The 124,106-nt window shown below is 43.1% G+C and overlaps 2 protein-coding genes across 5 annotated transcripts; one reads left to right on the top strand and one right to left on the bottom strand.

The window, feature by feature from the left end:
- The first annotated feature begins 4,107 nt into the window (after positions 1 to 4,107).
- Positions 4,108 to 41,950, top strand: Capn7 (calpain 7). Of its 3 annotated transcripts, XM_027947845.3 has the most exons (21): positions 4,108 to 4,445; positions 7,416 to 7,524; positions 12,380 to 12,537; positions 13,999 to 14,066; positions 16,991 to 17,191; positions 18,944 to 19,030; positions 21,615 to 21,741; positions 22,210 to 22,295; positions 24,004 to 24,097; positions 25,818 to 25,964; positions 26,900 to 27,006; positions 27,732 to 27,852; positions 32,598 to 32,742; positions 33,070 to 33,169; positions 33,453 to 33,588; positions 34,445 to 34,520; positions 38,200 to 38,345; positions 39,319 to 39,381; positions 39,740 to 39,870; positions 40,612 to 40,704; positions 40,789 to 41,950. In XM_027947845.3, exons 1-21 carry the CDS (start codon positions 4,344 to 4,346, stop codon positions 40,931 to 40,933), a joined length of 2,442 nt encoding a protein of 813 aa, XP_027803646.1. In that variant the 5' UTR covers positions 4,108 to 4,343; the 3' UTR covers positions 40,934 to 41,950. The 3 variants fall into 3 exon arrangements, with proteins under 3 accessions (XP_027803646.1, XP_071474713.1, XP_034493039.1); XM_071618612.1 differs by lacking the exon at positions 40,612 to 40,704; XM_034637148.2 differs by lacking the exons at positions 33,453 to 33,588; positions 38,200 to 38,345.
- A 2,627-nt stretch (positions 41,951 to 44,577) lies between these two features.
- Sh3bp5 (SH3 domain binding protein 5) lies at positions 44,578 to 115,698 on the bottom strand. 2 transcript variants are annotated; one of them, XM_027947823.3, is made up of 9 exons: positions 115,337 to 115,698; positions 113,558 to 113,620; positions 91,840 to 91,968; positions 58,192 to 58,356; positions 50,736 to 50,866; positions 49,843 to 49,885; positions 48,958 to 49,177; positions 46,536 to 46,796; positions 44,578 to 46,052 (listed from the first exon to the last, which is right to left on the bottom strand). In XM_027947823.3, exons 1-9 carry the CDS (start codon positions 115,472 to 115,474, stop codon positions 45,835 to 45,837), a joined length of 1,368 nt encoding a protein of 455 aa, XP_027803624.2. In that variant the 5' UTR covers positions 115,475 to 115,698; the 3' UTR covers positions 44,578 to 45,834. The 2 variants fall into 2 exon arrangements, with proteins under 2 accessions (XP_027803624.2, XP_027803625.1); XM_027947824.3 differs by lacking the exons at positions 91,840 to 91,968; positions 113,558 to 113,620; positions 115,337 to 115,698 and adding an exon at positions 61,371 to 61,601.
- Positions 115,699 to 124,106: the final 8,408 nt, after the last annotated feature.

The raw sequence follows: 124,106 nt of genomic DNA, 5'->3' as shown, positions 1-124,106 counted from the left end.
CTTGAACTTGTGATCCTTCTGCCTCAGCCTCCAGAGCTGCTGGGATTACAGGTGTGCATCACTGCACACGTCCCATGCCTCCTTCTTAATTCTAGAACAGGGGTTTTCAAAGTGCAGTCTCTATACAAGCTGCCTCAGCATCACCTGTCAGAACCTGTCAGAGATGAACATTTCCACACCGACCTACAGAAATTCTGGGGTGGAACCCAGCAATCTATGCAAAAAGACCCTAGGTGATCTGAAGCAGATAAAGTGTGAAAACCATTGTTAGAAAGTTTTATTTCCCATCTCTCCACAGCCATACCCTGGGAATCCAAATCTCCCCGCCCTGAGCTAGTACCCCCACCTCTAGCTGAGCCTGAAAAGCCCATCTCTCTCTTTCCTGCTTTGCTCTTATTCTGTCTTTGGGCTTTGCTGAGGCAGTCCTTCTCCTAGGACACTGTGTTAGACACCTGATTTAGCTGCTGTTCCTGTGGCCCTCCCAGCCCTGATTTTCTTCTCTTAGCAATGATCCCATGTTGATCCATGTCTGGTACTAAATACATGAATTGTCCCACTCCCTCTTTAAAGATGACAACTACCAAGAACCTATAGCAATTGTGAGCTGTTTGGGTCATTTTGTTTTAATCCGTAGTGCTGGACCAACAGAATTGTTAATATTCATTGAATGAAGTAGTAAATTACTGTCACTTGGTTGGCAACTTTAAAATAATGATGATGATGATGACGACGACAATGATATTTTCCCTGTCTACAGTGGAATTTTACACATGTACATATCCCAATATATACAGATTAAATAATATAAACTTATGTAATTAAATATAGATTTTCTGTGAGCTTGAATTTCAAAACTATGCTTTGCTCTCCTGACTATAAAGCCATCTGTAGGAGGGCCAAGGAATTCAATGATCAACAGAGAGAGCTTCCCAAACAGGGGTGTTATGTGCTGACTAAGGTCTCCTCTCTCCAGGTCTGTCTCAGTTCTAGCCGGAAAGGGCTCTCATGCTGCATGATGAATTCTGTGCCTGGCACTAAGTAGGTATTCAGTGTTCACTGAACTAGAAATAAGTATTAAAGTTCTTATAGGGAATATATGAAAAAGTATAAGAAAGGGTCACAACTACCTGGGAGTGCTGTAAAAGGCCTGCTTGGAGATGGACTACAAATTCTACAAGGAAAGAGGAACATTAAACACTGAAGTTCTGTTATGAAAAAAACTGCATTCATAGCTTGAGGGTGAGTTTATTCAAGGCAAGTGACTGAAACACATTGGGAAAATGGCCTGAGATCACAAACTGAAGGGAATTTTACATTGTACCAAGGAATTTAGATTTCATTCTTCAGAACCAAGAGAGGGAAGATTTAAGTATATATGAGTAGGAGAGTTTACTATTTCAACATTCACAAATGTGTGCAATACTTGCTCTGGACCAAGGCTTGTTCTCAATGTTGGGATCAAACTGGCAAAGACAAAAAACCATCCCTGCTTCAATTATAAAACTGTACTAGCTAATTCTGAGAACCATGTTCGTGCCAGGTGCAGAGTCAGATTCTTTACCTGTGTTCTTTACAATAGCTTGATGAGACAGTAGTTGTTTTGGTTATTATTAACTTCTGCTTTGCTCTTATTCTGTCTGTGAACAGAGAGTGTTATGGTTTGGATGTGAGGTGTCCCCCAAAAGCTCACGTGTGAAAATGCAAGAAGGTTCAGAGAAGAAATGATTGGATAATGAGAGCTTTAGCCCAATGGGATCAACTGAGTGGTAACTGAAGGCAGGTGGAGTGTGGCTGGAGGGGTGGGGCATTGAGGGCGTGGCTTTGGGGTATATATTTGTATCTGGTGAGTAGTGGTCTTTCTCTCTGCTTCCTGATCATGGTGTGAGCTGCTTCCTCCACCACACTCTTCCATCATGATTTTCTGCCTCTCCTGGAGCCCCAAGGAATGGAGCCAGCCTTCTATGGACTAAGACCTCTGAAATCGTGAGCCCCGAAATAAACTTTTCCTCTTCTACAATTGTTCTGGTTGGGTGCTTTAGTCACAGCAGTGAAAAAGCTAACTAAAACAGAGAAATTAAGAAATGAGAATCCAATTTAAATGCAGACCAAATGACTTAAATTTTTTATTGAGGTATAATTAACAAAAATTAAACTCACATTTAGGTCACCTGTGAACACCGTTGCCTCTGGGCAGTGTAAGGGGGCCCTGGAATGGGTTTTTCCCAGATCTACCATGAGCAAGTGGAACCAGGTGTTGTACAGGAGGCCCGCTGAACCCACCTTCCTGTCCTGCTTTAAGGAGCAAGTCTGGTACAGGGAAGGGCCCATCATAGAGACCAAGAGAATCCAGCCTCAGCTCCTGGATGAAGATGTTGATCACAGTAACAGCGATGAACAGCCCCAAGAGGTGGTTTTAAAAAAGGAAGACCTGACAGCTGAAGAAGTCATGAAATTAAAGCAGAAATAAACGCTGCAAAAACAGATGAAGAACCAGCTCCAGTTCATGGAAGAATCATGTATTAAAAACCAGCCAAGCGTCTCTCAGATGAAAAATATTCAGGTTTAACAGCAAGCTCAAAAAAGATGACAAATGAAGAAAGTAATTTCTTCAATTAAGCAGGACTCAAAAAAGAACTTACAAAAGCAAATCTAAAACACCTGCCTCTTTCTTTTGACAATGAAGAGGAAAAGGAGTAGTCTTCTTTGAAAGTATATAAGGTATTTAAAAAAAATATTTTCCCCATGTCTTTTAAAATGACTTTTTTTTCCTGTTATACAAGTTCATCATAGAAAATTTAGAAAATACAGAAAAAGCTGGGCATTGTGGTTCACACCTGTAATCCCAGCAGCTTGACAGATTGAGGTAGGAAGATCATAAGTTCAAAGCCAGTGTCAGCAACTTAGTGAGGCCCTAAGCAACATCTCCAGCCATATTTTGTATTTTATTTAGAGACCGTCAGGGTTCTAAATAAAATACAAAATATGGCGCGAGATGTGGCTCATGGTTGAGTGCCTCTGAGTTCAATCCCCAGTACCTCACCCCCCAAAAAAATACAAAAAAAAAATTTAATAAAACAAAATCTATCCATCAATAATCGTGACTGTAAATGTCAACTTTGTAGATATTTGTTACTTGCTTGCGTGCATATATGTATGTAAAATAAACCTCACATTTAATATGTAGTTTAACAAGTTTTGACAAATGTAGTTGACATTTTGACACTATCATCAAGATATAAAACATTTCTATCATCCCCCAAAGATTCCTTTGTATCCCTTCTCAACCATTAATCTTCTAACATTACAGATTTTGTCTTTTCTAATGGTTCTTATAAATGGAATCATATGGTTTATAATCTTGTCAGGGCTTGCTTCTTTGATGAATCTAAAAATTTGTGCTGATTCAAAGTTTGTTTTTATTGCTGAATTCAGGTTTTTAAGGAAGAGAACATATTAATCAAGTAATCACTTAATTGTTTAATTACTGCAACATTAAATTAAAGATAGGTAAATGTCCCCAGCACTGCAAAAACCAAACAACAAAAGCCCACAATTGAGGAAAATAAATCTGGGAAAATCTGAGCAATTCTTTAAAAAGGAAAATATATCATTTGGTTTGTTGACAATTCAAATACCATACATAGATCTACAGGGTAATGATCGTGGGAAAAAAAATGTTATCAGTGCAACTCAAAGGAACCTTAAATCCTCATTTTACGTTCCTAACTTCTTTTTAATCTAGCCCTGCAGATACGGGGAGACGCTCCTTATTGGCTCACTGCGTCTACCCTTTACACTTTAAGAATCCGAATAGCGCAGGCTCCTCTCCCGTCCAATGTCAACAGCAACAGCCTGCCCCCTCAGTGCCACCTCCACTCAGACGGCGAAGACGCCCACAGGTCAGATGTGACACCTGCCTACGTTCACCCAATCCCGGGCGACGAGGCGGTCATGTGCGCAGCGACAGGGCATCTCCACGCTAATGGTCAGGCCCCACCCACCGCCCGCGCAGGTCCGTGATATCCGCACGAGAAGGGACAGCTCTGGAGGTACGCCAGAGGGTCGGGCTGCGCTTGCGCGCTGCGGCTGGTGGGCGGGGCTAGGGACGCCAAGAGAGGCGGCCCCTAGGGCTGCTTACCCTGCCTGCGCCTAGCAGGCGCGGTGCTACTGCGGGCCCGAGCGGAGAAAGCTGGCTTTCCTTCCTCCACCGCGAAAAGTAAACTCTCCTGCTCCTTCCGCGGCGCCCCGGCCTCCCGGCGTCCTTTCCCCAGCTCCCCGTGGCGCGCGGAGAGTCGTCCTGCGTCAGGGCCCGGTTCCCTCCTCTGGCGCGGGACGCCGGCGCCATGGACGCGACGGCGCTGGAGCGGGACGCCGTGCAGTTCGCTCGGCTGGCAGTGCAGCGCGACCACGAAGGCCGCTACTCCGAGGCGGTGTTTTACTATAAGGTAGGGCCCAGCACTCCGCTCGGGCCCAGTCTCGGAGTCGGGGTCTGGCAGAGCCTAAGGCCGAGGGGCGGGGTCCAGGTGCGGACGCCCAAGCCCCCTGGCTTCGCTTTTCCCACGCCCCTCTGGGCTCTGGCCTCTGTGCGGAGCCAGAGTCGCCGCGTAGGAGCTAGCCCTTCTCTCTTAGCTGGCAAATGCCCACCACTGAGCTGTTTGTGCCGGGAGTAGTTAGGGATGGGAGTCAGTGGCTGTTTATCGCCGTCCCTTGGCTCTGATTAATGGCTGGTAGGAAGTAGTTTGTGATATATACAAAAATAATGCATGGTCGTTGAAGAACATATGTAAAAAAAAGAATAAACCCGTCTTTTATTCTAAGTACGTGATGTGCATCCTTGTGGTTTTTCTATGCACATATGTGTTTATATAATTTTTACAAACTTGAATCGTACTAATTTTTTTTTTTTTTTTTTGCGGTGCTGGGGATTGAACCCAAGGCCCCTCAAGTGCTAGGCAAATACACTACCATTGAAGCTGCATCCCCAGCCCTATTATGCTATTTTTTAAACCTCTTATTGGAATGTTTTCCCAAATCACTAAACTTAGTTATAATATTTTAAAAATAGCTGCATAGTATTTTATGTGTTCCTGTATTTTAACTTATTTACAATCTATTACGCATTTAGTTTTCTTCTGATTTTTCAGCATCTTAACTAGTGGTGCGGTTAATATCCTGTAACTAAGGCTTTGCACATTTACTTGATACTTCTTTTGGATGAATTATTGGAGGCAGAATTGCTAAATTAAAGGTTATGAGCTTCTGTAGTACATTCTCTGCTCTCCAGTCCTGAGGATTTGCAAACCCTCCTCCAGCCCTAGCCAGATGAGGAAGGTAGCTGTATTCTCATGGTATTGTCATCCCTTCTAGAAAGAATGTCAGGTTTTGATAATACAATAGTCTTTTTCTCATAAGCATATGTGCTATCAGTAAAGTTATAGTTGGACACAATACCTTTGTTTGTTTATTTGTATGTGGTGCTGAGGATTGAACCCAAGGCCTCGGTGTGCTAGGCCAGCGCTCTACCAAGAAGCCACAACCCCAGCCCTGCAAAATAGCTTTTTCTAAAGAGAAATTCTGCAGTACTTTGTATTTTCCTGGTAGAATTAGTACATGGTCACTTAGGAAGAATATTTCATCCTTAAAAAGTGGGGAAAAAAAATAGTTGTACATTCAGAAACTGTTTATGAAGACTTGATCAGTTTAGTTGTTTTTTTTTGCCCTGATGCTGTTCTCTAAGCAAGTTCTTAGTCACCTTTGAATATAAATGAAATGAGTAAAATAAGATTTGATAAGAACAATTTTAATGTGTATTCTGCAGTGTTTTTTTTTTTGTTTTGTTTTTGGTGCAGTATTTTATGTTAATCTGGGGTCATTTATCCACAGAGCCACATTCCCAGTCCTTCTTATTTATATTGAGACAGGGTCTCTGCTAAATTGCTGAAGCTGACTTTGAACTCATGATCCTTCAACTTGGGAGTTGGTCGGTCTCCCAAGTTGCTGGGATTATATAGTTGTGTGCCACTGAGCTGGGCCTAAAATTTGGCTTTTTAAAAGCAAAATAATTATTTAAAAAAATCAGTATTTACATGCAAGACAACTGAAGGGGTAATATATAATATATAATTTATAGATAAAACAAGTTTATTGAAGTTAGGTTTAACTTTGTATTTAGATAATAATGGTTTATAAGATACAGTATTTAATGTTTGCATGTAAAGATTTAAAGTTTTTTTTTTTTTCCTTCCCCCCTTGAAATTCATGTAAGTTATGGAATCCAAAGAAGTCCTACTGTTTCTACCCCACAGCCTTTAGGTTGAATTTCCAATAGGGTCAAACTTGCACTTTTCTCATTGATTTCATTAGGTTCAGTGAAACAATGTCTGCTCAAATAACAGGATTAAATAAGTGATGCTCTGAACATGGCTTCTTTGGAAGCAGGTATGAGGCCCCATTAAGTGTAGTATCTGCTTGGGTTATTGTAGAAAAGGTGCTGTGACTAGAGAAACTGTCTGCTCTTTCTAGGTGGTAGCATTAGTAGCCTTCCTGGGACAGTGATGGGGAGATTGGAAACTCTTCCTCATAACCATAGCATAACTAGTTGTGAAGGTTATGAAATAATTGGAAGAAGAGTTGAGGTTATATTAATTAAAAGTTTATTTCATATAAGTGAAATCTGCTTTTGACAGTATTTTCTGTGAGAAGAATATTTTGTTCTACTGAGATATTTAACCTTTATAATTTTTTGCAATCTCTTTTTGACATTTAATTTTATTTTAGTGGTTATTGTTCAGATGCTCTTGTTTTGTCTTTGGCGGTGTTAGGGATTGAACCCAGGGCCTCACACATGCTAGGCAAGCATTCTGCCTAAGGTACATCCCCAACCCTTTTGTAATGCTTTTAAGGTTTATACCTTTTCAAGGTATAAAATTTTAAATATGATCTATGCATAAGGAAAATATAAAACATGTGAACCACAGCTATTCTAAAAAAAGTTTATAGTAAATCCCTCATGAGTTCTTAAATTTTTAATAGTCAAGACAGTCGCAGTGGCACATGCCTGTAATCCCAGCACCTTGGGAGGCTGAGGCAGGAAGATCATGAGTTCAAAACAACATGGCACTGAGCAACTTAGTGAGAGCCTATCTCTAAATAAAAATACAAAATAGGACTGGGGATGTGGCTCAGTGGACCAGTGACCCTGAGCTTAATCCCCAGTACCACCCCCCCACCCCCCCAATTTTAATAATATATGAAAATTGTGAGAGCACTGAAGCTATACCTGGGGTGTAGCTCAGGTATTTTAGAGGATTATGTAAATTGTTTTATTGAAAAATAATGAATTAGAAAGTAATTGGTGGAAATTGAAATTGTAATGCATCTGTTAGATTCCTTTGGATTTTTTTTTTTTTTTTTAGGAAGCTGCACAAGCCTTGATTTATGCTGAGATGGCAGGATCAAGCCTAGAACATGTTCAAGAAAAAATAAATGAGTATCTGGAAAGAGTTCAGGCTCTACATTCAGCAGGTTAGTAAAAGACTACTAAACTTGTTACTGTTTTTTTTTTTTCCTTCTCTCCCACTACATCTATTCTTCCTGTATTTCTCTCCTGTTCATCATCTATGGATCTTGGTCTTCATACTCTTTTTGCTCATTCCTCTTGAAAAATCATAATACGTAAATAAATGATAGATCTATAAAAGAAGCCTTAAAGATAATAAACTCCAGTTTCCTAACTTTCTAGATGTGCAGAGATAGTGGATTATGTACTTTCAAACAATTTGTCATTGGCAAAATTAGATGGGGTCCTGTTAGAATTTGGCTTTTTAAATCTCTGACATATGCCCTCTTTTGATATTAAAATTAAGTGACTAATCTTCAGTGTTTAAAAATTTCAGCAATAGATATAGTCTCTATCATTGTTTTCTACCGCCAATCCTTGGCTGAACTTTTAAAAAAAAAATCATAACTTGGAAAAGTGACATATAAGCAGAGATCTAGAATAGCTCATGCATTAATCAGCTTTTTGTTGCTGTGACCAAAAAACCTTACAAGAACAATTTGGAAGAGGGAAGGTTTATTTTGACTCATAGTTCCAGAGGTTTAGTTCATGGTCAGCCTAGTCTATTGCTGTGGGACCAAGGTGAGATAGAACATCATGGGTGAAGAGTGTGGTGAAGGAGCGCTGCTCTGTTCATAGCAGCCAGGAAGCAGAGAGAAGGAAGGGGTAAGGAGCTGCAGGGAAAAATGAACCTCCAGGACATGCCCCCCATGACCACCTCCATTCATGTTCCACCTGCCTACATTTACCACCCAGGCAGTCCATTCAAACTAGAATGGACTGATCAGATTACAGTTCTTATAATCTAGTCATTTTGCTTGGGAATATTCCTGTGTTAACACAGGAGGTTTTCGGAGGGCTATCTCCTATCCAAACCATAGTAGCTTTTATTTATTTTTGTAAACAGCATGGCAAGTGCTCTGATAGAAGTACACATAGACTTAATGACCGTGGTTTTGTTAGAGATAAGGGGTTGATTCTTGTCAAAATCTGCTGTTCACATGAGTGGAAAAGAAAATACTTGCTTTTTGACATTTTGTTTTAGTATGCATTAATCTCTCTGGGGAAATTTTTAAATTATTTTTTCTGTTGCTGAATAATAAATACACAGGCAGACAAATCTTTACTGTGATGAACTTTGTATTACTTTCTGCTACTCATTTTGAATAGAATGAGCAGCTATAAGCATATGGTTAGGATAAAGTAGAATTGATCTACTTTTGATTCCATTACAACCTTTGTTATAAATTACTTTAAGACAGTGCCCAGAAATCTCATGTATTGAAAAGTGGATTGCCTGTGTATTAGGCTTCACTTTATAGAAAGTTATACTGATTCATGTGTTCAGAATATTTTATGTGGATTGGGGGTGTAGCTCAGTGGTAGAGCTCTTGTCTAGGATGTGCAAGGACCTTGGTCCATCCCCAATACTTCAAAACCAACTACAACAATAATAATAATACAGTGTGATTGAGAGTAATTTCATTTTCCTAACCAAGTAAATGAAATTCTTGATTTAATGGCTTGGTTTCATGAATAGCACACCTTATTTCATAAACTGTTTTCAAATAAAATTACCTTTAAAGTTGAGAAATCAATCTTTCATGCCTACTTCCACGATCTTCCTGTTTTTTCCATAGATATTTTCTTATTTCAACAAACATTATCAAGTGAATGTTTGGGCTGTATGGTAAGCACTGGGTGGTAGATGAACCCTTAGGAAGCCCTCAGTCATGTGTGGAGAGAAATGTATAAACATTGCATTATAATGGCATTCCCTTTCAGAAATATGTGTGACTAAATGATAAAGAAGACATACTCACTCTATAAGGGAAAAATTATATGATGGCTATGCCACTGGCATCTAAGGTAGAGACATGGGATATTGTTAAAAATTCAATAATACACAGGACATTTCTCTACAACAATGAATTATTCAGCTCAAAATGTCAATAATGCCAAGGCTGAGATATACTGGCTATGTAGTTTAATAGTTTTGAGTTTTGATGTCTTTATTTTATGAATGGGATTAGCACATATGTCAGATATTAATGAAGGTCAAAGTTTAAAAACATCAGCACATGACCCTTAAGAAACTAACAAAGCTGGGCACAATGGCACACGCCTGTAATCCCAATGTCTCAGGAGGCTGAGGCAGGAGGACAAGTTCAAGGCCAACCTCAATGATTCAGCAAGGCCCTAAGCAATTTATCAAGAACTTGTCTCAAAATCACAAATAAAAAGGGACCTTGGATTTAACTTCATAGTAAAGCACCCCTGGGTTCAATCCCCTATGCCAAACCAAGCAAAACAAAAAACTAAGAAAAATATTAAAAACTTTAAAAAATGGGTTTATTGAGATATAATTAGTATACCATAAAGTTCATCTTTAAATGGTAAAATTCATTGATTTTTAGTGTATTTCCAGAGTTGTTTAAGCATTACCACTATTTAATTTTAGAACATTTTGTAACCTTAAAAGGAATCCCATATCCTTTACAGTTAGTTACTCCCCATTCCTTCAACCCTTCACCCCTAGCAACCACTAATCTACTTCCTGTCTCTCTAGGTTTGCCTCTTCAGGATTTTTTCATATAAATGGATTTATGCAATATGGAATCATTTAATCCCTTTTGTTGTCTGGCTTCTTTCACTTAGTTTAATATTTGTAACGTTTATCAGTGTTGTAGAATATGACAGTCCTTCATTCTTTTTTTATGGATGAATTGTATTTCATTGTATTGATTTACTACATTTTCTTTATCTATTCATCAATTGATAGTTATTTGTGGGTCCCCCCCCCACCTTTTGGCTATTATGAATAATACTATTATAATCATTTGTATACAGGTTTTTGTGTGGAAGTGTGCTGCTTTCAGTTCTCTTGGATATATACCCAGGAATGGAATTGCTGAGTAATAGGATTACTCTGATTAACTGCCACATTGTTTTCCAAAGCTGCTAACAGATTTTATAGTTCTACCAGAAGCATAGAAGGATTCTAGTTCCGTAACATCTTCATGGATAGTTGTTATTGTCTTTTATATTTTAGCCATGCTGATATACAAAGCATCTCATTGTGGTTTTGATTTGCATTTGTTTGATGGATGATGATGATAAACATCTTCTCATGTGCTACTCAGTTATTTGCATGTCTTCGTTGGAGAGATGTCTATTGAGATATTTTGTCCACTTTTTAATTAGGTTGTCTTTTTGTTTTTGTAGCAGATCTTTATTTTTTCTGGTTACAAATTTCTTTTTTTTGAGAGTTTTTCAATATTTATTTTTTAGTTTTCGGCGGACATAACATCTTTGTTTGTATATGGTGCTGAGGATCGAACCCGGGCCGCACGCATGCCAGGCGAGCGCGCTACCGCTTGAGCCACATCCCCAGCCCTACAAATTTCTTATAGAGACATATCTTTCTATTACAAACAAATGGAAGAGGGAAATATTGGAATGAAATGGAGAAAACTCTTATATGCATTTATGAATATGTCAGAATGAACCCCACTGTTACTATAATGCACTAAAAATAAGAAATAAACAGTAAACACTAAACCAGAACAAAACAAATGGAAAGGAGCTGGGGGTGTGGCTCAATAGCAGAGCATTTACTTGCCTTGCATGCACAAGGCCCTAGGTTCAATTCCCAGTACTGCAAAATAAATAAATACAAATGGATATAGTTGTTTCAAAGAGCAGTAAGACTATGTGGTAGTTTATTTTGGGCTCAAATGAATAGAAAAGCAGAAACTTTGTCATTAGGGCCTAGCATATCATATTATACAAATATTGTCCATATTGAAAAAAAATTTAATTGCCTTAAAATATAATGGGGTTTCTTAAGATGTAGTATTTTCCAGGTTCTTGTTTTGTTTTTAGGATGGGAGGGGAATGTGAAGAAGACTAATATTTTATTTTGTAGATGAAGGAAGTGCTGTAGGGAGACAAATTCAGCGAAAACATTTTTTTGATAAAATGTTTTTAATTTTTCTGGTTTCTGGTGTCTATCATGTGATGAATCAAATAGCTGCATCTCCCTTCATCCTCCAATGCTTTGTTTTGTTTGCCCTAAAATTAAGATTATAAAGAGAGCCTGGCACAGTGGCACACACCATAATTCCAGCGACTCTGGAGACTGAGGCAGGAGGATCACGAATTCAAAGCCAGCCTCAGCAAAAGCACAGCACTAAGCAACTCATTGAGACCCTGTCACTGAGTTGTGGCTTAGTGATCAAGGGCCCCTGAGTTCAGTCCCTGGTATCACAACAACAACAACAAAAGATTAAAAAGGGGCTGTGGCTGTGGCTCACTGGTAGAGTGCTTGCGTAGCACGTGTGAGGCACTGGGTTTGATCCTCAGCACCACATAAAAGATAAACAAATAAAAAAAGGTATTGTGTTCATTAAAAAAAAAAAAAAGATTAAAAAGAGAAAGGCCTATAATCCCCTAAGTTTGGGAGGCTGAGACAAGGGGATCTCAAATTCAAGGCCAGCCTCAGCAACTTAGCAAGGCTTTAAGCAACTTAACAAAGCCCTGTCTCAAAAATAAAATAAAGGGCTGGGGATATAGTTCAGTGGTATTATAAGTGCCTCTGAGTCAAATCACTAATACCAAGAAAAGGGATAGGTGGGGATTAGTACTTTTTTAAGGATTTTTAAAAAATACCTTGTTAAGCTTTTTAAATGAAAGAGTATAGTGTGTTGGTAAAGAACATCAAATGAATTAAAATGGTATTTTTGTCCTCTGGCTATATTTAAGTAATATTTCTTATTTACATATGTTTTCTCCGCGCCCCCCCTCGCCTCATCATCCTAGTTCAATCAAAGAGTGCTGATCCTTTGAAATCAAAACATCAGTTGGACCTAGAGCGTGCCCATTTCCTCGTTACACAAGCTTTTGATGAAGATGAGAAAGGGAATGTTGAAGATGCTATAGAATTGTATACAGAAGCTGTGGATCTCTGTCTGAAAACTGTATGTATAGCTTCAAGTTAAACTTGTAGAATTATGTTCAGAAATTTCTTCCTTTATTGCTGAGCACATACCTGTAATCCTAGCCACTCAGGAGGGTGAAGCAGGAGGATCACAAGTTAGAGGCCAGCCTCAGCAACTTGGGAAGACCCCGTCTGAAATACAAAATAAAAAGGGATGTGGTGTCATGTGCCTGTAATTTCCAAGATTCAGGAGGCTAAGGCAGGAAGATCCCAAGTTCCACGTCAGCCTCAGCAACTTAGTGAGGCCCTTAGCAGCTTAATGAGACCCTGTCTTAAAATAAAACCTAAAAAGGGTTGGGGATGTAGCTCAGTGGTAAAGCAGCCTGGGTTCAATTCCAGTAACAAAAAAAGGAAAGAGAAGAAATTTCTTCCTTTACTAATGAGTTCTGGTTAATTCCTCAAAGAAAAGAAATTTTCCATCATTATAAATGGAACTAAATTAAATTAATCATCTAAAAGATGATGAGTAGAAAGTTAGAAATGGGTTTTTACACAGCTTGCTATAATTTTGTTACTATTAAGATTGAGTCACTTAGGCAATTGGTTTTTAAATTGCAGGTACTATTTTTTTTTTTTTTTTACCTTTATTTTTGTTTGTTTTCATTTTATGTGGTGTGGGGATTGAACCCAGTGCCTCACACATGTGAGGCAAGCGCTCCACCACTGAGCTATAACCCCGGTCCCCCCGGGTACTATTTTTTTAAATGTTTATACTCTAGTAGTTAACTTAATATAGGAAGAATTCATCACAAATCTATGATTTGGAATAAACTCTTATTTTTTTCAATTTTATGCAGTGAAAAATAAGGTAGTGGTTTGGGAGCATTTTATTAATTTTCAATGTCAAATGTATATGCTTGGGTGGCTTTTATTGTTCCCTAGAGAGCCTTGGTTCGGGCTCTGCTTCAGGGGGCATGTGGTGCTTAAGAGTACAGTGTATTTGGAAGGAAGAGGTAAAGTGGTAAAGACTAGTGTTCAGTGTTTTACATAGTGCCAGCTTTTCAGTAGTGTTCAGAGAAACCATCTAGCCTGATTTCTGTAAGTGTTTGAGACCATAGGTAAGAGTTCTGCTAAGTTTCCTATCACTCAGCCTTTCATGGCACAGTGGTTGTACAATTATGGTCTATTTAGCACTTGTCCACATTCAGTATTTATTTATTTATTTATTGTGATGCTGGGGATTGAACCCAGGGCCTTGTGCATGCAAGGCAAGCACTCTACCAACTGAGCTATAGCCCCAGCTCACATTCAGTGGTTTTAAAGTTCACCTCAGTGACAAGTTTCAACACTTTTTAAAAATCATAATTTTTAAAGAGAAAACTAAAATGTCATTTTTTCTCAATTTCAAGAACTATAATGTGCATTGCAATTTTTTTTTTGCATAGAAATATGGGTCAATTAAAAATTAAGCTTTAAAATGTTTCTTTTTTCTCCTCTAAAGTCTTATGAAACTGCTGATAAAACCTTGCAAAATAAACTGAAACAGTTGGCTCGACAAGCACTAGATAGGTGAGTTTTGGTCTCTCAAGTTCTTATCCTAGATAGAATATGATTTGTTACTTATTACATAAAATATTTATCTTAATGAATGGTAGAGATCATAGTAAAAAACCTTTGTTTAAACTGAGATCCATATGTCCTACCTTATTCCTCTAGTTCTTTGCTTTAAACTCAAGAAATAACCAGTCAAGAAGTGTTTTTAGTTTTTTATATACAGAGTACAGAAATGACTATGATACTTACAATGAGAAACTTCCAAAGAGGAAAACTTTCAGAAAACCTCTAAAGCTACTGAAAAATATAGGTTGAGAACAATCCTGCTTTTAGCCATACTCAGTCCCCAAATTATGCCATATATGTAGCTCTTTCACCTCGAGCTCAAATATCAACTTTTCAGTGAGGCCAGCACTATCTATTGTATTTAAAACCAAATCTTCCCCAGCACTTTATCCTGCTTATTCTCTTCAAAAATTCTTTCCCACAGCTCTTTCTAAACTGAAATACACAAGTTTATCCTATTTGTTGTTAATGTATATGTCTCTCTGAATGCTTATTCCCTAAATGTAAGTTCAGTGCTCTCACCAAGCACCTCACCCGACACATAGTGTGTGCTCATTAGATACCTGTTGAAAGAATGAGTAGATTTGCACAAGATAATTATACCTTTTGAAAGGGTTGTAGATAAAGGAAAAGGATGGAGATTGCTTTTATGAATTATTAAACTATTTCCTTTTGAACTCTGAATAGCTATATAATTTTCAGTTTTTTTAATTGAGGTATATCAATCATTCCTATTTTCCTCATCACTATCAACCTTTAGTTTGTTTCCATAAATTCTTGAAAATGAGCATTTGACACATAGTTGTCTTTTCCATCTTGACTTCTTTCTCCAGTCAGAATCTTAGCCTACTTTTATTACCTGTATATGCCGTGACCATCGCTGCCAAACTAGCAGGTTCCCGCGAGGGGTGATGGGAGATTGGAAAAAATAAAAAATAAAGAGTCACACATGCAGATCTTGAAGATAAAACAGCTGGGATCAGGTGGAGCACTGCTCTCTGATGGAGAAGCAGGTCTAAAGAATGACACCAGCTATCTTTATTATATATGTCTCATTAATCAGATTAAAGACTATGCAAGCATTATTCTTTGTATTCATGAAAGTTACAGAGTTAGCAATAGTAAGCAGCTATTTCCTCAGTTACATTCAACAGTTGCAATGTGCAATGTTAGGAGCATTGTGCAGCTCTCAAAGTTCTAATTTGCAGGCAGATGCAGGAGTAGCATAACTGGTGAAACATTGTGGTTATCTTAGCAAGGCAGCTCCTTCATTCCCAGGAGCTGTGTGCCTAATAATTAGGTCAAAGCTGATAAGAGTCTTGAACAGAGTCTCTTCACAGAGAGCATTGCCATAGCAACCGGGCATCCAACACCTTTGCATAGAAACTTTCCCAGTCACCAAGCATGCCACAGCCATGAAGTCATAAAGGACCCCAATCTCAGACGCTGGTCTCCCAGTCACTGTCACTGCTCTCCACATGTGTAGATAACTCATCATCCAGTATTCCCAAGTGCATCTTCTAAGCAAAGGGTGTATGTGCGACAGTCATGGGTTCTTTTGAGGTTCTGTTGAAAATTATCAGTCCACTTTGTAGGAAAATGTACATAGCATTTTTTAACGTTTAATTTCATAGTATTCACAAGATTATTTTATTTATTTATTTATTTTTTATTTTTTGGTACTGAGGATTGAACCCAGGGGTGCTTAACCACTGAGTACGTCTTCAGCCCATTTTATATTATATTTACAGAACAGGGTCTTGCTAAGTTGCTTAGGGCCTCACTAATTTGCTGAGGCTGGCTTTGAACTTGAAATCCTCCTGCCTCAGCCTCCCAAGCTGCAGGGATCACAGGTGTGTGCCTCTGTGCCTGGCTGAGTGTTCACAGGACTCTAGAAGTTCATATATGGATTTTAGGTTAAGAACTTTTATTTTTTACCTTGTTCTTTGACAGAAGAAAGTCAAAATTCACTTGCATATCATGTAGGCCTTCTGTAAGCCAAGCCCTGCCTTCCTCTTGTCTCATCGTTTGTACTTTTTTTAAGGGCTATATCCATTCTCTTGAAATTACCTCAACTCTCTCTGCTGTTTCATACTTCTGCACATTTTGTACATGCTCAGTAAGAATGCTTTCTTACTGAGTACAGTGGCACATGCATGATATTCCAGCTACTTGGGAGGCTGAAGGAAGACAATTGCAAGTTCAAGGCCAGCCTTGTTAACTTAGTGAGACCCTGTCTCAAAGTAAAAAGGATTGAGGATGTAGCTCAGTTGAGATCATCCCAGAGTTCAATACCCAATACTACCCCCCCCTAAAAAGGGCAATTTTACTTACCGATGCAGGTAATTTTACTCTCATTAGGTTTGCTGAATTGTTAAAAAAAAAAAAAGCTTACTCCCTAGGTGAATAATTCTGTGGCTCAGGCATTGATTCAAAGCAACCTTCCCTTATTCAGCCTCTCTTCTCAATCAGAAAATCTGTAATTTCTGTTATGCATATAATACTTCTTTCTTGGCATCTGTAATTTTGATGCAGTTCTTTTTCTCCTGTGGAAAACCATGAACATCTTTAGGATAGAGATTGTTTTATACATTCTTGTATACTCCTTACCTTGCATAGTATCTGGTGTAAGTGTTCAATTGATGTTGACAATTGAATATTATTTGCAAAAATATTTACTTAAATATTTACAAGGGATTAGCTTAAGTAGTTAAAATTTGACTACTATGTACAAATTTTATATACCAATTTTCCATTAGGGTGCTTGACTAGTTCTTGGAGTAAATTTTATTTCCTAAAGGCTTAATTTGAAAAGAAAAACTAGAACTTTTTTTTTTTTTTTTTTTGTATATGTATGTGCACCTCTGTTATAGAGCAGAAGCATTGAGTGAGCCTTTGACAAAACCATTTTGCAAGATCAAGTCCACAAGTAATAAACCAAAGCCACCACCAGTGAGAACACATTTTCCATTAGGACCTAATCCATTCCTTGAAAAACCTCAGCCATTCATAAGTCCACAGTCATGTGATGCACAAGGACAGAGATACACAGCGGAAGAAATAGAAGTGCTCAGGTAAATGCATTTATACTTCATTGCAATGAAGAATTTTGTTAACATCTCGATGCAGGCAATTTTACTCTCATTAGGTTTGCTGAATTGTATTCAGACTTTTGTTATATGTTGTAATATAAATGTAAATTAGAGTCACAACTTGAAATTATTAAAATTTATTGGTTCTAATATATCTTTGTATTTAACATTTTTTTTACTAGACATAATGTTTTTTTTTCTGTAAGTCCTGGCATTTTGCAAAATTGAGTCTTAAAGGTTTAGGAGCAAAACAGACCTATGGCAGAGTATGATAGTCTATGTAACTTTGTAACTAAAGCCCTAATGGGGGAAAAATGTTATGTTGAAATAGCACTCTAGGCCAGCAAATAGAAGTCTTGAGCTATGAATAGTTTTTCAGTTCTTTTTTTCTTTTTAAGAAAATGAAACAGAAGAATATGTTTGACAGAAACCACAAAACCTACATTGTATTCCATCCAGTCCTTTACAAAAAGCATTTCCACACCTCTGGTCTAGATAGACAGCTCAGTGTCCCTGAAAGCAGACTCAGGGCATATTAAAAGTGTGAAACACAGTAATGTGGAAACCCTGGACTGCCTGCTGAAGCAGTGTAGGTTAGATAAATCTTTGAGCCATTGTGGTTATTCTCAAAGGAGACACAGGAAGGTACATAGTTAACATATGCAAACATATATGTATACAAAACAAGGAGAAAATATGCAAAGCTACTCAAACCTTCTTTGTCAACAGACCATACCTGATACCTGTAACACTTTCTTCTTCCACTACCTATTCCACATTCCCATAACCAGAAAATGAGGAGAGCATATTTTTTTCAGAATTGTAAATGCTATCTATATTTTTTAGATTTCAAAATAACTTTGGGCTCAGTATAGAATTAGCTCTATGTCCTGTTAAGGGACAAAAAGGAGACTTTCATCACTTCTAGAAAGGCCTATCTTGACACTGGTTTTGTGAGGTTTTTGTTTTATTTTGTTTTTGTTTTGGTAAAGGAATTGAACCCAGGGGTGCTTAACCACTGAGCCACATCCTTAGCCCTTTTTAATTTTTGAGACAGGGTCTCACTGAGTTGCTGAGGCTGGCCTGGAACTTGTAAGCCTCCTACCTCAGCCTCCCAAATTTCTAGGATTACAGGAGTGTTCCACTGTGCCTACTTGACACTGAAGTTTTGTTGTGAAGGATGTTGAGAGTCTTTTTTTAGAGCGCTCCCGTAGCATGTGTGAGATGCTGGGTTCGATCCTCAGCACCACATAAAAATAAATAAATAAAGTTATTAAAATATTTGTAGTTGTAGATGGACACAATACCTTTATTTTATTAATTTATTTTTATGTGGTGCTGGGGAACAAACCCAGTGGGATGTTGTCTTTTTTTTTTTTTAATGTTTTAGTTGTAGATGAACAATACCTTTATTTATTTATCTTTATGTGGTGCTGAGGCTTGAACCCAGTGCCTCACACATGCTAGGCTAGTGCTCTCCCACTGAGCCACAACCCCAGCCCCGGGATGTTAAGTCTTTAAAGAAAACTCTCATTAAATTGAATTGCATTATTTTTTTGGTGATATTTAATTATTTTATGAAAATTTTGTCCAAACATATTTAACAACATGAGGTGTCAGTTTAATTTCAATGTAGTACTATACCTTGTCATTTAAATTTTATAGAGTTTAAGTAAGATTATGATTAAGGTAGACTTGAACATTTGCCTTGGATTTTTTTATTGTGTTTTATAGGACAACATCGAAAATAAATGGTATAGAATATGTTCCTTTCATGAGTGTTGATCTGAGGGAACGTTTTGCTTACCCAATGCCTTTTTGGTAAGTAAGCACTGTTGTAATTTTTACTTTCAAGGCCATTTTAAAAAACGTCAGTACTGTATTAGTTCTCTGAAATTTGATTTAATTCATAGGCCTGTAACTAAAATTTTTAATAAGGAAAATTGTTGGGCGATGTGTCCGTGGGAAAGAGATGAGATAACAGTAGGAGCCCTTTGTTTTCAGTTCCCTTGTCATGGCTTATGTTGACTTACTTTGACCTAACAAACATACTCATAGTGACTAGTACAGGTCTGGCACAAAGTAAGTACTCAGTAACAGTTGTCCCGTTGGCTGATTGAATCACAACAGAAATACAAGCCAGTAAAAGAATTGAATGGAAAAGTGGCACAGAATAACGGTATCATTGTTTACTAAAAGGATCCAACTTAAGGAAGAGTTATAAAAGGTATTAAATTGACACAGCCTTTCAGAAAGGACAATGGCAGTTTGTCAAGAACCTTAAAAATATTGCTCCGTTCAGGACTCCCCAGCTTCTGGTCCTAATGAAATCAATATTCAGTTCAAAGGTGTATGTAGTAAGAGCATTCATTAAAGAATCTTTTTTAAAAACTTGGTGCATTATAATTATACATAATAGTAGGATTTGTTATTACATATTGGTGCATGCATACCAGCGGTCAGTTTTGTTTCCAAGTGTCTCGCCTTTCCTTCTCTTCCTCTATCCTCCTGACCCCCTTTTCCTCTGCTCTCCTCATCTTCCTTCTGTTTTCATGAGATTCCCCAATCTACATACCAGTTTTTCCTTTTTTCTCGCTTGCTTCAACAGTATGAGAGAAAACATAAGACCCTTACAAAAGCGTCTGTTAGAGCAAAAAAATTATTGAGACAAAATATTTAGGGCTATGGCAATAATTCAATAATGATACATCCATACAATATATATGCTACCCAAATAAAAAGTCTTTTTAAAAATATAGGAAAAATGCTTACAATATTATAAATTAAAAAAAAAAATAGAACAATAGGGCTGCTTTTCATTTTCCAGTGTTTTGCTATTCTTAAATGGCCAAGAATTAGATATCTGACTGCTAATAAGTCAACCTAATTTTTTCCCTCTGGCAACCAACTGTGAGATGCTAGTAATAATTGGAGTCTAAGGAATCCTTATATCTTAGAAACTTTAATAGCTTTGATGTTAAGAGCACAGATTTTAGAGACAAACGTTCCAGTTTGAATTCCTGAGATGCTGGATAAGTTAAATCTCTGTTTTCTCATCTATAAAAATTGAGGATAATAATAGAACCTACCTCATGGATACTGTGATGATTAAAAGAGTTACTAAAATACGGAGCACTTAGAGTGGTGCTTATTATATAGCAAGCACTATGTAGGTGTATATAAGGGTTAACTGATAGAAAAATACTTATTTTAATAAGTACTAAATTATAATAATTTGGCTACATGTTTCAAATATTTTTAAAAAATTTTAAACTTTCATAATTTCACCTCAGGAATCTTCGATTTCTCTATTGTAAGTTTCAAGTAGTCTTAAATTTTCCCCTCAGAATTTATGATGGTGATCTTTAAGCTCCTCTAAATTGAGTTAGATCTCTATTTATAAACAGCTCCTAATATTACACAGGCACCAAGCCTGTAACACCAGAAGTTCTGTGAGATAATGATCAGAAAAGTTTAAGAAATGGTGTATGGCGTATTCTACTCAGAGATTTACAACCAACATTGGCTTATTAAAAGTCTAGATTTGTCCAGCAATGAAGAAAATAATACTTTGGCCAAAAATTTGCAAGTCATACCTGACTCCCAAAATCCTTTCTCTTAGTATCTATCAGCATTCTTTGAAAACAGAATGTCATGTTTGTTGTAGTTTGCATATCATAGACCTTATATAGTCCAGAAATATTTTGAAATCCAAAGATTTGTCATTCATCCTCTGGAAAAGGTTTGGGAAAAGGTAAGTTTTTATTTGGTGCTGTATACCAGTTTTGGAGAAATATTACAGCATAGAGCAAGTAGAGGGTAATGGGTAAGAATGGTGGATTTGGCACCAACTTGGTTTAAATGCAGTTGTACTCTTCATTAGCTACATGACCTTGGTGTTAATCACTTTAAGCCTACTTCAGAACTATTTTTAATAGAGTTGTTTCGAGGATGCTTGGCACAGAACTGATACTCAGTAAATTAGCTACTTTCAATTAGCCTTGCAGAGAGGAGTTCAAGACCCAGGTTAAGGCTTTGTAGCTTCCTAGGGTCTTTTGAATGAATTAGCTTATACTGTTGTCATGGCACCATTTTATTTCTGAATTTCTTGAACATAAGCATTTCAAACTAAACTTTTAAATTATATTTTTAAAGTACATATAAACAAATTTAATTTAGCTTTGCAGTTATTTATGTATATTTATTTAGTTGAGGATGTTCAGGTTGTCTGAACTCAAGATAAAGAGCCAGATTGAGACTAGAGAGTTATGTTAGGAAGATATAAGTATAGATATAGAATCACTATACCAAAGAGAAAAAATATACTCTGTAGGATATTTAATTTTGGCTTTAAGTCATTTTTTTAGGTTTGTTTGTTTATTTATTTATTTATTTATTATCTCAGTGATAGATTGGGCAAGCTACCGTTATCACCTAAACAAAAAACTACATTTTCCAAATGGGTACGACCAGAAGATCTCACCAACAATCCAACAATGATATATACTGTGTCCAGTTTTAGCATAAAGCAGGTATACATTTATTTTGTCTACTTTTATGTGCAAGTTAGCATTTTAAGAAAATTTAAATATGGATTTTTTTCCTAGATTTTATATATTCTTATGCATAAGTATAATTGGAACAGTTATTTATTCAATGCATTTAAAGATTGAGATAATTTGTAACTATGAATAAATTTTTGAGCATTTATGGATGCTCATGTTTGTAGATGAGAAACTTGAGATTCTGAATTTTGCCTTTGATAGGGAATAGATATAAAAGGTTTTTACTACTTAAATATCTAATTATTCTAAATTAACTTTATTGAAATACTTTACTAGGATTTGTGTGAGTAGAATTTATGAGTTAGCAACTTGACATTTCTGTAATTTTCCTAACAACACTCAAGAAGAAAAAATCAAATTTTGGGTGCATTGAATAAATATTAAGCTATTGTGATATATGAATGAAAACATATTATACATTGTTCTTGTTAACAGACAATAGTATCAGATTGCTCCTTTGTGGCATCATTGGCTATCAGTGCAGCTTATGAAAGAAGATTTAATAAGAAGTTGATTACCAGGTAAAATTTTGATTTGTCCCTTTTCATAGAATTGTTTCTTTTCTTTTTTTTAAATGTTCATATTTTTTTTACAGAGAATTTTTTTTAATATTTATTTTTTAGTTTTCGTGGACACAACATCTTTATTTTTATGTGGTGCTGAGGATCGAACCCAGCACCCTGCACATGCCAGGCAAGCGCGCTACCACTTGAGCCACATCCCCAGCCCTCATATAATTGTTTCTTAACCAGATATTACAAACTTAGGCCTAGTAAGGCCTATCACAAGAATATTATGACCCTTTTGCAAATGATTCATATAGATGGAAAGATACGCTAAAGCAATCAGTACATGTGCGTATGTAGTTAAAAAATATAAATGGAATAAATGTTTTGAAATGAAGTCAAAGTAAAATCACATTATATTTATGACACTTTGTAATTGTACTGTGCAGTAAGATGGCCACTAGCCACATATGGCTTTTGAATACTTAAATGGGTTAGTCTGAATTAAGATGGGCTACAAGTATAAAATGACTTGAGATTTTGAAAATTTTTTTTTTTTTTTTAGAGAGGGGAGAGAGAGAGAATTTTAATATTTGTTTTTAAGTTTTTGGTGGACACAGCATTTTTATTTTATGTGGTGCTGAGGATCGAACCCAGCGCCCTGCGCATGCCAGGCGAGCGCGTTACTGCTTGAGCCACATCCCCAACCCAAGATTTTGAAAATTTAACACACAAAAAAGGGAAAATACCTCAAATTTTTGTATAGAGTATGTGATGTAATAATATGTATGGTTTAACAAAATATATTAAAATCATTAAAGTGGGTATTTTTAATCTTGATACTAGAAAATACAAAATGGCATATTTTTCTATTGACAAGAACTGTTTCAGAATGTTTCTGAAATACTTTTAGTTTAAATGTTATATTAGCTTAAACTCATTCATTGTAAAAATTATTAAGCATAATTTTTTCATCCAGTGGTTTTTTTTTTTTTTTTTTTGGTGCTAGGGATTAGAGCCCAGAGCCTTATACAAATGAGGCAAACACTCTCCAAACTAAGCTATACCCTCAACTTTCATCCAGTTTTTCTTGAGTGGTTTTTGTGTGTTAAATCCCAAAAATACAAAGATAATTAGATAGACTTTAATTTCATCTGTTTGCCATACTAAGTAAATAATTTGCAGTATAAGTGATTTGGCCCAAATTTATTTTAAAAGAAAATTGATAGAGAGTTTTTAGAAGTATTTTGTGGTATAATTTTATGTAAGCTTATCAGCATTATACTTACTATCTTTGTTATTAGTTGAAATGATCTTCTTTTCTTTACCTCAGTGGTAAAAGATTATTTTAACTGCCTTAAAATATATCCACTTGGTGCTTTATTAAAGTGTATAGTTAAAAATTAAGGATTTTTCAGAATGTTGTAAAATTTATGCCCTATTTTATGATCTTATAAAATACATTCCTAAATTTATTTATAGTAAGTGAGCCCTTCGATTAGAGTGAAATTCTTTGTCTAGGCCTATTATAGGAAAATGTTATATTATAGGAAAATATTATATTTTTATAAAATTTTATAAAAATAATTTTCATACAATTTTATAAAATTGGTAAGACAATAACAAATGTCTGAATGGGATATGTTTAAATGGAATATAATATCTTATATAGTAGTTGATATTGAATATTAATATTATTATTTTAATATTTTTCCTTACAAAGCATAATTTATCCCCAGAATAAGGACGGTGAACCAGAGTACAATCCATGCGGAAAGTATATGGTAAAACTTCATCTCAATGGCGTCCCTAGGAAGGTGAATGTCTCTTCCCTTACATACTTTTGAATCTGAATGGAAGCAATTAAGAAATGTTCTGTGTAAACGTTTTAAAAGTCAGTTTAGTTGATTTCGAGTCTGTGATTTTTATATATGTTACTCCTAATAGTGTCACATGCTAATAATGAAAAATAAAATCCATGAAAAATAGTCTGGTGGTTGTTTTGAGATAGGGTCTCACTATGATGCCCACGCTGGTGTCAGACTCCTGGACTCATATATTCTTCATATATGCCTGCCTCAGCTTGTCTTATAGTCGTACCCACCCCCACCACACACACACTCTTTTTTTAAAAGTGGTTCTAAGAAAATTTATGCAAAGTTCCAGTAAGTAACATTGAACTCTAAAGATCATTAATACTTAAAATAAACTTTGAGAGTTCGTAATTTTTTGAATAAAAGGGAATCAGACAAGCTAAGTCTGTTAGGTGAGGAAGAGTTTGTAGCCATAAGATGATGGAAGAAGTTTCTAAATTTTCTTTTGTGAAATATGCATAACTTAAGGGCCTTGCATTGTCATGATTTCCTAGCATCAACCTCAGCATTAACTGGGAGCTTGGTAGAATTGCAGAATTTCAAGCCTCACCTCAAACCTACTGAATGAGAATCTACATTTTAATGAGATTCCCTGGTGATTCCGGTCTGAAAGTCATTACTCTCCAGCTCAGTAATTCTCAAATTTTAGTGTGCACAGAATCACCTGGAGGGCTTATTAAAATATAGATTGCTGGGCCCTACACCTAGAGTTCTTGATTCAGTAGATCTGGGTTGAGACCAGAATTTGCATTTAACAAGTTCCTTGTGATGCTGATGCTGTTGTCTGGGAGCACCCATAAAGAGCCACTCTAGCAGATTACTTAAAAACAATTTTTTTTGAGAATGTTTTTCTGAGCTGTATTTCTTATAACCTCATGTTTGAAAAATCTTTCAAAGTGGAGTCGTAGGGCTGGAGATATAGCTCCGTGTTAGCACTTACCTAACAGCAGCAGCAGCAGCAGCAGCAGCAGCTCCACCACCACGAGAACAACAAACTGGTTTACCTCTTCGTGTCAGTGTAATTTCTAAAATTGTACCTTATTCAAAATGCAGTGCATAATCTTCTCTGTTAGTCTTCAATCAAAATTCTTCTTATCCCCTTGTCTTCTAAACTTAATAAGAATTACATACTGTATCTTTGTGGTGTTTATTTCCTGTTATTTATACATATTTTTTAGCTGAACTTTTCTACTTTTACAACTATGTAAGATAATAGTCTTTTTACAGGTTTAGAATAAAATGGCAGATAACAGTGTTACTTATCTTAATGGTGGAGTCCTTTTAAAATTATTAAAATATAATTACATTTTAGAATTTCTAATAATTTTATTTGTAGTTTTATGAAATGTTAACCAGTGGCTTACCTGACAGGTTAAGCTTGTAAGACACCATATTAAAATGATCAACATTGCTGGGAATGTAGCTCAGTGATAGAGCATTCACCTAGATACTAAGGTCCTAGATTCAATCCCCAGCATCTCCCCTCACCAAACAACAAAACCCCAACATTTTAAAATTGACTAGGATTCTAGAAGCCTGAAACTGTCATCATCTTAATAATAGACAGACTGTGCCTTTTATCTATATTGAAAGTTTTTTTTTCCTTGATAGGATTTTCAGATATTTTGTTTCACCTAAGAAAGTTAATATTCTCTTTCTGTAGGTAATAATTGATGACCAGTTACCTGTTGACCATAAGGGAGAATTGCTGTGCTCTTATTCCAACAACAAAAGTGAATTATGGGTGTCTCTTATAGAAAAAGCATACATGAAAGTTATGGGAGGATATGACTTCCCAGGATCCAACTCGGTAAGTAATAGTATAATCCAAGCACAGACTTATTTTGTCTAATATGACTATTTTAAACTTGAAAAGTTATAGATGTTTTTGTTTATGGGAAAAGAGAAAGCAGAGTATCGGCCCCTGAGAAATGTTGATGAGCCCCCTTATTATGGGGATATATATGTTCTTGTGTAGGGGTAGCACATTGTGTAAATTAAGGTTCAGGGTGTTGATTTTCTCTAACTTTAATATAACTGTAATGTTGAGCTATGTGTCATTATTCTTTAGTTGTAGGAGATAAACTAACAAACTTAAGCCAAAAATTGGATTGGTGTGACTTTAAATTTTGACACTAACCAGCTTATGACCTTGGAAAAGGTGTTTGCCTTTCTTAGCCTCTTTGTGTGTGTGTCATATAAGGATTATATTCCCCTCTCAAGGTTTGTAAAGATGAAATCAAGTGATACATGAAAATCACCCATTATTTGTACTCGATTGGTTTTCCTGCCTAATACCAGGCCTTCTTCACTCTTGAGGATTTTATAATGCTAGGTGGAGAATGTAAAAGTCATAGTAGTCTTTCTTCCTTGTCTGTTGCTCTGTCCTTCAGATACTTTTTAGTTTAGTCTTCTAATTCATTGCCTGTTAATTTACCCAGTGCAGCTTGAGAGAAAGAAGGGGGATGTATGTAAACCAGTAGAAATGACTGTCCTCCTGCAACCATGTACTCGGTGGTGGATGACATCATCAAAGCATTTTTTTCTGTTATGTATTTTGCGTTTTTATCAGATTTACCAGTTAAGACAGTTCTGTTACATTCGGAGCAGAAAACAGCTTTTAACTATTTTCTGATTATCCCTATCAGAGTCATTATACCAAATCAATGAGACTTAACAGTTGCCTTCAGAATTATTTAAGAGTTTAAAAACATTTGACAATCCCTTAATGTGTTTATATTGCAGAATATTGATCTTCATGCATTGACTGGGTGGATACCAGAAAGAATAGCTATGCATTCAGATAGCCAAACGTTTAGCAAGGATAATTCTTTCAGAATGCTTTATCAAAGGTAAACTTTTTTTTCTTTTCTTTCTGGTATTAAAAGAGGCTGTCTTATTTAGAATAGAGATGTAGAAGCTGTCATTTTTAGTTAACAGGGAAATTGTCTTTAAAATAGACTTCATTTTATGTGCTTGCTACAGTCTGTCCTCAGTTATCCTCAGTGATAATCACAGTTAATCCAAACTGTAGATAATCCAAAATTTTTGAATCTGGAGATATATAACTTGGAAAAAATATTTTGCACTTACTAAATACTTACCAATTCAAGGAAAGATGGGAAAAGAGAAGTCTGAGAATTTAAGTTATAAGTGGATAATCCACATGTAGGGACTGGAGCATTATCCAAACAATAATACACATTCAGTAGCAAACTAGACAGCTCCGTGATTTGATAAATAGTATCTGTTGTGAAGAAGTGCATTTGGTATTTCACAACTTCATCCTTATTTATAAACTAAAAATTTAGCATTTGCTTTTCTTTATTGTTAGGTGTCTGCCTAAAAATTGTCGTCTTGAAAATAAAGAAATATAATTTATAATATAATGACTTTAAAATATCTTCTTGTTGAAGTTTCTCCAGGGGTGATAGGGATAGCCCATTTTTTAAAAAGATTTCTACAAAAACATTTGTAGAAATTTCCATGCTAGCCACTAAACTAAAAGGAAAGATGGTGTGATCTGAAATTCTAAATGTGTTATCCTTTAATTTCTGTCTTTTTGGGGTCATTCTAGATTTCACAAGGGTGATGTCCTCATTACTGCATCAACTGGAATGATGACAGAAGCTGAAGGAGAGAAGTGGGGCCTGGTTCCCACACATGCATATGCTGTTTTGGATATTAGAGAGTTCAAGGTTTTGCCTTAAAATTTTTTCTCTTATTTTCTTATTTGGTAAGACATTGTAAGGATCCCAGTGATCATCAGACTTTTGGAAACTGACAAATCATGGTTTAGGTGGAATTTTTAAACCATTCAATGTATTAACTTGACCATTGGGAATTATGGAATTAAAGGTGGGAAATGAGAGTTGACAACACAGATATTGATGTTAGGATAGACACTGTTACATCTTTTCCTTTCTGTGCAAGTATCAAGGTTGAGGTGAACACAAAGCAGCCCCCACGGTTCCAGACTGCATGTTAGTGTTGAGGTCAGTTGCAGTGATAAGCTAGAGCTGAGTAGACACCAAGTAACTATTTGTGAAAGGAGGAAAAATAGGAAGATGCTTGGGAAAAGGACACCTGGCAGTGGGTTGTTTGTGTGAGCAAGCGTTTGTCTTCCTTGGGGTCCTTGTGTGCTGTCAGGCCTTTCAGACCCTTTGTCAATATATACTGGGGCTTAGGTGTTCAGATGTGACTTTGTTAGTTCTTAGGTTGTTATTTTTAACTGAAAATTTGATCAGTTGTATGCATTGGAAAAATACAAAGATTATGAAGGAAGTGTTCATTAATAATAGAAAGTATAGTAATCAGATCATTCAGCAATAACAGAGTGCCCCTGTGTGTTAGACTGCTATTTTTAATGGAACGTATTAAATTACCATCATAACTCACTTAAGGATGAGAGATACAATCTGAGAAATTTGTTGTTAGATGATATCATTGTTATGCAAATATCATTGTACACAAACCTAGACGGTATTGCTTACTTCACATCAGGCTATATTGTACTTGTGTGCTTGTGTCTTCTAGCTTATAGTTCCTAGGGCCATGATGAACAAAACACCGTATTAATTTAATTTGAGAGAACGTGATGCCCTTGAGATATATGGTAAATATGAGATGCATGAGGCTACTGCAACCCAACACAGCATAAACTTTTTAAAAAAATTTTTTTAGTTGTAGATGGACACAGTATCTTTATTTTATTTATTTTTATGTGGTGCTGAGGATCAGTGCCTAACATGTGCTAGGCAAGTGTTCTACCACTTAGCCATAACCCCACCCCAGCATAAACTTTTTTTTAATAAGTAGAAGTACACTGTAAAATGATGATAGAAATACAGTAAATACATTAATCATTAATGTAATCCTTTATTTTCAAGTATCATACTGTACTATACTTTCATATAGTTGGCAGCACAGAGGTTTGTCTACAGTGGCATCGCAATTTTAAAGATATATATATATACACAGCCTGAAGGTGATAGCTGTATATACAGTATTTTGGTTAACACAAACCTTTCAGCTTTCTTAGTTGCAAACAAATGAACAGTGAATTGCACCTTGATATTGTGTTGGCTAGACATCACTAGGCAACAGAAATTTTCAGTTCCATTATAAAAATTATGTATTTATTTCATTAAAATTGGCTAAGAATATCAAATTTTATGTGATACTAAATAAGCTGAGAGGTTTGTGCTTTTCTTAAAATTGTAATTCCCAAAATGCCAGTTAAATATTGTGAATAACAGTTGTTATTGTTCAGTACTATCATGTGTGTTTTTTGTTAGAACATACCGTGAGATAAGTAGGTATTAGTGAATGTGACCAGTAGTGAGATAATGGCAAGTAAATTTTAAGTTTAGATAATGAAACAATCAATGGGAAAGTAAGTTTGAATTTGAGGAAGATTCCTGTGAAAGATATATCATTTACTTTGAATAATAGGATTTATTCTGATTGTCCAAAGTAAACTAGGTAATATGTTTATGAGAAAAATAGGAACCCGTGGTTTGACCTGAAAACAGAACAGTTTGTAAAAAAAACCTGCTGAATGCCAGTAATGTAGGAATGTCCATGAATTGCCTTTCTAGTTAAAAATAAGTAGCATTAGTTACATAGTGTCTCAATTCCTTGTTTTAGTGATTCTGTAAAGATTGTGGCATTGTACTAGAGCACGTGCATATGGAGCAAACTGTGGTCCCGGGACAGGTTTCTTCACTCTAATAATGCCCACATTTATTCTGCAGTGTTGTGAATGTTACTGATTAAAAACATTAACCAGCTTGAGCAGGTATCCCACACTGTGGAGTTGGCCTCAATTTCCTTTTGTTTATGTGAGCCCTTTGTATAGTCAGGGTTAATTTTTGCCTTAAAACATTCTTCATGTGTATTAAAATTTGAGGGTTTTTCCCAGTATTCTTTCATTGGGTATATATTTGAAGAGTTTCCTGGAGTTCTCTCTCTTCTCCCACCCAGTATTGGGTATTGAACCAGGAGCTTGGCACATGGCTAAGCTACCGCTCTACCACTGAGCTACATTCTCAGCCCCTTTTCAATTTTAATTTGAAACAGAGTTTCTCGTAACTTTGCCTGGACTGACCTCAAACTTGTGATCTTCTTGCTTCAGCCTCTTGATCTTTTTAGATGTTTTTTTGGCTGATTTTATTGTCTTTATGTTGAGACATTGATTTAATTCTGATTTCTACTTTAAAATATTTCCATGTTGGGTTGGTGTGGTGGCACATACCTGTAATTGTAGCTACTCAGGAGGCTGAGGCTGGAGGATCACAAGTTTTGAGGCCAGCCTGGGCAACTTAGTGGGACCCTATCACAAAACAAAATTAGAAAAGGTCTGGGGATGTAGCTCAGTGGTAGAGTACCACTGGATTCAATCCTCAGTATCAAAGTCCATGTCTGTCTCATACAGATATCATCAAATGTTTCTCTCTACAATCTCATTTTTTTAGGTAGACTTAGTCTTGGACTAAAGCCACCCATGATCATTTGTGACTTTCTTAATAAGATTTTTCTTAATAATATTTATTAATATTTCCATAAAGTTATAACCCTTTTTGTTTGCTTTTAATATGCTTACATATTCTGAGATCTTGTCTTCATTTTAGTCTCAGCTGTTCTTGGGTCATTTTTGTGTCTCTTCCTGGAGATAATGTTCCATAAATAGTTGTCTGTGAAGGTACATCTCTGGTTCAGACTGCTGCCTTTCAGTCCAGACATGTCTCATCATGGGATTTCTGATATCTTCCAAGGCTTTTCTATTTCTGCTATTTGGAAATAACCCATGGAAATGGGATGTTTCAGCACAAACCATATTTTTTAAAAAAGATTTTTTAGCAATTCTTTCCCTATTTGGGACCCTTTGAATTGCTGGTTCTCTATTTAGCATTAAAAATCTACAGCTATTAAATCCTTGAATGTCCCTGATACCTGGAAGCTGTCTCTGAAAAGCTTATTAGAAGTCTCTTTTCCTTTGTGTTCCTCTTTCAGAAATTGATAGAGTCCTGAAATAATGGAGATTTCCTGCTTATGCAGAATGAGGTTTATGAAAGAAGAGTTAGAAATAAGTGTCTGTTGACCGATGTGTAGTGAGGCACAGGTGGTGGTGAAGAAATTGAGAAAATAATTGTATTATTGAAGCTTCTAGGGAATATAGCCTGAGAAAAATGAGTATCACTCATGTCTGGAAATCATATCTACTCCAAGCCACAATTTACCATCATTTAGAATAACAAAGAAATGTGAGTTTTTTCTTCTTCTTCTTTTTTTTTTTTTTTAATTTTAAATATCCCCCAACTAGTTTGATTTAGGACATTATCAGATAAAAGTGCATGGTATTCCTAGTGGACTGCTTGAAGTAAGACAAGTATACTTTTGGAATTATCAGCTCTGTTATTTTTTAGTGTTATCAATTCTGTAGATAAATCCAGTATTTATGGAACATTTATCATACCTGAAAACTGTGCCATAAACTCAGTGGAAACTTCTGATAAAGGATAATAGGGGCTGAGGGTGTAGCTCAGTGGTTAAGTGCCCCTGAGTTCAATCCCCAGTACCAAAAAAAATAGTGTCACCACTTCAGAATTTATGATCTCATTGATCATATGTCTATTTGTACAAGTAGAAAGCAATATAGGCACTATTTTAAATTAATATAATATAGATTATCAGCACTAGAAAGTTTAGAGGAACAATAATAAAAGGAAACTACTAAGTGCCAGATAGTTTGCATTATTATCACCTTTAATCCTCCCCAAAGTCTTGTAGGAACACATCGTAATCCTCATTTTACATATGAGTAAATACATGCTTGGAATGTAAGTGACCCACCCAGAGCCTATACACCTGTAGAACTGGCATTTGGTCCCATTTTATTCTACGTTTCTGCTGCTCAGTCTTCACTGAGAGAAGATGACATGGAAAAGGCCTTCAGCAAAGGAAAACAGCATGGACTAATGCCTTTGGAGGCAAATTTACAATTTTTTATGGGTTTAGAGGGAAAACTGGAAAACAAAAGGGGGCCAGAATAGAGAAGGCTTTGAAAAGGCAGGAAATGATGCTCTAAGGCATCACTTTCAGATGAAATGTCCTACAGTGATGGGAATTTTCTCTATTTATACTGTCTAGTGCCTGAGCTTCTATACACATAGTCATTGAACGTTTGAAATGTGGTTAATTTTTAAGGAACTGAATTTTAAATGTTACTTAATTTAAATAACACCATGTCTGGTTAGTGACTATAATATAGCTCTAGGAAGTTAATAATTTACAATTTTGATCAGATATGTGATATGGTGAAAGTGTTAATTTGAAGGGAAAAAATTAATACTCAAAATTCATCCTATTAAAAGAATGGTAAAACCAATAATATTCTAAACCTGTTTTGCAACTTAATGTTATCCCCTTTTTTAAAATACAGGGACTTCGATTTATTCAATTGAAAAATCCTTGGAGTCATTTACGTTGGAAAGGAAGATACAGTGAAAATGATATAAAAAACTGGACTCCAGAGTTGCAAAAGTATTTGAACTTTGATCCCCGAACAGCTCAGAAAATAGATAATGGTAAATATGTCTTACTTTTTATTTATATTTATTAAAAAATTATTTTTCAGTACTGTGGATCTAACCCAGGGCATCATGCATGCTAGGCAAGTACTCTACCACTGAGCTATACCCCCAGCCCTTTTTATTTTTTATTTTTTTGAGACAGGGTCTTACTAAGTTGCTCAGGTTGGCTTTGAATTTGTGGTTCTCCTGGGTAGCTGAGATTACAGGTGTGAACCACCCTGCTTGGCTGATATCATGTTTTAATAAGGTGAAATGTTCTTAACTGATTTAAGTCATATATCATTAAGATATTTTTAGATTAACAAAGACATTAATTTTCAGGAATATTTTGGATTTCCTGGGATGATCTCTGCCAGTATTATGATGTGATTTATTTGAGTTGGAATCCAGGGCTTTTTAAAGAATCAACATGTATTCACAGGTAACTTTTACATATTTTAAAGTATTCTACACCATTTAAATTTGAAATGTAATTGTTAATTCAGGAGGAATAGCATTCTCTTATTTTTGTCATGTCCACAGATGAGCACCTTATAATAGTTGTTTTATTTCTTGGTTATGCCAAAAAATTGTAAAGAAGAATAAAACCAAAGAATCTGATAGCTTAATTGTATTTTAAACACAGAACTTTTTAAAGAGTGTTATATTTTAGCTCTGTGATAAATTGAATCCCTATTTTCTTCTTTGTTTACTTTATCTTTTAGTACCTGGGATGCTAAGCAAGGACCTGTGAAAGACGCCTATAGCCTAGCTAACAACCCCCAATACAAACTGGAGGTGCAATGTCCACAAGGGGGTGCTGCAGTTTGGGTTTTGCTTAGCAGACACATAACAGACAAGGTACTGATATCCTTCAACTGACACCCCATACTGAAATTCTTCTAAATAGAATTGGACCATTAATACATAATTTGATTATCAGCCTGTTTAATTTATATTGGTGCCCTGAAATTGTGTCTTCTAAGATAAATGAATATTTTCCTTTGAGGGAAGTTACACATTATAATCATACACTTAAGATCTTGTTCAAAAATCATTTCTGAAGCTGGGTGTGGTGATGCATGCCTGTAATCCCAGTAGCTCAGGAGGCTGAGAAAGGAGGGTCACAAATTCAGAGCCAGCCTCAGCAACTTAGTGTGGCACTAAGCAACTTAATAAGACCTGTCTGTAAATAAAATGAAAGAAAAAAAAATCATCTCTGCAGAAAAAATATGAAAAGAAATCTATGTTCTTCAGTGAGGATTTGGGGTTGATCATACATACTTTAGATCTTATAAATGTTAACCTACAAATGTGTTAAAGGGGGCTTGGAAATGTTGAATCATTGGTTCTGATTCTAAAATGACTAACTATAATCAATATTTTAGAATTTTACCAAATACTTCATGTTGTATGGTGTTTTATTAAAATGACAGTTTAATTTAGAAACATCATGCTTTTTATGAACAGTTCAGAGAAATGCTTTTAAATGATACTTTTCCTTTATTATTTATTTAATTTTTAGTTGTAGATGAACATAATACCTTTATTTTATTTATTTTTATGTGGTGCTGAGGATTGAACTCAGTGCCTCGTGCATGCTAGGTGAGTGCTCTACCATTGAGCTACAACCCCAGCCTCTTTTTTCTTTTTTTTAAATGTTAAGAACATTTTTGAGCCCAGTTTCCTAACACACTGAATTTTTTTAAAATTTTAGGATGATTTTGCTAATAATCGAGAATTTATCACAATGGTTGTATACAAGACTGATGGGAAAAAAGTTTATTACCCAGGTATGTGTACTAGCTAAACATTTTATTTACATGATTAAGATGAAAAATGACAAGTTTATGTTGATGATATGTAGAAATTAGAGACCCCCCAAATTTGTGACTTTTGTATTTTTGCATATTGCTATCAGGCTTTTGTAGCTGATACTTAAAATCATGTCTTTAACCAAAAGTTCTGTGGTTTTCCATGAATTCTGGTATATAAGCCTGAGCTCTTCAGCATGGTTTATAGGGCTTTTTATATCCTGGCCTTAATGTGTCTGTCATATATATTTCCTGCCCAGCCTTTCAATGTCCTCACTTGAAGGTACTTGCTACTCCTGAATACACCATGCCCTCGCTTCCCCATTCTACCAGTGTCTTCTCTAAGTATCACTCCTTTCTGCTCTCTGCCCACATGCTCCTTTAACAGCTCTTCTGCTTGGTGAATATAGTTAAGATCCCACCTCAGTGTCATTTTGTTGATAACTTTTCCCACTTGCCAGGCAAAAGGCATTTTCCTACAAAGGGCTTCTGAGGCATTGCACATATTGGATAAAACCACTTTTAATAATTACTTATTAAGTGATAAAAAGGAACCGTTATAAGGCCGTAAGCAGCACTGGTGAAACTTGAATTTATATTGTAGTAGGGGAAATAGGTAATAAGAAAAAGAACCAGGTACTTGTGGTTAAAGAACTAAATGTGTTAGTAACTGATTGGTTCCTTTAGTCGGGTGGTCATGCAGGGCCTCTTTGAAAAGGGATAAGAGGAATTCTGAACAACAGAAAGGAATCGGTCATGCAGAGGCTTGGAAAAGCATTACAAGCAGAGGGAACAGTAAGTGCAAAAGGACTTATTGGCATGATTTAGGAGCAGGGCAAAAGTACGGGTAGGTGTATCAGGTCAGAAGGGTATGCACAGTTCAAATCATACGAGGTTCTGTAATGCCACAGAAAAGCGATTGGAGGGTCTTAAACAGGAAAATGACATGATCTGATTTTTTAAAAGAACATTCTTATCCTTTATATTGGAAAAAAGCAAAGAATGGCAGCAGAGAAATCAATTAGGCAGTTTTATTTATGTGAGAAATGATGGTGGTTTGAGCTTGGGGTGGGGGTGGTAAGTGTAGCGATGAAGAGTGGACAGATTTGAATTTCAGTAGCATTGTCAGGACCTGAGTTGATTTGTGGAGCAAAGAGGAATCAAGGATGACTGCACTTTTTTGTTAAATTTGAGATATGTATTAGATATCCAAGCAAAGATGCCCAGGGGAGCAGTTGGATTTTTGAGGTATAAGGTTGGGATGAGAGGTACAGATTGAGGAGTCAGGGGCATATAAATGACCTTTGAAGACAGGACTACATAATAAACCATTTTCGGAGACAACTGTAAATAGAGTTGAACATCCAGGACCTGACCCTTGGATTCTCATACATCTTGAGGTTGAGCAAAGTAACAGTTGTCTATAAAAGAATTTGAACAGAGTGCCTGATGAAACAGAGAGGTTTGGTATAACCCAAGCAAAAAATATATATATATTTCAAAAGGAAGAGTGGACAGCTGCATCTTTTCCTGTTTGAGAGGTCAAATAACATTAGGTTGGAGAAGAGATTTGGCATCCTGGCAGTCATTGTTGACCTTGACAAGAACAGGTGCTGTTGAGTGGATTGGTTTAAGAAGAGAATGTGATCTAAGGAAGCAATTGTTGACAGTTCTTTAAGGTGAACTATGCAAAGGTATGGGTAGTGATGGGGGAAATGGGACCAAACATAAAGTAGTGTTTTGTTTAATTATGGGAAAATATGGTAATTTTCTCCATTACACTGTGTTGAAGGAAGGCAGTCTTCTTAGTCAATATTCCCTAGGTTCTGGAGTGGTTATGGCACATAGTAGGCCCAGTGAAAAATACCAAGTTAAACTAGCTATTTTTCATATGTTGGTCATTATAAAAGAAATATCATGCATATGTTTCTAGTATAAAAATGTTATATGGCTTTTCAGTTTCCAATATGCTTGTTATTTTTATTTTAAAAGTAAAGATTATTCGATATTTTTAAAACAGTGTACACTCTTTTAATTATAGTGATTTTAGTCTTTCAGAGTACTTTCAGATTTACAGTTTTATTTTCATCACAACACCTTAAGGTATATAAGAGAAGCCTTGTTCCCCACTGACAGAAGCGTGAACTGAGACATAGGTTAAAAACCTTACTCAAGATCACAGATGTGCCATTCTTTCTCTTCTCACTAGATTACACCACCTTTAAGCATTGGAGACTTGAGATACTAAAATGTTTAGTTTTTTGAATACAGCATACTATAAATATTCACTGTTCCTAGATAAACTAAGTGATATACAGCATTGATATTAAGTGATATATAATAATTGATATGCCTAAGATAATTCCTAAAATGATTTATCAGGCTCGATTAATGATACTAGCAAAGAATGTACCATTTGGCATTGTTTGTAATAACATTGAAAACAAATCTGAATATCCAGATTTTCTTAATATGGTACCAGTTAATGTTTCATATTCATATGATGGAATACTATATGGGCAGTTAGAAGTAATAAATGCTGTATAGAACAATACCGATCATAAAACACATTTTAAAAATGTAAGATAAAACAAAACATATATAGGTCTAATATCATTTAATCGAGAATTCTAGGGACCAGAAGTGTTGATTTTTTAATATCCCTAATCAGAAAATCTGAAATCCTCTGAAGTCCATAGCATTTGGGGATTAGGGATGTTCAAGATGTACTTACACAGAAAACAATTGTTCATTCATTTTAGGATAGTATATGTATTAAAATCTGAAAAGTGACCACCAAATCCATCAGCAGAAGGAGTTTGTTTAACAGTGGTGGTTAAAAGTAATTTTGTTTAATAAAGCAGCCAATATGACTTCCCAAAATTTTAACTTAATTCTCAGTCATGGGGAATGATAGATATTTTTTATGTACTTTTTTTGTATCTTTAAATTTTTTTCACCCCAAAATTAAAAAAAAGAAACTAATGCTGACTTTAAAATCCTCTACTGGACCATGGGTTGTGGTGGTGCATGCCTAGTAATCCCAGTGACTCAGACTCAGGCAGGAGTATCACAAGTACAAGACCAGCCTAACAACTTAGTGAGGCCCTAGGCACTTTGCAAGACCCTGTCTCAAAAACAAATTTTTTTTTTTCACATTTTTTTTTTAGTTGTAGATGGACACAATACTTTTACTTAATTTATTTATATATGGTGCTGAGGATCAAACCCAATGCCTCAACCATGCTGGGCAAGCACCCTACCACTGAGTCACAACCCCAGTCCCTCAAATACAAATTTTAAAAAAGGGTTGGGATGTAGCTTAGTAGTAAAGTGTCCCTGGGCTCATTCTCTAGTACCAAAAAATAAAATTCTCTACTGGAGAAAAATGAACTGAGCATGTAGTAGGGATTATTGAAATTCAAGACAAACCAAATAGCAAGGATTATTATGCCTCATAGAACATACTCTGAAAGATTGCTTTTGCATGTTAGAAACTAAAGTTTTAAATTGAAATCATACTTCACTAATATCAATAAAAACTGAATTCAGGGGATGTCTGTCCATGTACTTACTTTTCCTACTACCAGCCATACAGTTGCAAAAAGTAAAGAAAGAAAAAAGTGTCCTGTTCTGTAAACCTCCTGTCTGTTTGCAGCTGACCCACCTCCATACATTGATGGAATTCGAATTAACAGTCCTCATTATTTGACTAAGATAAAGCTGACCACGCCTGGCACTCATACCTTTACATTAGTGGTTTCTCAATATGAAAAGCAGAATACTATCCATTACACAGTGCGGGTAAGTAAAACCAACATGCAATGACAAAACCCAATAAAAGTTACATAATGTGTTCTGCTTTGTAAATGGGATTATTTGAAGAAAATTTTTTTCTGAAAATTCATTTTTTTCTATTTTTGTGTTTATCAATTGATTTATTATGATGCATCCTGTATAAAACAGTTTTTGAGAAGCAATGTTTTATACTTGGAAGATTTTCACAGTTAATAGTTTAGTCCTGAGATAATAGGTGTATTGAACTAATAAATTCAGTTTTAAAGCATGAAATAAAAACTTCTAGTTTACATAATACTTTTAAAAAGACAACTTTGAACCTTTATAATGACCTTTAGATTTGTTTGCCATTTGTAAGTAAAAGAATTGAATTTGAATAGATTTTTTAGTAATGAGAAGGACACTGGGAAGGCTACCACTCCTTCATTCTTCAGATGCAAAAGCCAAGGCCTAGAAAGATTTTGTCCCTGCATCACTCAGTGGCAGAGAAAGCTAAGATCCCTAGCTTCCCAGTTCATTAAACCTCACATGAACCCAGACTGCCTATAGATTAATGATTTGTTAATGGCAACAAACTTTCTAGCCTTAGAATATTCTATATATAATATATACATGCATATATATACACATATTTTAAGTACAACAAAGCTTATTAGGAAAAGAATGCACTCTCAATAGTGAGGGGGAAAGGGTGACCAATTACTCTTCTGTTTTCCATTTTTGTTGCATTACCTAATATGTGTATTTTTAAAACAGCATCTGCACTAAATGTACATTTTTTTTTTAGTTGTAGATGGACACAGTGCCTTTATTTTCATGTGATGCTGAGGATCAAACCCAGTGCCTCATGTGTGTAGGGAAGCACTTTACTACTGAGTGACAAACTCGGCCCCTAATATATTCTTTTATCCCCTTGATCTTTTCATAAGTATGAGGTTTCTCAATATAATTTTTTTAACACTATATTTTTCTAATCTAGGTATATTCAGCTTGCAGCTTTACTTTTTCAAAGATTCCCTCACCATACACTTTATCAAAACGGGTAAGAAAATTCTTTCTGAATTCCCTTTCCCATTTTATTCTTCACAATTTATTATGAAATAAATATTTGGTAGGAATATAAGGGAAACACTGTAGCATCCAGAACACAAGATCTTCACTGATCAGCATTAGGTGTCTCTGTGGATAGAAACCAAGTGGTTCAAAGAAAAAAGATTAACATAAACCCTGGTTGTTAGAAAAGTTCATGTGGATGAACATTTAAAGCAGAATTTGAGAATAACTTTGCAGATGGGGTGGAGGCACAAAGTGGAATTTTTTAAGGTAGAAAGTTTTGTCTTTAAAATAGAATGGTTGAAGTTCTGTTAATGCAGAAACTTTTTTTTTTTTATTATTATTAGATTAATGGAAAGTGGAGTGGTCAGAGTGCTGGAGGTTGTGGAAATTTTCCAGAGACTCACAAAAATAATCCCATCTACCAATTCCACATAGAAAAGACTGGGCCAGTACTGATTGAACTAAGAGGACCGAGGTTTGTGATGAGTGGCTTTTGCAAATTGATATTAAAAATGAACTGAAACAAAGTTTAGAAACAACCTTTGCATATGTGGACATTTGATTCATGATAGTGATGACATTTAGAGGAATGGGGAAAGGACTGTCTTCAACATATGGTATGGAATAGCTGAGTATCCATATATTAACCGGTGATTAGATCCCCATCTTATATCAAATCTAAGTCTAATCTGGCTGGAATTTTTAAACGTGAAAGGCAAAACAGTACAAGCTTCTAGAAAACAAATTTATTGACCTGAAATACAATAATTCTCTACAATTTTGTCACCTCATCTAAATTATTCCTTTAGTTACTAATTTGGAATGTTATGTCTATCATCTGCTAATTATTTTTATAAACCTAGATTTTATTCCATTACTTTCTTTCCTGCACCATAGGCTTTTCTGCCTATTAGAGTAGCTGTCATTCAAATTTAAAAGATGAAATACTGTGTTCTTTTAAATTATTCCCTGGGGAACCTTTTTTTTTTTAAAAAAAAAAAAAAGTAATCTTATTTATAGCTTCAAATAAAAAATATAAAATGGTACTTTATATAACTGAATAAAAATAGCATACATGGTTTCAGAATACTATTTACTCCTATTGAAGCTTGAGAAAGCATATATTTTATCTGATAGTAAATCTGCACTTTACATATGATTAAATCATGTATTTACAGCAATTTGCTAATACAATAATGTTCATTTTTAACACTAGGCAATACAGTGTTGGATTTGAGGTTGTAACAGTTTCTATGGCAGGTGATCCTGGTTCCCATGGCTTTTCGAGAAAATCTAGTGGTGATTATAGGTAATGTTGGCATTTTGATTGTATTCAATTTAGTTTTTTTGTGGCATTTTCTTCTATAAACCCTATTCTATCCCCCGAATATAGGTGTGGATTTTGCTACCTGGAAATAGAAAATATACCTGCTGGGATCTTCAACATCATTCCCAGTACTTTTTTGCCTAAACAAGAAGGACCTTTTTTCTTGGACTTCAACAGTGTCATCCCCATCAAGACAACACAACTTCAGTGATGGAGAATTCTCAGCAGTTATTGGATTTTAGACTTACCAACATGAGCTTTTCAAACGTCTTCAGGATGATAAACAGAATGGAATTAAATGTAACGTGTTACAGTAGAATCTGGTGCTTGTCATGGTGTTTGGTAAGAATTGTATATAGCTGGGATTACCTTAATCACCTAGAAGTACTGTTTACAAGGTTTTGTATATAGAGAGGTGGCTTGCATTTAGGGACTACTTTGTATAAAAATGTGCATCTGATTAAAGATTAGACTCAGTCATCACTGTGAGATGCCTTTGCTAAGAGAACAAGGGAACCAGATGAGGAAAGCGAGGGACAGATTCATTGAGTGGAAATGGCAGGCAGGCTGTTTTTTAATATTTTGAAATATTTACATGTTTCCCTTTTTTACAGAGCATGTTGTAAGTTAAATCTGGTCGTGTTGACTCCGCTGTACATCTCAGGCCACTGATTACCAAGTGAATCATGTCACTATAACCAATTTTAATTTTGCATTTATGATTTTAAATGTTTATGGTTGCCCGAATGTTATAAAATAAAGCTTTAAGAAGTACTAATTAGCTTAGCGTGAAGATGCTTAGGCTGAAGAATGAAGGCTGTTGTTAGATACCCATCTGCCATTGAAGTAGAGAACTGAGGTATATTCACTGTTAGATGTACTTTCATCAACCTGATAAAACTAAGATTGAAGACATTACAATTTAGTTTGTAGAGTCTTTTAAAATTGCTCTATAGTTCAGTATTCTTGTGATAACAGCACTTTGAAGAAAGTGAGAATTTAGTATGTGGTAATTGGGTTACATAGTATAGAAAAGTGAATTACCAAGAACTAGTGTTGTATGAATTTCCAGGTGTTTACATAAAAATCCATCAGAATACTTGAGATTTTAAAGGTCTGAAAATTAGGATGGGATTTTTCATTGTCTCTACTTTATAATTATCAAAACTTATTTTGTATTTCTATTGCCTTTAATTGAAATAAAATGTTTATACATATGGAAACTGTATAGTTTAGAGAGCTTGACTATTCATTTAGTAAAAAAGGTTATTTGCATGAAAATGATTTCAAAATTTTCAGTGGCAGATAATTACGTTGTGCTTTTTAGCACCCCCCCCCCCCAAAAAAAAGTACTGGATCACACTCAGGACCTTACTTGTGCTGGGCACATGCTCTGCCACTGAGCTACATTCTCAGCCCTTTAGACTATACAACTTGTCTCCCAGAAACATTGTAGGAACTTTTAAGTTATCCCAGTTTTGAGACAGGGTCTGGCAACATTGCCCTGGCTGGCCTAGAACCTACAGTCCTTCTGCCACATGCAAGCTAGATTAGACACTGATTTGACCCTCATGTGTGAAAGATCTGACCCTCATGTGTGAAAGATCTGACCCTCATGTGTGAAAGATCCTGTGCAGCATGCATATATAAGACCTAATCCCTACCTTCAAATCTGTAGAGATCTACAGTGTGAACAGTTTAATATATTACAATGTTGAATTCCATAACAGAGCTCTAAATAGAGCTCTGTGGTACAAAGGAAAAAGTAATTCTGCCAGGATCATTGTACAATCTTGAGTTATTTTAACTTGAACCATGAAGGTAAAGCCTCAAGAGGCAGATTAACTGCTGGCTACATTTTTATAATCTTCCCAGTAGCTGAAGTATAGGCACTATTATTTCCTTCTACAAATGAGGAAATTAAAAAAAAAATCTTTAAGCTCTTAGGCTTAACTATATATACTTAATTGCCGATGGACATTTATTTTGTATATTTATATTTGGTGCTGAGAATCGAACCAGTGCCTCACACATGCTAGGCAAGCCCTCTACTACTGAGCCACCACCCCGAGCTTAAAGATCTTGCCCCAGGTTCACAAGCTGTCTATCCAGAGTCCCAGCTCAGCACCTCTGCCCCTTTTCATCTGGGCAGCAGGCTGTAATTAAAGCAGATGGACACAGACCTAGTTGTAGGAAGGCAACTGCCTTGAATGAGTTGGAGATAGAATTGAAGGGCCTGGGTATGATCCCTAAATCACAACAGTGGGACAGATTTGAAACAGGAAGAACTAGTCAGGAATTGCTAAAGGGAGGTGGAAGATGACTCAGGTTTCTAATTTCAGTATGTGTACAGATGCTTGGAATCAAAGATACTTTTTAAAGTAAATTTGTCCAGAAAAATTCAGATCTGGAATTGGCGTGTGCTCCACTTAAAAAATCAGAAGTTAAATGTGAATTCAATATGGCTAAGAACCAATTTAGGGGAACTGTGTTTTTAGAAGTGATAAATGCAAAGACTCAACAAAGCGACAAGGATCGTGGGGAAAGTGAAGTCGTACAGGGAATTCTAACTAAAGGTCAATATTGCAAAGAGAAAGTTAAAAGGCAGGAGCTACATGAAGTGGGGTCAGGTTACTTTAACCTGGAAATGTGAAAACAACATGAGGGTGATAACGTGAAAGGTCAAAGGGTGGTCTGCAGGAACAGACAGGAAACCAGATTATTAAGTCCCGCCACCCCAGTAAGGGATACAGCACTGTACCTTGGTTTTCTAGGCTTTGTCTTAAAGACAAGGGAAAGAATAGAAGATTCCATCCAATTTTCATTCTCTGCAAGAAGTACTTAGAGAAATACACACATATGGTACAGCACTCTGGGTAACAGAGCCAGAAATTCACCACCCATTAGATTCAGAACATTAGACTATACAACTTGCCTCCCAGAAACATTGTAGGAACTTAAGTCATCCCTGTTTTGGCAGCTTTTCCAAATGGTTTTTTTTTCCCCCCCTTTCCTTTAGAAAGGGGGATAGAAATGAGCAGTGCCTCAATTGCAGGAAATGGGTTCTGCTAACAGTAACTCAAGAAAGTCTCCGTATCTCTATTAGAATCCATGGTGCAAGGAGATTATGAGAGAAAGGACTGGGAAGATAGGATCATCATAACTCAAGTACATGGCTTAGTACACAATCGTGCATGCCTGTAATCAACTCAGGAGATGGAGGCAGGAGGATCCTCAGTTTGAAGCTATCCTCAGCAACTCGCTGAGACTCTCTCAAAAAAGGACTGGCAGGATAAGAGTGCCCTGGGTTCTATCCCCAGTACTGGAAACGGAAACTAGAAAACCCACAAATATAGTAAAAAGGACTTGGATGAACTTTGAAATGAAGTAGGTAAAGTACCTTAACACCCTCATGATTACCGTGTTACCCTGCACTTTTCCCACTGCATGCCTTTAAGTTGAAAAGCACACATCGAAAGTAGGCAGATTAACAGCCCAGCATAACATTGGCACTGATCCTTTCCCCAATCAGAAAAGTACTTTACAACCACTTGGAGAGCTTTTGAAAGTGCAACACCAAGTGCACCACAGGCCAGTTAAACCGTCTCTGGGAACAAGACAATAGCTGAGAGCCTCTCCTTGGCACCACCACCAGCATGTTTCCTCACTGCTGTGCATCAGCAGGAGTGGGATTTTAATTCAAACTTTGGCCTTAATTATAATTCATGACCTCAATTGACGATGAGAAAGACGACCAACGACCACTGCATTCCATGCTCTTCCTACTGCAAGAGGCAGCCACTGCTGGGATTTGATGTCTCTCTCACACATACACACACAGAAAAAAAAGAAAAGTTTTCTTAAGCAGTTTTTATTACACTCAAAGGTTTTAAGACAAGTACAAAATAACCTTGTAATCAGGATACTGTATCAGTCAATAAAAAAGGAGAAACCACTACAGTATGAAGATATACAAATGACTAAAGTATACAGTTCTGACAGTTAACAGACAACTTGAAATGGGGAGAGCTTTCTTTCAGAAATGCTAAATTTTCTTGAAACAGGACAAATAAAATATAGTGCTCTAAATATGCATAATCATGAAAACAAAGAAGAGCAGTCTTAACACTTATACTATTAGCATAGCAGACTCCATTGCGTCTATTAAACAGCCTTAGCCAACACATGCCTACTCCCTTTTCTAGCTTTAAGGACAGTTTCCTCTAAGGAATACTAGTGCAGCATGACCTTAAATAATTTATTTTTAAAGTTACAATCTACAGAGAAATTAACACCTTGTCAATCTAGATATAACAATGGCAACCATTCTTCACATGCACTTCTCTTAGAATAAATCCCCTTGGCTGGCAGGATAAGGTTATGCTATAGAACCTTCTCCCCAAAGCCACAAATCCCCTCTATCACCTGTCCCTGCTACCCTCATCCCCCCTTCCCCACACTGACATTCACCTTCCCCCTCCCCCCCTAGAAAAGTGCAGTTCATGGTAGCCTTCCTAGAAATGGTTTTGATGAATGTCCCAGCATACATGCTTTTTTTTTTTTTAAAGTCACCTCTGAACACCAGAGGTAATAAAAATGAATTGTGTTCTTGCATTTCATTTTAAGCCTTCACTAGGTCAAAAAGGTGTGCTCTGAGTATTTGAGTTTTTGTTGTGTGGGGTTTTTTAAAAAAATATTTAGATGCTCTGGGATATAATGGGAGAGAACATCTCAGTTTCCCCAAACAAACTGAGGGTCAGAAGGGAAAGAGATGCACACTGGGGCCCCTAGTTTGGCTAAGCTTCCAGCCCTCTTCCTGGCTCGTTTTCTTTCACAGGAACTAATTATTGCTTCCTCAGCACTGATACAGGGACTGCTCTGCAAAGGCTGTAACCCTGGTCATAGTCCACCTGTAACAACCCTGCTCTGTAAAACAAGCCCAAGAGCTCTTACCAGACGGAAATTCTTCAGCCCTCAACGTCACTGAAACTTTGTTAGTGCAGTTTAGAGTAGATGCTTAAGATTTGGCATATATTAAATGATTATTGGCACAACGTTCTCCAGTTTCATGTATAAATATTGATTTGCACATGGGCCATAGCCCTGGATGCGTCAGCCAATCTGCACCATTTTTAGGTCAGCAATAATCCCATCTCTTCCCTTTGAGCACTGGAGGGAAAGCTGCTTCATCCGGGTCTCCAAGGCCTGGCCCTCCAGGGAGGTGTTGCTTTGGCTCTTGCCCCTGCTACCACCACCACTGCGGTTGCTGAGACCTTGATTGTTGTTGGCTTTGTCACTGGTTTTATTCTCTGCCCCTTCTGCCCTGTCTCCTGTAGAGATTACAAAAGTTACCAAGTGGGTATTGACAGAAAATTCCACGTTCCTCGGTCACGAGCCAATCAGCTAACTCAGCCCTCTAGAATTCCCGCATGGCCCACAGTGCATATCAGGTTCCCTAGCACATGATCGCTAACAGCTTTTACTCCTCAATGTTTTATACATCCCTTTCATTAGTGATTAATTTGTCCTTTTCATTTTGTATCTAGGAAACAAACCCCTCTAGCAGGTGCTTGCCAAGGGGACTGTTCTGAGGAGAGAGAGAGGACATAGGTACTACTTTATTAAGGCCAGTGAGGAAGATCCAGAAACCCCCCAGAACAGCCCTTGGAAACAATCCCAGTGATCAAGGCCAACAGGATATTCATAGACCCAGGAGGGCAGTGCTGGGAGCCCCGAGAGCTGGCAGAAGTCTGTAGCAGTACACAGGCCAGGCAGCAGGTCATCTAGGATGGGACGAGAAGGCTGTGACTCACCTCGTTCTCCCTCACATTCGGGGGAGGAGGCCCCGCTGCATTCACTTCGAGGACCCAGCACTGGGAACATCAGCCCAAATTCTGACAGGGACACTGGGCTGGGCAGATCCAGACTGCCAGGCCTTGTGACTGCAGGGAACTGGTCAGGTATCTCAGATGGGCTCGTTGGTCCTGAACTAAAGCTGGACACAGACTGGGTTTCTGAGTCATCTTCAGACACAAAGTTGCTACAGTTGTCATCTTCAAAGGCCTCCGAGGCCACTGGGGATGAGAGAGAGAACACCAGTCACATGGAATCTGATAGGTGGTAGTAACTGAGTTCCTTTAACACTCGCAGAAGTGCTTGCTGCTGACAGTGACATACAGCACAGGGACTGCAGAATCTGCCCATGAGGTGCCTAACAGGCGAGTGTGACCCCGAGCCTGTCTCTTTGCAGCGACCAAAGCAGCACGAAGCAAAGCAGCTGGATCCTATGGATTGTCAGTGTCCCTAGAGTAACCTCAACCCCTGCCCTAGAAATCAGGGTTACCAGACTCTGCAGAGGGAGGAAGATGAATTCAGCCACATATCAGGACCTTTTCTCCACCTCAGTTACCACCAAAACAGAAACAGGAAGAGGTGCTAGCCCACTGGAATGGATCCCAAACAGAGCCAGTCTTTCCAAGAAGACTGAAGAGGGTTGGGGCTGTGGCTCAGTGGTAGAGCGCTTGCCTCACATGCATAGAGCACCGAGTTCGATCTTCAGCACAACATAAATAAATAAAATAAAGGTATTGTGTCCATCTACAACTAAAAGAAAAAAAAAAAAAAGACTTGAGAACTTTCTCATAAGGCCAAAAAAGCAAAAGCTGCCCCACATGGAATATCTGTGGGGACTTCTGTTTCCTTCCAGGTAACTTCTGATCTTGTAAAAGACACACTTAAGACCGGACAGACTGGGTGCAGTGGCATACACCTAAAATCCCAGTGATTCAGGAGGCTGAGGAGGAGGAACACAGGTTTGATGCCAGCCTCAGCGACTTAGTGAGACCCTGTCTCAGAAGGACCAGGGATGTAGCTCAGTGGCAGAGCACTTTGGGCTCAGTCTCCACTACCGAAAATTGAAAAACAAAACAAAATCCACCTAGATCACTATTTGCCGCAAAGAACAAAACTCTTACAGTGTTCTGTACCTTAGTTTGTGGACCAGAATAACCGAGGCCCAGTTCATGTTTTTTTCCCTGGGTTTCAGAGCCTTTCAGCTTTAACTAATGTTCCTTTCAGCCTGCACACAGCTCCACTTCTTTTGTTTTTCCAACTCCTCATCCTTCATCTTTAAAAATAGCCTTGTAGCATCTGTACAGGACTGTTACAAATGATAAGTGCTGTAATGTTGGGCACAGGAAATGGGCTCAGACCTCAATTCATATTCTAACTCCATTTCTTGCTGTGTGGCTTTGTCAAATTATTTAACATCTCTGAGCTTCATGATCCCCTCCATACAGGGTTTATGAGCTGATATATACTAAAGTAACTCGCAGTCATTGCTTAAATTTCAAATTATAGTTTTCTTTACCTTGGATCTGACATTTGAGCTTTTTATTGATGGAATTAAAGAATTCCTGATGAAGGGCAAAGAGCCAACAGGGATTATTCCAAAGAAAAGGAAAAAAAATGAAGTGCTTAAAGACGGGTGTTGGCGAGGTTTTCCTGTTCAACATAACAGAAGCCAAATCACACCTCTATCAGAAAAAAGGTCTCCATGGTCAGACATCAGTGAGTGCCTGCTGAGCGCTTACCGGGTGCCAAGCATTATTTCATATACTCTTGACCACCAACCTACATCACAAAAAGTAATAGATGCTATCATACCCTCCATTTTACAGGCAAAAAACAAATATCAGGTCACCTCTTGACTACACTGTGAAGGCCAGGATGTGGATCAAATGTGATTCCAAAGTCCCTATTCTTTTTGGGGGGTGGGGGGCCCTGGGGATTGAACTTCGGGGCACTTGACCACTGAGCCACACCCCCAGCCGTATTTTGTAATTTAATTTAGAATCAGGGTCTCACTGAATTGTTTTGAACTCACGATCCTCTTGCCTCAGCCTCCTGAGCCACTGGGATTACAGGCATGCACCACTGTGCCCAGCCCAGAGTCCCTATTCTTAGACAACTCTTCCCTGCAGGACTTCTCAGAACCTTGAATGTTCTAAAGTATGTCAGAGTGGGATGAAGGTGTAACATTTTCCAAACTTCTTTGAGCACATTTAGCATTTCACCGAACACAGTAGTCCACCAAACCTAGGAAGCCACCAGAAAGAGCCTGCAGGGCTGCATACTCTGACATCCTCTGGCATGGGCATAAAGGGCGGGGATCCTGGGACAAGACAGCCCTGGAAGTGGATCGCATAAGCCACATGGCCTTATTGCCCAGCTCACCTGAAACAGCATCTGGCTCAGGCTGGCCACCCACCAGGTCCTCCACAGACGTGCTGCTGCCCTCTGCCCCCACGCCGCAGCCCCGAGGGCCCATGGCACTGGAACGCCGCCGCTCGTGGATCTCGTCTGAGATCCTCTCCAGGTTCTTCAGGGCTGTCTTGTACTCGCCCTTTGCCAGGGTCAATTTGGCCTGCAGGTCATCCACTGTCTTCTTCAGTTGCTGGTCAGGAAGACGGGAGATTCAGTCAGTGAGCGCTGCCCGCACTGGCCCCAAGACACTTGTTGAAGTGCAGGTTCAAGAACATTTTCTGCACTTCAAAGAATTTCCCAAGATGTGACTCAGAGCCCGATTACTCCTCACAGCCACCCACTCACCAGATAGAAAACTCAGCCACCAACCCCTCTGTGCTCCCATCCAGGTGACAAGCTATGATATCCGGAAACTCTCGCTGGTGGATTACAGCCCGTCAGGGAAGGAACTCATGGAAGTCCCACAGTCTAGCCATCTGGTCCCTAGTACATTGGTTCTCAAACTTGTATCAGAATTCCCTGGAAGGCTGCTGAAGACTCAGATCTCTGGCCACACGCCCAGAGGTTCTGATCCAGCAGGTGGAGGGTGAGGCCTGGGAACCAGCAAGTTGCCAGGTGGTACCCATCTTAGAAGCAAGTGTAAAACATAGTACAGTCACTAAATGGCAGAGTTAGCTTCAGACGCCATGGGAGACCCATCAGGACCATTTTCAGATCTAAAAACTCAGTCAAGGATCTCTCTCTACGCTCCCCTTGAAACAGCAAATGGGTCACTTGAAAGCCCGCTACCACATCAAAGTGGCGTTTTGAGTGCAGAAAAAACCCAAAAGGGACAAATCCCAAGGCAATACATACCTCAAGCTGCACGTAGTACTTTCCCTTGAGTTCAAAATAAGGTCTGCGGAAGACGGGAAGGAAAATTGTAAGAGTAATAAGACACAATGACCACGACAAACTTCACGAGGTGCATCGGAGACATTAGTTGCAGCGGGACAGGATTTAGTGAACTCTGACAAGGCCAAGAGATGAAGGTGACATTCCCAGCCTCAGGGCCCGAGTGACAGACACCTGACAGAGCTGGTGGGCCTCACCCAGGGCTTGATGATAGGAGGCTCATTTCTGGACACTGGGGACCCTGCACTTGGTTTACTCTCCTTTTGGTGGTGATGGGGGGCTGTTCAAGGCCACACAGCGGTACCCGGCAGCAATGCTGCCGTGGATCTGCTTTCCAAGGATGAAGGACACATGAGGCTGCTTAAACCACCTCCTCTGCTGGGCGAGAACAGCCCTCACTGGGCTTGGTGGGGCCACCACAATCTGGGGGCTCTAGTTGATCCTTCAGGACGGTGGCCAGAGCTAGAGTTGGGCAGTTGGCAGAATCAACCAGGTCACAAGCAAGAGAAAGGACAAGAAACGTCAGCTTTCTCCCAGTCCCTTGGATTCAGAGTCTGCCAGAAGACCATGGCTCTTTAGGAGCTGGGACGTCAACACTAGAGTTGACCCATGAAGCTCCCATGCCCCCCACTGCTAGCATGCAGAGGACAAGGGATTGTAGGATGCCTTGGGTGAGTATGGAAAATCTCTTGCATCTCCCAAGTCATGCCTAGAGCAGTCCACCCCTCAGCATCCCCTGCCTCTGGAGGGTCACAGAGAACACTGAGGACCAGGAGGCCTGGACAGGGGGCTCTGGTGAGAGGATGTGGAAGATGTCAACCCTGCAGCCTGGTGAAGGCTGCACCCAGACTCACTTGGACTTGTTGATGGCCCTCTTGAGTTTCTTCTCCAGCTGTCGCATGCGGCCTATGGCGGCATTGTACCTGGCTGCAGTCTCCTTGTGCACCAGCTCGCTCCTCGTCTTGGTCTGCTCCGCCTCCATAACCTTCCAACAACAGCAGAGGTCAGCTCAGTCAAGCCCAGAACAGCTCCTGGCCAGGGTATCACTTATATCATCTTGTGAGAAGGTTCTTGGAGGAAATTAGTAGTCAGACTCTCAGATTGAACCAACTTTCCAATTAAATGGGATTTTCTTTCCCATGGGTCTATTTTGAAAGAGCCTTGCCAGGTAAGATTAAATGGCCAAGTTTATGGGAAAGAAAAAGGAAAAATTAAAATTAGAGAAAATTTTGGAATATTCAGACTCAACCAATTTCCTCTGCTCAGGCCTCCTGGCTGTAAGGAGCCATCTTGAGCTCTTCTTACTACCCTCTTGGGGCAGGACCTGAAGGGCAGATAAATGGCCAAATAGCGTGAGTGGGAACTTAAGAGGCATCAGGAAGCTGGGTCCATGCCTGTAATCCCAGCAATTTGGGAGGCTGAGGAAGAGGATCACACGTTTGAAGCTGGCCTGGGCGACTTAGTGACGCCTGTCTCAAAAAAAGAGAGCCCCTGGGCTCCACCCCAGTATTGTGTGTGTGTGTGTGTCTGTCTTTCCCCAAATATCCTGAATTCATTGGCTGAGCACAGGAAAAAAATCGAGGATCCAGAAAGGTCAAATTTTACATTAAGTAATGAAAATGACAACCATGTCATTCATATCAGATCTTGAAGTTTGTTAAAAAAAAATCCTCTCAGGAGATAAGTCCAAGTTCTGGTGGGAAATTCTAGAGGGAATATTTTGTTAAGCCTGTTGATAATTTTTTTTTTTTTTTTTTAGGGGTCCTTGAGGGACAAAAATCAAGGCAATTCAAAGACAGGCTCAATCATTCTTTCTTCACATTCCATCAAGACAATGTCTGCCCTCAGGGAAGAGGAAGGCAGCCCAGGGCAGGCCTGCCCACAGCACAGCTGGTCATTTCTTCCCTCTCCTCTGCAGGAGCACAGTTAAGCTAAAGGGATTTTTGGTACTGGGGATTGAACCCAGGGGCACTTTACCACTGAGCCACATCCCCAGCCCTTTTTTCAGACAGGGTCTCGCTAAATTCCTTAGGGCCTTGCTAAATTGCTGAGGCTGGCTTCAAACTTGCCATCCTCCTGTCTCAGTCTCTGGAGTTGCTGGGATTACAAGCGTGTACCACACCTGGCTTAAAGGGTCATTCTATATTTACCTAAGGAGCATCAGAGAGAAGCTCAAAGGACGCTTGGTCATTGGCCCACCTACTTGGACCCCAGCCAGGACAGTTTTTAGAGGGTCCACCCTGCCTGTAACTTGAGATTCAAAGAGAAGCTCACAGAAGGGTTATACCCTTTCCTCCAGGCAACAGCTGCAGTCAGCCCCCGGTGGTGGCTCATTTATTCAATAATTACAATTTATTCAATTACTTACAATAATGATGTTTAAAGGTTCTAGGGAAAATTGTGAATGCCTTCGATATATCAGTGATTTTTTAAATTCAATTCCTATATGTCTAAAAAGAATAAAAATTTTTTCAAAAAAAAATCACTGACGTTCTATTTTAGGGACCCTCCTCAGTTATATTTGACTTTGTCTTGGAGCTACTTTACAATCTTGTGAGTTGTTGAACACTGACAGTAATATAGATGATTCTCATCTAGAGAAATGAAGCTGAACTATATCCTAGTGAAGATGTAATTGATTATCAGTTGCCCTCTAAGTAATGACCAATTTTGTATCTGACTGTAAGTCTACTTCAACATTCCTGATTTTCTGTGAGTGTTTTTTCTTCCATTCTCTTTAAAAACTTCAAGAATTGTTATAACATCTTATGTATCAGTTTCCTCCATCAGTTAAAGTCTTTGCCAGGACACCATTTTTATTTGTATCAATTTACACTTTCACATTAAAAACATGTATCTTTTAACAAAGGCTTGAGATAATTTTTAAAATAGTCACGAAGTGCTGGGTGTGGGGGCACAGGCCTATAATCCCAGCGGCTCTGGAGGCTGAGGCAGGAGGATCACAAGTTCAAATCCAGCCTCAGCAACTTAGCGAGGCCCTAAGCAACTCAGTGATACCCTGTCTCTAAATAACATATTAGAAAAGGCTGGGGATATGGATCAGTGATTAAACACCCTGGGATCCCTGGTAGCCCCCTTCCCTGGAAAAAAAACCCCACCAAGTCAGAGAAGGGAAATGAGCTAAGTGGGCAGGGGGGTGACTAAAGTGACTTCTCAACCAAGATCAAAGGGTTAAGAGAACCACTTAGCTCATTCTAACATCCACTATTTCACAAGGAAACAAAAGACACTAAAAATATTGTGCTTGACATTTGCGGGAACCTCAGGAATGTTTCAGCTTTGCCTTAAATCTTGAACTGTAAGGATTGACTGGAGTAACCTTTATGAATACCCAAAACCCCAAGCTTATCAACAAAGACAAAATATTGGGAGATTTGTTTCTTTCCAAAAGGATCTGCAGGCAGGGCTCACCTGTGAGGAGTGGTCTGAATGCGTATTCAACAGACTGAATTCCAAAAGCTGTAATTCAGGCTACTGAACAGAAAGAGTCCCCTGCAAGATGCCAGGTGCTCACCAGCACACAGACCCTCCGTCTCCCTCAGTCCCCAGGCTGCAAACAGAAGCAAAGCCTTTCTAAAATTAAACATGCACTTGGCGACACTGCCAGTAAAGACTGAAGGGTACAAATACATCCTACTTCATCCTTAACAGGCCACCTCTACCCTGTCCTGTCTGAATCCCCCCTCCCCACACTACCCACAATCCCCAGCTCTTCAAAGAAAACACACAGCTTCCCGCCTTAAAGGGGAGAGGGGGCCACCAAGCTTGTCACCTGGTACATCTCCTAGGTAACCAAGGAGCTCCTCCATCTGCAGCCTAGAATCTGTCCTGAGGTGTGTGGTGATGGAAGGGAAGGGAGGGTAAGGGAGGAAGAGGGAGCCCAGGGACAGGGGCTGTGCCTGCAAGGTTGAAGCAGCAGGGGACAGAGGCAGAGCCACAGAGGAAAGCCACAATGAATCCCTCAAGGTAGCTGGGACCAGCCTGAGCAATCAGACCAGTGCTTGAACCTCGGTCCCAGAGCAGCCTTTCCCCCCTCAAAGCCTGCATGAACCAGGTATTGTGATCTGGACTCCAAGAATTCTCCTCCCATCTGCAAGGTCTGCTTTCATTTTACCGCCATCATTGAGTCAGAGCTGCATGTGGTGATTGAACACCTACTGCATACAAAGGCACTGCGCAAGACACAGTCAACTAAACTCTGGGCTGACAGCCTTGTTGGTGTGGACACTCCTAGCAGCAGTGACCATCGTTCAAGGCAGTGGGGGATCCAGGGGGCCTTGGAACAGGCGTGGAATCTGAGGTGATGGATGAGGAGGAGGAAGACACACTTCTGACATAGGCCAGTTTTTCCTGGCTTCTACTCACAGGTCCCTGAGGCCTATCTGCCATTTCCATAGGATGATCACACGGGGGACACAAAGGAAAACAGGGCACAAAGCTCAGCTTTCTGCCTCATTTCCCTGAGCTGGAAGGCTCCAGGTGAACTTAGCGGAAGGAGACAACTGTCCAACGTGAAGAAGGTCTTCACTTCCCTCCAGATGGTTCAGAACTTTCTCACCAGAGTGGGCTCTGTCCTGGGGACCATCCATCCACAGGCTCTGTGAGCTTCAGAGTGTCCACTGTAGCCTTCAGGACTAAGAAGTCAGGCCATCCTGAGGTTCCGCAAACCTGCAGAGACGCGCTCCTGCCCCTCAGACCTACCCCAAATGCTCAAGAGTGGACCGCCCACTGGTGCCCACTGTCTCCCAGCAGACCCAGGCAGCTGAAGCTGGCACTGCACCCAGGCCCAAGCAGGCAAGCACAGAGGGCCCTGCAGAAGGTCTGCCAGTACTAGGGTGCTGTGGGAACCACAGACCTCTGCCTCTCTTCCCGGGCCGTCAGGACAGAGTCGGCCTGCTGCACTCCCCGAAGCACCAGAGCAGCTGGGGCCTAAAGGTCCAGGGACCATGGAGCTACTGCTCAACAGCAGCCCCTGCTCATGGTAAGCCCACAGAAGATTCCAGACAGCTGTGCTTTCCTGCCGACGGGCACCAAACAGGTGTGCCAGCCTGGCGAGGCACAGCCTCCTTGCTGGGTCCCACCAGAGAACAACCTGAACTCACCCGCAGCATGGCACTCAGCCTCCCAACATGGCCTTCTAAACTGTTCCCAACCTGAGGTTCCTCCCCCCTCAGGTCTACTCGGAACTTCATTCAGCATCTTCTGAGCATGTTTCTTCTTGCATCCCTGTTCCAAGAGGACCCCAGAGGTGGCTCTCCATGCCACGTGAGAGACTTATGGTTCGGGGCCATTCATAGCAGGGCAGCTGTCCTCAGCAGCTTGTCTGCCATCCCGGGCCTCATGTTCACTGCGGACCAGGGAGCAGAGGCTGGCCATGTCCCGTCTTCTCTAGCAGCTGCCTGCTGCCAGCTCATAAGCCGTGACTCCCTCTCCATTTCCAAGTCACACTGCCCTCTTCTCCGTCTGGCTCCTTCAGCAGACATCAGAAAAGGCAATCCTTCCCTCACAGGTGGCCGGGGTCTCCCGACTCAGAGGATAAAAAGCCATCACTTTCCCATGAAGGCTGTCTCAAGGCCAGAGCATCCAGGGGTAGCGGGGACTGTTGCCCAAACCTCTCTCTGGAGAGCAGAGGGATTCAGAGCCCTGTGCCCCAAGGGAGGTTGCTCAACAGCAGCCTCCGTGGGTCTGACTGAAACTCCTCGCTGTTCCTGTGGCCTGATAGAGAGCACCTGGGCTCCTCACATGCCCCAGGATGCTGGCTTCAATTGTGGCTCCACGGCTGGCCACAGAATGTCACCATAGCAAATCTAAGGGGAATGAGAAGGGACATGCGGATAACCTTAGGTGTGGAGATGAGGAAGACAGGCGATAGGAAGAACCAGCTTCCTGGTGTATCCAGAAGCAAGACAAAGTGGCAGATACTTTCTGGAGCCTTGATTTTATTTAGAGAGAGGATCTCACTGAGTTTCTTTAGCACCCCGATGTTGTGGAGGCTGGCTTTAAACTCGCCATCCTTCTGCCTCAGCCTCCTGAGCCGCTGGGATTACAGGCTGCACCACGGCCATCTATTTCGTTCTTTTTTAAGGAACAGAGTCAATGATTTCTGAAATAATTTCTTAAAGGCTGGCGTGGATCTTCAGCTGGGCGTCAGGGGTACTAAAAAGGAAGGTGAACCTGCAGCTAAGTTCGAATTTCCTTTAGTGTTTTGTCCTTTTACACCTTAGCAGGCTTTGTCTTGTGATTTCCCTAGACCACCAACCTCCCCTTTGTGTTTTTTTTCATGAGTTGATGCAGGGAAACAATTCCCGCCTATGTTTAGCTCTATGAGCATCATGACCACTAGGGGGCAGGAGACTCAAGGCCACAGAAGCCAGGCAAGGCCAGAGTGCCTCAGGCTTCCAGGGGAGGTGGCATAAAGTCAACGCAGATTTGAGTCTTCAAGTGATTTGTGTGTCAGGCTTTCTATTTAAGGACGCTCAAGGCCATCTTTAATTATTAGATACCCCAGGACTTGAGCAGCTGTGGCAGGTGATGTTGAAAAGGGAGAAGCCATTGGCACGGACTCCTGACTTTTCTATTCCAGTCCCGCAGGCAGCTCTCAGGGAGACACCAGACCAGAGTTGCAACCCCCACTCCTCCGCATGTCACTTCAGCCTCATCAGCAAGGTCTGGTGGGAGTGGCTGCAGCCATTGAAGTGACACTCAAGCACTTGTCTACCCTGTAGCAACCCTCTGGCCTCGCTTCTACGTTCTTTTTCTGGCTCTTGAGTTCAACATAGAATGGGACAGAGTGTGCACAACAGACTGAGGCTACTGCCAAGGGATGCCAAGAACACCAAGAACACAGGCCAGGACATCCCAGGAGCAGCTCAGGAGCCAGGCCTGGAAGAGAAGAGCGGTATCCAGAACATGCTGTAAGACCCCTGGTAAGCTCCGCAGGGTTAGCAAGTGTCACCGAGCCAAGCAACTGTCCCTGCTTGTTATGATCTGAAAGTTTGCATCCCCCCAAATTCATGTTATAACCCAATCCCCCGAGCAACGGTATTAGGAGCCAGGCCTTTGGAGGTGATACGGTCATGAGGGTGGGATTAGGACCCTTATAAAAAGGGGCCTAAGAGCTAGTTTGCCCCTCCATGGAGTGAGGAGACAGCAAAAAGACAGCCCTCTAATGAACCAGGAAACAGATCCCTGCCAGATGCATCCTCTGGAACTTTCATCTTGGACTTCCCCGTCTCCAGAATCATGAGAAATACACGTCTGATATTTATAAGCCACCCAGTTTGTGGCATTCTATGGTAGCAGCCCAAATAAATCAAGACAGTACCACTTCTGATTCTGAGCAGGGTGACCAAAGAGGTCTTGGGATCTGCTAAAGAGACAACAGATAACGGCCTAAATCCCAGTGAGTCTAATACTAGAAAAAGGTCATCCACTGTCCACTTCCTACTCTATGCAGGCTCCCTGAGTCCCAGCTTCAACCTGGAAAGCCAGGCCCAAGCGCCTACTTCATTCTGATCTTACCCACCATGACTCCCCACTTTCCACCACCAGCATATGCACACCCTAAATGAACACCCAGCATGGCTTCACACTTTGTGTGTGTGTGTGTGGGGGTAACCAGGGATTACACTCAGAGGCACTCAGCCACTGAGCCACATCCCCAGCCCTATTCTGTATTTTATTCAGAGACAGGATCTCACCGAGTTGCTGAGTGCCTTACTTTTGTTGAGGCTGGATTTGAACTCCCAATCCTCCTGCCTCAGACTTCTAAGCCGCTGGGATTACACAGACACTTTTTTTCTTTTTCTTTTTTTTTAAGATAGGGTCTAAGGTGCCCAGGCTGGCCTCAAACTTGCGATCTTCCTGCCTCAGCCTCCCAGGTGGCTGGGATCACAGACACACTACCACTGTGCCTAGCAGAGACTATTCATCAAGAGGCTCCATCTGGCATTCAAAACCCAGACAGCCCTGGAAAATGACATGGCTCCTGTGGGAAGCCCAAGTCCACTGTCAAGACCTTCAGGGATAATCTAATTCAGACAAACCTTAAACAATAGGGAGAAAGGGCAGCCCCACTGTCACTGGGTGACTGTCATCCCAGAGTACGACTTAGGGCCAGGCCCAGCCAAGAGACCACAAGGAGAAGTTAACCTGTGGCTTTTAGAATGTTTTTAGGCAAAACTGGGAGTCTGTTAACTATGCTTGGGGGAAACCACTACACACACATAAGCATAGACCCAGACCAGACACACACACACACGCACACACACACGAGGCTATGAGTCCTACCCTCTGGGTGGCGTGATTCAGCATCTCTTGCCAGGCGGAGTCGAACTGCCGCTTGTCATCCTCCAGCAGCCGTTGCTCGGCCAGGGAGATGGTCTCTTTGGCAGCACGGAGCACCTCGGTGGCCCTCTGGAAGTCCTGTGTGGCTTTCTGAGCCTCCAGCTGAGCCTGTGCAAGAAAGAACCCTCGTGAGGCCTCAGGCAATCACGACAGGGCCCCAGGGTCCATACCCTCCAAATGCTGAGCTGCCCAGGCCCAAGACACACCCCTCCAGCTCTGCTGCTCAGCTGGGGGCACAGGTTGGCACCTCCAGGCCTCACTGACACCTTCCCTGCCCAGACCCAAGACTCAACTGATGACATGTCAGAACCAGATAGCATCCCCTGGCTGCATTCTGTGCATGGGGAGTCATGGCTGTGCGTACACAGGCTTCCCCAAAGCTGGCTGGAAGCAGGGCTGTGACCAGGTTGCCAGCAGTGTAGGCTCTGACCCAGTTCTGTCACCACCAGTTGGTCCCCCACTCAATCCACACTGACACCAGTGATGGGGCAGGAACAGCACCAGCTAGGCAATGGGAAGGACCTCATCGTAACAACAGAGTCACTGCTTCCAAGGGACATCGAGTGGGGCAAGCAACCTCTAGTATAGCTGACCATACATCTAAAGCCCCACATATGGCCCCTGAGCACCTGAATTGTGATTATTCCACACTGAGTGCAAAACACCCTAAGTTTAAAGACTTAGTACAAAAGACAAGACAGTTATACATTAAATTTTCTATTGGCCAGGTATAGTTGAACATGCCTGTAATCCCAGAGACTTGGGAGGCTGAGGCAGGAGGATCCTAAGTTCAAGGCCAACCTCAGCAACTTAGCAGGGCCCTATCTCAAAAGAAAAAAATAAAAAGTACCAAGGATGTAGCCCAGTGATAGAGTGCTCCCCAGTACCACCAAAAGTAAATAAATGATACTAATAAAATAAAAATGTAAATCAGATAGAAGAAGGGGACCAGAGGGAGGGAGGAGAGGGAAAGGGAAGGAACTGGGGAGTGAAACTGATCAAATTATACTGTTTTGTGTGTGTGTATGAATATATTATAACAAATCCCACTGTTACGTACATTATAATGCACCAATAAAAAGGGAAAAAAACATTATGTAGAAATAATGCAAATATGGTCACAAACTAATAAATATTTTTTAAAAATGTGAATTAGCCAGGGGTGGTGGCATGTTGGGAATCCCAGGGGCTTAAGAAGCTGAGGCAGGAGTATATTGAGGTCAAACCCAGCCTCAGCAAGTTAGGGAGACCTTGTCTCTAAATATAAAAGGACTGGGGATGTGGCTCAGTGGTTAAGCACTCCTAGATTCAATCCCCAGTACCGCCCCCCCCAAAAAAATTTAAAATCATATGATGAAGTAACATTTGGGATCTACCAGGCTCAATAAAATATATTAAAATTTAAAATCAATTTAAAAATGATTAATTTTAAGTCATTAACATTAATTTCACCATGGCTACCAGGACATCTTTTGGACAGCAGACACCCCTACCCTGAGAGTGGTCCACAGGACTAATTGTGCCGCACCATAGGAAATGGTCAGAGAAACACGCCAGCTGCCATTTTCTATAGGCTTGCCTTGAATTCCCCACCAGAGCTCAGGAAGTCGCTGCAGCGCCCACCCACCTCCACCCTTGGTTAACCAGGTCCCCAAGTCATTTTACTTGAGCCTTGAAGGGACACCCAAGGGACAACCCCTGGGACTCAAGACTGGGGAAGGCCAGGGGCCTCACCCTTCCCCAGAGTGATTCTCACATGACTTGGAGGAACTTTTCAGAAACCACAGGCTGAGGACACTAAGGGAAAAAAGAAACCTCAGAGGCTGGAGCACCCCATCCCCCGGGGCAAGAAACAATCCTTGGCACCCCTGGTTACCGCCCTGCCACACACCCAGCCCTCCAGGTGCTGAAATCAGCATGGAAGAGACCAGAGGTTGGTACAGACGGCAGAGTCGCACAGGAGTGTGTCCCAGGACAGAGGGAAACACCAGTCGGGAATGTGAAGGAAAAATGACTCCCAGTAGATGGAATTGAGGAGGACTTCCTCAGGAAGACTCCTAGCTGAGGACTGAAGGACACAGATGACTTGCAGGGTCACAGCAGGCCAGGAGGAAGCATCTGAGGCTCTGAAGACCTATTATAAAACCTAGTATCTATAGGAGAGTTGACAAAAAGCCTGAGAATGACTTTTTAGGGGTACTGGGGATTGGACCCGGGTGCTTAACCACTGAGCCACATCCCTAGCCCTAGTTTTTATATTTTATTTAGAGACAGGGCCTCTCTAAGTTGCTTAGGGCTTCACTAAGTTGCCGAGGCTGGGTTTGAACTCGCCTTGTGCCTCAGCCTCCTGAGCCGCTGAGATTACAGGGGTGCACCACCACACCTGGTGAGAGTGAATTTTTGAAAAGGAATCGACTAGAAATCTTGAATCAATGCCAGGCTAACCCTTCCAAAGTGGCTGGCAGAACCTATCTGCTGTGGAGATCCAGGACCAGGCAGGCACCTACATTCACTCAGGTGAACCTCAGCCACACAGCAGTATTAAAAGACGCTCACTTTACTAGAACTGAGTGACCTGCTAAGAAACAGATGGCATCATGCCCTCTCAGTAGGTCTCGGCCTCCCAGCTGGGCCTCCAGCCCACCCTTGGTTGTTCCAGGTGAGACAGCTCCGGGCCTCAGTCTGCCCAGACAGGCTCCTTCCTCCACCTACAGACTACCTACAGCTTCAAACCAACTCCAGGAGATAATGATTCATCCCATGGGCTCCTAGCACTTTCTAGAATGGAATCTTATTTGTTTTTTTATTTCTAGGAAATCTTAGAATTCCCATTCAGCTCCACTTAAGAGTAGACTCTCCTCCCCCAGTTCTCCTGCTTGCATATAAAGAAAAGGGACACCCTCATGGGGACCTTCTGAAACAGCTGCTATACCTCAGCCCGCACTTCTTCACATCCTTGCCACACCAAATAAGGGAACCACACCTCCTACGTAGAAGGGGACAGGAAGCCCATTTGATGTGGCCTTTTAAAACACGCTCTCTGGCAAATTCCCAACAAGTTTCTGAAGTTTCTGCAAGATTCGTTCTCTCCTGTACTGTAACATCACAAGAAGCACACCAACCTTGTCATGTCACTTATCACAGTCCAACGAAGGGCAGGGCTCAGTCTATATGCAACCCAGACACCAGGTGGCATGTCTCCATCAGTTGTCCACTTACTGGTCCATTCATTCAAGTTGACGCTGGGCGTCTGGTCCACACCCACTGCCTGTTCCCTCAAGTTCCTTGGGAGCAGAGGCTTCGAGGATCAGGATAAGGTGATGTGCCCCTGTGACTAATTTGCAGCTAATGAGGCGGCAATGAACATGGAGTGGACCTGCAGGAGGGATCCTGTCACAGATTAAATGTTTGTGTCCCCTACCATATCTACACGTAGAAGCCCCAGCCCCCAATTTCACTGTCTTGGGAGGTGAAGGAAGTAGTTAGGGTTAGATGTGGTCATGACCGTGAAGCCCTCGTGACAGGGTTAGTACCATCATAAGAAAAGAACTGGGACTCCTTCACTGACAGGGACCAAGAAAGGGGATGTGAGAACACAAGGCAAAGGCGGCCTTCTACAAGCCTGGAGAGAACCCACACCAGACAGTGAAGTTGCTGGTACCTTCGTCTTGGAACTCGCCAACCTCCAGAATTAACAGTCAGAACGAAATGTCTACACACCCAGGCTACGGTACTGTTTTACAGCAGTCTGAGCAGACTAAGACAGCTACGGGTATCAAAAGGGCACTGCTACTGGACGCAGTGGCACATACCTCTAATCTCGGTGGCTCAGGAGGCTGAGGCAGGAGGATCACAAATTCAAAGGCAGCCTCAGCAACTCAGCAAGACCCTGTCCCTAAATAAAATATAAAAAGGGCTGGGGATGTGCTCGGTGGGTTGAGTGCCTCTGAGTTTAATTCCCCATTTAAAAAAAAAAAAAAAAAGGCATTGCTTTAACAAATACCTAAAAATGTAGAAAAAGCTTTAAACTAGGAAGTTTTGAGGTACCTGCTAGAGATCACATTTCCCTTTTTTTGAGGTGGGGATTGAACACAGGGGCACTGAATCACTGAGACACATCTCCAACCACACCACACTACTCCCTTTAAAAAAAAATTTTTACTTAGAGACAGGGTGTCTCACTAAATTGCTTAGGGCCTTGCTAAGTTGCTGAGGCTGGCTTTGAACTGGTGATTCTGCTGCCACAGCCTCCTGAGCCACTGGGATTATAGGTTGTGTGCCACTGCAACCAGCCAGATCATATTTCATCATTTTTCTTTTTCTTCTTTTTGTAGTACTGAGGATTGAACCCAAGAGTGCTCTACTACCAAGCAACTCCCCCGGCCCTTTTAATTTTTTTTTTTTTTAATTCTGACAGAGTCTCATTAAGTTGCTCAAGCTGGCCTCAAACTTATGGTCCTCCTGCTTCAGCCTCTGAGCAGCTGGGATCACAGGTATGCACGACTGTCCCTGGCCCAGAAAAATACATTTCTAAAACCACACACACAAGGAAAGCACCAGGCAGGAGCCCCGGAGGAGGGGGAGTACCCTATTGCTCGTCACTAGCAGAACAGTCCATCCAACATTTATTAAGTCCCTCTGGAGGCTCAGCTCTGGAAGGGCTAAACCCACATCTAAACAAGGGACTCCAATTCAGTTCACTAGGAACCCTAAAACAAGGCCAGCCTTGACAAGACACAGAGGTGTAAAATACCAAGGGAATATAAGGAAGGGAGAAAGTATGTGAAAGGCCTCATAGGGAAGGCTCCTCAGGGGAGAAGGGGTCAGCCATCAGGCCAGGCCACATCCCAGAGTTTCCACACGCAGGCTGCTTTCCAGTGTCATCATGGGACCTGTGACCTCCAGAGTCAGAAGCAAATTTAGCACTCCCAGAGAGCACTGGCTATTTAGTGCTCACACCAGACATGAAAGAGGACGCCCAGAAGTCTTTGGCACCTCCAATCCAGTTTAACCTTCAGACCCTCACAGAGGACCCAGGCCCTGGTTTTAGTGCGTAATTGGAATAAGGACCGTCACCCACAGGCTCCCTCACGTGAACAAGTGGCACGATGATTCACGCCCAAAGGACAAAGGCAGGAGGGGAGCCCGGCTTATAATAGAACCGAGGAGGAAAATGCTCGCAGGGCTCGGGTCTGAGCTGTAGGATGCAACCCGGGGAAATGTTAACTACCTTCCTGACTCATAGATCCTGACAGCTTTCAGGGAAACAGCTCCACGGGGAGAATTTTAAAAGGCTGCTCATGAATGGACGCGATAAGTGACCTTCATTATGCGCTGTCCCAAGCATGACCGGGAAGCACTTGGAAATGCACAGGCGTCCCACAAAGTGTCATCAGCAAAGAGGGCTGCCTTTGTCCAGTGAGAAGGGAGACGGGCTGCAGTCATGACCGTGACTCACGTCCACACCAGCCCAGAACTGCTCTCAGAACAAGAGCATCCAAATATTTGCGCCGTGACTGTGACAGAGGTGGAAGGGAGTTGACAGACTTCCCAGGTTAAGTTCCTCGTTTTTTGTTTAGAGACACCTAGTTGCTTAGGGCCTCACTAGGTTGCTGAGGCTGGCTTTGAACTCACGATCCTCCTGCCTCAGCCTCCTGAGCTTCTGGGATTACAGGCGTGAGCCACCATGCCTGGTGAGCCCCTCATTTTCCTAAGGAGAGCCCAGAGTTGCAAGGGAACTTGCCGATACCACATGGCTCTCACGGCCAGCCAGAGCCAGGAACCCAGAGCCCCAACTGCTGGTCTGCGGTTATTTCTGCTGGGTAGTTCTGACACTTGACTAACGTTACCACTGGTGAGTCTACCTGTCAGCAAGGAGATCAGCAGAGGGGCTGAGGATGGGAACACAGACCACACATGACTTGCCACCTCCTAGATGGGGTTCCTGTCCTCACACAGATCTCACGAGCACACCAGCCAGTCAGCTCTGAAAACTGGAAAGGAGCGGGCAAGGTGGTGCACACTTGTAAACCCAGTGGCTTGGGAGGCTGAGGCAGGAAGATCACGGGTTCAAAGCCAGCCTCAGGAACTTGGTGAAGCCCTAAGCAACTCAGCAAGACCTCATCTCTAAATAAGTATGAAAAAGGGCTGGAGATGTGGCTCAGTGGTTAAACGCCCCTAGATTCAATCCCTGGTACCAAAAAAAGAAAAAAGAAAAGTGAGAGACTTCCAGAATCCTTGGATGCTGGAGCAGACTTGGGAGGAGTGGTGTGTGGGGGGGGGGGGGGGCTTAAGGGCTTTCAAGCATGAGGCCAGCAGGGACCTTAGTGGGCAGTAAGCACTACAGAGGGAGGAGAGGGAGGAACTGGCTTCTCCTTCTCCTGAGTGCCTGGGCTGGGATGAACCAGCTGCCCCAAGACCAGAAAAAGGTCCAGGGGCTTTCTGTCCCTGTTTTTGTGTTTCAATATGATACAATTCTGTGCTTGCCTCTCTATGGAGGAGGTTGTACACAGGGCTGGAACGAATCCTCCCCCAGCCAGAAGTTCATGAAGAACTCTCAGATCTCTTTCCAACCTATCTGAGGAAGATCAAACCGCTTTGAAATCATGTTCCAAACCCCCTGTGAGCCTCTGCATCAAAGTGGAAAAAGAGAAGACATCTTTTGTCAATTTTACTAAAGCTGTGATTTCTACCTATTTTCTGGGGAATCCTAGGGATCAGCTGTTGATAGACTGCCCTGAGTCTTTTCATCTTGGAAAGTTCCTCCTATTCCCCTTTCAAACTTCTTTGAAAGGTTAAGTGGCAAGCAGCCAGAGATGGGTACTAGCCATTTCTGGTACATTTTGCGCCTGAGGTCATTTTGGATAAAAACATGATAATCAGAATCATCCCCAGCCAAGCCTGTTGGTGTGATCCCAACAACTCAGGGAGCTGAAGCAAAGAGGACTGCAGATGCGAGGACAGCCTCAGCCATTTAAATCCTGTCTCACAATTTTAAAAAAGGGTATGGACGCATCGGCTCGTGCCTGTAATCCCAGTTTCCATTCAAAATCATTTCGTATGGAGAATTCCATTAAGTTCATTTGATTCCTTGATTTTAACAGCCGGTGTCCCTAATTTTTTCACTTTTATTATTTAGTCAAATTTACTAGGAACAATCCATTTCTACTTCAAAATGGCAGATTTGATCTAGTGATTAGTTTCATCCATATCACACTTTACTAACTTATATCAGTGGCTTTCCACTATTTCCATCTAACTACGTTTTCCTGGATCTATTGCCACTGTTCTGTCTTGCAGTACTGGGGACAGAAACCAGTGCCTTATGTGTGCTAGGCAAGTGCATTTTTTTTTTTTTTTTTTGGTAGCAGGGATTGAACCCAGGGGCACTTAACCACTCAACCTCCTGGGTCGCTGATATTACAGGAGTGTGCCACCACACCCAGCCGGCAAGTGCACTCTAAAATTTTTTTTTCCTTCTATTTTCCTTCAAAGCTGGAATTGAATAAAACCTATTTTCCTGCCAGTTTGATCCTGAATATATCTGGAACAGCAAGTGTTTACAGCCTCACTTCCCCCATATTAGTGCCACTGGCTAACACCACCACTCAACTGTACCCCAACTCAGTGCTTTATAGATATGAAACTTCAACTTATCTGGGCATCAATTCTACTCAGACTCAAAGGTTACCACATACAGTCTGACCCATTACTACACTGTAGATTATTTCCAACAATGTATTATAAAATATATATGTGTGGGGGGAGGGGCATGGTGGTGCACACCTGTAATCCCAGCAGCTCAGGAGGCTAAAGCAGGAGGATCACAAGTTTAAAGCCAGCCTCAGCAATTTAGCAAGCCCCTAAGCAACTCAGTGAGACCCTATCTCCAAATAAAATGTAAAAAGGGCTGGGGATGTGGTTCAGGGGTTAAGTGCTCCTGGGTTCAATTCCTAGTACCAAAAACAAACAAAATTATATATATATATGTGTATGTGTGTGTGTGTGTGTGTGTGTGTGTGTGTGTGTGTGTATCTACATATGCTACAAACTAAATAAAAGATCTTTGGTCTGAATTCATCCTTAGAGAAATATGAGGAAACAGTGATTTGAATAGCCACAGGGCCAGCAGCCTTATCAGTGGATGGCCACACAGCTGTTAATATATCATCTGTCCAAGGGGCTCCAGGGGGTTAGAAAAACAAAGGTCAAACAGTTTTGCTCTGTCCTGGGGTTAAAGATGAATTACTTAAAAGTAAAAATTAAACAGCTATTACTTGCTTCAAAACATAGTTACAAATGAGAACAAAGAGCTGGGAGTGGGAGATGCGTGCTGAGGAAATAAGATCAGCTAGTGGTTCACTGGAGAAGGTGAATGATTCACAGGGGCCCACTATATTCTTTTCTCTACTTGTATATATTGAATTTTTTTTTTTTTTGGTAGGGGCGTTTCCAGGGATTGAATCCAAGGACATTTGACCACTGAGCCTCATTCCCAGCCCTTTTTTGTATTTTATTTTGAGGTCTCACTGAGTTGCTTAGCACCTCACTGAGTCACTGAGGCTGGCTTTGAAGTTGCAATCCTCCTGCCTCAGCCTCCTGAGCTGCTTGGATATATTTGAAATTTCTGACCCAGTTTCTGCAGAATGATCCCAATTCCTGAGTCACCTAGGGTCTCAGACTGGCCAGAGTTTTTGATTCAAAGGCTTCAGCTGGGGACACTGGGGAGGGTCACCCAGCATTGAGTCCACCTCTGTTCATCTTCCTTCAGTGCTGGGCATGAGCCTGCAACTTGACTCTGAACACAGAATGTGCATCCAAACCGTGCAAAAGGGCCTCCTATTCCACTCGGGCAGCATTTGTCCCTTTGCATCAGGTTGGCACCATTTATGGCCCTACAGAGTCCTCCTAACTCATATAACTTACCAGCAGGAAGGGATCCCTAGCCTTGGGTATTCCAGGACACAGAATGCTACTTAGCCCAATCAGCTTGTGGAAGCTGGTCAGCCAGCTCATTCCCAGGATTCCTTCCCACATTTCTATCCCCTTCACCATGACTGGCAACTTAAATGGTTTGCCAGCCATGCAGAGTGGGTCCTCCGAGAGTAATGCATCCCAAATCAAATCCTTCAGGGACATAACAGATGCTGTGCTCTTCCTGCCCACCCTTGGCAGAAGGGTGCACCCACATTCTTTCCTGGGCTTCTTGCTCATACTGTCTGAACTGGAGCGGTATCCACCTGCTGAACTACAGACTGGCAACTGGGTGCCATGGCACACGCCTGTAATCACAGCGGCTCCAGAGGCTGAGGCAGGACGATCATGAGTTCAAAGCTAGCCTCAGTAACCTAGTGAGGCCCTAAGCAACTCAGTGAAACCCTGTCTCTAAATTAAATACAAAAAAGGGCTGGGATGTGGCTCAGTGGTTGAGTGGCCCTGGGTTCAAACCCTGTTACCAAAAAAAAAAAGAACTATAGGCTGACAAGAGTCAGAGGCCAGGCCAGGCAGGAGGCACCAGCCAGTTCCAAGATCCAGATGTCCCAATAGCTCTCCAGGGAGGCACCACCATACACAGACCCCTGGCCCACAGAACCAAACCACAGTGTCTCTAAGAGCAAGGAGTCAGAAATGATACAGACCAACCATTTCTTCTTATAGATTAAAATTCAAGAGTCCAATAAGTCAAATGGCCTGTTCAAAGGGACAAGACTATATATTCTACCAACCCCAATCCAGGTGACCTTCCCTTCTCCCATGTCAGCCACACATACATTCCCTCTGCCCCACAACGCACATGCCACATACCCTGCCTCCAAGTTGTTCAAAAGTGCACTAAATCAGAGTTCCTGTGCTACGGTGGGTTCCCCATGGCCAGCAAGGCTATTTGTACCTCCCTGCCCTTCTGCATCGGCCTCAGCCTCCTGCACTCAGTCCACACATCTGCAACTCCTCATCTCAAGGTCTAAAAGACACACACACACACCTGTCAAGAGAGCCATTGCACCGGGCACTGTGGTGCACGTATGTAATCCCAGTGGCTCAGGAGGCTGAGGCAGGAGGATGGTTGAGTTCAAAGCCAGCTGCAGAAACTTAGTGAGACCCGTCTCTAAAAAAAAAATAACAAAAAAGGACTGGGGATGTGACTCGGGTTAAGTGGCCCTAGGTTCAATTCCTGGTATTAAAAAAAAAAAGAGCCATTTCACCCTTCTACTGGGATCATAATATTAATATATTAATATGAACAGGCATAATAAGCCTGATCATCATCAGCTGACGGGAGTGACAGTGATGCTTTAAACCACAGGGCAGGGAAGAACTGGGAGGAGTCCATGTGCTCTGTAATTATGCCATATGACAGTCCTTTGTAGCTAATTTGTAGGTGCTGGTCTTTGACCGGAAGGATGAAGCACAGGAGCAGAGAGACAGGTGGATATGGAACTGGGATGCTGGGCCTGGGAGTAGTGTCTGACTGAGGTATCAGATGCCCTCTGCAAAGCTTTGATCCTGAACCCTCCCCTCCCTCCCCTCCAGCAGAGGAGGAGCCAGGTGGCCAGCTGCTCCCCGTGTCCTTGTTTTGCAGAGCTACCCATACTTCCCATCAATGCCACATGGGCAAATAGGCCCCTGTGGCTCTCTAATCTCCAGGGACCCCAGCTCTCACCGCACCAGAATGCTAACAAAAGACACATTCCAATGTCTTGCACAGAACTGGCATTGATCGGCCAGGACAATCGGGCCACTATGAGACCGCAAACTGTCCAGAGAACCGGGAGGCACAGGGCACATTCCTGGCACCAACAATGACCATTGTTTTGGGCCTACAACCTTGAATAAGTCACTGAACTTCCTGGATCAGAATGCCAAGGCCTCTGATAACACCCAGGAAGCCTTAGTTACAGTACTGAGAATACATGGTCCCCACCAGGGCGCACAGTACGGCACTCTGTAAAGCAGTGTCTGCCTGAGACAGGAGCAGGTGGGAGTCAGCAGGATGGGGCACCAAAGGGCTATTTTGTTATCTTCCTTATTATTGTACCTTTGCAATTTTTTCCATTAGAAGTTCATAAAATTGTTTTTTGATACAAATTTAAAACTTGTTTCTTAGTCAAGAATTGCTCTGCTATTTACCTACCACACAGTTCTTTCTTTAAACTCAAAAAACTATGTTGCTGGGTGCAGCACCAGCCTAATGAAGGAAGGGGGTGGTCCACACTACTTATCAAACCAAAAATAACCGTGGTAGCCCGGCATTATGGTGCATGCCTGTGATCCTAGCAGCTCGGGAGGCTGACGCAGGAGGATCTCAGGTTCAAAGCCAGCCTCAGCAACTTAGTGAGGCCCTACGAAACTCAACAAGACCCTGTCTCTAAATAAAATACAAAAGGAGCTGGAGATGTGACTCAGTGGTTAAGTGGCCCTGGGTTCAATCCCAAGTACCAAAAAAAAAGAACTATTAGGTGCAAGGATGTGATCTTTATTTTTTATGTAATGCTGAGGATCAAATCCACGGCCTTGCATGTACTAGGCGAGCGCTTTACCGCTGAGCCACAGTCCCAGCCCTGAAGATGTGATCTTTTAAAGGTTCTTCTGTTAGAGAAATAACTATTTAGGGTTGAAATGATATGGTATCTGTGAACAACTTTAAATAGCCAAGAAAGCCAGCCACAGCAGGTGAGGAGATGGGACGTGACCAGCAAGATGTTCTCAGCTGTTGGGGGGTGCTGGCGATGATACGTAGGGGTTCATTCATTATTCTCGTGACTTTCATGTAGACTTGAGGAATTCCATCAGAGGAAGCGGTCAAAAGTGTGGAAGCCTTTGGTTCAGTGGATGCTCTTGCTATATCCCTGCTATACAACCAAATTCAAGAAACTGCTACTCAAAAAACTGGGAAACCAAAAAAAAAGGGGGGGGGGCACATTTTAAAATAACAAATGAATCAAAGAAACCAAAAAACAATGAGGATGCCTGTGAGACTGGCAATGAGAGAACACAAGAATCAACTGTTGCCTGGGTAAGACAAGAGAGCCCAAAACCAAAGTGCAGGCGCTGGGGTGAGCCCGCCCCTCCCTGCACCCCACTTCCACTGCCCTGGTGGAAGGAGCATAAAAGGAGCCAGGGCAGGGTGTTTATTATACTCCCTCTGTGTTACCAGCCTGTAGTCCTGCTGGTAAGTACTACTGGGCCCGGTTTCACACCCAAGGAAAGAGGGTAAGGCCCAAGGGCACATGGAAACACAGGAAGGAGCCTGGCACTGAGATCCAGGCCTCCTGGCTCTGACCACTGTAGAGAAAAAGTACAAACATGGACCCACACATGTCACTCCACTTCACCATTGGTTGAGACTTATGATACTGATGACAGAAAAGCCACACTCAGTGGTCACGTGATCCTGGGTTCCATCCCTGGTAACAAAACAAAAGCCATAGCTGGGCACAGTGGGCAGGAATATAATCCCAGGGGCTTGGGAGGCTGAGACGGGAGGATCTCAAATTTAGGGCCTGCCTCAGCAATTTGGTGAGGCCTTAAGCAACTTAGTGAGACCCTGTCTCAAAAAATAAAATAAAATGGGCTGGGGATGTGGCTCAATGGTTAAGCACCCCTGGGTTCAATCCCCAGTACCAAAAACAAAACACAGAACCCATTGGGCCACCCTTAGATCAATGAGTTCCGCACCCGCACCTGCACCTCCCCTTTGCCTAGGGCTCTGGCCAAGACTGTTCAATCCCTTCCCACCCCCAAGTGTAACAAATGAGTCCTAAAGAAACCTCAGCAGATGGGCCCAGCATCAGTTCTTAGCTGGATTATTATTAAAGCTTTGTAACTGGTCTCCCTCTTGCAATCTCACATGGCCAACATGGGTGTGAAACTGGGATCAGAAGGACTTACCAGCACGACTACAGGCCAGACTCCCTGTGTGAGCACCTGGCACATGGCGGGGAGCTAATACCCTGCCCTGGCTTCTTTTATCCTCCCCCAACAATTTAAACACCACATGGGTATGAATTCAGTCCCACATAATTGCATGGAGGATAGCTGGTAATCTTTCTAATGGGCATATCTGGTGGTATGGCTCACCCACCTATCAATCAACACTGCCCACAACAAAAAGAGGGCACAACACAGATTCTCACTCCTTCTATACTCGGAGAGGCCCACGACTCACTTCTGGCTCTTACACATACCCTGTCCCCTCCTCCCCACCTAGGGGACTCCTACTCTTCATTCTTTTTTTTTTTTTTTTTTTTTTTTGGTTTTGGGGACTGAACCCAGGGGCACTTAACCACTGAGACACATCCCCAGACCTTTTTATTTTGAGACAGGGTCTTAGTTGCTTAGGGTCTTGCTAACTTACTGAGGCTGGCTTGAGCTTGTGATCCTCCTGCCTCAGCCTCCCTAGCTGCTGGGATAACGGGCACGCACCACCACACCCAGCTCCTACTGATTCTTCAAAACCCATTTTGCATGTCCCATTTTCTGTGCATTCTTGTTCTGTGCATGCTGAACTCATGTCAAATAATCATATCTTCTTTCTTCTGACACTTAAAAAAAAAAAAAAGCTCTTGGCCTCCCTCAGCCTCCTTTTCATAGTCAACAGTCCTGTTCTTCCGGGCTTACTGGTTTCCCTTCCTTTTGAACTCCTAACTGTATTACTCAGCTTTGCATCGCTGTGACCAAAATACCTGACGAGAACAATTTAGAGAAGGGAAAGTTTATTTTGACTCACAGTTTCAGAGATTGAGTGCATGGTGAGCTGACTCCACTGCTCCTGGCTCAAGGTGAGGCAGCACATCATGGCATCAGGGCGTGGTGGAGGAGTGCGGCTCTGTTCATGATGGCCAGAAAGTGGAGGGGGGGTGAAGCCCTCCAGGACACACCTCCAGTGACCCACGTGCCATCAGCCACACCCCACCTGCCTCCAGATACCACCCAGCCAGTCCATTCAAACTAGGAGGGAATGACTGGGTCACAGCTCTCACCATCCAATTATTTTACCTCCAAAACTCCTGCATCAACACCAGAGTTTTGGGGAGACACCTCATATCCACACCATTAAGGCCCACTGAGCTTTGATTTCCCAGCATCGGATAGATAATTCATTCAAAGGTAGACTGCACTGCCCGACAGCAGCTGAGCACATGAACTTGCAGAGCAAGAGCTTTGTAAGAGCATGAAGGGCATCATCACCACATACCAGAGACCAACTCCTGTCCCTCCAAAGCCAGTCTCCCAGGTACTATTTTTTCCTCTTTTTAAATTTGTTGTTTAGACATACATGATCAAGTGTATTTTGACATATCATACAAGCATGGAGTATAACTTAATCTAATCAGAATCCCATTCTTGCAGTTGGACATGATGTGGAGTTTCACTGGTCGTGTATTCACATATGGTGAACATAGGAAAGTTATGTCTCATTCATTCCACTGTCTTTCCTATTCCTATCCCTCCTCCCTTCCCTTCCTTCCCCTTTGTCTAATCCGATGAATTTCTATTCTCCCCACCCACCACCCCCTTTTTGTGTGTTAACTAACATCCACATATCAGAGGGAACACTTAGCCTTTGGTTTGGGGGGATTAGCTTATTTCACTTAGCATGATAGTCTCTAGTTCCATCCATTTACTGGCAAATGCCATAATTTCATTCTTCTTTATGGCTGAGTAATACTCCATTGTGTACATGTACCACATTTTCTGTATCCATTCATCTGTTGAAGGGCACCTAGGTTGGCTCCACAGCTTAGCTATTGTGAGTTGAGCTGCTATAAACATTGATGTGGCTGCATCACTGTAGTATGCTCACTTTAGGCCCTTTGGGTATAGACTGAGGACAGGGATAACTGGGTCTTCCTCCTGTCAGCACCTCAAACACCTTGGGAGTTCCCTGGCTTCACCTCTATGGGACTGCCATCAAGCAGAGGCCAGTTTTCCCTTCCAGGTACTTTCATTATGTCCTCTATCTCTACCCATTACCCAGGTCTAGAAGGAATAATCCCTACTCCTATGTGCTGTTTTTCTAAGGAAGGTCATGATCATACTCTGTTGACATAAAACTGATTGCTGAGCTCCATGAACCACCACCACCATTCCCAAGACGACAGTGACCCCAAATTTCCTCAAATCACTCAGACCACTAAAAAACAGATCTAAGGTCATGAAGACAACCAGTCACTAAGAGGCATCATTCAACTTGTCACCAGGAGGTTAACTCCTGGATTCAGAGGAAAGAGGCAGCTGGGACAGGTTCAAATGTCCATCTGTCCTCACTACCAGCCCATGGGATGTCCTCATGCCACACGCCTGAGCCGATCCAGGGCCCCACTCACCTCCACTGGGAGTCTGCTTTCCAACAGGACTGAAATAAGGAGGTTCAAAGTCATTAACATTCCTCGGGCCTGAGACAAGACATTTTCAAAACAACAGAAGAGAGTAACAGTGGGTGTGGCCCCTTTCCTGCCAGGTCAGCATCTACCAAAGAAAGCCTCTAAACATGGGGGCCTCTCTATGTTGGCCAGGACTGACTGGTCTCCCTCCTGCCAGCACCTCAAACACCTTGGGAGTTCCCTGGCTTCAATTCTAGGGGACTGCCCTCAGCAGAGGCAGAGGACACACCCGTTCTAAACAAAGGGACCTACATTAACACCAACTCCTTGCAACCTGGAAGCTCCGAGTGTTCTTCCTACTGGGAGAGACCCAGGCCGGGGATGAGGGGGAGATAAGGAGCAGAAGAAACAGGACCAACTCAAACCCAGGAAAACCAACATGTGCTCAATGACCAGACCCTCCTGGTCAGTCCCCAGACCCAAGACTCTGGAGGCCAAAGTGCTGTAGCACCTTCAGGCATTTGTGATTTTTTTTCCTTCCCTCCCATGGCTCACACAAGTAGATAAATGTCTCCGCATACATTGATCCTTGGAAATAGCCATTAGCCGTGATGCAAAAACTAACCTGAAGCTGGGAGTGATGGCGCATGCCTGTAATCCCAGCAGCTCAGGAGGCCGGGAGATTGTGAGTTCAAAGCTAGCCTCAGCAACTCAGCAAGGCCCTGAGCAACTCAGTGAGATCCTATTTCTAAACAAAATATTTTTATAAAAGAGCAGAGGGTATGGCTCAGTGGTTAAGTGCCCCTGGGTTCAATCCCTGGTATCCCCTACCCCCAAACTAACCCAAAACAATAACTCACCTGAAAATCCCCGATGTACTAAGTCATGGCATGTAACCGCCTTTGTGTCAAGATCTGGCTAGTTCCCTCCACTCTACCTCACCTCCTGCAAGCTGAATGCTGCATAATCCAGGCGTGGAGGAAATTTTGCCCTCTGTGAATTTACAGGACTAAATTCCTCTACTCGTTTTAGCAGCATGCCATATCATAAGATAGTGTATGTGAAAAAAAAACACTGCAAACTCCCCCACACTATAAACATACCCACTGCACATCTCTCAACAAGTCTGCAAACTCCTTGGTACTGTGAGTCCCCACCAACAGGATATTGGGGAATCTAAGTTTTTTTTGTTGTTGTTGTTTTTTTTTTTTTTTTTTTGCAGTGCTGGGGATTAAATCCAGGGCCTCATACATGCCAGGCAAGCACTCTACCACTGATCCACACCTCCAGTTCCGGAATCTGCACTTAGACAGGTGCCTTTCCTACTCCTTCATCCTCCAGAGACACCAGCTCCTCTACTCCCATCTTCTCCAGCTCTTACACTTCGGGGTGGGGTGGGGCAGGCATGCGCCACCATGCCTAGCTCCGGCTTAAGGTTGAGTATCCCTTATCTGAAATGCTTGGAACCAGAAGTGTTTCTGATCTTAGAGTTTTCTTTTTGTTTTTTGTTTTATAATATTTGCATAGACTTTACTGGTTAAACATCTTTAATCCCAAATCCCAAAATCCAAGACTTTCTGAGTAACAACCTGACAATATGCAAACACATCTGTTTCTGTCAGCTATGCTCAAACCTGCACCACCCACAAGAGGAGCTCCAAAAGAGCCCAAGGTTGAACCGGGCTCGTTGGTGTACACCTGTGCTCCCCCGTGATTTGGAAGGTTGAGGCAGGAGGATTGCAAGTTCAAAGTCAGCCTCAGCAATCTAGCAAGGCCCTAAGCAACTCAGCAAGACCCTGTCTCTAAATAAAATATAAAATGGGCTGGGATGTGGCTCAGTGGTTCAGCACCCCTGGGTTCAATCCCCAGTACCAAAAAAATAAAAAAATAAATAAATAAATAAAATAAAATAAAAACAAGGTTGAGGGACACAGATCACTGAAGAAATGTGTGGACAAGACAAGAATAACCTTGTGATGGGGTCAGGGCAGCATCTATGCCTCCCGCCTGGGGAGGTTAGGCCAGCATGAACTCTGCGAGCCAGAACTCTGCGACTCCTAGCAGATTACCCCCTTCCCACCTGGTATCAGCAAGCAGAGCAGGTCTGAGGAGCTGGGGACTTTTCCCCTAAAGGGTTAGAAACAAATCACAGGCAGTAGAAGCTGGTGGCAGTGGCTCATATCTATAATCCCAGTGACTGGGGAGCTGAGGCAGGAGGGTCCCATGTTTGAGGCCTCAGCAACTTAGGAAGACCCTGTCTCAAGTAAAAAGGACTGGGGATTCAGCTCGGTGGTAAAGCACCCCTGGGTTTAATGCCTCCACCCCCAAAATCCCAGGCAACAGAATGAAGAAAAAGAATAAGGTATCATACAGAAGAACCCCAATGTCTCTGAGCCGAGATGATTATGCCTCTGGCCTTTCTAACTCTTCTCAATTGCAAGGTACCCTTCTTACTGCAAGCACCTTTACCCAGCATGCACCAGGCATTAGGAAACTGCAGGAAGGGTAAGATGCGAGTTCTTCACTCAAGGAGTTCATGCTCTGGACCAAGGTTGTGTTGTGTTGTTTTTTGGTACTGAGGATTGACCCCCGGGGCACTTAATCCCTGAACCACATATCCCTGGGTCCTTTTTATTTATTCTTTTATTTTTTTATTTTTATTTTTTTTAAACATTTTTAAATTGTAGGTAGACACAATACCTTTATTTCATTTATTTATTTTTATGTGGTGCGGAGGATTGAACCCAGGGCCTCACACATGCCAGACAAGTGTGCTACCACCGAGCCACAACCCCAGCCCCTTATTCTTTTATTTTTGAGAAGAGGTTTCACTAAGTCACTTCGAGCCTCAGCAGCTTAGTAAGGCCCTAAGTAACTTAGATTTAGATTTGAACTTGTGATCCTCCTGCCTCAGCCTCCCAAGCTGCCGGGGATTTCAGTCGTGTACCATTGTGCCCGGCTCAGGGAAGGGTTTTTAATCCATGATTTAGAGCTACGGAAACAGATCAGGACCCCTGTGGCCAGGCCACCCATTAGCTATGTGACTGTGAACACTTTAAATAAACAGGCATGCAGTAAGCAGCCCAAAAGCGTCAGCTGTGATATAAGCAAGCACTATACGGCATGAGCTTTCACAGCACACAGGTGACATTTGAAGGAAGCTGACCCACACCTTGAAGTTTATAATTTAGGCACTCAGGTGCATATGTCTGTTTTCTGAGATCCTTAACTTTTACCAAGTTCTCAAAGAAGCAGAGCTGCATGAAAGCTTAGGAAGGAAGGGGGTGGACAGGAAGAATTCATAAAAGTTACTCCTACCTGTGCTTTCCCTTTTTGTGGGGGAGGGGCTACTGGGGCTTGAACCCCGGGGCACTTAACCACTGAGCCACATCCCCAGCCCTTTTTATATTTTATTAAGAGACAGGGTCTCACTGAGTTGCCGAGGCTAGCTTTGAACGCGTAATCCTCCTGCCTCAGCTTCCCAAGCCACTGGGATTACATACACATGCGTCACCACCCTGGGCTGTGCCTTCCTTTTAATCAGACAAAGGTCACAGCTAAGCAGCTCTCTTTGTCCATTGAACTTTTTGTAATGATGAAAATATTCTGTCCATGCAGTGTCCCCCAAATAGTAGCCATCAGCCACATGTGGCTACCGAGCACTTCAAACATGGTTAATGAGACGGAGGCACCAAATATATAATTCCATTTAATATTAATTTATATTTAAGTCACTATGTGCGACTAATGGCTACTGTTACAGAACTAGTCAGTCTGGGGAGGAAAACACTGCAGGAAGAGCCAAACATGCAGCAATGCAAAATACTCCATGATTACTCAGAAATTGTAAAAACACAGTGTTCCCAGCAAATGTGAGTACTGACAGAAGGGGGAGGGTACATGCTCAAGTACAGCACAGAGAGGCACAGATGCCAGGAGAGGAGAGGACAGACGGCAAACAGCGGCCGTGTGGTGCTCAGCTTTGGGCTCAACGCTGGGAACAGAAGAAATGAGCTGTGTTAGAAAGGAACAGAATCAACAGAACATGTATGTAGAGAGACCTAGTTTAAAGAATTGGCTCCTACCATCCCGAAGGCTGGCAAGACCCAGGAAAGAATTGATGCTACAGTTCAAGCCTAAGGTATCTCGTGAAGAAATCTCCTCTTGTGGGGGTAGGTAGGTCACTCTGTTCCATTCAGCCATCAATTGAACAGAACACACACGTTATGGAGGGCAATCTGCTTCGAGTCCACCAAGTTCAATGTCCCTATCATCCAAAAACACCCTGGCAGATCCCTAGAATAGTTTGACCACATACCTAGGTACCATGACTCAGCCAACTGGACATACTTGCTAGTTTTGAGCAAGGCTTTCAGAAGAAAGGATTTTGGCCAAATCATTCAGATGGGAGGACCGGTGCCGGGTTTCTGTTCTCGAGACTAAAGGCTCAGGGGTCACTCCAATTAAACTGGGCTAACTGGGCTGCACAAAATAACCACACAAGAGACACAAATACCTTTTTCTTTGGAGTCGCTGTGACGGCTCCTCTGACCTTAAGGGTCCGCAGAAAGAGAGAGAGCGAGAGCACGCGCTGACTCCTTTTATTGAGGAGAAGCTATTCAAATGAGGCGAGGGGTCAGGTTTCAGGGGGCTGAGTCTATCTTCATGATGTCCACTGTCAGCAGGTTGACTGACACCTGGGTAGGCCATACCCAAGGGCACAGTAAGGGGAGGGGACACACACAAGGCACTTCCATGGAAGATTCTATCCTAAACAGGGCAAGGGGTTATATTACAAAGGAACAGGTGAGCATAGCTTCACCCATGGGGCTGTAGCAAGACACCCATGCACGAGACACTGACCCTCGAACCCAAGAAGGGTGGGGAAAGCTCTGCCACATTTCTGCGACTGAGTGCCTCAGCACCCAGCCAGGGAGTGTGACCCAGGCACGTGCAAGGTTGGTCTCCCACAGACCGGGGCAAAATGGCGGCAGAAGGAGGTGAAGGGGGACCTCACAGTCCAAACGAAACATGAATACTTGCTCCAAAGATGTGGCAATGGGAAAGGAGGCAGTTAATTCGTATTTTCAAAAGAAAGTTTGAGCCAGGTGCCATGATGCATGCCTGTAATCCCAACAGCCTGGGAGGCTGAGGCAGGAGGATCCAAAGTTCAAAGGCAGGCTCAGCGAGACCCTGTCTCTAACTAGAATATTAAAAAGAGCTGGGGGTGTGGCTCAGAGGTTAAAGGTACCTGGGTTCCATCCCCAGTACGCTCCCCCCCCCCCAAAAAAAAAAAACCCAAAACTCCTGCCCCATGATGAACCTGAGTTAGTTGATCATCACGGGGCTGGAGTTAAGGGAATACTTCTAAATCAGAACTTGAAAAGTCCAAAGAGACTGTCAATCAATCACTCCAACCATTTACTTTTCAGAATAAGCTTGCTAGGTTCTATGGACAGATGTTCACATGAGGGAACGGGAGAAATAAAATCACAACTGAGGAGTGGGGAGAAGGAAGCAAAGCAGGAGTACCCCACGATCAGGAAATGGAATAGAAACGTGCTCCCGAGTGCTGAAGAGGAACAGTCACCATCTGTCCAGGGCCCCCAAACCCTGTTGCCTAGCAACACAGAAGGGCCAAGCTGTGTTGACAAAACTTGCAGCAGAAATACACTTAAACTCCGATTTTCTTCAACTGAAGAATTAGTCACCCCGCCACGCTTTCCGGGGAATGCCTATGGTTTGCAGAGAGGGAAGGGAGGGAGACCATCCTTGTCAATATCGTGGTTTTATTTAGAAGACAGCGATTAAAAAGAAACATCCAAGGAGCCCCACGATTTCATAGCACAGAACTCTACATCCTGCTTCCCCCCACAAACCTCTACACTGTGGTGACAAGCCACATCTGTTAGCTTCAGAAAGCACGCCACCCACCCAGCAGCAGCACTCCCTTGGGAACCAGCCACACCTTAGTGAAAAGCCAGGGGGGACAAGGAAAGATAAACTGTCCAGAGCAAAGCTCCCAAGTGACAGAAATGGAAGGGTCTCCTCCAGCTTCACACTGTCTTGGCTGTGACCTTGCTTGCAATCAGCTCCTTAGACAGCCCAGCTTCCTGCCACTTGCCAGACAAGAAAGGGTCAAATGCAAGTAAGTGGCTCAGCATGCCACCGGAAGAGAGATCCTCGAGATTAGCAACCCCCTACTTGCATCAGCCCAGCCCAGGATGCCCAAGGTAGCACCAGCCATTCAGGAGGCACAGGCTGCTCCAAGGGTTGAAGGCTTCCGTCCCTAGCAAAGATCTGCTATGTCAGGGCCTTCCGCCCAGTGCAGAAGCTGCCACTTGTCTCCTTCCTGACCCCATCCTAGTTCAAGATTATAGGCATCCAGCCAGGAGCAGAAGAGCACACCTGTAATCCCAGCCATTTGGGAGGCTAAGGCAGGAGGATTGCAAGTTCAAAGTCAACCTAAGGCCTTAGCAACTTAGCTAGTGAGGCCCTAAGCAACTTAGTGAGGCCCTATCTCTAAATAAAAAAAATATATATATATATAAAAATAAAGGGCTGGGGATGTGGCTCAGTGTCAAGCAGAACTGGGTTCAATCCCTATACAAAAGAAGAAAAGATTATAGGCTTCCATGACGCAGCTGTCCCTTCCTAGCCTAGACTGACCAGTCTTCCAGGCAAGTGAGAGTTAACCATCTACCCTCCTTCCTTCCCATGAATCTCTCTGGGTGCAAAGGGTCCATCACTCTGCCACTTGCTTTTACCCCCCCACTCCCCGGGCAGCAGGGATGACGCAATCCCCGGGACCTGGCTTGGAGCCACCAAGAATGTGAACAGGGCCACAAGGACTGACGTCACCAAGCTAGACCTCCTCACCCAGTCCCATGGTGAGAACTGCTGCTGGGCAGGCTGGCCAGGCAGAAATGGAAGTGACCAGGAAGAAGGGGAGGCACGACAAAGCTATATTGAAGTCCCAGGAGGGCTGGACAGAGTGCCAGGAGGGGAAGAAGTTTCCAAGGGTCTCAGAGCAAGAGCCCCTGGGCCAAGCAAGAGCAGGCGGTGGGGGCACACGGGAAAATGACTGCTCAGACGAGCTCAGGACCTGCCATTCTGTCGGTCACGCCTTGTCCTGTATTCCTCAGGCATGTCATTTGGGCCCCCATATAGCCACCAAGCGTCTTCTATGTGCCAGACACCAGGCAGCAGCCAGAAAAACAGGCAGGCCTGGCTTTACACTCTGCTGCTCCCCCTACAGGGCCTGCCCCCTGTCACCTCAGTTATCATAACACCACCTTGTCACCTTGGTGTAAAGGATGCGACTCCGCTTCCCGGCACATCCTCAGTACATCAGGCGGTGGGAAGCCCCACCCAGAACTCAATCTCAGAGAGCCTCAGGTTCTTCTGAGAAGAACTTAAAAAAAAAAAATCCCTCAAGCACATAAAACACCCAAATCGTTCTCTTCTTCCTCATCCCCTCTCTTTCCTTCATCTCTGCCTCTCAGCTCTCCACGTTGCTCATTGCTCTTCCAGTAAACCTCCAGAAGCTGGTGCTCCTGCCCACGGGTGGGGCTCTCACTCTCTGGCAACTTCCTATTAGCTGGTCAGAGAATAATAGTCTTGACCTGTGAACTAGGCATTAAATTGCAGGGGAGAGGTTTCATCTCACCCCAGTCAGAATGGCCATCATCAAGAATACAAGTAACAATAAATCTTGGCAAGGATGTGAGGAAAATGGTACACTCATACATCGCTGGTGGGGTTGCAATTTGGTACAACCACTCTGGAAAGCAGTATGGAGATTCCTCAGAAAACATGGAATGGAACCACCATTTGACCCAGTTATCCCACTCCTGAGTTTATACCCAAAGGACTTAAAATCAGCATGCTACAGTACGCAGCCACATCGATGTTGATAGCAGCTCAACTCACAATAGCTAAACTATGGAACCAATCTAGGTGCCTACCAACAGATGACTGGATAAAGAAAATGTGGTACATATACACAATGGAGTATTACTTCAGTCAGAAAGAAGTATAAAATTACGGCATTTGCTGATAAATGGATGGAACTGGAGATTATCGTGCTAACCAAAATAAGCCAATCCCAAAAAAACGAAGGCTAAAATGTTCTGATACGTGGATGCTAACATACAATAAGGAAAGAATAGAAGTTCATTGAATTAGACAAAGGGGAATGAAGAAAAGGGAGGGGGATGGGAATAGGAAAGACAGTGGGATGAATCGGACATCACTTTCCTATGTTCACATATGAACACCCGACCAGTGACACCCCACATCAAGTACAACCACGAGAACGGGAAATCATACTCCATGTATGTATGGTCTGTCAAAATACATTCTACTGTCAAATATAACTAAAAAAAACAAATACTTTTTTTTTTTCAAATAAAAAAATGAATTGCTGTACAGTCTCCCAGCTTCAGTTCTCTCAGAATAGGCCCCAAACCAGAAAGGTTTATGTAAAGGACCAAAGAGTGGTTTTTGGACTTCAAGGCCACTTTCCTCCTATCTGTAAAACGGAGGCAGAAAGGGGAAGAGAAATGATACTCCCTACCCAGGGCGACAGGCAGGGCCCCTAACACACTGTTAGCTCTCAAAAATGGTGACAAGACATCTGTCGTCAATGCCTGATCAACCTCTCAAAGACGACATAAGACCCTCACTCAGAGATCCCCATGGCCGCTTTACAGTCTCTCAACCAAGTCTGAAGGCCAGGCCAACACTGCGAGGCACCCTTTCATCTGTCCACACCATTCCTTCCCTGCCTGGACCTTCAGCTCCCCTAAGCTCCCCTCCCTGAGCCCTGGAGCTGACGTGCTTTCCTACTGAGTTCACATCCACAGACTTTGCCCTCACATCTCCTCCTCTGTCCTCTCCACCAGCCTCCCTCTTGGCCTTCGGGACCCAGGTGTGCCTTCCTCCCTGACTTTCCTGGTGGGCATCGTCCCTCAGATCACAGACCTTACCTACCCCTCCCTAGTGCCATGCGGATAAGCACACAAACACCTGATCCTCCTCATTTGGCCCTTTATTGGGAAAATACGATCAGTTCTCATCGTTCACGGATTCCATATTCCCAAGGTGACCTATTTGCTAAACTTTTCTTGTCACCCCACAGTCAGTACTTGGGGTTTCGTGGTTACTCACAGATATGCACAGAGTAGCAAAAATCTCAAGTTACGCTCCTTCCCAGCTGAGGAGACTCTCTGCCTTCTTTTAACTATCACACTGTAAACAGGGTCCTGACCACATTTTTTTTTTTTTTTTTTTGGTACTGCTTAACCACTGAGTCACATCCCCAGCCCTTTTAAGATTTATATTTAGAGACAGGGTTTTTGCCGAGTTGCCTAGGGCCTCGCTAAGTTGCTGAGGCGGGCCTCAAACTTGCAATCCTGTGTCAGCCTCTCTCCACAATTTCAGTGCCACATTTTTGACATGTTTGTGCTTTGGGTTGATCTGAATGTTTCAATTGCCCTTCTCCCCCCACCCAGGCCCAGTGTAGTGATGAAGAGCTTCTCCGCGCTGTCCAGCAAGAAGCCGTGATGTGCCTTGAGGAGAAAAATCCACCTGTTAGGTGAGCTTCATTCAGGCGTGAGCCACGGTGCGGTTGGCCACGGGTTCAGTGATAAGGAGTCAAAATGGGCTAAATTTGTGGACTCTAGCTTCTGGGCAGGAGAGATCACAAGAGATGACAGCAACAGCATCACGGAGAGGATGAAAGTCAGAGATTTACGGTCCCGACACCCATGGTCAGGTAAATGCTCAACCCTTCCTGGCTGGTGTTTTATTATAAAGAAATATTCCACAAAACTGATCAGAACACGTAGGTTAAATAAGGTGTTTTCAAACAGAAACAAAATTATATATTGACGGGTTGACAAAAATGTAGTGACCAGGTAGCACATGCCATGTAAAATTATATATATATATATACACACACACACACACATATATATATACACACACACATATATATATACACACACACATATATATATATACACACACATATATATATATATATATATATATATATATATATATATATATATAACGGGCTGGGGATGTGGCTCAGTGGTTAAGTAACCCCCCCCAAAAAAAAAAGTTAATACCAGCCAGACATGGTGGTACACACCTATAATCCCAGCAGCTTGGGAGGCTAAGGTGGGAGGATCACAAGTTCAAAGCCAGCCTCAGCAACTAAGCAAAGGCTCTAAGCAACTTAGTGAGACCCCATCTCTAAATAAAAAGGGCTGGAGAGGCGGTCTGTGGTCAGTGACACTTGCCACTGAGTTCAATCCCTGGTACAAAAAAAAAAAAAAAAAAATGTGACCAGAGCCTGCCAGGGCCCTAACTCTCCTTTTTTCTAAGAACATTGCTGCAGTACTCCCTAATTCAGTATTCACGGCTACAGAGTAGAACGATTACCACAAAGAGAGAATTCAGTGATCGTACCTATCACCTGCAGCTACAGCCTGGCTTCTGCATGCAGCTGGGACACATTCGGGGTGCAGACCACACCTTGAGCTCCACAATAGCAAGTGGAGGCATAGGAGAGAGGCTTAGGAAATGCTCAGAGAGTTTTCCTTTCCAATCTCCTAGCTCATGAGACCCTCCCCATCCTGCTCCATCTCCAGTGGAAAAAGCACACACATGCTTCAATTCAGATCAGTAACAAAGATGGTACTTTTCCTCAAATATACTTCTTAATATTCCACGTACTGGTCCCAGAAGATAGGGTCTTTGTTTTGTTCTTGGAATACCCTGTGCATCTACTAGGTGCACAGGATAACTACAGAAAGAAAATAATCGCTTAGAACAACAACAAAGCCTCCCTTGACAAGAATGTAAAAATCCACAAGTGGCATATCCTTGAGTTTATGTCCCAATCTGGCCGCAATCTTGGCCACTGTTCTTTACTCCCAGAGAATCTTCTGCAAACAAAGCCAACAGTCTAGATCCTCCGGCAAAGCAAGATGGCAACACTCTGTGCCTCTGGGATTAACATAAGAATTTGGAAGATTAGGGCTGGAAAAGAAGTGGCTTGGTAGAAAAGCACTTTCTGGAATAACTGAGGACCTGGGTTCTGTCTCAAGCACAAGAAAATAAATAGAAATACATAGGATTATGTGATGGTCTGGGCTGTTCATTGAGTTCTCTATCCATTTAGAGCACATTATCCCTTGGGGCTTTGAGAACTTTGGATCACGCAAAAGCTAAATCAGCTTCTCTCTCCCCTCATTTTTTTGACCCTCTTTACAGTCGGTCCTTGGAAACATCTTAGTATGTGCCTGGCCTGCCTGGCTGGGTCCATTCTTCTATGATCTCTATGTCTTACCTATCTCCCTCCTGACCAGCAGAAATCTGTTTCTTATTCTATTCCTAGGAATTTTTTGTTATGGTTGTCTTTAAAAAAAAAAAAAGCAGCAAATATACAGTATTTGAAACAAAAACAAAAACTGAGCATTGTGGCGCACACCTGTAATCCCAGCAGCTCAGGAGGCCGAGGCAGGAGGATCACAAGTTCAAAGCCAGCCTCGGCAAATTAGTGAGGCCCTAAGGAACTCAGTGAGATCCCATCTTAAAAAAAAGGGGGGGGGGGGAGGTGTGCTGGGAATGTGGCACATTGGTTAAGTATCCCTGGATTCAATCCCCATTACCAAACAACAAATACAAAAACATCTGGGGACATAGGCAGAGCACCTGCCTAGCATTCATGATGCCCTAGGTTTCATCTCTAGCACTTGGGGAGAGAGGAGTGGGGAAAAAAAATACAATTGGAATACCTGACATTTCTCTGATCCAAATGCTTTAAATGTACTAATTCAATCACTTGAATTAGTACATTCAAAGCATTTGAATTAGTACATGTAAAGCAATTTCAGAGATGTGTACATTATCTCTCCCCCATCGGGACTGGCCATGTGACTTACTATGGCTCCCAGGATGTCAACACATGTGAACTCAGAAACTTGGGAAGAGCATGCCCTTTGTGTTCCTGGAATCCAAATACCTTGTGAAAAGGACCAGGCTGGCCTGTTTGATGACAAACACATGTGGCCCAGTCACCCCTGCTAGCCCAGCTGACAACCAACCGCTTGACAGATGAGGCCATCGGAGATCAGCCAGCCCCCAGCCAAACCTCCAGCTGATTGTGTATGCATGAGATCAGCAATCTCAAGGTCAGAAAGACTGCCCAGCACAATCATGACTACAGGAAAGTTTTAACCACTCACTTTTGTGGTGGTTTGGTTTGTAGCACAAGTTAACTGATACCAGAGACTCGGGAGGCTAAGGCAGGAAGATGGCCAAGTTCAAGGCCAGCCTATGCAATTTGGCAAGACTCTGTCTCAAAAGAAAAAATGAAAAAGGCTGGGGCTGCAGTTTGGTGGGGGAGTATCCCTGGGTTCAATCCCCAGTACAATAAACAAAAACTGATTAATCCCAGTGGCTCGGGAGGCTGAGGCAAGAGGATTGCGAGTTCAAAGCCAGCCTCGGCAGTCTTAGCGAGGCCCTAAGCAACTCAGTGAGACCCTGTCTCTAAATAAAATATGTAAAAAGGGCTGGGGAATGTGGCTCAGTGGTTAAGCACCCCTGGGTTCAATCCCCAGTACCAAAACCAGAAACTGACATACAAATTCATCTTGTGGATGAAGAAATTGAGGCACAGAGGTGAAGTGACCTACCAAAGGTCCCAGGGCTGTTAAGTGCAGTGGGATTTGAAGCCAGGCGGCCTGGCTCCAGAGGCCAAGCTCTGCCAGCTGTCCTACAGTTAAGTCACTCCACACGATTCCAACGTTTCCCTGCTCACCTACTTTCCTAAAGGAGGTTAAAGGTAGACCATGGCCTTAGGTGGCCTTCTAAGTGCCCAACAGGCGATGTGGAACTCTGAATGACCTTTGCCATTTTGCATTCTCACTGCCCTTCAGGTCTGCAAAGTGCTCTGCTCTCTTCTGAGTCATTTCCACCAAATAAAATTAACAAAGCTTCCCAACACCCAAGGATGAATGAACAAAATGGTAAATACAAAATAGTCTCCTGTCTTTAAAAAAAATTCTGATGCATGGTACAATATAGATATAGATCTTTTTTTTTTTTTTTTTTTTTTTTTTTGGTACCAGCAATTGAACCCAGGGGTCCTTAACCACTGAGCCACATCCTCAGCTTTTTAAAATTTTGAGACAGGGTCTCCTAAGTTGCTTAGGGCCTCGCTAAGTTACTGAGGTTGGCCTTGAACTTGCATCAGCCTGCCTCAGCCTCCTAAGCCACTGAATGGATGAATATTTTGAAGACATTCTGTTAAGTCAAATGAGCCAGTCACAGAAAGAAAAACTATATGATACCTCAAGACTTAAGATACAGCTGCATCAATGTTTATAGCAGCTCAACTCACAAGAGCTAAGCTATGGAACCAACCTAGGTGTCCTTCAATAGATGAATGGTTAAAGAAAATGTGGTATATATATACACAATGAATATTATTTGGCCATAAAAAGAATGACTTTATGACATTTGCCAATAAATGGATGAATCTGGAGGCTATCATACTAAGTGAAATAAGCCAATCCCAAAAATCTAAATGCCAAATGTTCTGATATATGGTTGCTGGCACACAACAGGTTGGGGTAGGGAATAGAAGTTCACTGGATTAGACAAAGGAGAGTGAAGGGAAGAGAGGGGGATGGGAATAGGAAAGACAGTGGAGTGAATGGAACATCACTTTCCCATGTTCATATTTGAACACACGACCAGGGAAACTCCACATCAGGTCAACCACAAGAATGGGAAATTATACTCCATGTATGTATGTATGACAAAACACACTCTAGTGTCATGTATATCTAAAAACAATAAATTTTTAAAAAAGTAATTAATCTTTGAAAAATTAGACTCAGATGACCTCACCTAGATTAGTCAAACTCACAAAAATAAAAAGTAGAATGAGGGTTTCCAGGGGCTGTGGGAAGGGAGGAAACAGGAGTTAGTGTTCAATGATACAGAATTTCAATTTGGGAAGATGAAAAGTTAGAGAGATGGATGGTGGTCAGGGCTGCACAGGAACGTGAATGTACTTAATGCCACAGAACTATGCACTCTAGCTGGGCACCGTGGCACACGCCTGTAATCCCAGTGGCTCAGGAGGCTGAGGCAGGAGGATTGCAAGTTCAAAGCCAGTCTCAGCAACTTAGCAAGGCTTCCTAAGCCACTCAGTGAGACCCTGTTGCTAAATAAAATATAAAGAGGGCTGGGATGTGGCTCAGTGATTAAGCTCCCCAGGATTCAACCCCCACTACAAACTACCACCACCAACAATGAACTATACACTCTAAAAAGGTTAGAGTGGCCAGGCACAGTGTGCACAACTGTAACTCCAACAATGAGGGAGGCTGAGGCAGGAAGGTCTCAAGTTTGAGGCCAGCGTTAGCAACTCAGGGAGGCCATGTCCCAAAATAAAACGAAAAGCAAAAGGGCCGGTGACGTAGCTCAATAGCAAAACATTTTCCTAGCATATGCAAAGCCCTGGATTCAATCCTTAGTACCAGTTACACACACACATAAATAATGGGTATGATGGTAAATTTTGTGATGATTTACAATACTTTTAAAACAGGAAAACAAAAACAAAGGTTGGACCTGCAGGGATAAAATGCCAGATACAAGGTCACTGTGAGATCAGTTAGTCCCCAGAGAGCAACCAAAGCAAAAGACCACTTGGTGCTCCCGAGTCACACGGGCCCCGACCCTGTCTGACCTCTCCCACCGCAGCCCGACAGTCAGATGGGCTAGCGGATGTGTCAAAGCAGCTTTGAGCACAATCTCAGGCCTGGTCTAGGTTGTCCAGGATGGTCTCAAACTTGTGATCCTCCCACCTCAGTCTCCCAAGTAACTGGAATCACACGTATGAGCCACCAAGCTGATTTTTTTTTTTTTTTTTTTTTAAGCAAAGCTGAAATTCAATCTCATTCAAGAACTCCATTATCAGACACATTATCTGAGTTCCGAGAACAATGCTGGTCCCTTGGCCATCTGCATTTCATGGATGAGGACACTGAGGCTCCTGACAGATATTTGAAAGGAGCCTCTTTGAAAGCATCTCTCAGACACCAACCTTGCTGGGCAGTCCAGTTTGTAAACATAAAAAGGAAGGGGGTTGGAGATGAGGCAGAAGGAAGAAAACAGGAAGCCGCACTTGGCAGCAGCTGGAGGTGGAAGTGACCTTTCACCATCAGGAAGGTCAGAGGAACCTTCACACCAACTGGCACAAGCCCAGGTGAGCCCCCGTCCAGAGAGGAAATGCACCATCTGTGCCAGCCTCGGCCCCTCGAGCACCCTTCGGGTTCCCAGCTAGAGATCAGTGAGGTCCCTTGGGCTGAGGGCTGGGGATCACTTCACTGTCTTCACCCTCATTCCTCCCTCCACAGGGAGGGCTCACAGGCACAGAGCTGGGCAGGATTCCCTCAGGGTTCATCTTGGCATCTTGCAACCAGGAATGCGTCAGTCACCTCCAAGGACCTGATCAGACCCGGTGACTAACGACTATTGTCCTTACTGGGCAAAAGAAGGGATGAGGAGGAGGAAAAGCTGGGCCCAGTGGTGCAGGCCTGTAATCCCAGTGGCTCGGGAGGCTGAGGCAGGAGGATCAAAAGTTCAAACCCAGCCTCAGTAAAAGCGAGGCCCTAAGCAACTCAGCAAGACCTTGTCTCTAAATAAAATAGAAAAAGGGCTGAGGATGTGGTTCAGGGGTTGAGCACCCCTGGGTTCAATCCCTGGTACCAAAAAAAATAAAATAAAATAACCAGAGAAGGCTTCATTTTCAAAATTCCACTTAAGCAGAAACTAAAAGACAGGGGAGTAGGCCCTGAAAACACCAGGACTAGGACAATGCCAGAGAGAACAGCCAAGTTTAAAAGTCCATAAGCAGAGGGCAGGTTTGACATCAGCACAGCCAAAGCAGGACGCCATTCATCAGCTGGGGCGGAGGCCCTGGACACAAAGGTCGCTGACATTTCCAAGGCCTGAACTCAGGGGATCAGGCAGGGAAACTTCAGGCAGGGAAGCCACTATTGCAACTCAAAGGGAATGCTTTCAGACTTTTCTTGGATCCTTTCTCCTCCAAAAAACTTCATGGCCTGCTTTTAGCACAGGCTGAATATCCCTATCCAAGATGCTTGGGCCCAGAGACATTTCATTTTTTTCCCCCCAGATTTCTGAATATTTGTACTTACTTAATGAGACATCATTAATAATGGGACCCAAGTCAAAACAGGAAATTCATTTACGTTTCATATATACCTTATAAGCACAGCCTAAAGGTAATTTCATATGACATTTTTATTAATTTTGTGCACAAAACTAAGTTTCGTGGTGTGCGATTTCCTACTTCTGGCACGTTGGAACTCGGAGTTTTGGATTTTGGAGTGTTTCAGATTTCAGATGTTTGGATTAGCAATGCTTACTCTATAGATACTTATAGGCTAAGAATCAGCAGAAAATAGATTCAAGTGTTAAAGACTCTTTGTGACTTCCTTGGTATTCTTTCAATGTTTCCATGGGATGATCCGAAATTTCTATTCAAGCCTAACCTGAACCCTTCCCACTTCAATTTTAGGGCCCAGAGGCAGGGGGATGGGGCTCTGAAAGGACAACGCTTCAGGGTTTTGGAACCTGTAGGGATGGAAAGTGTCATCTGAGAAGGATTTCTTCTCCCTGAAACATAGGAGGCCTGGGCTGATCCCAGAGAGGTGGGAAGAGGGGGCTCAGTGCAGACCAATCAGTAATCGGGACTTGATTGTCCAGCCCAGTTTACCCAGCCAGGAACCAAGGGATCCCTCCAGGGAGCCATTCTGTGTAGGAATCAAGGCAACATATATGTCATGGCAAGGTCCAACATGAGACCTCAGTTCAGGGATCAGAGTACTAAACCCTAATGCAGAGACAGGGTCTCAGCCAGGTGCGATGGTGCACGCCGGTCATCCCAGTGGCTCAGGAGGCTGAGGCAGAAGGATCTCGAGTTCAAAGCCAGCCTCAGCAACTTAGTGAGGCCCTAAGCAATTTATGGAGACCCTGTCTCTAAATAGAATACTTTTAAAAAGGGTTGGGGATGTGGCTCAGTGGTTAAGTGCCCCCGAGTTCAATCCCTGATACCAAAAACAAAAAACAAAATGAGAAAAGACAGGGTCTCAGTGGAATGGCCAAAGCATCAAGGAGATCCCTCAATAAGAAATCAGAGAGGTGCTCAAGAGCGGGGAATAAAGAATGACATCTTGGTCCCTCATGCTCCATGGGTCCGATTGTATTGTTCCTAGATTTGTGGGGCTTAGCTTCTTCCTAAAGGCTCATAGTACTGAAATCTCTCCCCACACCCTGTGCCCCAAATATGCTGCACGCGCGCACACACACACAAAGTGGGTTCTCAAAAACATTTTTTGGAGTTGCTCACTAAATAAACATTTTCTTTCAAGCAAAGACTATCAGAGACAGTGTCCTCTGTCACAGAATACGACAGGGATGGCACCTGGTCATTTGTTACTGAAGTATAATTTGGACCAACCAACTGCTTTTAGAGGAAATCTAAGCGCTCATCTCAAGACACCACAGGGCCGGTGTTTCGTGCTGGAGAGTCCAGGGAGGACGTCAAGGGGGCTAAGGCACGTGAAAAGCCCCAGCCCAGAGCCTGGCACTCAGCAGGCACCAGGAACTCTGCGGGGCTCCTTTCCTTCCCTGTTCACAGGGCCCAGGAGAGGTGACAAGGAGCATACCGTATCACGTCCGTGGTGAGCCAAGCACACCAGGAAACCAGATCCAATTTCCACATGGCCCCCAGCAAATCACCCTATGATAGCTGTCCCCACCCCACTGCTCCGTTGGGTCCTCAGGACAAAGAACCAGTGTCTCCGGGGAGTGCTCTTCCTGCTGCCTCCGGACAGTGCCAGGAGAGGAGGAGGAATGTCTGGTGCTTTGCACATGTCCATAGAGGGCCCAGCTGCCCAACTCGGGGGACCTGGGTACCAACCTCGCCCACTCGTAGGATCATTCATATGCCAGCAGCCACATCCCGTGAACAGGGATGAAAGCTATCAGTAGGAATGACTCAGATCAGAGGAGGGAGTAGAGGCTGATTTCCAGTGCAGCAGTGTCCACGGTCACAGCGCATCTAGCCCTCAACAGGAGACAGGGAAACCAAAAGGTGTCCCCCTACACACGCAGCTGCGGTGGTGGGTACTGGAAGGGGCAATTGGCTTACCTGCCTCGCCACTCTCCGCGCCTCCCAGTAGGGCTTCGAGTCCTCCACAGCTTTGCCAATCTTCTTCACCATTTCGTCCAGTTTCACCGTTGCCTCCACCAGGACAGAGCGGAACTTCTGACGAGCATCCTGCAGCCAGGGGGAGTGGGGGAGATACAGGTCAGGCACGAGCCAGCTCCACCAAACCAGGAACACCTGGGGCTCTTTCCACCATAAGAACCCCTCCATTAACGCCCTCACAAGACAGTGTCTAGATCAGCACCATCCAAAGAACTGTCTGCCATGGTGTAAATGACCTGGAATTGGAGCTGGGTGCGGTGGCACCCAACTATAATCCCAGCAGCTCAAGAGGCTGAGACAGGAGGATCACAAGTTCAAAGCCAGCCTCAGCAACTTAGTAAGGCCCTAAGCAACTCAGTGAGATCCTGTCTCTAAACAAAATAGAAAATAGGGCTGAGGATGTGGCTCAGTGGTTAAGTGCCACTGGATTCAATCCCTTATACAAAAAAAGACCTAGAATCAGCCTTGTCTGAGGTGGTCACTTGCAGCCACCTGTGGCTATTGATCACTTAAAACTGGCCACTGTGACTAAGGAAATAAGTGTGCAATTTAATTACTTGAATTTTAAAAATGAGTGTGGCCAGGGACCCACTACACCATGGTATAGTGGTATATTCAGTACAGTGTAAGTTCTGTGGCCTGGTGTGGTGGCAGCACACCTGTGATCCCAGTGACTCAGGAGGCTGAGGCAGGAGGATTCCAAACTGGAGGCCAGCCTCCAAAACTTAATGAGGCCCTAAGCAACTTAGCAAGACCCTCTCTCTAAATAAAATATAAGAAGGGTTGGGGATGTGGATCAGTGGTAGAATACCCCCAGGTTCAATCTCCAGGACCATAAACCCCCCTCTCCCCCCCCCCCACACACACATTCTGTGCAGGTCCTCAGTTGTGCCAGTTGCCCTCTGGCAGCTCAGCTCAGTCTATATGACCATGCCATATCCCACACTCCCTGGAGGCCCTCAACCTCCTGACTTGGTCAACCCTAAATTCTGGGTGCAAATCAACTGCAGACCAGACCCTGTGCTGGGAGACAAGGTATGGTCCTGCCCTCACGGCACTTCCAGTCTGGTGGATGAGGCAGGTGTTACAGCCCATTCTGGAAACGCCAGGGCTACAGTGGGAATGGTATGGGTGTCACAGATCCCAGCTGCAGTGAATCTGGCCAGCCTGGGTATTAGAGGTAGACTCACGGAAAACCTCCAGAGTCGTAGGATCCACACAGACGCTTGAAGCACAGAAGGTGATGTGGGGAAGGAAGCAGAAATACCAGGTCCCAAGCAGGCAGCAGAGCCCATGCTCAGCCAAGACTGGGCAGGCAGAGGCAGGGCATTTGCAAGAGACCACATTCTGAAATGTGGAAAATGGCAAGAGATAAGGGCGGCCACTCTCCTGGAGACAGCAACTAGCAACCTGATTCCCAGTATGGAAATAAGAATTTGGGCTGCGACAAGAATTTGGAAGGAAGCAGGACCCAATGGTGCACGCCTGTAATCCCAGTAGCCTGGGAGGCTGAGGCAGGAGGATCGTGAGTTCAAAGCCAGCCTCGGCAACTTAGCAAGGCTGCAGACAACTCAGCGAGACCCTGTGTCTAAATAAAATATTAAAAAGGGCTGGGGATGTGGCTCAGTGGTTAAGTGCCTGATACAAAAAAAAAAGAGGAAGGAAAGTAATGGTGCTAGCCTTAATCACATCATAAAAGTGCAGAAACCCGGCCCAGAAGATACAAGGAGGGGAAAAAATGAAGAAGAAACCTAGTCCCAGGTTTAGGAGGACATACTGGGGGATCAAGTCAGTACTTTCTACTCCTTTTCCTTTGGGATTTGCTTGACAGAGTGACACCACACTTGGGTGTATGTGTGTGTGTGTGTGCATGCACCCACGTACACACACGCATATGTGAGCGCACAGGAGTTTGAGAGGGGAAATGAATACCCAGAGAGGAACAACACATGACCCAGGGGCTTCCCCGAAACTGAACAGTCACCCTGCTGGCAAAACCCGGGTTCCTTCTTCACAATTAACGACCTGAAGATCCAACTCTACGTACGGAACTGACTGGGGCCCCCTGGGACTGAAGGAGTCCGATTCTTTCAGTTCACCTCTGAGATGTCAAGCTGTGGGCTTCCTATGTGGGTCTGGAAATGAAATGTTGCTGGCTATCATGGTTCAAATGTGAGGTGTCCCCCAAAAGCTCATGTGTGAGACATTGCAAGCAGGAGAGAGGTAAAATGATTAGATTGGGAAAGCCTTAACCCAATCGCAGAGTGACCCCTGATGGGATTCACCCAGTGGTGGCTGAAGGTGGGTGGGTGTGGCTGGAGGAGGTGGGTCCCTGGGGGCATGTCTTTGGGTATATTTTTTGTCCCTGGAGAGTGGAGTCTCTCTGCTTCCTGGGTACCAGATCCCCAGCTGCTTTCCTCTGCCACACCCTTCTGCCTCACCTTCAGGCTCCCCAAAATGGAGTCAGCCATCTATAGACTAAGACCTCTGAAACCATGAGCCCCCCCACAAATGAACTTTTCCTCCTCAAAATTGTTCTTGTCAGGCTTTTTGGTCACCACGGCAAAAAAGAAGACACTGGGATTCCAGGGTATGAGGCTATGACCTTGGTATGAGTCCAAGTCCCACTTCTGACCCAGGTTCTGTCCCCAGGGCTGTGCCACTATCAGCATCCTGATCTTCTCTGCCTTCTTTCCTATCAGGTCAGGCCTGAAATCACCTGCTACAGCCTCTGAAGGCAGAGAACAAGATGAGATTTGTTCTCCAGGAGAAGGGCTGCAGATGTCTTACAAGAGTCCAGGGGACAGCAAAGCCCCAGAGACCTTCTGCCAGACTGAGCTTTGAAAAAGTAGGAGGTAGTTTATTGTCAAGGCCCAGGATTTTAATCAGAGATGGATTCTTTGGGGGTCTATGAACCACCTGTATCACCCATAAAGCTGTTACTTTCCATCTTCTAGAGAGAGCTGTTAGAAGAATGAAAGGGGAAATAAAAACATAGGACACTTAATAGGCTGGATGCGGTGATGCACGCTGGAATCCCAGCGGCTCAGGAGGCTGAGGCAGGAGGATCGTGAGTTCAAAGCCAGCTTCAGCAACTTAGTGAGGCCCTACGCAACTCAGCAAGACCCTGTCTCTAAATAAAACATAAAAAGGGCTGGGGATGGGGCTCAGTGTTTAAGCACCCCTGGGTTCAATTCCTGGTACTAAACAAACCAACCAACCTAACAGTACCAGGGCCAGAGGAGATGCTCAACACTTGCACACATGGTAGACAGACAGACCCATGAAACTATTAGCCACCTAGGAGAGGTGGCAAAGGGTAGCTGACATGATGGGTATAATAACCTATTACACAGTGAAGTCAGATGCTTTGCAAAAATGCAAGCACACAAGGACAGAATCCTCACAGTCAGTGCTGAGGGTGGGCAGCGTCAGCCCTATCCACGTTCAAATCAAAGTGAAGAAACTGGGTGCCCGGCGCACACCTATGATCCCAGCAACTGGGGAGACTGAGGCAGGAGGAATGCAAGTTCAAAGCCAGCTTCAGCAACTTAGTGAGGCCCTATGCATCTCAGGGAGACCCTGTCTCTAAATAAAATATATTTAAAGGGTAGGGGGCTGGGGATGTGGTTTGGTGGTTAAGCATCTCTGGATTCAAACACACACACACACAAACACAAACACAAACACACACGAAGGGCTGAGCAAGGAAGGCATTTGAACTTCATCCCAAGCACAACAGGGAGTCACAGTGTTTTTTTGTGGGGGGTGGGGGGTGGGCAAGGGGGATTATTGTTTGCTTATATTCTTTCTTTGCAGATTTCTGGTTCGTGACTGAGATTCTATCTCCCTTCCTGTACTAGACTCCTTCCCACTTTTCTTTCGGCCCTAAATCATTTCATAATCCAACCTTTTAACCTGGATCGACGTGATTGGGTTTCTTCCAAACGTACATCTCACATTATTTCCCATGCACCCTCGTGAGAAATAACTGAAGACGGCATGCTGCCGCAAAACAGAAGAGAAAATCAGTTTACTGGATTTTCTCAACGGTGCAGAGCAATCACAGAGCCGTGATAAGGTAATCGCTCAATGCTGACCACAATGTAATTCCGTTGGGAGGACAGGGGATGGGAAAAGTGGGTACGTGGTAGAGACAGAGGGAAGAGATGAAAATCTCATTTTCCATGGCCAAGGTATCAGCAATAACTCAAACTGGAAACCAAGAAGTTGTCACCCAATACATAATGTTTAGTCACAGAGGTAAATATGTCAATAATCAGTTGAAATACATTAAATAGATACAGTAAAATACCTCTTGGGAAAGAAATGGGGGTGAGGGGTTGGGATCCTATTGGGATTCTAGTTCATCTCTTTTGCGTATAGTGGCGGGGGAGGTATTGGAGATCCCAGAAGTGGTCATGTGACCCAGTCTGGACATGCAGACTCCTGGCCACTTCTGACCCAGGGCACTCTACTACTAAGCTATACCCCAAGCCCTTTTTATTTCGAGTCAAGGTCTGGCTAAGTAGCTGAGGTTTGCCTCAAACTTGTAATCCTCCTGCCTCAGCCTCCCGAGTCGCTGAAATCACAGGTGTGCACCTCCTTGTTTTTTTTTTTTTTTTTGGGGGGGGGTACTTGGTATTGAACTCAGGGATCCTTTACCACTGAGCCACATCCCCAGCCCTTTTTATTTTTGAGTCAGGGTCTCACTGAGTTGCTTAGGGCCTTGCTAAGTTTCTGAGGCTGGCTTTAAACTTTTGATTCTCCTGCCTCAGCCACCTGAGCTGCTGGGATTACAGGTGTGCACCTCCATGCTCGGTAACACCTTGTTTTTAATTGTAGTAAGATTGCATGAAGGATTTTTATAAACAGGAATATGACCTGATCGGGCTTGCTTGGTACCCAGCTGCAGAGTATTTAAAGATTCTTCAGGTGATTCTTCAGGGCCTTCCAGACTGGATAACACCCTTTTGCAACTATTTGTATTAAGTATGTAACCAAAGGATTCTGACCCCAAGAGACTGATTGGAAACCAGTATCTCTTTCTGAAAGTGTGGTTGTGCGCCCAGGCTGATGGATGACTGGCTGATGGCCACCCAGAGACAGGCTTCTTCATCCAAGATGCTAAAGCTAAACACACACACGCGCGCGCGCACACACACACACACACACCCCTAACTAAAAAAAAAAAAAGCTAAACACAAAGCCAGTCTTCCCCGATAGGACCCAGCAAACCCAAGCCTTTCACTTTCCCAGGGGAGCACAGTTAATCAAACAACAATTCTCCAGAAGTACTGTGATATAGTAGCCCACAAACCAAAATCTTTCCTGCCTGCCCAACCCAATATCCCTGATCTTCCCTGGGCCTCCTCCCCACTTCTCAGTACTGATGAAGCAACTCTGGTCCCAGAAGTGGTCATGTGACCCAGTCTGGACATGCAGACTCCTGGCCAAGTGACTAGAGCTGGGGAGAAACAGGATTCCTCTGAATCAATGAGATTGCATTCTGGGACTTCTCTGAAACTGTCAGAAACAGGGAGGCTTCCCCACTCAGATGGCTGAAAGGAAGGAGAGGAAGGCTTTTTAAAAAAATTTTTATTTATTTATTTATTTATTTATTTATTTATTTTGGTACTGGGGATTGAACCCAGAGGCACTTAACCACAGAGTCACATCCCCAGCCCTTTTTTATATTTTATTTTGAGTCAGGGTCTCACCGAGTTGCTTAGGACCTTGCTAAGTTGCTGAGGCTGGCTTTGAACTCGCGATCCTCCTGCCTCAGCCTCCTGAGCCGCTGGATTACAGGCGTGGGCCACCAGGCCCAGCATAGACCAATAACCCTTGAGCCCATACTCCTCCTGCCTCAGTCACTCCCGTGCCCCTTTGCTTTTTGTTTAGTTCAAGTGAGTTGGAATCGGGTTTCCATCACTTGGCACTGAATTAAGCCTTTAAAACAATGCAACTGAAAAACAGACCTTCAGGTAAGTCATACTAAGGTAGCTAGGGAGGCAAGGGCCCATCTACATTGCACACATGGCAGGGCACTGTAATTAAATACAGTTAACTGCTGGAGGCCTCTGTCCCTGTCAATAAAACCATGTTTATAAGAAGCAGAGTGGGTGGAATTTAACTCAACCTAACTCTGTAAAGATTCCTTTCAATCCATCTTAATAACAGCCTGCCACATCTTAAAACCAGCTTACCACAACCGGACTTGGGTGCTTTTTTTGGCGGGGGTGGGGGGGGGGCACGTTTTCTAGTTCAAGAAAAGGCTTAACCATGATCCTTGGTCTCCTATTATGGTCTTCTCTAATACAAGATCAGAGCCCGGGATGCTTCAGGAGTGTCTAGAGCGGAGGAAGCTGTTTTCCCTGCAGGAAAGAACCCATGGAGGAGTTGTTCAGGACCAACTCCTCTCTGGGAGAAGGAGCAGAACTTTTACCGGACAAGAAAAGGAGCCCTTGGCCACCCCAGGGCTGTTTAGCAGCTATCTGACTTTGCCATTGCCCCACAAAATTTTAACCTGGTCCCCTCTGCTGGGATGAGGCCTCAGATCTTCCCAGATGAAAACCAAGTCTCACTGGCTAGGTGACTCAGAGGGAGGGCAATTTATTCAAGCAAAGAATCGCTGACGGTGGCACAGCCTCTCTGTTTCAATGTGTCAAAAACACAGTCCCATATCAGATAAGAACTGTAGCTAAACCAAGCCAGCCAGAGCCAGTGTGTGCCTTGGAAAAACAGTCCCTGTTTTCTGGCCAATACGTTGACCTAAGCCTCCATCAGCTGGCTTGTAAACTGAGAAGGATGGCCTTTCCTTTCACAACAGTGTCCCCAGAACCAAGAGAGATTAAGATGGGATGATGGTTGGTTTGTATTTTTTTTTAAATAACTGTCCTACATAGTACAGATGACACACACTTCAAAGGCTCCTTAGTAATGCCATTTATAAATATGCCGCTTCAGCTTGTGCAGAGAGATTTCACAGGCATGAGCTGAGCCTCACAATGACCCTGAAAGACAGGCTCAGCAAGAATCGTCACCCCCATGTGCAGATAAGAAAGATAAGAACCCTGGAGCCTCTGCCTGGGTTTGCACGGCAGGTAAGTGGCAGACGAAAGCACCCCCAGCCTCACCCTGCAGCAGTTCACCTAAACAGTGGTCTTTTTTTGGTGGTGGTGGGGAGGGGTCCCGGGGATTGAACTCAGGAGCACTCAACATTGAGCCACATCACTTTGGGAGACCCCGTCTCTAAATAAAATACAAAATAGCTGGGGGTGTGTCTCTGTGGTTAAGTGCCCCTGGGTTCAATCCCTGGTACCAAAGAAAAGAAGAAAGAAAAATGTCTTTTCCTTCTAGAGTTTTCCATTCATAAAGTTTGCTTTTTGGACAAACTGAAGTAAAAATGTGAATCGACTTAAAGACCACTATGGAGTAAGGAGTAGAAAATGATAAAAGCAGCAAAGTACTAGAGTTAGGAAAATGCCACTCTAGAGCAATGACCCCGACCCTTTGGCAGGAACTTTCTAGAATCATGATAAATGGCATCAAACATTCTCTGATTCACTGATGGGTGATGAGGTGCCTCCACGGTTTCTATATTGACTAGAAAGCATGCTTTCTAAACCCTTCCAATCTGTTCTCAAGAGCACTTGGGGCAGCTACTAAAATACAAAAAGAAACCTCTTCAAACAGGGCTTGGGAGGAAGGGGATGATAAGCCCTCTCCACGCTGCCTGATGGAACTTCCTTTATCTGCCATCGATAACAAAGCCCTAGCCTCGGGTGGTTAAATGAACATTCCATGTGGCTAGTACAACCATATTTTTACTTCATTTTGATGAGTTTCAATAATTTAAAAAGCTGCATGTGGCTATCGGCTGCCATACTGGACAGCTCAGGCCTAGCCCTGGAGCCTTCACTTGGGGATGGCACCATACTCTTCCAGCCCCCCTCGAAGCCTGCCTTCCTTGCTTGCTGGTCTATCTTCTCTCAGCCCCAGTTCCCACAGCCCTGTGAGAAGGGGAGCCGGAGCAATCTGATTCTACCTTAGGAATCCTGCAGCAGAGGCGGAAGCCCAGACTGCCAGGGTAGGGCAGCCTGCCAAGGGAGAGAAACCAGAGGGTGCAGGAGCCAGGGCCCAGGCAGAGGTGGAGGAGTTGGGGGAGGCTGAAGACCACAGGGAGCTGGAGCCAGAGCCAGCCATTCCAAGGGCCAACCTCCCAGTCACCATGCAGGCCCCACTCCATGAGGCGGGGAAGAACTTGGTGAAAACAGCCCCACAATGACTGAAAAATGAATGGAAAGAAAGAGGAGGACAGTGTGGGGGGACCAGGAGGGACTTCATGGCCGCTGCTGGAGGCCAGTGACCCAATCCCAGACTCCTTTCTTCTCCCATCTCAAGCCCTGACCTGGCCTTTTGGAGGGTCTGCCAAACCCACTGCCTTCTACGAGGACTGTCACCCACACAACAGGGGAGTCTCGATGCCATGTTTCTGATACACGCCTCTCTCCTAGGGATCAGAACAGGAGCCAGAAGAGGGAGGGACAGTGAAAGAGATTAGAGAGAAAAGAAAATGAATGTAGAGAAAACCAGGAGGTAAGCTGGGTACAATGGCGCACACCTGTAGTCCCAGAGGTTTGGGAGGCTGAGGCAGGAGGATGGCGAGTTCAAAGCCAGCCTCAGCAACTTAGCGAGACCCTAAGCAATTTAGCAAGACCCTGTCTCTAAAATATAAAAATGGGCTGAGCATGAGGCTCAGTGGGCTAAGTGCCCCCGGGTTCAATCCCTGGTACCACAATACCAAACCAAACAACAACAAAAACAGTAGGTAACAGAGAAGGGGTGTATGATTATCTGGGGTCCCGGTTATGATCATGCAATAACAAGGTCATCTAATTTATCATCAAACCAGGAGGCACTCAAAAGGGGCACTGTTAACAACTATGCTGGGACCACAGGTCTAAACCTAGACTGTCAGGGCCAAACAGGAACGCACAGTGTCCCTAGGCATGAGAGGTGGGGACGCTTGGCTCCCTTGGGTTCCATGAGACTCCTATGACCTTTCTGAAGTTTGAGAGGGCTATGGGACAAAGCACAGGGGCATCTAACCGTAGTGTGAGCCTTGCACAGCTCCAGGCCGAGGGTGCCCCCCCTGCCCACAAACACACACACAGCTTTGGTGACATACTGACCATCCTGATTCTGAACGAGCAAGAGGAAAGAAAGAAAAGATGGAGGGTCACCACGGGTTCATCCCTGCAATTCCCCTCCTCTGAGGTTAACGAGGGTTTTGGATCCTTTTTAGGCCTCTGTATAACCGATTCCCTCCTAGGCAGGAAGGCACTGCTTTAGAAGTCTGATTTAATGACAGTGTTCCCGAGCAAGTCGGGGAGCACCCAGTCCAACCCCCCAAACATCGAAGCCTTCCTCTGCATCTCTGGCCAACATCAATACTGCACAGCCAAAGAGGCTGAGTTATGAGAGGTGTTAGGTCTGGGAATGGGGGAAAAATAACTTTTCATTTTAAAATAATTTCAGACTTGGAAAAAAAATGAAGGTAAGACGAAAACACAAATGTCTCTTTACCCAGAATATCTGGATGCCTATTTTCTAAAGATAAGGCCATTTCTTTATATAACAGAGTAGAAAGATCAAAATCAGAAAATTAGCATTGATGCAATGCTATTAATCTGATCTATGAGTTTATCCAAATTGTAATCGACTATTCCACTAATGTCTTTTACAGTAAAGGGAAAAAAATGTTTTTTCCAGTCTAGGATCCAATCCAGGATTTGCACATTATGCTTATCTGTCCTTTCTCTCTAATGTCCTTTCTGAAACAACTCTTTGGTCTTAGTCTTTCATGGCATATATATAATTAATATATAATATATATACTATATATTATATAGTATATATATTATATATATTTGTAATAATATGGGGCAGTTATTTTGTAGAATGTGTTAATTTGGAACATTCACTTTCAATTAATCTTTATTTATTTATTTATGTACCAAGGATTGAACTCAGGGGCACTTAACCACTGAGCCACATCCCCAGCCCTTTACTGTATTTTATTTAGAGACAGGGTCTGGCTGAGTTGCATAGAGCCTCGCTAAATTGCTGAGGCTGACATTGATCTTCCTGCCTCAGCCTCCCAAACTGCTGGGATTACAGAAATGCACCACAGCACCCAACTTCAATTCATCTTTTTGTTGATGTTATGTGGGCACAAAAGTACCAGAAAGCAATCAAACCATTACAAAAAGCAAAGTTTAAGCAGCCCCAGGTCCAAAGCACCACAAACAAGGGGAGACATTCATGAGCCCCACAAGGCCCCCAGGAGACACAGGATTACATAATAACTCTGTGCATACAGGCTAGCCCAACCAGCTGGAAAGACTGATAGGACCTAAAGCTTTATCAGTTGTGACCACACGTTTTTTAAACCCGCAGGGTTCTTTGAGTAAGAGGCAGCAGAATTGCTAAAACCACACGCTGCTCCAAATTCAACAAGTGAGCTATCTCCATGTTTATGCCAAGAGGCTTTAACATATTCTTTAAGAATCACTCCCCACCCCCAAAAGTTGAGTTATTAGCTTTCAGAAGGATTTTACAATTGATATGTGCAATTATCTGGATGGTGTTTCAGCCATCAGCCAAGTTGTTATGAAATACATAGCCCTCGTTAGCATAAGATTGAGAATCAGGGCAATATGGTGAATTCACAGCCCAGCCTTGGAATGTTCTAGAGATCATTCAGTGGGGCCTTCTTTAGAAGCGGGAGTCCACTGACCACAGCATCCAGACAAGCCAGCCGTCTCACTTCTGCTGGCTTTTGGACAACCTCCTCCTGACCACAGTTAATGGTCTTGGAAAGAAAGGAAAGGCACAGGATGCTGAAGGGCCACAGTTAAAGTTCACTGCCGTAACTTTACAGACCCAGAAGAAACAGCTAAAGTGTCAAAATGGTTGCTTCTCTGAGTAGAACTGGGAATGGGGAGCGGTGAAGCAGAGGACTTTCATTTTTCATTATAATTTCTCAGGGCTTTTTTTTTTTTTTAATTCTGCTCCAGGTGTGGAGCGCATGCCTGTAATCCCAGCAGCTGGAGAGGCTGAGGCAGGAGGATCTCGAGTTCAAAGCCAGCCTCAGTAAAAGCAAGGCCCTAAGCAACTCAGTGAGACCCTGTCTCTAAATAAAATATAAAACAGGGCTGGGGATGTGGCTCAGTGGTCAAGTGCCCCCTGAATTCAATTCCATGGTACCCAAAAAGAATAAAATAAAAAGGGCTGAGGATGTGACACAGTGGTTATGCACACCTGGGTTCAATCCCTGGTACAAATAAATATTCAGCACAAGTATTGTTTCAATAAAAATAAAAAGTCAGTCTACTATGGCACAGATAGATGGCAAAGCTTTTGTATTTCAAGACTGAGGGTGCTTCATCATGTATTCAGCATGTGGCTGGATTAAAATCTAACTCCCAGAGCTTCAGAATATTAGGGCTGGAAACGAGTTTGAGCATCGTTTAGCTCAGATGCTCCCATTTCACAGATTGAGTAAAGTTCCTCTTTCGGGCTCTATACCTGATTGACAACGTGGTTCTCCAAATTGCAGGCCTGTGCTCTTTCATTTCTAACTTTAGTGGGAGTCCCAAAATGCCTCTTCTATGCCCCAAACACACACTATTTAAAAGTATTCTGTCTCCAGCCTCATATTCCCTGATTTAAACCCAAGTTCTACCTCCATTGGCTGTGTAACCTGGAAGAAATGACACAACCTCTCTTTGCTTCTGTGCTCATCAACATCCTCGAGCTCTAGAATGAACAAGATCAACTCTACAAACTGCTCTACACAATACTTAGCACAGAACAAGCTTTTGCTAAATAATTATACAGGTACTATCAGTGACAGGGTGGGAATGACAGAACCAGCACTGGTTGAACATTACCCACCCGGGATCATGCCAGGCATTCTACAAACACCGCCTTATTTAATCTTTAATCTTCAACATCCCTGCCAAGATAGGTATTGCCCTTTGCTTTTTTAAGAAGGAAGGAAATGAAAACCCAGAGGAGCTACAAAACAAACAAAACCAACATGCCAAAACTTACTGCAAGGCGGACAAAGAATTCAAACCCAGCTTTCCTGCACTCCAAACCCATGGCTTTTAGCATCACAGGCCATGCAGTTTAGTTTCTATCGGCTAAAGCTAAAAGGAAAAAAAAAAAAATCGTCAGGCACGGTGGTACCCACCTGTAATCCCAGCAGCTAGGGAGGCTGAGGCAGGAGGATCATGAGTTCAAAGCCAGCCTCAGCAACTCAGTGAGGCCCTAAACAACTTGGAAGGCCCTGTCTCTAAATAAAATATTAAAAATAGCTGGTGATGTGGCTCAGTGGTTAAGTGCCTGGGGTGGGGGGGGGCGGGTTTTCAATCCCTGGTACCCAAAACAAAATAAAACAAAAATACAAACTGTTCCTTCCGACTTTGGTATGGCTGGCTTATCTTGGGACACTAGGAGTGCTAACCAAAGTCCTTTGCTTTGCTGCCTGGTTAACCATTAAAACACCTTGACAGAACACTGTGAAATGAGGTTGTCTCTGCAGTCTGAGACTGCACCTTTCCACCAGGAAAGGAGGAAAGCCTATGTCCTTGGGTCTCAAAATGAGCCTGGTCTTCACATCACCATGCAGAGAGAATGGCAGTTTTCAAACACATCCCAGGGTTTCCTGGTGCTGCACTCCCCCCATCAGGAGGAAGTTCCAAGGCTCAGAGAGAAAAAGTCATGAAGCTTCCACATGGTTGTCTTGGGATCCTATCTCTGGGGGAAGCCACACGCCATAAGGAGATCAGAGTACCTAGACCACCATGCTGGAAAAGTCATTCTAAACACTCTGGTCAATGCCAGCTGAGTTCCCATCCAAGGGCCAGCATGCACTGTTGGACCCATGAGGGGCTCTTGTGGATGTCCAGTCAAGCTCTCAGATGACCACAGTCCGGGCTGCAAATGCATGGGGCTCTGGACTAAGCCGAACTCCTGACTCACAAATCACGGGCAGAACAGTTGCTTCAAGCTAGTAAGTGTTCAAGTGTGTTTTTATGCAGAAATCATAACCAGAACAAAGAGGAAAACCAACAGCCCCATTTCCGCTTTCTCCCAATACAGTCAAAAAGCAAGGGCCAGATGCACACCTGGAATCCCAGCTGCTCAGGAGGCTGAGGCAGGAGGGTCACGAGGTTCAAAGCCAGGCTCAGCAATTTAGCCAGGCCCTAAGTAACTCAGTGAGACCCTGTCTCTAAGTAAAATACAAAAAAGGGCTGGGGATGTGGCTCAGTGGTTAAATGCCCCTGGAGTCAATCCCTGGTACCAAAAAAAAAAAAGAAAGAAATCAAGGTTGGGAAGACTTTATCTGTGTGTTTCAAATCTATGGAAATGTATCGGAATCCTTTGGCAGGAGAGCAACCAAAGGGCGGGGTGGAAGAAGACAAGCTAACCCCATTCATCATGCTTTGGTTGAGTTTGATGCCAAACAATAAAAGTGCTTATATTAAGTGGGCTTGGCTGTGGTTAGAATAAACAGCGGATATTCCTTTCATTGTCTCCCCACTGGCAGTTAATTTTGGTCAGTGCAAACATTAATATCTCTTAGATAATCTGGCAAAACACAGCAAAAGAAAACTCAGGCAAGAATAGACCCGATTTTTTTTTTTTCTATCTTCCTTTAAGGAAATGAAAGGGGGCCGGTTCACTGAACTCTCTAAGAGCTACTTTGCAAGCACCGTGGTGCTCTTGGTTAAAATCCACTGAAAAAAAAAAAAAAAGCCAGATCGTCTTTACTGTTAGAAACATCTATGTGGCCATAGGCAAATTAAGGAACTCTCAAAGAGGAGGGCTGAGCAAAGATACTGGGACGGCTGCCAAAGGATGGGGGTGACTAGATGTTTAATTCATCCAGCCAAAACACACACACATACCACTGCGTTAAAAGCCCCTATGATGAATGCTGAGACGGAAAAATAACAGCTCAATATTAAAAGGCTGCAGTCTACGGGGACCAGAGCTCTCTGTCAAGCTGGGATTTGAAGATTCTTATCTACCACAGAGATGGCAACAAATCTGTCAACCTCCATAGCCTGTCTTTTTCTGAGGCAGGGACACACCGGGCATACGTGACTCAGAGGGAAGGCACCTTGGATATATACCTAGGAATACAGTCACAGGCTGCAGGAAAATCAGCTTGTACTACAACAAGAAGCACCCCATCCTGGGATGGGTACTGGATAAGGATCCAGGACCACCTGTACATCTTCTTGTGGGTGTTTACAAATTAAAAGAATTTTTTTTAAGGCAATAGTCAATTTCAATATTAGATAGCTGCTGGGCACAGTGGCGTATGCCTGTAATCCTAGCATCTCAGGAGGCTGAGGCAGGACGGTTTTGAGTTCAAAGCCAGCCTCAGCAACTTATCGAGACCCTGTCTCTGAATTTAAAAAAAAGGGAGGGGGGGTGGGCGCTGAGGATGTGGCTCAGTGGGTTAAGTACCCCTAGGTTCGATCCCTGGTACCTCCCGGGGGGGGGGGGGGAATCAACATTAGATAGCTGTTTCTACATCCTGGTCAATAACCCCACTAGTATCATTTTGCTAATGCATGAGATATATAAGACCTGAACCAAGTCTTTGCCCACCTAGAAATTATGTAAATACTCCCATACAGTCAGGAACTAAGTTTGAAGACCTAAATATTCTTAATGTCTGGAGTGTCTTCCACTATTGCATCTTGGTGATTTTAAAAAATATTTTATAAATAAGTGCATACATGAGGGCTTCTTGGCTGAAGACCATCCAAAAAAACACCTTTAAAGTACTTTTCATTCCTCCATGAATTATCACAAAGAGAGCTCAACAATGCAGGAATCACTAAGCAAACCCACCACCATTGGGGGTTATCTACAATCAAGGCAGGAACTGTCAATCTGAAGTTCTTCCCTGTAGTCTTCAGCGCTCCTAAAATTCCTTCCACCGAAATGCATTTCTTTAGCTTATAAAGCACTTTTTTGTAATAAGCTTCATATATAGAAGTTATAAAACATGATCATTATAAATAATTCGGAAAACACCAAAAGACAAAAAATTAAAATCGCCAGCATTCTTAGAGCAAGAACCACCGTGGGGCCAGGTGCAGTGGCACATGCCTGTCATCCCAGTGGCTCAGGAGGAGGCTGAGGCAGGAGGTTCGAGAGTTCAAAGCCAGCCTCAGCAACTTAGTGAGGGTATAAGCAACCTAGAGAGACCCTCTCTCTAAATAAAAAAAATAAAAAGTGTTTGGGATATGGCCCAGTGGTTAAGTGCCCTTGGATTCAATTCCTAGTATTAAAAAAAAATTAAATTAAAAATGCTCTCCCTTTTCAACATTCTTCGAGCTGCAGGTGACCTATCATTCGAGCTCTCTTCCTTTGCCACATGGAGGTATCTGTGGGGTATTCACTTTAGATGACCTATGCTCTCCAGATCTCCACTCTGATGACCCTTATCCCAACAAAGCCTTGGTGGCCCCCGAAAGAACCCTGGGGGACCTCTCCTGGCATCTCTGGCTCCATTATAAAAGCATACTTAGATCCAGAGGACAGCAAGCTCCATGATGGCAGGGACATGTCTGATGTTTCGTTGACCAACCAGCATCCCCAGAGCTCCACACTGGACTCAGCCTCTTTTGGTGCTTAGCGCCTGTTGGATTAAGTCCTCAGGGCCTACGTTTAGCCAGGGACTTTAAACAGATGGCACCTGTGATCAAGGTGGGGCCTCTCCCAGCCCAGCCCACAGTCTGCTAGGTCTAGAATTTGCTGCTAGCCTCAAGAAACAGTTACCACTTCCCCTGTGCCACTTACTGCTTTGAACATTGCCTACCACTTTCTTCTGAGCATGACTGAAGTCTCTGATCTTCCTCCTGTAAACATGTGCACCCGCAGAAGGTCCTGGAGGAGGAAGTGCTGGGCCATGACAACACTATTCTTTAATAAAGGAATTCTTCCCTTCTGACTTGTGCTCATTCATTACAGAGAGAATTCCCCACTCCCACCTTCCCCCTCCTACCTGACTTCCCAACCTTCAAACAGAGATATTTTCGTTTCTGTTCTGTTTTTGTTTGGGTAAGAGAAAATGTTTGCTGGTTTGAGTTCTGGGTGCAGCAGGCCTTAGGCGGAGGGGGATATAGATACCCAGAATCACGTCCAACCACCATGCAAGACTGCTCCAAAAACTGTTCCCTCCTGAGCAGTGAGGAAATAACACGAATATGTGCAATTAACTGCTCCATCTCCCTGGGGAAGGGAAGGCTGGAGGAGTCAGCTTTTGATCACATGGAGCCAGAAGAGCTGTAAATGGCAACCTGCTGTGTCCTTCCCTCACCCCATGTCACCGGCCTCAAGTAGCCCACCTTCTAGCAAGCAAGGGAAAACGAAAACACTATGCATAGCTGACAGTGGCGCACACCTGTCATCCCAGCAGCTCAGGAGGCTGAGGCAGGAGGATCATGAGTTCACAGCCAGCCTCAGCAACTTAGCAAGGCCCTAAGCAACTCAGTGAGACCCTGTCTCTAAATAAAATATAAAAAGGGCTGGGGATGTGGCTCAGTGATTAAGCACCCTGGGTTCAAAAAATAAAAACACCCCACTGTACATATATACATACAAGTATATATATTCACATAGAAAAATATATATTCATATTGGCATGGAATATTGCAAATCTTGATTCTAATTAGATTTAGAAAGTTTCTGTGCAGCATCTTTTAATAAACACTTGAAAGAAGATGGCTGCATATCCCATGTGTTTTTAAATTACTTCAGCATATTGTCTTATTACTCACAGGGGCAGGGCTGCTACACATCTATGATCCATTTATTTCTGTATCATCCTCCTCTGTCCTTTACCCACCCCCATCAGGACAAGACCCTCTGCTGGCCCTCAGCCACGCCTGGCCACGGTCTCAAGGTGGCACTGGCCTTTTTAGTTTTCGGCGGACACAACATCTTTGTTTGTATGTGGTGCTGAGGATCGAACCTGGGCCGCACACATGCCAGGCGAGCACACTACCGCTTGAGCCACATCCCAGCCCGGCACTGGCCTTTTTAGCTGGAATGTTCTTCCCCACATGACCCTGAGGCTTGTTCTCTCCAGACATCAAGGTCAGGCCCAGATGTTTAATACTGCATCTCCCTCCCTCCTCTTGCCTAAGATTCCCTTAAGCCCTGGCTTTTTCTTCTTAGCATAAATCACCATGGAACCTATTATGACTTTTATCTGTTTTTCCCATTTCCTCTCCCTTTTAAGCTTCAAGGAGACCAGGAGTTCTGTCCATTCTCCTCACTGTTCTCTCTCCCTCACTGAAAACTGTCCCTAGAACATAGTAGATATTTAATAAATACTTGGTGAAATGCTGGGTATGGTGGCACATGTCAGCCAACCCAGTGGCTCAGGAGGCCGAGGCAGGAGGATGGTGAGTTCAAAGTCAGCCTCAGCAACTTAGTGAGGCCCTAAAGCAACACGGTGAGTCTCTCTCTCTAAATAAAATATAAAAAATGGTTGGGGATGTGGCTCAGTGGTTAAGCACCCCTGGGTTCAATCTCAGGCACCAAAAAAAAGAAAAGAAAAGAAAAAAGATATAGCCAATCCTCCTTATTCACAGATTCCATGTGTGAATTTGTCTACTCACTCAAGTTTATGTGTAACCCCCCCAGAAATAATACTTGGGTTTTCCGGTTCATTCACAGACATACACAGACTAGTGGAAAATGTGAGTCTCTTGACAGGCACCTTCCTGGCCAAGGTCAAAGCAAGGAACACTCTGCCTTCTAGTGTCAGAGCTCATCAACAAGTATCCTTGTAGTGGTCTATTTAGTACCATGTTTTTATACTTGTGGGGTTTTGGGGTGATCCTGTTAAAAGAAAATGACCCTTAAAGGGTTGGGGATGTGGCTCAGAGCCCTGGGTTCAATACCTGGTGCCAAAAAAAAAAAAGTAACCAGAGGCTCAGAAGAACCTAACTCTAGATTTCCCCTGGAATCAGTATTTGCTAATTCAGGAGTCACCCCAGCTGCTCACTCCATGGGCCCACCACTCTTTGCCACAGGCTTCAGGTGTCTCCATGACCTCACTCTCCTACTCTAGTTATGACGGTCATTACCACCCACCTCTCTGTTCCCCACCCCAACTAAAATGTAGACCCCTTGAGGGCAAAGCCTTTATCTTATTCACCCAAGCATCTGAGATGGCTAAAGAGGTGGCTAAAAAGGTGCCCGGCACAGCACAGCGCTTGACTGAAGAAATACAGCCCATTACCAAGGCTCAGACTCATGGACGGCCTTCTCCTCCAGACTCCGGCAGCATGACTGAGTTTGACAAGAAACACCAGTTAGACGGGTGCTGCCCAGGGCCATGAGTGGCTACTGAATTGTCAAAAGTGGCCAGTCCCAATGGAAATGTGCTCTAAGTGTAAACTACGAACAGTTCTTGAAGACTCAGTACCAAAACATATGTGAAATATCTTTGCAAGTGCTAGATTAGCGAACTATCACCGCATGACACCCCAGTGCCCTCAATTTTTTATGTTGATTCCATGTTAAAATTACACTCTCTTGGTCTTCCAGGTTGAACAAATTTAAAATTGGGGGCTGGGGTTGTAGGTCAGTGGTATAGCATTTGCCTAGCATGTGTGAGGCACTGAGTTCGATCCTCAGCACCACATAAAAATGAACAAAGAAAATAAAGCTATTGTGTCCACCTACAACTAAAAAATTTTTTTTAATTAAAATTAATTTCAGCCTCCCCCCCCACACACACACTTTTTAATGTGTCTACTAAGGAGTCTCCTTCTACGGCCTTGGATTGTAGTTCTCCAAGTCAGTCTTGGTTATAACAACACAAGGCAGCCAGCCACACAACCAAGCCCTATCCACCCTCCAGCTCACCCCACATGGGACTCCCCATGCTCTCCAGAGCCAGGCAGGAAACACCTGTCTAGTGGCTTCCTGTGACACAAATACCTAAGTATATTCACAAATGGAATTCGGAAATCAGGGCTAAAAAAGAGTTTAACAAATGAACCGATTTCACCCCCAAAAGGTAAGCACCATGAGGACTGAGATATGGGGCCATCTTGATCAATACCTAGAACAGTGGCCAGAACGCAGTAGAGAAACAAACCAAATTCTTTGCTTTAGAAAAAAAAAAAGAAGACTATTATTTCAAACTTGTTTACTTATATTTGAGAGCAGAAGAGAAGAGCTAAAGGGGATCTGAAGAATGCAAAATGTTGGGGTCTGGGATAGGATTCTGGGCTCTTCCACATCATTAAGTCATGACCTCAATGGAACTTTCTATGATGATGCCAGAGTTCTCTGTTCTGCCCAATACAGTGGCTTCTGAGCCCTTAAGACCTGGCTGACAAACTTTTTTTTTTTTTGGTGGGGGTACTGGGGATTGAACTCAGGGGCACTCAACCACTGAGCCACATCCCCAGCCCTTTTTTATATTTTATTTATAGAGACAAGTTCTTGTTGAGTTACTTAGGGCCTCGATAAATTGTTGAGGCTGGCTTTGAACTGTGATCCTCCTGCCTCAGCCTGCTGAGCTGCTGGGATTATGGGATTACAAACATGCAGCATCACACCCAGCTGGAACTGAACATTTAATCTTATTTAACTTTAACCTAACTAGTAATGGGATACACATGGTACCATACTGAACTGCAGAGCTCTGGGCTGTTGTAACAGGACGAGAGAAAGCTTGGGGAAAAAAAACAACAACAAAACATTTAACAACAACAAAAAAACATTTTGTAAGTCTGGGTGTGGTGGTCCATGCTTATAACCCTAGTGACTTGGTAGTCCAGGGCAGGAGGATCTCAAATTAAAGGCCAGTTTCAGCAATTTAGCAAGACTCTCAGCAACCTGGCAAGACTATGTCTCAAATAAATAAATAAATAAATAAATAAATAAATAAATAAATAAATAAAAGGGCTGAGGATTTAGCTCAGTGATAGAGCACACCTGAGTTCAATCCCCAGTACTACAAAAAGAAAAAAAAGAAATTACTCTGAAACATTTTATAAATGCTAATGTCCTATAGAAAAGGTAGGGACTTTGTTGTTTAAAGTATTATAAATCAAGATCCAGGGCTGGAGTTGTGGCTCCAGTACTTACGAGGCACTGGGTTTGGTTCTCAGCACCACATAAAAAATAGATATTGTGTCGCTGGGTGCAGTGGTGGATGCCTGTAAGCCCAGCAGCTTGGTAGGCCGAGACAGGAGAACTGTGGGTTCAAAGCCAGCCTCAGCAACAGTGAGGCGTTAAGCAACTCAGTGAGACCCTGTCTCTAAGCAAAATATAAAATAAGGCTGGGGATGTGGCTCAATGATTGGTCCCCGAGTTCAATCCCCAAGACCACCCCGCCACACACACAAAAAAAAGATATTTTGTCCATCAACAACTAAAAATATAAAAAAGAAATCTGAGATTGAGAAGCTTTAATTGTCCAAGTTCACAAAAACTCAACTTAGCAAAAGTTGGGGGGAAATGAAATAAGCATATGTTTTACTTTACTCGAAGGGTAGCTAGGGTTGATGAATTCCTAAGATCAATTGGAATGAGAGATCAGTGACCGATAAGCCATCACATAGCTCAAAGCACCAGGCCTTTTAATTCACACTGCCACAGGCAGATCTGGTACCTTAGGGCTACACAGGCCATCAGAAATCACAGCTGCCAGTGAATTCCTGATAGATTATATTCCTATTTCCCCACACCCTCACTCTGGAGACCCAGATGTTTCTTGCCCTTTCTGCTGACCTTTATTGCTGGCTCTCCTACTACAGAAATAGGTTGTTGCAATACCTCCCTTCTCGCCCTCAGTCCTGACATTCACTCCCAGGCGCCAGGCTATCAACAGAGGTTGTTCACATTTGCTGATAGACAGTAAAAAGCAACCTTTCTGCAAAGGGGTGGAGGCTAATTGGTAGCTGGGAAGAATGCAAACTTGTTTACACTCAGGTTGGAAAACGTTCATGAAATTCAAATCAAGCTCTTGTCTCCCAAGATTTTTTCCCAGCAGGAAAGCCCTTCCCAGTCCAAACATCTTTTCATTACCATTAAGATAATTATATCCTGCACACAATCAGACAATCAAGAAATGAGCAGGGAAGTGGAAAGAGGGGTGAATTGTTAGGACAGGAAATGCAAAAAATCAGTTCCTCAGGAGACTGAGGAACACTTCCAAGTGCGAACAGAAGGAACTGCCCTAAAATATTCAAGGGATTTTTGTGACCTCATTCATTCTTCTCTACTAAAGAGTTCCACTGATTTCCCCCTCAGTCTTTTGAAGCTTTTCAGACACTGAAATCTGGGGCTTAAGCAGTTGTGTTAAGTTCTGCACAGCCCTTGGGTTTGGCCCCATGGAGCTTCCATAATGAAAACCATGTGAAATTGGATCCACATGCATTCCTCCCACAGACTGGTGTATTTTATTCTGTCAGACGCACACTCTGCTGTTGCTCAACTCCCAAGGAGTGGACTCCAGCCATCACCCTCCAGCTATTAGAACAAACCCGCGTGATTGACATGACTTCACCAAAAACAGGGACCCAGCTCTCTGTACCTCAAGTTCAGTCTCTCGTCTGTTGATATCATCCGTAGATTGGTTTAACTTCTCCAGTTCTCCCTGGCAAAGAAAACAGAAAAGAGATTGAAGGGATCGGCTTTTGTTTCTCTTAGTCCACCCCCGACTAATTTGCAAGACCAGGGAAAAGTCAGTTATGCTAAAGGAAAATAGTGGAAGCTCCACTGGAAGAGCAAGTTGTCAACATTTCTAAAAACTTCTCGATGGTGGCGTCCTTTCTGAAAATGTCTTAAGATCCTAGGAATTTGTCTTTCCTTGGAAGGTCAAATATCTGTTGCAGGTATGTGCCTTCAGGTAAACTCACTGGTTATAAATAGTTTAGCAACACATAATAGCAGCATCATATGCCTTAAGGCAAGAACTTGGCAATTACCAAAAAAAAAAAAAAAAAAAAGCAAGCCAAGCCAAAAGTGTAAACCCAGTGAAATCATTTAAATCAAGGAACAGCCTTCTAGTATCAACTCTTCAGTGGTCAAATATTTTCCTGTAACAAAGCTTTTAAAAATGTTAGCCAATTATTCAAATTACCTACAAAAAAAAAAAAAAACTTGCTTCAATCGGTTCTTCTCAATAAACATTTAACAAGTAACAAGTACCAAACATGAAGTTAACTCATCTTTACTGTGCAAACAAAGGATCTTGCGAACCGAATTCTCCACTAAGAACGTAAGATTGTCATCCAAACCAATGATTGTAATTAACAGAATCATTCCTAACACAAAGATTGTTTCCACCTGATCTTCATCTTGTAAATCTGCCAAAACAATTCATTTGAACCCCAACCACTGAGTTAAGCGAGCTTTCAATTGACCTGTACTAATAAGAATCAATTAGGGGTTCGGAGAGTATGGTTTAAAGCAGTATTTTTTAAAAATATTATTTATGGCAAAGGTGGAAAAACGAGTCTTGCAAAGGAATTTGCTGTGCTTTTTGCTCGGGGGGTGAAGAGGTTAAGCTGTCACTCCACGATCTCGGCTGGGCAATTGTTTTTTAATTTTCTCTCCTGGAAATGGAGGCACAGAAAGCCAGGCTATTCCCCTCGCCGCCTCCACGCGTCAGCTTTGCGCATCAGCTGTCCCTGATTTCTGTTCCTACCCGACCTAACAAGGAAAAGCTGGGTTTTAAACCATTTCAGGCCGAGAGGAAGGTGGACAATAAACCCTTCCGGGTGTTAACAATGAATCAAAGGAGAATGAGCACTCAGGCCCAGCACCCTCGCCAGGTGAGGGCTCCAGGGGCCCTGGGCACCGGTGCCAACCCACGCTGCAGGGGCGGGCAACGCCCACCCGGTGCGGTCGCCGGCCCGCCCACGGTGCCCGCCGCCCACGCGGGCTGAACAAGGTCGCTCTTGGTGCCAGGAGGCTGGGCAGTGCCAGGGGCGCCGCGAGCCTGGCCCGGCGTACCCCGAAATCCTCGCTCTTCGGGCCCCCGCCCCCCTTTTCCCTTTGTTGCACATCCACCCGAACCGCTAGCACGCTGCAGCGACCCCCAGGTCCCCCCCGAGGGTTTGCGGGGCGGGTTGCGGGGGTGGGGTTCCCGCAGGATAATCGGGCCGCGTCCTCGCAGGCACTGCAGCAGCCCATTGGGGGAGACTGTACAAGGGGGTTATCTAGACCCTCGCTTCTCGCTCCTGGCCCTACGCAGCCTCTATCCAGAACCGCGACGCTGGAGGGCTGCGAAGCGGGTTTACGTGTAGACGCCGACCTCGGCGGCAGCCCTGGCGGAGACGGGATGCGGGGCGCCCCGCGCGCTCCCTACCTGTATCCGGGGGTCCACCTCTTCCTCCTCTTCCAGCCCCTGCTCCATCCCTTCTTCCTCCTCCTCCTCCGCGTCCCGGGCTGGCGGCAGGAGCTCTGCCGGCTCCTCTGCGCGGCTCCGCTTCAGCGCCGCGTCCATGCGGGCAGCCCGCAAGCTCCGCAGCCGGGATGCCCCGCGGCCGGCGCGCCAATCGCTCAGTGGCTCGGAGCCCCCCGAAGGGTCGCGGCTGCCGCAGGCTCTGCTGGAGCCGCCTCGCCACAGCCGGGCACGGTCGGGGAGCCGCCGCGGCTGGCACCCGGGAGGCGCCGCTGGCCGATGCGGATCCCTCCGGCCCCGGCTGAGTGGCGCGGAGGAAATGGGCGCGGCTGCCCCCTTTCTGCCACGGCTGTCAGCGCAGCTGCGCCCCGCTCCGCCCCCGTCCGGCCCGGGCCGCCCAGCCGTCGGCCAGCCCCAATTACCCAGGGCTCCGTCACAAAAAGCCCAGCTAGCTGAAAATCACCAGGGTGCCGCCACCTCGTTGTAAATGAGCAGCGTGAATGTATCACGCACTACGCAGCCCGGGGCCGCCTGCTTCTTGGGTAGATTGTTTCCTCCCTCCTTCCTCCCTGGGACCAATTGAGCGTATAGAAAGAAAGTTTGGGGTATTTCCACTCTCTGAAATCACCTTTAGAAGCCAGTACTCAGGGACTCTGGACAAGATCCAAGCCTTGCTCAAAGACCTGAACCCAAAAGCACGTTTGTTCCCTTGGGTGTACCTGAGGAATCGCAAACTTGAAGTTTTTTCCGGAAAAGGAAACTTAAATATATGCTCACATAGACATGAGTACGAAAAGAGCAAGCGCTGTGGCGCACACCTGTAATCCCAGCAATTTGGGAGGTTGAGGCAGGAGGATGGCAAGTCTGAGGCCAGCCTAGTAACTTAGCAAGACCATGTCTTAAAATTAAAAAAAAAAAAAAAAATACACAGAGTTGGGGATGTGGCTCAGTGGCAAAGCGCCTCTGGGTTCAATCTCCAGTATGGATACTACTACTATTACAAAGAGGAGAGCCAGCTGCTGTTCCATGCTTGGAGTCATTGTCCAAAGACTGGAACTCTATTGGGCACAGCTGCATACCCAAACGCATATGCTTTCACAAGTGTGGAATGGTCCTACCTGGATAGCCAGGAAGCATCCAGAACCCATTGGGCTGGGAACTGGGTGAGTTGATGTGGTCTTTTCAAAGATGTGCCAAGTGCAATGCCTGTTGATGGGTACACTCTGGCCAAGGATTTATGGACTGATGAGGTTTTTGCCCACCTTCAACAAGTAGGGAACCAGAGTTTGCCTGGCCAACTCAGCATCACAAAAGGCCAAGCAGTGAAGGGGCCTGCCTGTGCTGTTACAAAATGTCAGGGCCACTGTGATGTCAGGGAGTGCAAGGTTAGATGACCTTGGCAAAGCAGGTGGGGACATTGGTGCTGGTGGCTGCAAATGTCTCCGCTATAGAAATGCAGAATGTCCAGCGGCTCTGGAGGCTGAGGCAGGAGGATTGCGAGTTCAAAGCCAGCCTCAGCAAAAAGTGGGGCACTAAACAACTCAGTGAGATCCTGTCTCTAAATAAAATACAAAAAAGAGCTGAGGATGTGGTTTCAGTAGTTGAGTGTCCCTGAATTCAATCCCCAGTAACACCCCCCCCCAAAAAAAAAAAAAAAAAAAAAAAAAAAAGAAATGTAGAATGTGACCACTTTCTATAGAGGCTGCAGCCTGGAACTCTATGAATCAGGAGAAGCATGGTTCAGAAAGAAGCTTCTTTATGAGGGAAGCTGTTTCTATGGTTTTCTCAAAAGTTGGGCTAGGGGGTTACTTCTAAGGCAAAGTCCCACCCTGAACACACTGTCGCTATGATCTGTTAAAGGAGGTTTGTCCTGTCCAGGAGATAGTGCAGGTACATGCCATCAGTTTATTTCTATAAAGGCCACACCTGTTCATTGCCCCTCAATTCGAGGGTGAGTTGTCCATTTTGTGAGAGAGATTTTGAAGCTCCTTGACAAGGACACACATTTCTTTTAGTTTCCCAGTGATAGATGAAGGCAGGGACAAGATGGCCATTAAGGGTCACTTTGGCCACCAGAGTTTCTCTTAATGGCTTTGAATTGAGTTTATAAGTGAGCAGGTTTGTCCTTTTTCAATGGTTGAAATAAGCAAAGTTAAGATTTATCCTGACAGTAAATGCTTCTCAGCTGATGGAACCTCATCCCTGTCATCCCAAATAACCATACCCCAAACACATTTCTGTTTAAGGCTAGATGTAAGAACAATAGAGTGGGTCAAAATGCTTCCATGGGACATAAGAATACTGTTCTAGGACACCAGATTGTTATTTTATTTTTGCTTATTTATTTGGGAGTATTGGGGGATTTAACTCACTGAGTTATATTCCCCAGACATTTTTGCTTTCTATTTTGAGGTAGGATCTTACTAAGATGCTTAAGGTCTTGATAAATTGCAGAGGCTGGCCTTGAACTTGCAATCCTCCTGGCTCAACCTCTGGAGCCCCTGGGATTACAGGTTTAAACACCATCATGCCTGGCTTTGGTCTCCCATTTTTAATGGGACTTACTATCCCTTCATTATTCACAGGTTCCCAAAAGTTCAGGGGTATGTACATCAGGGAGCAGGAAATGAAGCAATTTAATGTTTATCTTACCGAGCATATTGACCAAGAGGTTCCTGAGACTTTCCAGGTGTGTCCCTAAGATTGAAATTACTTTTGTGCTAACACTAAAACACTATTTAACTTTTTCAAGCTCATTCTCCCTTAAGTGTGCTTTGGGGTTTTCCAGAAGCTACATGACAAGTCATGTCACAACAGATTGAATGCAGATGAGGCGAGGGGCCAGTTGCCTTCCATTCAGCCACATGTCCTAGAGATTTGCAAAAATGTCAAACAATCCCTTCTTTTGTTTTGGAGACAATTTTATTGTTCGATTTGGATACTATCGTTACTTTTCATAAAAGCGTGATGTTAGATGAATTAATAGAAATATTTTTAAAATTAGGTTTTAATTTCTATACAGTAATTACTGATAGGACCACATAAACAAAAGTTCCTTGAAATGGTCAATCATTTTAAAGACCATAAAGGGATCCTGCCACCAACAAGTTTGAAAACCACTTATTTAGAGGAAATGCATACTCTAGTTTGAGTTTTCTCTTATTTGTATTTATTTATTTGGTACCAGGGATTGAATTCAGGGGTACTTGACCACTGAGCCACATCCCCAGCCCTATTTTGTATTTTATTTAGAGACAGAGTCTCACTGAGTTGCTTAGCACCTCGCTTTTGCTGAGGCTGGCTTTGAACTCATGATCGTCCTGCCTCAGCCTCCTGAGCCTCTAGGATTACAGATCTGCACCACTGTGCCAACCTCTCATTTGTATTTAAATGTTCCACTTTCCCTTTCACTCAAAAGATAAATATCTTGGCAGATGTGGTGGTACAAGCCTATAATCCCAGCATCTTGGGAGACTGAGGCAGGAGGAGATTGTGAGTTCAAAACCAGCAACAGTAACTTAGCAAGCCTCTAAGCAACTTAGTGAGACCCTGCCTCTAAATAAAAATAAAAAGGTCTGAGGATGTGGCTCAGTGGTAAAACACTGGGTTCAATCCCCAATCACAATCCCTAATCATGTGGCCCACAGTGTGGGCAAAGGTGGTTGGCCGATGCCTTTGCCCAGATCTTGAGAACTGCTTTCCTTGGAGAAGGTACTCCCTGTTCGATTTATTTTTATTAACTTTATCTATCTATCTATCTATCTATCTATCTATCTATCTATCTATCTATTTTATGTGGTGCTGAGAGTCGAACCCAGTGCCTCACATGTACTAGGCAAGCGCTCTACCACGGAGCTTACAGCCCCAGGCTTTGATTTAAGCTGTAAGAACAATAGAGTGGGTCCTTGCTGTTTGAGTTGGACAGTGGGGAAAATTACACCACGTTTGTTTGGTCACTGTCCCACCACTTCCCCAAGTTGTAAACCTTTCTGGGCAAAAATCATAGCCTTTGCACTGTCTCAATTGACCTTTAAAACAGGGTCCTGAAATTTGGAGAGGGGGAGGAAAGGGCATCTAGCTGGCTGAGTTGGTGTGGACATACCCTCCCTAGAGGGTCCTTCCTACCTGCTCTGGTTTCCTGCAGGGGATGAGGTAAGCCTCCCTGAGACCCCACTCCATTGCTTTTGTCATGCAATGTCATGAATTTGCCATCCAGGCCTGGTCCCCCAGGGTTATACAAGCAGAGACACAGGCTCCTTATTTGGTCCACCCCTTTGAGTGCTGATTGCATGGCTGTGTTTCTATTTCTGCAGGTGTTGAGAGATACTTGGATCTATCAAATAAACACTTAATGTCCTGGACTATTCAAAGGGTGTCACTTTTCTGTCTTCAGGGGAAACAGAGGGGAGCTCCAGCTACGTCTAAAATGCTCTGTGGCATTTTTGTCTTGTTTTGTTTTGGGTACCAGGGATTGAATCCAGGGGTGCTTAACCACTGAGCAACACCACCAGCAGTTTTTTATTTTTTTGATTGGAGACTAGATTTTGCTAAGTTGCTGAGGCTGACCTTGAACTTGCAATCCCCCTGTTTCAGCCTCCCCAGTGGCTGGGATTACATGCATATGCCACCACACTTGGCCATCCTTGGCCTTTTTTTTTTTTTTTTGTAAAGCGAGAAGCTTGTTTTTTCCTTGCAAACTCTTGAAAACCAGAAGTGGAGAGGCAAGAAGACTCAATGACTTCCGAGAGGTTTGAGTAAGCTTTGAGCCCACAGTGGAAAGCAGAGGAGGGCACTAGTATTCTGGCGCGTAGAGGCAGCAGTTTTTTCCCTCCTGAGGAGTGTTGGAAAGAGGCCGGGTCTCTTTAATAAGGTAAGTATACCATGTCACTCACCACGGGGATATAGAGGTCAAGCTCGCCATTCCTCCTGGAAGGGTCAGGATGGTTCTATAGAGAAACCATCTCTAGGCAGAATTTGCTTGAACAAGGGAGGAACATTTTGTCAAAAAAAGAAAAGCTTCCCACACTGAGGAACTGAGGAAGGATGGACGGAATGGAGTGGTCAAAGGCTTGGGAACACGAAGGGACAATACAGAATGGGTGGAGCAGGGGATGGAGAGTTTGGGGCAGGTCCCCAGGGGCCTTGAATGCCAGCCTAAGAATTTTGGAATACAGACTATAGAAAATGAGGTGTGCTGGGTACGGCGGTCCAAGCCTGTAATCCCAGTGGCTCAGGAGGCTGAGGCAGGAGGATTGAGAGTTCAAAGCCAGCCTCAGCAATTTAGCCAGGACCTAAGCAATTTAGTGAGTCCCTGTCTCTAAATTAAAAAAAATTAAAAAGGGCTGGAATTGTGGCTCTGTGGTTAAGCGCCCCTGGGTTCAATCCCTGGTACCAAAAAAAAAGAAAGAAAGAAAAAGAAAATGAGATGCCATTAATTTGTTCATCCATTTATTTATCTGACACGTATTTATTGGGCAATTAACATTTGGACACGATCAGACGATCAGACGCTGAGGTACCATTGTTAATGAAAGACATAGACTCACTGCAGTCACAGAGTTTGCATTCTAGTAGGGAGACAGACAATAAACAAATGTTTACTATGTTAGGGGTAATCAGTGCTACTGTCAGAACAAACCAGAGCACAGAGAGTGAGGAGGGGTGGAGGTGCTATGGTGATTACAGCACAGGCCTTTCTTAGAAGAGTACTTTTGTGCCAGGAACTGAAGGATGTAAGTAAGCAGACTTGCATATCTCTGTGGGGGGCAGCGGGGTGGACAACACCCTAGCCACTGAAGCAGCATGTGCAAAGGTCCTGAAGTGAGAATGTGGTTGGGATGTGGAGAGAAAACAAGAACATGCGTGTTGATAGAACAGAGACAGCCAAGGAGAGATCAAGGGAGACAAAAGCAGAGACCTGCTGGTGGATAGATCATGTAGTGCCTTTAGATTATGGTAAGGCATTTTGGATTTTATTCTGAGTGAATGATCATGTACTAACTCAAGCTAGTGTAGGAAATAGCCTGGGTTTGGGGGGAATACAAAGAGCTAGGACAGAAGAGACACAAGGAGATGAGTTAGGTGCTGATCAGTCTCCTTTTTTGCGGGGGAGATATTGGGGATTGAACTCAGGGGCACTCCACCACCGAGCCACATCCCCAGCCTTTAAAAAATAAATAAATAAATAAATAAATAAATATATATATATATATATATATATATACATATACATATATATATATGTATACATATATATATATATATATAATTAGTTGTAGTTGGACACAATACCTTTATTTTTATCTATTTATTTTTATGTGGTGCTGAGGATCAAACCCAGCGCCTCACACATGCTAGGTGAGTGCTCTACCACTGAGCCACAACCTTTTTTTTGTATTTTATTTAGAGACAGGGTCTCACTGAGTTGCTTAGGGCCTCCCTAAGTTGCTGAGGCTGGCTTTGAACTTGTAATCCTCCTGCCTCAGCCTACCACAGCTGATATCTTTAGAATGCACTGTTGCTCTCAGGTTACCCTCAGAGCCCCATGGGCACCTGGCAGGCAGCACACAGGTAAATGCCTGACACCCACCCCCAACCCTGAAGACCCCTGTATCAAGGTGGGGAGAGGAAGTTCCCTCTGCCTTCCTCCCACTTTGCCCTCTTTTCGCACTGGCCCCCCAAGAATTGGCATATGGTAAAGTGAAAGAGAATTTTAAAATAGATCTTAAATCCTTCAAGAGATTTTTGACCCCAAATGACTGGTTTTCAGAAGAACTCAAGTAGCTATCAAAACCAGTCTTTTGCAAGGGATTGGGGCCTCTCTATTAAAAAGACATCTGTTTGGGGGGCTGGGAATGTGGCTCAAGCGGTAACGTGCTCGCCTGGCATGCGTGGGGCGCTGGGTTCGATCCTCAGCACCACATAAAAATTTAAAAAAAGATGTTATGTCAACCGAAAACTAAAAAATAAATATTAAAAAATTCCCTTTCTCTCTCTCTCTCTTAAAAAAAAAAAAAAGACATCTGTTTAATTCCATGATTCAGTGACATCAGTGTGTTGCCAAATTGTCTTGCCCTGTGGCTGCTCCCTTCAAATAAGAACTTTTATTTGTATCCAAAATTAAATTAGACTGAATCTCCTGACTCAGATGAAGAACAGGCCAGAACGGTTGGAGAACCAGCAAAGAGGCTTTCAAGGTTTATCTGTGTTCTGAGAGGGCCTGCAGATATTCAGGATGTTGCCAGAATCCTAGAGACACAAAAATTGCTCCATTAAAAGGGAGAAAGGCTGGGTGTGGTGGCCCATACCTGTAATCCCAGCAGCTTGGGAAGCTGAGGCAGGAGGATCACGAGTTCAAAGCCAGCCTCAACAAATTAGCAAGGCCCTAAGCAACTCAGCAAGACCCTGTCTCTAAATTAAATATAAAAAGGGCTGGGGATGGGGCTCAGTGGTTCAATTCCTGGTACCCAAAAAGAAAAAAAAAAAAAGGAGAAAGAAGTTTCCATACCACATTCAGTTGAGTCTCATCTTTACCACTACAGTCTCAATCTGTCTCTTAACTGTCTATTTGACATCTGCACTTGAGTGTTTAGTAGCCTCTTAGACTCAGGTGGCTGAAAACAGAGCTCTTGATTTCTGAAGATTTGTTTCTTAAGTGTTCCCTGTCTCGATCTGTAAATGGCAGCCATGACCACAGTCAGCCACATGCTCAGGCCAAAATATCATGGGTCATTTGTGATGCCTCTGCCTGCCCCACATACACTGGAATAGCAATAATTTTGTTAGGCCTTTTGGGTGTGGTGACGCACACTTAGAATCCCAGTGACTCCAGAGGCTGAGGCAGGAGGATTGCAAGTTCAAGGCCAGCCTCAGCAACTTAGTGAGGCCCTGTCTCAAAATAAGACATAGAAAAAGGGCTGGGGATGTGGCTCCGTATACGATTAAGCACTTCTGGGTTCAATCCCTGGTACCAAAACAAAAACAAAAACACAAATAAAACAATAACCACAAAAGTGAATCAACTGACCGTGAAGCAATTTTTCTTAGCATATTTTTTTTTCTGGTAGAATTGCATGATTATATGATATGAAATTTGTCAGCTCTGATTTGCTTTTCATAGCATCATTACAAACAATAAATCTTGGCCAAAAAATATTTGAGGCCTTTGTTAATTTTCCCAGGCCTTGTCCTTACTCCTGTGATGTTGGAATCATTCCCATTGGACATATCTTTCCCATCCCTATCCTCACAGGTTTTCCTCTCTAATGCGGCCATAGCCTCGTGACAAGAGCTTTGCAAATGATTAGGGCAGTTCCCCAAAACTGCTTTCCTAATCTTTTTGAAATCTTGCAAGATAGACAGTTTTGCTTTTCGTGTTATTTGCATTGCATTATCCAACTACAGGGAGAATAATGAACAAAAACTTTGACACAGTGGGCAGGGGTGGAAGCTTGGCTTTAAAAGGAAGGGACAGTGACTAGCAGTTTACTAGTAACTAATTTTATGCCATGGCAACTTTAAGTGCCAATAGTGGAGATCACTAACTGTCCACCAAATCCATTCTTTCCTCCTTTAAGCAGTTAACTAGACAGCATGTCCCTACCTACCAATCTGGCTAAGTGTAGCCTTCTGATTAAGTGGGCAGCAGTGACAAGCCACTCTCATGATATTATCTCACAAAGATTTCCTAAATATGCTCCTTAAGTGTTCTCCTCTTTTTGGACTGAATGTGGAT

The sequence above is a fragment of the Marmota flaviventris genome, chromosome 1, assembly GCF_047511675.1.
Source record: "Marmota flaviventris isolate mMarFla1 chromosome 1, mMarFla1.hap1, whole genome shotgun sequence".
In the NCBI taxonomy this organism is placed as follows: domain Eukaryota; kingdom Metazoa; phylum Chordata; class Mammalia; order Rodentia; family Sciuridae; genus Marmota; species Marmota flaviventris.
Note: the sequence above shows the minus strand (reverse complement) of the source record. Positions and strands in the feature narration are given on the sequence as shown.

Bases quoted from the DNA above. Each gene is read 5' to 3' on its own strand.
- Sh3bp5 (XM_027947823.3), bottom strand. From the start codon at position 115,474: ATGGACGCGGCGCTGAAGCGGAGCCGCGCAGAGGAGCCGGCAGAGCTC. The intron at 58,357-91,839 runs GTAAGCCAATTG...TTTCTTGCACAG, and splicing joins CGCGGAGAGTGGCGAGGCAG to GCTCAGCTGGAGGCTCAGAA. The intron at 49,178-49,842 runs GTATGTATTGCC...CTTCCTGACCAG, and splicing joins AGTACTACGTGCAGCTTGAG to CAACTGAAGAAGACAGTGGA.
- Capn7 (XM_027947845.3), top strand. From the start codon at position 4,344: ATGGACGCGACGGCGCTGGAGCGGGACGCCGTGCAGTTCGCTCGGCTG. The intron at 19,031-21,614 runs GTAAGTAAGCAC...TTATTATCTCAG, and splicing joins GCTTACCCAATGCCTTTTTG to TGATAGATTGGGCAAGCTAC. The intron at 39,871-40,611 runs GTTTGTGATGAG...TTTTAACACTAG, and splicing joins ATTGAACTAAGAGGACCGAG to GCAATACAGTGTTGGATTTG.